General features: G+C 43.3%; 1 protein-coding gene across 1 annotated transcript; it reads right to left on the reverse strand.

Moving 5' to 3' along the window:
* Positions 1–5,206: 5,206 nt before the first annotated feature.
* On the reverse strand, positions 5,207–82,616 carry TSPAN32 (tetraspanin 32). Its single transcript, XM_077460705.1, has 8 exons — positions 82,390–82,616; positions 78,248–78,362; positions 59,274–59,371; positions 54,435–54,509; positions 27,827–27,928; positions 26,413–26,490; positions 23,423–23,506; positions 5,207–6,898 (listed from the first exon to the last, which is right to left on the reverse strand). The coding sequence occupies exons 1-8, from the start codon at positions 82,453–82,455 to the stop codon at positions 6,734–6,736; spliced, it is 783 nt and encodes a 260-aa protein (XP_077316831.1). The 5' UTR covers positions 82,456–82,616; the 3' UTR covers positions 5,207–6,733.
* Between the last annotated feature and the right edge of the window lie 22,702 nt (positions 82,617–105,318).

Genomic DNA, 105,318 nt, shown 5'->3' on the forward strand with positions numbered 1-105,318 from the left:
GTGTCCAAGTATATCTGGCGTAGAAGGAACACTGCATTTCATAAAAAGAACATTATACCAACAGTAAAATATGGTGGTGGTAGTGTGATGGTCTGGGGCTGTTTTGCTGCTTCAGGACCTGGAAGACTTGCCGTGATAAAAGGAACTATGAATTCTGCTGTCTACCAAGAGATCCTGAAGGAGAATGTCCGACCATCTGTTCATGTACTCAAGCTGAAACGAACTTGGGTTCTGCAGCAGGACAATGATCCTAAACACACCAGCAAGTCCACCACCGAATGGCTGAAGAAAAACAAAATGAAGACTTTGGAATGGCCTAGCCAAAGTCCTGACCTGAATCCTATTGAGATGTTGTGGTATGACCTTAAAAAGGCCGTTCATGCTCGAAAACCCTCTAATGTAACTGAATTAGGACAATTCTGCAAAGATGAGTGAGCCAAAATTCCTCCAGGACGCTGTAAAAGCCTCATTGCACGTTATCGCAAACGCTTGGTTGCAGTTGTTGCTGCTAAGGGTGGCCCAACCAGTTATTAGGTTTAGGGGGCAATCACTTTTTCACACAGGGCCATGATGGTTTGGATTTTTTTTCACCTTTAATAATAAACACCTTCATTTACAAATTGCATTTTGTGTTTACTTGTGTTGTCCTTGACTATTGTTTAAATTGGTTTGATGTTCCCAAACACTTAAGTGTGACAAACATGCAAAGGAACAGGAAATGAGGAAGGGGGCAAACACTTTTTCACACCACTGTACCTTGCTTGCAGGAGTCAGCACAACGGGCAAGCTGCAGGGGAGGGAAGCTGCAAGATTTACCTTGCAAGGAGTGGAAACTGGGAGCCGTGAGAAGCAGGAAGGCAGGGCAAGAACATGATGTCACGCTCCAACTCGTGGCCCAGCTGGGAGTGAGAGACGGGAGGCACGAACAGCGGGGGGCGGGGTGCACATGTGACATCACACCCTCAATTTTCAGCATGGCCAGGAGTAAGAGCTGGGAGCAGGAGCCATGGTCAGGAATAGGGGGCAAAGGGGCACGTAGGCAGGGGAGTTGCTAGGTGGCAAAAAAACAGGGGCTTCAGCCCAAAGTCCGAGCCCAGCACTGGGGGCAGGGGGTAGTACCTACCTGACGCGTGCTGACCTACTTGACATACACTGACGCACACTGACCTACCTGACATACACTAACCTACCTGACATACACTGACCAGACTTCAGGTGTCCTCCGGCAGCTCATCACACAGTAGCATAGACTCCAGAGTCCAGGCAGCCAGAGATAGCCATGATGAGGAGAGGGGAGAGCCAGCCGCCCGCCTGAGCGCCGAGTGGGGCCGCATTGTAATTCCCACCTTCTGGAAACTGCAGCGCCTACGATAGATGTCATGTCGCCACATTGGACCAGTGGGACGTCCATCAGCAGGCTCTGGAAGGCAGGACATGCTATTACACTCAGCCGCGCTCGGGATCAGATCAGTCTCCGCTCGGCGTTGGCGTTTGGGGCTAATAATAGAACCGCGCCCACCTGAGATCTGAAGTTTTTGGAGACAACCCCAGGGCTTCAGCCACTGCCAGTCTCCCCCCACCCCCGCCGACGCCACTGCACACACACAACGTCACTAGCTGCCGGGAAACCTGTAGCCCCAAACCAGTGACTGCTGGCACACCCGTGGTCCCAGAAAACCAGTGACTGCTGGCACTACAATGGCGGTCTGATGTCCGGGTAGGAGAATCATTCACCATTTAATGACGACGGGTCTAAAGGATATACCAATGCTGACATATGACGACTGGGATGAAGGTAGAGATAGATATGTACTGTACAGTGGATATAAAAAGTCTACACACAGCTATTAAAATGTCAGGTATCTGTGATGCAAAAAAATTAGACAAAGATAAATAATTTCAGAACTTTTATCACCTTTAATGTGACCTATAAACTGTACAACTTTGTACTAGAGGGCACCAAAGAAAACTCATAAAAAAGTATGGTGTAACCTCACCATCGTTTTGAAGTCTGGTATGAAGTCTAATGCTTTTTTTTTTTATAATTCTTTATGTAGTGTAAACATTGCAGTTATTAATATCCCTTCGACTAGCAGCAGACCGTGGGTGGAGTGTGCTAGAGGAATACATTATCTTGCTTTACATCTGCCAAGGTTTTGTAACAAAAAATCTCAAACTCTAAGTTCAAGTAGTAGGTCATTGATTTTTCTGTGAATGTAAACAATAGTCTTAGAAATGGTAAGAGCCTGACATTGGCTAACCAAGCTACTTATCTTCTGTAAAATTCTACCAGTGAAGTACAAATAAAAATAAGTTGATTTTGACCTGAGCTTGGTTGGGAAAGGTCAGCACAGGGAATGACTATGTCCCTGGACTATGCCTGACCTTAGTAGACACCCCAGAATAATTCATCTCAAGAAAAGAATCTATGTTCAGAGCTCTAGAGTGCAATTTTCCTGACAATTGTTATTGTTCCTCAAAGAAAAGGACAGGACACTATTGGGGGGGACTTCACAAGGTATAAACATCCACAATCAGCCAAAGCGATTATGTATTGTATGTATTATGAGTATATGTTTATGTCACAATTATTCTAAAGAACTATTTTCTTATGTATATTGATCATGTAACAGAAGTTAAATACTGTAAGGTGTTTCTATTTAACCACTTAAGCCCCAGACCATTTTCCAGCTTTTTGCGATTCGGCACTTCGTCGCTTTGACTGATAATTGCGAGGTCGTGCGATGTGGCTCTGAAACAAAATTGGCGTCCTTTTTTCCCCACAAATAGAGCTTTCTTTTAGTGGTATTTGATCACCCCTGCGTTTTTTATTTTTTGCGCTATAAACAAAAAAAGAGCGTCAATTTTAGAAAAAAAATGCATTATTTTTTACATTTTGCTATAATAAATATCCCCCAAAAATATATAAAAAAAAACATTTTTTTCCTCAGTTTAGGCCGATACGTATTCTTCTACATATTTTTGGTAAAAAAAAAAAATCGCAATAAGCGTGTATTGATTGGTTTGCGCAAAAGTTATAGCGTCTACAAAATAGGGGATAGTTTTATGGCATTTTTATTAATATTTTTTTTTTTTTTACTAGTAATGGCGGCAATCGGCGATTTTTATTGTGACTGCGACATTATGACTGCGACACGTCGGACAATTTTGACCAATTTTTGGGACCATTGGCATTAATACAGCAATCAGTGCAATTAAAAATGCACTGATTACTGTAAAAATGTCACTGGCAGTGAAGGGGTTAAATACTGAGGCAGTGTAGGGGTTAAGTGTGTGTGTGTTTTTTTAACTGTAGGGGGGCGTGGCTTGGCGTCTGACGTCACTGATCGTCTTTCCCTATAACAGGGAACAGATGATCAGTGACAGCCTTACTAGGAAGCACGAGGAGAGGTTTGTTTACACTTACCTCTCCTCGTTCTTCAGCTCTGTGACCCAATCGTGGGACACCAGCGGCGATCAGGTCCGCGGGTCCCGCGGCCACTGAGCTCAGGACCGGGTCGAGTGTGCCACCGCCGAAGCACTCGTGACCCATGGCTGGGTACTTAAAGGGCAATGTACCGGTACGTGCTTGTGCCCAGCCGTTCCATTCTGCCGACATACATCGGCGTGAGGCGGTCCTTAAGCGGTTAAAGTGACTCATACCATTTCTCTTGCTATTCCATCTAATGCCCTGTACACACGACCGGTTTTCCTGTTGGATTAACTCTGTAGGTTTTTTCGGACGGAGTTCCGCTGAAACTGTCTTGCGTACAAACGCTCACGCCAAAGTCCGATAGTCAAGAACGCGGTGACGTACAACACGTACAACGGGACTAGAAAAAGGAAGTTCAATAGCCAATAGCCTCCATCTCGTACTTGCTTCAGGGCATGCGTTGTTTTTGGTCTGTCGGAACATACAGACGAGCGGTTTTCCCGATAGGAATTGGTTCCATCGGAAATATTTAAAACGTTCTATTTCTAGGTCCATCAGCATTTTCGAAAAAAAAGTCAGATGAGGCATACACACGATCCATCTGACTTTTCCTATCGGACATTCCGCTCGTGTGTACGCGGTATTAGGGTACTTCTGCATAAAGGCTGTTGTACGTTTACTATTGCTCACTTTATCAGGACACAGCTCTTTAGCAAACCCAGTTGTGCAAACTATGTTAAGTTCTGGTACAGGTCTGGAGAAGCATATAACTCACTCCCCTTCCTACCATATAACAGCTCTGGTACTTGGCGATTGGCCACTCAGAATTTTCAAATCAGGACATGGGGAGTCCTTAGCTCTGCCTAAGATCCAAGCCTAGAGAAGTTTACAAAAGGCTTCAGCTCAATTTTTAGCAGGTGAATGCAGCACTGAGGGTATTTACTTCAGACAGATGGCATGTGCAGTATACAGTATATCAGCGCCATGCTTGCAGCCACCACCATGAAGACTCTTAATGGTAACCTCCTAACAACTTTTTTTAAAACTCCTGGTAGCGATTATGAGATTGTGAGCCTGGAAAATATTACATAAAGTAACAAGTATTACAGACCAACATTTTGGGGCCTCATAGGATCCCCTTTTTAATGCAGAGAAAGGATCTTGCGAGGTCCTGAAAAGTTGGCATCTGTAGCCTGTTGCTTTATGTAATATTTTCCAGGCTCCCAATCTCAGTCGCTACCAGGAGTTTTAAAAAAAGTTGTTAGGAGGGTAACATCCATGGAGTGGTGGCTGCAAGCGTGGCAATACCAAGGTGAAGATGCCTACTTTGCAATGATTGTATGGTGGCGCCATCCATCAATTCCCCACAGCACCCTACACAAACTGTGGTCGAGTCTGTAAGGAGTGAGAAGGATATGATACAACTTCCCTGTGCAACATATTACAGTCACCAAGCTATTGTATTTTAGATACAAATTCATACTAAATGGATTAATTATTTTAGGTCTTTGACTACAGTAAATGTGTGAGATTACTGATAAATTCGTTATTCAAGTTTTTTGTGCACCTTTGACAGTATCTGGGGAATTATTACATTGCTGTACAATCTTAGTGTGGAGCCTGATCTGAAAATAACAACTTTGGGATCCATAAATTATGTTAGCGATCAGAACAATTTATTAAGATCAGGATTTTTTTTTTTTAGAAACCCATTTCTGTGGGGACACAAAGGAACACTAATTAATTTCAAGTCCAAGAAAAAATAATTCAAAATAAAACTTTCAAAACTGTTTATTTTTTTATCTACAATATTGGTTTTGAAAAAAAAATAAAAATAAAATAAAACATACCATTCATGGTTTCACCAGACCAATAATTACATACATCTGCTCACAAAATATCTAAATTTACTATATTAGGAGTCATAAAAGTATACACAATCTTTATGTAGATAAAAATAAAAAAATAAAAACAGACATACAAAAAAACAGTAAAAGTACAGCAAAACCTTGGTTTGAGAGCGTTTTTGCAAGAGAAGCAACATTTAAAAAAATAATTTTTGACTTGATATACAAGCGATGTCTTGATATACAAGTAACGTCATGTCACAACTGACTATAAATGAGAAGAGAGGCGCCTCTAAGTGTAACAATATAGTTAAATTTAATGAAGGTGCAACATTTAGCAACTCACATGATTGATGATTAAAACAGGCACATCTAAGTATGGAGGCATCCGGGGTAAAGCTGTCCACAGACCATCCTCCTCACCGCCAGCTCTCACTGCTGTCAGTCTGCAATGGTGACCGGGAAGACTACCCTGCAGAGCGATCCAAAAGCGAGGCTTGATGCTCCCGTGGAGCCCAGTGTTCAAGAGATGACGTCCATGGAGGTGCGAAGGATGGTATATGTGCACAGCTTTACCCTGGATGTGCTTGTTTTAAATCATTATGTTGTACCTTCATTAAATGTAACCATAATGCTACACTTAGAGGCGTCTCTCTTTTATACTCTAGTTCCTGCAAGATTTTGCTTCTAATCCCCTTGTGGAGGCTGCCATTTGTGGATGGACATTTTATGGTTACACAACCTATCCTATTGCTATCATATTTTTATATGGACTATAAACTGAAGGCCTTATGAATACATAGTTGTGGAACTAATCATCTGAGTTTCTATTATTTCTTATGGGGAAATTCGCTTTGATATACAAATGCTTTGGATTACAAGCACATTTCCAGAATGAATTATGCTTGCAATCCAAGGTGTAAATCTATATAGCAAGTGCCCTGTTTAATTTTAATTACTAATAAATACTATTCAAATAATACTATATTAATCTATAAAAAAATATTCCCATCAATGACTTTCTCTTATTTTCTCCATTTCAATCTGTTACATATACAATTAAAAGTGTTTTGTTATTTTTTTATTTTTTATTTTATTTCTATACCGCGGGGACTCAAATCGCTTTATCTGCTGCTTGGGCAGATGGTAAGGCGGTAGAGTACCATGCCAGAGCCACTTTTAGACAGGAGGCATTTAACCCACCAAGATGGCTTTGTAGGGTTTGGAAGAAACTGGAGTACCAAGAAGAAACCCAAACAAGCACAGGGGGAACATGCATCACATGCAAACACCATGCAGTGTCCTGACTCTAACTGGCACTCAAACTGAGGACCTCAGAGCCACAAGGCAGTAGCACTATATCTGTTCAATAGGCGAAAATATAAGTTACAATGATCTGGCTGCTATAAGAGATAGAAGGGCTATGGCTGGCTCATTGACTAAAGAGAACCCTTCATTGTACAGAGTGGTTTGACAGAAGCTGAGAAAGTGGGGTATCCTGTGTAGTACCCGGGGGGCAGATTAAAGCATTGTTTAGGCTGTATTCCCCTCTGCGATCCCAGACGTTTCCTCTCGGCAGAGAGAAGTAGAGAAAGGACGTAAGCACCATGCCATAGACCTATAGAAAGATGTAGGACATAAATGTTGAGTGTTATTCATAGAACTGGCATAAATACCTATAAAATAAAGTTTCAAATATATACTTTGTTCTGTATTCTAGTTCTATTCATCTGTAAGTTTATAGATCCACAGCAGAGCCACATTAGCCTGTAGCTCACCCTACCTGGATGTTGCTGGTTAAATGCTCATTACTCACATATTTTATCTTTGGTCCTTCTCAATTTCTGGCAAAAGAGGGTTACTAAAATATCCTTTGGCTGGGCATACGCATCAGGCAGTGTTTAGAAGCCAGAAGTTGTTTTAGCTCTTAACCAGTTCAGCTCTTACACCTACTGCATATACCCCTTGTGGACCAGACCATTTTTTTCATTTCTGCTAGGGGCCTATTTATTCTGCAATAACTTTGTCATTACTTAGGATTAGTGATGGCCGAACGGTTCGCCCGGCGGTCGTTTCGCGGCAAATTTCCGACTTTCGCCGTCCGCGGGTTCGAACGCCTTTTTCCGTCGTTCGCCCCGGCGGACTTACGTGTTTAATGTATACAAGAACTTTAACCTTTCGTGACACGTTTATCATGTGTTACAGGACAACCAATTGAGACATGACAGCTCATGGACACTTGGACATTCCCCCTAACCTATAAATACACCCGATCCGGTGGCCATTTTACATTCTTTCTTCTGTCACTGTAGGGAAAGGATCCTGTGTGGAGTAGGGACAGAGAAAACGCTAGCTATTTGGTACACAAAAGTTCTTTTCAGGACTGGTATAGGTGTTAGGTCAGCAGCCTGAGTTTCTTTTGTCAGTTTAGATAAAGGGACAGAGCGCTGTATGCTGCTATTTTAGGGACAGCTCAGCCAGATTAGTCTTTCTTCATCATCATCATCATCATCATCATTAGCTGTTACTATCAGGTCCACAAAAGAGCTGTTCCAGCTAATCGTTCCAGCCTACTCTTTTTTGCCAATTTGTATAGGGACAGGCAGGAAGCAGTGTGTCAGGCAGTGAGGATAATTTTAAAGACTTGCTGTTACTATTAGTTCCACAAAGGTTCTTTTCAGGACTGGTATCAGTGGTACGGTAATAGGCTTGTACACGTATAATATTCTTTCTTCCAAATATAGAAAGAATATTATACTTGACTGCTGCCCTTCTGCTGCAGTCTGCTAATCATTCACAACTCACTTGTTCCACAAAAGTTCTTATAAGGACTGGTAACTTGGTCTGTCTAGGGTGCTACGGTACATAGGCTTGGGTGCGGTACAGTCTGCTGTTCTGTAAGGACCGCTATCGGTCCACAATAGATAGGGTTGCCGTGCACTACTGCTGACCGCTGCCCTATACTGCAGCAGTCCTTCAGCGGTATAGGGACTGACGCACAGTCTGCTAAACACTAATACACAACCTGCTTGGTCCACAAAAGTTCTTATAAGGACTGGTAACTTGGTATAGGGTGCTACGGTACATAGGCCTGAGTGCGTTACAGTCTGCTGTTCTGTAAGGACCGCTATCGGTCCACAATACATAGGGTTGACGTGCACTACTGCTGACCGCTGCCCTATACTGCAGCAGTCCTTCAGCGGTATAGGGACTGACGCACAGTCTGCTAAACACTAACACACAACCTGCTTGGTCCACAAAAGTTCTTATAAGGACTGGTAACTTGGTATAGGGTGCTACGGTACATAGGCCTGAGTGCGTTACAGTCTGCTGTTCTGTAAGGACCGCTATCGGTCCACAATACATAGGGTTGCCGTGCACTACTGCTGACCGCTGCCCTATACTGCAGCAGTCCTTCATTGGTATAGGGACTGACGTACAGTCTGCTAATCACTAACACACAACCTGCTTGGTCCACAAAAGTTCTTATAAGGACTGGTAACTTGGTATAGGGTGCTACGGTACATAGGCCTGAGTGCGTTACAGTCTGCTGTTCTGTAAGGACCGCTATCGGTCCACAATACATAGGGTTGCCGTGCACTACTGCTGACCGCTGCCCTATACTGCAGCAGTCCTTCATTGGTATAGGGACTGACGTACAGTCTGCTAATCACTAACACACAACCTGCTTGGTCCACAAAAGTTCTTATAAGGACTGGTAACTTGGTATAGGGTGCTACGGTACATAGGCCTGAGTGCGTTACAGTCTGCTGTTCTGTAAGGACCGCTATCGGTCCACAATACATAGGGTTGCCGTGCACTACTGCTGACCGCTGCCCTATACTGCAGCAGTCCTTCAGCGGTATAGGGACTGACGCACAGTCTGCTAAACACTAACACACAACCTGCTTGGTCCACAAAAGTTCTTATAAGGACTGGTAACTTGGTATAGGGTGCTACGGTACATAGGCCTGAGTGCGTTACAGTCTGCTGTTCTGTAAGGACCGCTATCGGTCCACAATACATAGGGTTGCCGTGCACTACTGCTGACCGCTGCCCTATACTGCAGCAGTCCTTCATTGGTATAGGGACTGACGTACAGTCTGCTAATCACTAACACACAACCTGCTTGGTCCACAAAAGTTCTTATAAGGACTGGTAACTTGGTATAGGGTGCTACGGTACATAGGCCTGAGTGCGTTACAGTCTGCTGTTCTGTAAGGACCGCTATCGGTCCACAATACATAGGGTTGCCGTGCACTACTGCTGACCGCTGCCCTATACTGCAGCAGTCCTTCAGCGGTATAGGGACTGACGCACAGTCTGCTAAACACTAACACACAACCTGCTTGGTCCACAAAAGTTCTTATAAGGACTGGTAACTTGGTATAGGGTGCTACGGTACATAGGCCTGAGTGCGTTACAGTCTGCTGTTCTGTAAGGACCGCTATCGGTCCACAATACATAGGGTTGCCGTGCACTACTGCTGACCGCTGCCCTATACTGCAGCAGTCCTTCATTGGTATAGGGACTGACGTACAGTCTGCTAATCACTAACACACAACCTGCTTGGTCCACAAAAGTTCTTATAAGGACTGGTAACTTGGTATAGGGTGCTACGGTACATAGGCCTGAGTGCGTTACAGTCTGCTGTTCTGTAAGGACCGCTATCGGTCCACAATACATAGGGTTGCCGTGCACTACTGCTGACCGCTGCCCTATACTGCAGCAGTCCTTCAGCGGTATAGGGACTGACGCACAGTCTGCTAAACACTAACACACAACCTGCTTGGTCCACAAAAGTTCTTATAAGGACTGGTAACTTGGTATAGGGTGCTACGGTACATAGGCCTGAGTGCGTTACAGTCTGCTGTTCTGTAAGGACCGCTATCGGTCCACAATACATAGGGTTGCCGTGCACTACTGCTGACCGCTGCCCTATACTGCAGCAGTCCTTCATTGGTATAGGGACTGACGTACAGTCTGCTAATCACTAACACACAACCTGCTTGGTCCACAAAAGTTCTTATAAGGACTGGTAACTTGGTATAGGGTGCTACGGTACATAGGCCTGAGTGCGTTACAGTCTGCTGTTCTGTAAGGACCGCTATCGGTCCACAATACATAGGGTTGCCGTGCACTACTGCTGACCGCTGCCCTATACTGCAGCAGTCCTTCATTGGTATAGGGACTGACGTACAGTCTGCTAATCACTAACACACAACCTGCTTGGTCCACAAAAGTTCTTATAAGGACTGGTAACTTGGTATAGGGTGCTACGGTACATAGGCCTGAGTGCGTTACAGTCTGCTGTTCTGTAAGGACCGCTATCGGTCCACAATACATAGGGTTGCCGTGCACTACTGCTGACCGCTGCCCTATACTGCAGCAGTCCTTCATTGGTATAGGGACTGACGTACAGTCTGCTAATCACTAACACACAACCTGCTTGTTCCACAAAAGTTCTTATAAGGACTGGTAACTTGGTATAGGGTGCTACGGTACATAGGCTTGAGTGCGGTACAGTCTGCTGTTCTGTAAGGACCGCTATCGGTCCACAATAGATAGGGTTGACGTGCACCACTGCTGACCGCTGCCCTATACTGCAGCAGTCCTTCAGCGGTATAGGGACTGACGTACAGTCTGCTAAACACTAATACACAACCTGCTTGGTCCACAAAAGTTCTTATAAGGACTGGTAACTTGGTATAGGGTGCTACGGTACATAGGCTTGAGTGCGGTACAGTCTGCTGTTCTGTAAGGACCGCTATAGGTCCACAATAGATAGGGTTGACGTGCACCACTGCTGACCGCTGCCCTATACTGCAGCAGTCCTTCAGCGGTATAGGGACTGACGTACAGTCTGCTAAACACTAATACACAACCTGCTTGGTCCACAAAAGTTCTTATAAGGACTGGTAACTTGGTATAGGGTGCTACGGTACATAGGCTTGAGTGCGGTACAGTCTGCTGTTCTGTAAGGACCGCTATAGGTCCACAATAGATAGGGTTGACGTGCACCACTGCTGACCGCTCACCTATACTGCAGCAGTCCTTCAGCGGTATAGGGACTAAGAGTTTTGTCACAGGGTCATTTAAAAAATGACATGCAGAGGAAGAGGCAGGCCCTTCCGCAGGGGTGGTAGGGGTAGGGCAGGAGCAACAGGCTTGAGCCAAAGTGGGAAGTTGCAGAAGGTGCGTTCAATTACTTTAAAGGATGCACCAGACTTGGTTGAGTGGCTCGCTCAGCCTTACTCTTCTGCACCCTCCTCATCCTCTCGATCTGCACCCTCTTCTTCACTCTCTGCTATGTGCACCCCCAAAGACACTACCACCAACAACACGACCACCACCACCACCACCACATACCTTCCGCTTGAGTCACTGGAATTATTTTCCGATCCATATCAAGAGGACATTTCTGATGCGCAGCCACTCTTGGTATTGGATCAGGAAGAGGAGGTAGCAACAAGCGCTACTCAGCAGTCTGACGCCAGTACCCAGATCAGCCCAAGGAGGAGGTTGGTCCCCGGTGTTGCTGCCTACTCTACTTATAGCGGTGGGGAAGGTGACGTTGATGATGACGTGTCTAGTGATGTCACGTGGGTGCCCACAAGAGAGGAAGAGGAGGGGAGTTCAGAGGGAGATATGGACCAGCAGATAGGGAGGAGAAGCAGCAATGACTTACATTGCACAGCAGGGACAAAGCAGACTGCAAATGTATCAGGAGCGAGTCATCGACCATGTACGGTCACATCTGGCGCTCCCAGGACACCGGCACATGGCTCCGCAGTGTGGGCTTTTTTTAACGTGTCCGCTGCTGACAATAGCGTTGCCATCTGCAATCTTTGCAGTCAACGCGTTAGTCGCGGTAAGCCCAATACTCACCTAGGGACGACCGCCTTAAGAAGGCACATGAGCAGCCATCACCGAGCCCAGTGGGAGCAACGGAACACACAAAGCCACACTGCAGGCTCTCACCGTCCAGCCTCGTCTTCTACTTCTCCTTCTCCTCTCTCCTCACAATTGTCCTCCACTCCACCTTCCATCACGCCAAGCTCACATTTTTCTGCAAAAAGGCAGGCTTCCGTGGGCCTAATGTTTGAGCGTAAAAAAATGATGACGCCGGATAACCCTCTTGCCCAACGGTTGGCGGCTGGCTTGTCAGAACTCATAGCCCGCCAACTACTGCCATATAAACTGGTGGACTCGGAGGCCTTTCGCAAATTTGTGGCCATTGGAACACCACAATGGAAGGTCCCAGGAAGGAAGTATTTCTCAGAGAAGGGCATCCCAGAGCTATATGGCCATGTTCAGCGGCAAGTGAATGTATCTCTGGCACACAGTGTCGGTGCCAAGATACATCTGACCACAGACACGTGGTCTAGCAAACACGGGCAGGGAAGGTATATCAGTTTTACTGCCCACTGGGTGAACCTTCTGACGGCCGTCAAGCATGTAACCCGTGGCACCCGTGTAGATTTGGTTTTACCGCCACGGATTGCATGCAGGCCTGACTCTTCTTCTCCTCCTCCTACTCCATCCTCCTCCCTCTCCTCCTCAGCTGCCTCCTCCTTTTCCGCTGCTAGCGTCTCTTCCACTGCACCGCCCAAGCTCCCCAGAACCTATTCCACATGCCAGGTGAGACGTTGCCATGCCGTGCTGCGTCTGTTGTGCCTGGAAGCAAAGAGCCACACTGGCCCGGCACTCCTTTCAGCTTTGCGTTCACAGGCAGATGAGTGGCTAACACCGCTCAATTTGACAGTTGGTAAAGTGGTGTGTGACAACGGTGCCAATCTGCTTAGCGCATTGAAACAGGGCAAAATCACGCACGTGCCGTGCATGGCACACGTCTTAAACTTGGTCGTGCAGCGATTCCTTGTCAAATACCCTGGGGTCCAGGACATCTTGCGGCAGGCAAGGAAAATCTCGGCCCATTTCAGAAGATCTTACACGGCCATGGCTCGCCTTGCTGACATTCAGCGGCGACACCATCTGCCGGTCAGACGTCTTATTTGCGATTGCCCGACGCGATGGAACTCAACCTTCTATATGCTTGATAGGCTGCTCCAGCAGAAACGTGCAGTTAACGTCTACCTGTATGAACTCTGCGAAAGAAACGGTTCTGGGGAGCTGGGTTTTTTTTCACCGCGCCAGTGGCTGCTCATGCGCGACACATGCAGACTTCTGCGGCCATTTGAGGAGATCACCAAACTGGTCAGTCGCAGCCATGGCGCCATCAGTGACATGGTACCTTATGCCTTCTTTCTGGAGCGTGCATTGCGTCGTGTCATTGATCAGGCTGTGGAGGAGCAGGAGCGGGAAGATGAGGAAGTCGCAATGCTGGATGAATTCCCAGGGGGGGCTACTCTATCTGAGACAAGTCAACAACAGGAGTCTGATGAGGAGTCAGAGGAGGATGGTGCCGGGGCGGATGAGCAGGAGCAAGAAGAGCATGCTTTAAACCTTTCTGGGATCCCTGTTGTGCGAGGATGGGGAGAGGAGAATGAAGAGGACGACATTATCCTGGATGATGAGCAGGAGCCAGGCCACCACACCGCTTCCACTTTAGTGCAAATGGGGGCCTTCATGCTCCAGTGTTTTAATAGGGACCCCCGTATAAAAAGCATGAGGGTCAAGGACCAGTACTGGGTGGCAACGTACTTAGACCCCCGGTACAAACACAAAATGGCGGAAATGTTACCGCCGTCGCAGAGGGCTGTCAGAATGCAGCACTTCCAGGCCTTGCTTCGAGAAATGCTGCATTCTGCTTTTGCGTGCGCTGGCAGAGGAGCAATTCCCACTCCCAGAGAAGGATTTGCGGGTACCAATCCAACAGCGCCTGCAAGAAGAGGCCGGTTTGAAGATGTGTTGGTGACTTCGGATATGAGGTCATTCTTTCAGCCGACCCATCGACAGGTGTCATCCGGATCCAGCATCAGGGAACGCCTAGACCGTCAGGTGTCCGACTACATTGGGTTAACGGCCGATGTGGACGCTCTGAGGAGTGATGAACCCCTAGACTACTGGGTGGGCAGGCTTGACCTCTGGCCAGAGCTTGCCCAATTTGCAATCGAACTGTTGGCTTGCCCCTCATCCAGTGTCCTGTCCGAAAGGACGTTCAGCGCAGCAGGGGGGATTGTGACCGATAAGCGTACTCGCCTAGCTCACCACAGTGTTAACTACCTCACATTTCTAAAAATGAATGAGGCATGGATCTCGGAGGAATTCAACACATGTGATCAGTAGACCATGTATATGTCTATAAACAATTTTTGGAATCAAGCACACAGACCTTCTTAATTCATTTGGCTCACTTCCCTGACCCAAAAAAGCACACCGTACTATATGCCCCTACCCTCCTCTTTGAAGAGGTTGAGCGGTGTCATATTTCTACTGGGGCTGCTTATTATGAGGGGTTCCCACCATCCCTGTGCTGTGCTGACTTCCCCCTGGGTGTTCTTATTATGAGGGGCTCCCACCATCCCTGTGCTGTGCTGACTTCCTCCTGGGGGTTCTTATTATGAGGGGATCACACCATCCCTGTGCTGTGCTGACTTCCTCCTGGGGCTGCTTACGGTGCTGCTGTCAGCGCTGTATGTCACGGAGCTGCTGTCAGCGCTGTATGTCACGGAGCTGCTGTCAGCGCTGTATGTCACGGAGCTGCTGTCAGCGCTGTATGTCACGGAGCTGCTGTCAGCGCTGTATGTCACGGAGCTGCTGTCAGCGCTGTATGTCACGGAGCTGCTGTCAGCGCTGTATGTCACGGAGCTGCTGTCAGCGCTGTATGTCACGGTGCTGCTGTCAGCGCTGTATGTCACGGAGCTGCTGTCAGCGCTGTATGTCACGGAGCTGCTGTCAGTGCTGTATGTCACGGAGCTGCTGTCAGCGCTGTATGTCACGGAGCTGCTGTCAGCGCTGTATGTCACGGAGCTGCTGTCAGCGCTGTATGTCACGGTGCTGCTGTCAGCGCTGTATGTCACGGAGCTGCTGTCAGCGCTGTATGTCACGGAGCTGCTGTCAGTGCTGTATGTCACGGAGCTGCTGTCAGCGCTGTATGTCACGGAGCTGCTGTCAGCGCTGTATGTCACGGAGCTGCTGTCAGCGCTGTATGTCACGGTGCTGCTGTCAGCGCTGTATGTCACGGAGCTGCTGTCAGCGCTGTATGTCACGGAGCTGCTGTCAGCGCTGTATGTCACGGAGCTGCTGTCAGCGCTGTATGTCACGGAGCTGCTGTCAGCGCTGTATGTCACGGAGCTGCTGTCAGCGCTGTATGTCACGGTGCTGATGTCAGTGCTCTGTATTACGGTGCTGCTGTCAGTGCTCTGTATCTCCTGCACCCTCTTGTTTGCCTACCCTGGTCCCTGACCTTCCCTCTCCTCCATTGCCTTCATTAGCTCCATAGTCCTGAATTGTCAGAACAATTTCCCAAATAAAAAAAAAATGCTTGTAGTTATCGATCCCAAATTCACCTCATACATGTATTATGCTATTGTCCAGGTGGTGGGACTACGTGCTACCCCCTAATAATTACCCCGTGGCCGCAAATTCGACCTAAAGGTTTGCGAAATTCGCCTCCCATTGAAGTCAATGGAGCCCGCGGCGAACGGTCGTTTTCGCGAACGTTTGTGCCCGTTCGCGTTTCGCGTTCGCGAAACGTCCCGTCGGAAGTTCGTCCATCACTACTTAGGATAACAATGAGATTCCCTAAGTATTTGTTTCATGACAAACAGGAGTTTCTTTTGGTGAGTTTGTCATGAAAAAATGATTTTATTTTACACAATCTATAAACAAAAATACGTAGGAAAAATTGTAAAAACTGCAGATTTTTTCTATTGATAGTATAAAAAAGAAATAGTATTACAGTACATAAATAGTATCAAATTTATTCTAGAATTTGTCCCATTTATAATAACACTAAAACCACAGTTCTGGAACAAAGCATTGCAAAGATATTTACAAAATGAAAAAAAAAAAGCAAAGTTTATTTTTCAATTTTATGCATTTTTAATGCAATGCTAAAAAAAAAATTAACAAAGAAAATAAATACGAATTAAAAAAAAGGTAGGAAGGTAAAATATTAATAGCTTGAAGAATATACTTTAAAAAAGTAGAAAAATAATAGCGAGTGCAAGGAATTCATTTGGGCTGACTAGAGATAACTGTGTGTTAATTAGGAGTTAAACTTTTATTTGAAAAAAATAAATTAAAATTTACTTGAGTCAAAGTGGGAGTTCTGACGTTTTTTGCTTTTAAAAGTCAGCAGCTACAAATACTGCAGCTTTGTACTGCATACTGACTTTTAAAATAAGGACACTTACCCGCCCAGCGCGCCCGCGATGTCGGCATCTCTCGATCGGCTCTCGGGCGCTGCCGCCGCCACCTTCGGTATGAAAATCAGGATGTGAAGCCTTGCGGCTTCACTTCCCGGTTCCCTACTGCGAGTCGCGCTGCGCAATAAGGATGGTCCCTGCTGTCTCTGGGATCTGTGTGTTTCCCAGAGACAGCGGGGGCCCCGCAGGAAGTGGCGTAAATACCCGCAGAATCTGTGGCTATCTATGCCCGGAAGTGGGTGCAGATACCTGTATTATACAGTGTATTATACAGTGTTTAGAAGCCAGAAGTTGTTTTAGCTCTTAACCAGTTCAGCTCTTACACCTACTGCATATACCCCTTGTGGACCAGACCATTTTGTACAAGAAATATGTTTGATCTGAAGATGAAGGAAACACTGTAGATACAAACTGACAATGTAACTTTGTATTTTTTAAATCACACTGAACAGTGTTTACAAACACTGATCATAGTTGCATAGTTAGTCTGGTTGAAGAAAGAAACAAGTCCATTTGATCAGAAGGTTTGATAGAACTAGTAGTGCCCTAGGGCACAAACCAAAACCCCTACTGGGGGATTTGACAAGGGACAGACCAGCTAGGTAAAAACGTACAAAATATTTATTGTGAAATATGTAACAAACATGAATATCACATAGAAAAAGTATACAATTGAGATTTTTTTTGTAATAGTGCTCAGTAAGCTACCAAACATACACGTCATGGATAAAAGATGGTGGTTGCCAAAAAAAACATGTAGATAGTGCTAACCACTGTACATTCCAGGCGTGGATGCCTTACATGTTTCAGACCTCAAAGGGTCCTTCTTCAGGGGTATAATTAAGTCAGTTGGGTATCACATTCTATAAAGTAAAAGTATACAATTTGTGGTGCATTTTATAGCATTATTCCATTTTTTACGCGCTTCATTTATATACGTGCATATATGTGCATTCCCCTGTGAAAAAAATGCAGCATGCTGTACTTTTTTAACCACATTCCGACCAGCGCATGACGATGTACATAAGCACAATGGCATGGCTGGGCAAATGTGCATACAGGTACATCCCCTTTAGATCGAGGCATTGTGGGTGCAGGGACGGCTGCCGCATACTCTGTGACCATGCCCGTGGGTCCCGTGGACTCGTTGTCCGCTGGGGGCCCACAATCGTGTCACGGAGTGGCAGAACAGAAAGTTGCCTATGTAAACAAGGCATTTCCCTGTCCACGTAGCCACAACATGACAGAAGATCTACTGCTCCCTGTCATCGGGAGCAGTTATCTCTGTCATGTTCTAGTGAGACAATCCCCCCCACAGTTAGAATAACTCCCTAGGACACACTTAACCCCTTGATTGCCCCCTAGTGTTTAACCCTTCCCTGCCAGTGTAATTTACACAGTAATTAGTGCATTTTTATAGCACTGATTGCTGTATAAATGAAAGTGGTTCCAAAATAATGTCAAAAGTGTCCGATGTGTCTGCCATAATATCGCAGTCGTGATAAAAATCACCGCAGATCACAGCCATTACAAAAAAAAAAATAAGAATAATAAAAATGCCATAAAACTATCTCCTATTTTGTAGACGCTATAACTTTTGCGCAAACCAATCAATATACGCTTATTGCCCATTTTTTTTACTAAAAATATATAGAAGAATACATATCAACCTAAACTGAGAAAGAAATTCATTTTTTTTATATGTATTTTTGGGGATATTTATTATAGCACATTAAAAAAAATAGCTTTTTTTCAAAATTGTTGCTCTTTTTTTGTTTATAGCACAAAAAATAAAAACCGCAGAGGTGATCAAATACAACCAAAAGAAAGCTCTATTTGTGGGGATAAAAGGACGTCAATTTAGTTTGGGTGCAGTGCCGTAACGCAAAAAGTGCTCCGGTCAAGAAGGTGGTAAATCCTTACAGGGCTGAAGTGGTTAAACGCATGTCAAAGCACATACTGGGGTTGATTTACTAAAACTAGAGTGCAAAATCTGGTGCAGCTGTGCAGGGCATCCCCCCAGATGATGTCTTTGTAGACAAAACGTGTCGGGACAAGTCTAGCTGATTCCATTGCGTTAAACCTATTGCTATTTGAATACTTCTACAAGCGCTTTTAAAACTAAATGTGAATGTTCCTACTTCTTTTAATAAAGTCCTTTTTATGCGTATGGTTTGGAGCATTTCTGGAGCATTTGTTTCATTTTTGGCTAAACCATGGGAATATACGGGGACGACTTGGTCCACCCCTTGTTTGAGACTACCAGATTATCGGGTTACTATCACTCCAAGCCATCCAAGGGACATATGGATCATCCCCCATTCTAGCCAGGAGCTAGAGGCGTAGAGGTTCCATCTCACTGGTGACTCATTTGGCATATGCCTTATTTATGCCACGTACACACGACCAGACTTTTCGAGGGACTGGGTCCGACGGTCTTTCCGACTGACTTTTGGCGGAGTTCCGACTGACTTTCCGAATGAACGGACTTGGCCACACACAATCACATCAAAGTCCGACGGATTTGAACATGATGACGTACGACTGGACTAGAATAAGGAAGTTCATAGCCAGTAGCCAATAGCTGCCCTAGCGTCGGTTTTTGTCCGTCGGACTAGCACACACACGAACGGATTTCTTGGTCCGGCGGAGTTACTGTGGAAAAATGTAAAACATGTTCTATTTCTAAAGTCCGCTGGATTTTTGCCAAGCAAAGGTCCGATGGAGCCCACACAAGATCGAATTGTCCGACGGACTCGTTCCGTCAGACCTTTGCTGTCAAAAAGTCCGGTCGTGTGTACGCGGAATAAGTCCATACGTTTCGGTAAGCCTTTTCAAAGTTTGGTGGTGGTTGTCTTCTATATTCACGATATTCCTAAAATTTACTGATGACATAAGGACTAAACCTCCTTGCCTGGATCGACTTATTTTTCACTCTGTGGACTGTTTTTTCTGTCATTATTGATTATTATCATTTTGATATAGACACATTCACTTTTGTCACATTTTTTTTATGGTTAATGTTCCTTCATTAACATTGTGAAATGTTCATTCATGTCACTTTATAGAAATAAGGGTCTTTTTTATATATTGCTTTCATTGTCACTTATATTGTCTTGTAGCCATACAGAGACTATTTCACATTAACGCTGCAAATATTTGTATAACTATCCATTCGAAATTTGTCTTTTGCTGTGTTGGCTACTGTATATATTTTAGCCCTTGTACACACGGTCGGACATTCTGACAACCAAATCCGTTGGATTTTGTCCGAAACTGTTGCATACACACGGTCGGACAAAGTTGTCGGAAAATCCGATTGTACATAATGTGATGATGTTATTTCGTTATGACGGGACTATGTTCAAGCTAGTAGCCAATAGCTTTGGTCTAGGAATTTGATCTGAGCATGCGTGGCACTTTGTCCGTCGGAGTAGGCTACACATAATCGGAGTATGTCCGATCGGAGCATTTTGTCGGAAAATTTTACGGACAAGTTGGAAAACTTGGAATACTCAGACGGAAACAGTCCGATGGAGACCACACACAGTCGGATTATCCGACAAAACGGTCCGATAGGACACATTCCGTCGGAATCTCCGACCGTGTGTACAAGGACTTAGGGTGTCTGCACGTTTTTTCCTTTTTTTTTTTTCGAATCCAGCGGTGCATGGTAGCCAATCAGCTTTTAACTTCAGCTTGTTCAATTAAGCTTTGACAATAAAACCTGGAAGCTGATTGGTTTCTATACAGAACTGCATCAGATTTTGCACTCTCCAGTTTTAATAACCCCCCCCCCCCCTCCCCCACTAAGTTTTAAAACATGCTTGACTGCATATGATGTAACCAAGCCCCAAAAGAGAATGTCTTTCCCTGTGAAGGCTGTACAGTGTAACAGATGTTTAATTCCACATCCTCGGTACTGAACAGCTAGTTGAAGTCTTTCAGATTTTGGCCTGGATTTTGTTCCACAAGAACACTTTCCCTCAAGCTTTGTTTATTTTGTCATTTCTTCATTTACTTTTTTAAACAAAGAAGATTTGAAGATTTCCTTGCAGAAACCATCTCCTATTTGGGAATCAGATGTATAATAGATGAGCTACAGAGAGTATCAAATGTTATTTTAACAGAGAGATGACGAAACTCATAACCACAATCAACAAAGTAAAATAACACTGTTAATCTCGAGCTGCTGTCTCCAAACTTTCTAAAAAAAAAAAAAAGGGGCCAATTTACTGTCCTTCAGAATTTAGGGGGTCAGACTTTGGCTAGTGAGGGTAGAATTTGTCCTGGCATCAGTGGGTGCAAACAGTGCCCCATCTTTGATATGGGGGGGGGGGGATAGGATAATGCGCCACTTTTGGGGTTATTGATAGGAATTGTGCCCTGTTGTTGGTGGGGGAAGAATAGTGTCTCATATCAGTGGTAGGAATACTGACCCAAGCTCCAATTAAAGGCAAGAAAATGGCTGCAACCGGCCCCTGGGCCGCAGTGTGGAGACCACTGATCTAGAGCATTCCTGCTACGAAACTTATCACACGGGGCATCTTATGGCAAAAGTCCTTAAGGAGATCAAAGAATGATCCATGACGACAGCAATCCTCAACCAATCAGATTCTCCTCTTAACCTCCCTGGCGGTATGATTATTTCTGATTTTAGGTGCTGAAAGTGGTACAATTATTTTGCATGGAAATTTGGCGTTTTATATTGTAGGCCTGCACTTCTTAGGAATAACTCTCTTAAATCTGTTCAAACCAGAGTCTGGTAGACATCCCAGGTATGATAAAGTTTCTAATATAATAAATAACTAGAAATAATGATAACAAATAATAATAAAAATTATTCAATAATGTAATCAAATCCAAAAACACAGAAATTTGCTCATTTGCAGAATTGTCGCTGTCATTAGATTTAGTGTTTGATGACGGATCTCCCCACAAATCGCTATCGCTCAATTCTGCAAGTGATTCTAATTAATTATCGCTGTTTTCTAGCTGGTCTAAAATCACTTTTGACGTAAAGGGACAGTTTTTGGTTGCTATGGGCAATCTCCAAATTCCAGGCAGAAAAAAAAACAGTATTTATAATATAAAAGTGCACGCAGGACACTGGACAGTCCACTAGGGACAAAGGGGATGTGTATTTTTTTATACAGTACTGTAATCTTACAGATTACAGTATACTGTATGTGTTTTGTGTTTTTACTTTTTTGAATTTGGCGCTGATCTTCGCTCCCGTGCGTCGTAACGTCACAGGGAACGGAGATCAGCAGCACTCGGGCACTGTGTGAATCGAGCGGAGGATGGCTCGATCACACAGCGGGGAGGACATCGCAGGATCCAGGGGACAAGGTATGTAAGTCTCCCTGTATCCTGCAATGCGATCCCGAGTCTGGCTCGGGGTTACCGCTCGTGGTACTGAAATTCCACCCCGAGCCAGACTCAGGAATACTGCCAGGCAGGTTAAGCAAGCCATACACGGATCAAAATTCATCTGGTTCAACAGGGACCAGATGAATTTTGATCCTTAAACAGGCAGGGAGATTGTACAGAAGTCACTCTACCAATTGATATCTGTGCAACCTCCGCTCTAATTGTTTTCCCCTGTTCGATCAGTGCTGCAGGCTATAGCCTGCAACACTGATCAGTGTATTCTCATGGTGAGATGTGTTCCTAACAATACAATAGCTTAGTGGTGAGGATTTCCCCATCCATCTCACTTGTGTGGATGAGGAAATTGAGACATTTTTTTTTTATTCAACCCGCAGGTTGAATGAAAAAAACACACTCATTTATAAGTTGCTTTATTTTTATTTTTTTATGTTAGAAAGAGAAACTGAGAATGTGATTGGTTGCTGAGGTCAGCAGAGAAAACTTTGGGACTCGACTTTTCTCAACTGCATTTATGGAATACAACTTGGTCATCTATTTACCTCCAGCTTGTGATTGAACAATTAAAGAAGAATTCCAGGTATGGATATTTTATACATAGTTACATTAGCCTAACGTGGATGCATACAGTATACTATACCTGGCCAGTCACCCTGGAAGCTGGAAATCACTAAAGTAGACACTGCTAATCCAGAATGGTGCTGGTTCAGAGTAATTGACCTCCTGTGTTCAGAATGCAGTAGGGCAGCTGCTCAGCACAGAACCCAGACCTAAGTGGAAATCACTGGAGTAGTGTTGTCTACTTCAGTGATTTTCAGCTTCCAGGGGGATTGGCCAGGTATGGTATATGCATAGATACATTGGTCCAAATTGGGCCAATGTAACTTTGTATAAAGTATCAATAAGTATCAAAAACTGGAATTCTTCTTTAACTATTTGCAGACTTTAGGCATGCTACATAAGCCCACAGGGTGTGTGTAGCATATCCAGTCTCTCTACCCTACTTCTTGGGATTCCCCCCCCCCCCATACCAACTTTTGTAATGCAGGCATTACAACATACTCAGAGAAGAAGTCAGCAGCTCTAGCTGCCACAAAAGCAGTCTGAATCAGTGTTTATAAACACTGCTCAAAAGCAAAAGATACAATATAGCATATTGTTAAATTTTTCTGTTCATTCATAACTTAAATTTAACTTGGATCATCTGCAGATCATCCCTTTGATCCAAGTTAAAGCAACCTTTTCTTCATCACTGGAGAGAGCCGTGTAAAGAAAGTAAAAATATTCTGTTGCTTCCATTATTTCTTATTTATCAATTAACTGTTACAGAAGATTAAAGTTAACATTGGTTTAAAGTTGCAGTGCAATGTATTTTGGTGTGTCTCAATTGTATGTACAACACATGGTGCATTACCTACCGTGAATCCTAGAGACAGGAGCAGCAACATTCTAACCCAGTGTAAATGTATGTGCAAAGCTTTAGATATTATTGATACACAGTCCTGTAAGGAATAGAGAGAAGGAGGAATTTAATAAACATGCCACTTAGTTGTGAATATAACATACATTTATAAACCAAACTACACTGATTTTCCATCTACATTAAAATATATTTACTATAACATGATATGGAGGATTTACTGGAAGACACTTCCTATTTCATACCTAATTTTATTTGGAAATTTACTTCATGCCTCTAACCTTTTTTTTTCTTTCCACCTCTCCTTGACAATACCTTCCCAGGGCCGGGCTGATGCAGAGGCAGGAGTGATGCCCACCTTAGGTGGCAGGTTTTAGTGGTGCACAGCTACAGGTAAAGCCTCTCCTGCTGTTGTGCCAGCCAACTGTACAGGGCCATCGTTAATATTGATTGGACCCTAGGGCCCCCCCCCCCAATGCAATTTCACTCTCCACATGCATTGAGACATACAATAAATAGCAGCTAGACTTAAAATCAGTTTACTGTATCAGATCAGGTAGCAATTGTGATTGGTTGCCAGCGGTTACCAGCTGCTTACTAACTGGTTGCTAGAGGTTACAGCAAATTATTTCTGCTTGTTAATTGGTTGCTAGAGATTACTGTACAGTAATACTGCTCACTGATTGGTTGCTAGAGGTTACAGCACATCATCTCTTCACTGCAGGGGAGCATGGTATACATATGACTGCTGCCTTTATTTACATATCAATGCCATAGGCCGCCACTATTTACATATGAATGCCGGTTGTTTACATGTAAATACAGGGTCTGCAGGTGAGTTATCTGTACACAACAATAGGGCAGAGCTGGGCAGCATTAGTACCAGCACTTCACACTGAGATATCACACTGGGACACAGCACAGGACTAAAACTTCAAGGGACAAGGGAATTTAAACTGGGATAGTTGGCAAGTATGAGACAGCTGCTTTGGGCCCCACAACAATGACAGGGCCCAGGGCAGCTGCCCCTTTTGCCCTGCCTTAAAGACGACCCTGCAAGTGTATCATCACTTAACAGGGCCAGGCTGCCAAATTTACAGCCTGGCTCTGCAGATTACAGTGGAGCTCTGCTGTCTGTATCAGAACACAACCAGTTCTTAAGCCCCCATGCACACTGTGCATTTAGTAATGATCATGAGGCTCCAGCATTTAGCTGTGGCTGAAGGGCATAGGTGCACTGTCCTGCTCTGCCTCCAGATGTCTGTTAAATACTATGACAGCTACCCCTGCGCCTGAGTAGGGATGAGCCGAATACCCCCCCCATTCGGTTCACACCAGAACATGCGAACAGGCAAAAAATTTAAAGTCTGTGGGACACGAACATGAATAATCAAAAGTGCTAATTTTAAAGGCTTATATGCATGGTATTGTCATAAAATGTGTTTAGGGACCTGGGTCCTGCCCCAGGGGACATGTATTAATGCAAAAAAAAGTTAGAAAAACTTCAGTTTTTTCAGGAGCAGTGATTTTAATAATGCTTGTGAAACAATAAAAGTCTAATATTCCTTTAAACTTCGTACCTGGGGGGGGGTGTCTATAGTATGCCTGTAAAGGGGTGCATGTTTCCCGTGTTTAGAACAGTCTGACAGCAAAATTAAATTTCTAAAGGAAAAAAAGTAATTTAAAACTACTTGCGGCTACAATGAATTGTCGGTCTGCAATACACATAAAAGTTCATTGATAAAAACAGTATGAGGATTTCCCCATAGGGGAACCCCCAAACCAAAATGTAAAAAAAATGCGTGGGGGCGCCCCTCAAAATTCATACCAGACCCTTTAAACAGTGCATGGAGGTCAGCTTGTAAGTTGGAGACATCTTGTAAGGACGTTATTCCACTGCATAGCTTGGTGTCATTTGCAAAGACTGAAATGGTACTTTTAACCCCAGATTCTACATCATTTATAAATATAATAAAAAGTAAGGGTCCCAATACTGAATCTTGAGGTACACCATTGATAACCTTAGACCATTTTGTCTTTCATGAATCTATGCTGTCTGTTGCTTCAAATATTTTTTTTCAGCAAACCCTGCAGGACAAAGGTATAATATGCTAGTATGTATAGCATACTGGCTCATAATGAATTACTTACCTGAGATCGAAGCCCCCGAAGCGACCCCCATCCACGTCCTCCGTCGCCGCCATGATACCAGGAGTGACTTCTAGGTATCGCTGCTCCGGCGCTGTGACCGGAGCAGCGATGACGTCACTCCGCCGCAGGCGTGCGGAAGCCGTCAGGGACGGCGTGATCGCCTTCACTAATGGCATGCTCAGTGCGCCTGTGCCGTTGTCTACGGCGCACATGAGCCGTAGACATCGGTACCCATTTTTAGGGAAATACAACCTACATTGTTAAGGAGATATTTCTTGCACCTACAGGTAAGCCTTAATCTAGGCTTACCTGTAGGTTAAAGTGGTCTGTAAGAGTTTACAACCACTTCACGTCTGGGTTCACACCTAATACGTCTCACAGCAGGGATCCGGTGCGTCCTTGTTCTCTGTTTCAGGGACAAATCAGGCCCAAAGTTTTGCCTGATTGCAGACCTGAAACGGAGCCAAACATGCACCCCTGTGAAATTTGTTCTGCGGCCACCCGGAGATGTGTGATCCGACTCCATTGAGAGTCAGTCACAATCTCCTGTCATGCAAATTGGATGCGGGGAAACCCACATCCAATATGCATAAGTGTGAAAGTTTTCTGATGAATACATTTCCAATAGTGCAACACCATACACCACCACCACCACGCTAGACCGTTAGAATTTTTTTTACAATTTTGTGTTAATTTGGTTGTGTTAGTGCCATATTCTTTTTCTTATTTACACTTATTGACGGTGACACTTTTTACTTTAAAGAGAGCAGCTTCACAGGATATATTATTATAAGTGTAGGTGCCTTTAATTATATTATTTTAAAAAATTGAACTTACATGTTCTTCTCTGTTCTTGCAAAAATTGTGGCTATCAGGTATGTTCAGATGTCCCCCAGTCTTTCCACAGCACTGAAACTGAGAACATAAACACGTTATAAAAGACGGGAAACTTATGCCATTCACAGAACTGAGGCGAACATTTTCCCTTCCCAATACCTCGGAATTTAGGTTCTGGCAGCTGAGACATGGCATGAGGGCTCAGTTCCCAGAGGCACTGACACTTGAATCTGACTCCATCGAGCGCTTGCTCGTTTCCAGTGTAGTGGGAAACCCCTTTCCACCCTCTATATGTACCTGACCGTAGCCTATGACACTAAACCCACGCACACATTCAACAAATGGAGGGAGGATATCCTGGCCCTGGGAGAAGACGAATGGGAGGACTGCATATTAACCTTTATCCCATCTATGATATTGGCCAAAGATAGATTTACCCAGTTGAAGTTTATTCACAGGGCATACTACACCCCACATAGGATGGCCAGCATATACCTGAACTTGGACCCTTCGTGCCCCAGATGTAACACAGCAGTAGGTACATTTTGGCATATGGTGTGGGCATGCCTTAAAATCCAAACCTACTGGGAACATGTAGCGGGGAGGCTGAGCAAACTGCTGGGGACTCTGGTGCCAAGGGAACCAATGGTGCTCCTGCTGAGTTACTTAGGTGAGGTTGAGGGGGACAGATATGCTAAACTCTGTGTTACTTTCTCACTATTCTATGCCAGGAGGGAGATAATGATCCACTGGAAGTCAGCCAAACCCCTCACACTGAAATCCTGGCAAAAGGCAGTTGATTTACTACTTCCCTTGTACAGACTCACCTACAAGAACAGGCAATGCCCGGATAAATTTGACAAGGTGTGGGCAGCCTGGGTGGATGCGAGTGGGTGAGGAGTCGGAGAGGTGGGGGACCAAATCACTGATTCCCCCCCTTCCCATCGGATGGCACCTTACCACACCAAATAAGAACTATTTTAAAATACAGGCTAGGCAAATGATGGCCCCCCTCCCCCAGGGGAGAAAGATTGTGTACCCTAAGGTAATCATGGACCGGATCTAGATGGGAGTAAACCTGGGAATTGTCACTGGTTGAGAAATGGGAGAAATTATATTTTGTATGGAGTTGTAAGATGCTAAATATGGATATTTTAAACTGATATTGTAACTAAGCAAGATCTGATTTGTTGAAAGCTGACTGTATTGTTTATTATTCAATAAAAAACTTTTCTGTTAAAAAAAAAAAAATTATTTGCCTCTGCTGGCAGTAGAAGCAGTAGAACGAAGGAAGAGACCTTCTTGCAAGGAAGGAAGTGATGAGAATAATGTTTTTCTTCTCCCATATGAGTCCCTGGTGTCCCCTCTAACAGTAAATAGAAGGTATAAGTTATAATCCTGGGAAGATATTTACTATATCATGGGTTTGTACAAGCTGCTTCTTTGCGTCTTCAGAAGACCTCCTAAGAACTTGTTCAAAGATATCATCATACACGTCTAGAAATGAAGCTTCAACCTGGAAGAAATTAGACAGTTACAAATGTTATATTATGGCAGCCAGCAGTGAGCTCCCACAAAGTCAAAATCTCCATAACGAAAGTCAAAAATGTCCTGCAAAGTAAAAGGCATAATGTGCTAGTATGCATCACATACTAGCACATTATGTGACACTTACCTGCAAATGAAGCCTGCGTCAACCCCGCTGCAGGCCGCATCTATGTTTGCCTGTCTTCTTTCCGGGGCCATGGACTCTGGTTGTGTGACTGGCCAGAGCCGCCGGCCACGGTGCACGCTACTGAAGAAATGGCACGGGAGGCCGTTCCTTCAGAGGCTCAGAGCGCATGCGTCGATGACATCATCGGCGTAGTATACAGTAAATATCTCCTAAACGGCACACGTTTTTGAGATATTTACAATACTTATAGGTAAGCCTTATTCTAGGCTTACCTATACAGTATCTACAAATCATAAAGGAAGGTATACAACCTCTTTAATGGTCTAGAAATTAGATCATGTCAAGTCTCTAAAAAATGTAATTGGTACTCTGCAATAGAAGAGGTATTATAGTCACCTCTCCAGTGGATATGTCTCCTACAACTCCCCTGTTAGAGCGCTGTGGCCTATCTACATCAGTTTCTTTGGCAATAGACACTTTCAGGTGTGTCAGGAACCTGCGTCCCCTGACGCTTCATTGCCTGTTGTATGATGTGCCTTTGTCTTGCATTGCCACAGCACAGAAAACAGTGCATGCTTATTTGCGTGCTGTCATGGTTGGAGTGAGTAACTAATAATCCATGGAAAAGTAGTGTAAAGCTAAATGTTATATCATGAAAAAGCCCCTTTCGCTATTGTTTTTTTTGGCACAAAACTAAAAAAATTGATTTGACTATATAAATTTTAGATTACCTAAGTCCTTTAACATGCAAGTACAGGTACATACGTCACTCATGTATATATGCTTAGTCTTACTGTCCTTATGGTTGGTGGTCACTGCACATGAGCAGCAGCATTCCTATGGTTGACCATAGTGGTTAACCACAGCATCATACCGCAAGAGCATCCAAGCTTTTGAAAACCATTTCGCCTACTAAGTAATCATTTTGGTCTTAAAAGACCAGAATTGGGTATCTGGGGTTTCCATAATTACTTGCTGTTATTTGCACTGTCAAAGACAACTGTCCACCGCTCCCTTACTGATTATACCCTGCTCAACTTGGAACCACTCTTCTCAAAAACAAAACCCAGATTTGGTCCAGACTTCCCCACGGAGTCATGGGTCGTATAAACCTGGTGAAAATTATCCTCCTTCCCAAGTTGCTGTATGTCTTCTGGCACGCCCCACTCTACATCCCTGCTCACACATTTAGAACACTGGAAGCTATACTCAACACATTTGTTTGGGGCACTTCTAGGCACCCCAGTCATTTGGGGGCGCTGCTCTGCCTGACCTAGCATTATATGACATAGCCTCCCAACTATCACACTTTTTTTACCTAAATAGACATGATAAACTTCGATACTCCAGGCTGGTTTTCTTGGCAGCTTCTGATATGGTGGCTCATCCCTTTCAGGTGCTCTTCTGCAAACACCACGGTCTCTCTCACCTGGGCACTAGGCGCCACATGTTATCGCACCACAGCAAAATTTGGCAGCTAGCGCAAACTATCACCCGGGGCCCCTGCCCTACATGCTCATATGCCACTTTGGGACAATCCCCACCTCCCAGAATTGTTGACCATCCCCGACCACAAAATCTGGATAGCCAGGAGAATTATCTACCTATCTCAACTAGTCACAGGTAGCGCTGTCAAGCCATTTCAGGCCCTCAAAGAGGAGTTTGATCTCCCCAACCACATGCTCTTTCATTACCTCCAAGTTCGTCATGCCCTTCAATCCCAGTTTAGAGCCGCCACCCCCGCACTGGAATCGACGCCCCTTGGCCAGTGTGGTCCTTGGCGAGGACCCTAAGAAACAAATTTCTTACCTGTACAACCTCCTTCTACCCAAGGCCATCGCTCATGCATACCAATTGAAGACCAAGTGGGAGACTGACCTCGGAGAGATGGAGGATGAACAATGGGGGGAAGTACTAGACAACACAAAATTAGTGTCCCCTAAACTATTGGACCGCCTCACCCACCTTTATATCCTCCATCAGTCCTACATAACACCATCCCGCATATTTAAGTATAGGCCTAGCAGCGACCCATCCTGCCCCAGATGTAGAGCCACTAGTAGTACTTTTTATCACCTTATGTGGTCTTGCCCACTCATACAGCAATACTGGGCGCAGATCGTAAACTTCCTTCATGAATGGGCTCTCCTCTGACACTATGTCCATGTCATTGTATACTTGGCCTCCTCCCCATTCCTGAGGGGGCGAAGTACTTGACGATCTTCTTACAGGAAACCCTGTTCATTGCTAGGATGCAGATAGCCTTGCTTTGGCTCAGGCCCATCCCCCTACCGTGTACCACTGGAAACGGGCAGTGAACCTTACCATTCCCTACAAAAGAGTCCTCTATCTACACCGAGGATGCCCGGGTAAACAAGATCTGGGACAGATGGGTGAACGATTCCTCCACTTGTACTGTTAGAAATGTCTGTTCCCTTGAAATAGTCTGCACCGTCTTATCGGCGTGCAATCTCGAGGCCCGGGCTGCTACAGATTGGGTGTATTCACATTACAAGTGAAGGCAGCTGGGCATGGCAGTGTCTTGTTTACTAAAACGCTCTGTCAGACAATGTTGTATATGTTACTAGTATTTGCTGGTGCCTGTTGCACCTGGCATATTGTATGTATTATCCTGTATCGTCTTTTAAAGAGGAAGTAAACCTTGATGAGTTTACTTCCTCTTTCATTCCCTGCAAAGGTAAAGCATAATGGACTACTATGCATCGCATAGTAGTCCATTATGTGTCACTTACCTGACACAGGAGCCAGCAAAGTCACCGCTGTCCCCTGTAGTCCGCCGCATCCATCTTCTCCGTGGGTCTCGCTGCTCTGGCGCTGTCATTCGGTGAAGCTGCGATGACGTCACTCCCGCGCATGGGCACGGGAGCCGCCACTCGCGGCATATCGCCGTTGACCGCGGCGCGCTCAGTGCGCCTGCACGCTGCTGTCTACGGTGCATGCGCCATAGACAGCGGTGCCTGTCTTTCTGCAAATATCTCCTAAACCATGTAGGTTTAGAAGATATTTCTTGGACCTACAGGTAAGCCTTAATCTAGGCTTACCTGTAGGTCAAAGTGTGTTGTAAGGGTTTACAACCACTTTAAGACTCAATAAACTTTATTTTGGATTAAAAAAAAGACAACTGTCCACAGTTTATGGCACTGCTTACAAAATCTGTGGTTAAAGTAGCACTACAGGCAAAACTTTTTTGTTTATTTTGGATAAAGTAAGGAAGGGTTATAACCTGTCCGATTTTTTGTTGTTGTTGCCATCTATGTCCCATTGGGGAGCTTGAGCTTCACTTCCTGTCCCATAGCCAAAACAGGAAGTGGGGGAAATCCTTGGAAATTAACCTGCTGAACTGTCTAAATTTCGATCCATCTATAGCCAGTTTTACCCTCTTATGTACTGTACTGGCCATAGATAGATCAAAACTCGTCTGGTTAAGAAGGAACCAGCCAAATTTTGATATACCTATGGCCATTCCCATTTCAGAGGAGTGATCAACTGGTCCCTCATGAGAATTTTGGAAAATTTGTGGTCGATCAGCACATGCTGCCAATCTGCTGCAGTGCTGACCGGTGTATTCTGGCAGTGGAGAAGTGCCACTGTCAGAATACAATGACACAGAGAGGGGATAAGGCGCTCTGGTGGAGGTGGATAGCTGGTCAGAGGGATGATAGTGATGATGTGGCACTTCTGGCAGCACTTTGGTTAGAGGAGAAGGAACTCTGAAGATATAAAAAAAAGAAAAGAAAGGCGCCTCTAAGTGCAGTATGCAAAAATTTAATAAAGTGCACGAAGGGTTAAAAGCACTTACAAGATTGTTGAGTGTTAAAAGACATGATAAAATCAGGAGTCCTCATCTGTGGCATGTGTCCATCCTCAGCATGGTGGTAGAAAACAGTGTAGAGCCATCCAGCAGCTGTAAAGCGTTCTCATACGTGTTGGAGAGAGGAGGCAGCAGGGAAGCCTGTATTCACTGCGGGACACACGAGGCTGATGGTGTCATTGGAGAGAAGGGGGCAGTAATGCATTTCGGAGCATGTGTGGCTCCTTCGCCAGATCCCAGAATACAATGACACAATGGGGAGGATTCCTTCATGCACCTTGAATAAGTGGATGGGGGAATCTGCAATTTTTTGATCAGCTGGCTGTCTGTTATAGACTTTGACAGGCTTTAGGCAGCTGACTAGATGCAGCAATTGTGCCTCTCCAATGCATTAAAATGCTGGGATATGCATGTGGCCTTTAAAATAATAGAGTAAATACTTATTTTTCCCACCTCCAACACCACTATGCATCACTCCAGTAACACAAAATCACTGCCTGAAGTGTCTTCTGAAACGGACAATTCTAGGAGTACTGCTTTCCTGTGTCCCTTCCTATGCTCAGTGGTTCCCCCTGCTGGCCCTGGTGTCACTACTGTGTTTTACTATGCAATTTAAAATGTTATATTTGTGACATAGTTGCTTTAAATGCTTTTTGCAGAAAATTTGAGCTTGATCTACATACAAAAGGGTTTCATGTCACAATGAATGAGCAGTATCATCTGAGCAGATGGGCAAATGTATTGCTCATAGAGACTTGAGTCAAGTGGCACAAATTTACTGTACACCCGAGTGATGAATGGCCCCTTTGTCTGGAAGCTTCTCCTATTCTTGCTGACACCATCACAGCTGAAGTACTAATTTGTAGTCTCTCCAGCTCTCTAGTAACTATAGAGTAAAATTACAGTGTCTTGGGGGAAATGCTTGGCTTTTGTAACTGTTCATCTCAACTACATGAGAAATTTCTAAATATAAACAGCTGATAATACCCCCAGTAATCTTTTTGTTATCCCATTCACTATATAAACCCATCATCTATTTTTCAGTATATTTGGTGCCATGCCTCACTGTATAGAGTTTTCTTACAAAATTTTTTTTTGTGAATCCAATATAACATTTCTTACCTGGAGATCCTGCCAGTAAGAGCACTTCCTCTTGCAGAGTAAGACACTTCCATCCACTTTATCGGCAGCTTTCCGAGTCTGCTGTGTACGCTTCTTGAGCTGAACAATTGGCCGCCTATCACGTCTATCAGATAGGCATTGACAACTGTAAGCCCCCGTACTCACAGTCGGACATTGCAACCACAAAATCCGTCAGATTTTTTTGACGGATTTTGTCCAAAACTGGTATTGCATACACACGGTCAGTCAAAGTTGTCGTAAAATTCGATCATTCGGAATGTGGTGACGTTTGTTTGTTACAACGGGACTATGTTGAGGCTAGTAGCCAATAGCTTTGGTCTCGTAATTTGATATGAGCATGCAAGGCACTTTGTCCGATTGGAATTCTCTACAAACGATCGGAAAAAGTCTGATCAGATTTTTTTGTCGGAAAATTTGAGATCTTGCTCTCAAATTTTTTCCGTCTGAATTTTCGATGGAAAAAGTCAGATAGAGCTCACACATGATCGAATTATCCGACAATCTAATCCGATCGTACTGTTTCCATCGGAATTTCCGACCGTGTGTACAAGGCATTAGAGCTGTCACAGAAGGCTGGTAGCGCTGCTGTTATCTGCCAACTGTCAGTGGCTGAGAGTTATTATATATAATAAAACCTTGTGCTAAGTTATTTGTGGTTATAGGACTGCTGAAACTTAATCCTGAATGCTGGACAATAAAATAAGGTAAATAAAAAGTGCGCTGCCCCTTTAAGTGAAAACCAATTTACAAACCAATACATATGTTTGATACATTACACATCAGTGCACATGATTAAAAAATATACAGAAGAATGGCTGCTAAAGCCTGCAATCCCAAAGGACTCCTGTTATGGAGAAACGCGTTGGTATGAGCAGAAGTGTGACGTCATCACACACAAGCATGCCAGATGGTCCCACCACTGTGCTACTGTATACCACATGTATTTTCCTTATACAGTGGTGTGAAAAAGTGTTTGCCCCCTTCCTCATTTCCTGTTCCTTTGCATGTTTGTCACACTTAAGTGTTTCGGAACATCAAACCAATTTAAACAATAGTCAAGGACAACACAAGTAAACACAAAATGCAATTTGTAAATGAAGGTGTTTATTATTAAAGGTGAAAAAAAATCCAAACCATCATGGCCCTGTGTGAAAAAGTGGTTGTCCCCCTTGTTAAAACATACTATAACTGTGGTTGTCCACACCTGAGTTCAATTTCTATAGCCACACCCAGGCCTGATTATTGCCACACCTGTTCACAATCAAGGCATCACTTAAATAGGAGCTGCTTGACACAGTAAGGTCCACCAGAAGATCCTTAAAAGCTACAGATCATGCCGAGACCCAAAGAAATTCAGGAACAATTGAGAAAGAAAGTAATTGAGATCTATCAGTCTGGAAAGGGTTATAAAGGAATTTCCAAATCCTTGGGAATCCAGCAAACCACAGTGAGAGCCAATATCCACAAATGGCGAAGACATGGAACAGTGGTGAACCTTCCCAGGAGTGGCCGGCCGCCCAAAATTACCCCAAGAGCGCAGCGACGACTCATCCAAGAGGTCACAAAAGACCCCACAACAACGTCCAAGAAACTGCAGGCCTCACTTGCCTCAGTTAAGGTCAGCGTTCATGCCTCCACCATCAGGAAAAGACTGGGCAAAAATGGCCTGCATGGCAGAGTTCCAAGGAGAAAACCACTGCTGAGCAAAAAGAACATCAAAGCTCGTCTCAATTTCTCCACAACACATCTTGATGATCCCCAAGACTTTTGGGACAACATTCTGTGGACCGATGAGACAAAAGTGGAACTCTTTGGAAGGTGTGTGTCCAAGTATATCTGGCGTAGAAGGAACACTGCATTTCATAAAAAGAACATTATACCAACAGTAAAATATGGTGGTGGTAGTGTGATGGTTTGGGGCTGTTTTGCTGCTTCAGGACCTGGAAGACTTGCCGTGATAAAAGGAACTATGAATTCTGCTGTCTACCAAGAGATCCTGAAGGAGAATTTCCGACCATCTGTTCGTGTACTCAAGCTGAAACGAACTTGGGTTCTGCAGCAGGACAATGATCCTAAACACACCAGCAAGTCCACCACCGAATGGCTGAAGAAAAACAAAATGAAGACTTTGGAGTGGCCTAGCCAAAGTCCTGACCTGAATCCTATTGAGATGTTGTGGTATGACCTTAAAAAGGCAGTTCATGCTCGAAAACCCTCTAATGTAACTGAATTTGGACAATTCTGCAAAGATGAGTGGGCCAAAATTCCTCCAGGACGCTGTAAAAGCCTCATTGCACGTTATCGCAAACGCTTGGTTGCAGTTGTTGCTGCTAAGGGTGTCTTATTGACGGGGTCACTGAGCTACCTGGATGCTTGATGGTGAGAGCATGCGTGGGAGTGACCGGGGAAGATGGAAGTCTTTTCAGCAGTGACAGCACGGCACTGGATGGCTTAATTTTCAGATAAGTTTTACATAATGTGCTAGTATGGGATGCAAGCAGCCTGGTATGGTTCAGGAGAGGGGGCGCTCGCTTGTTCCCTCCCTTTCTTGACCTGCTGCGCTGCATGCTCAGATAAGGGTTTGGCATGGATTTTGGGGGGGACCCCCACACCATTTAAATAAAAAAAAAATTGGCACCTAAGACCCTAAGGGCCTGGTATGGACCTGGGGGGGGATCCCACGCTTTTTGTTTTGTGATATTTTTTTTTTTTTGCCAGCAACTTTTTTTTTAACATTCAGCAGTCAGCGGGGAAACCACTGGACAGCTGATGACTCATCGGCTGTTAAGGACGCGGCACTTGGTTTCCCGCTTCCCCCCCCCCCCGCTTAGCAACCAGCTATATACAGCGTGTTTGAAGAGAAGAAAGAAAACGTAAAATGCATGAAAACTGCATGCAAAAATGCAAAAGAAGCAAGGGTTAAAAACTCAAAATGCACTGCAAAATGTGCCTGGAAAAACACTTTAAGCGCAGCCGCACAGATGTCAACCTAGACTAAAGAATAGTAATATACTAATTGTTTAATTTTCACGGTGTAACATTTTTTTTCACTCTAGTAAATAGCCCATACAATATGTGTTTGTTTATTGACAGTCAGTAATAAGAAATTATTATCCTTAGCCTCAAACACTGGCTAAAGATCACTGAAATCTTAATTAATAGTCAGTGTTCCATCAAAGAATGACTGAATTATTCTCAGAGTTTGGTGGTGTGTGGTGTAATTAACACCATTCATGCACTTACCATGTGAACGTATACACAGTAGATCAGTATCATAGCTGCAAATCATCTCTGGTTATTCAAAGATTTGTACCTAAAAATCCCCCCCCCCCCCCCCCAGAAATGCTCCTAATGTTTAACAATGAACAGTTATAGCAAAAATGTCTCTATTGCAAAATGCCATGCCATGTTAATACAGACAGATACTAGAACAATAGATGAATAAATAAATAAAGTCGCGCTATGGAAAAATCAAATCTCCTAAGTGATAGAAATATGTGAAATAAATTGAAAATAAAAATAAAAATTGGAGAAAGGAAAGGAAATATACTGGGTTAGAGCTGCATGTGCCTGAAGCCCTCACTTCCTTATTGGGGAGGAGAGGGAAATAAAAATGTGAAATAAAAAGGTTATGGCGCTAAACCCTATTAGTGATGAGGTGAGTTAACTTATCAAATCCTTATATAAAAAGAGAAAGAAAAAGAGAAAAGCTATTGGTGATACCGTGAAAAAAATATCCTAAAGCAATTTTATCCAAAACAAATTGTGTGTGATTAATGTGGAGTCAGCATTCATGTTCCATTATAATAAAAACAAAAAATGAGTATTAAATTATCATATGCGTATCAGCCTACTAAAAACATGTAAACCTTCATTAAATGTGCAAATTAGTGGAAATAATGTTAATATTCAACAGTATGTTAGTGTAAAACAGATTGTGCAAACATGTGCAAAAAAATGTGCAAAAAAGCAACTAAAGGTCAGGACAACCAAGGATCAGAAATAATTTAACCATAAAATCGCATGAAGTCGCTAAATGTGCGAATAGACAATATTTTCAACCAATAATCGCATGAAGACGCATCTGTGTCCAATATAAGTCCAAAATTAATATTTGGCTTGATAGTGCTGCCTCTTCAGACTATTGTTGTAATTGTTACAAAAAGTCAATGGGGGGTATTTGATCGTGCAAATAGTGCGGGCTTTCAATTAGAGAACTTCATCCCCGGTGCGCCACTCTGTGCTATAGTATGTGAATGCTCTCACCAGAGTTAATGCCCCTGTGGGGCTGGATGGACCTTCACAATGTAAGCCACTGTGTCGCTCTCTGGCTGCTGCTGGTGCACTGGGTGAAGCTTCGTTGTTCCGTCCGTATGGTATCCAATGTTAATTATATAAGGGAAGACATATCCATAGTGTAATACGTTCTTAACCAAATCGTTCGTTTATTAATATTAAAATCTACTCACATTTTACATTAAAAGCATGTGCATATAGGAAAAACTCCGCCGTTCGTCTCAAACGAGTGCACACAACGTGGCCACGCCCTACGCGTTTCGTCACTACGACGTCCTCTGGAGCGGCCATATTGGTGCACCTTATTGCTTAAATAGGGTGCAGTGCTCCACTACGCCTGCGCTAAAATAACAGCGCCATTTTGGGTGTGGGATGCCCTTACTCTGCTGGGGATGAATGCCATTACTCCCCCTAGTGCCCTTAGGGAAGACTGATATACTTAGCCTTGGAGCACTGCAGCCTACCCATAAACCATACTCAGTTTAGATGACATTCTTTAGTTTTTCCCATTTAACCGGACGTTTATAATTAAGAGAATAAAAATAAAATAAAAATGACACTAAAAATACAGTAAATAAATGTATGTATAGGAATACATACATAAAATTCACGTATATAAAATTCATACATATATAAAAATTCTTACATAAAAATTCATGCATAAAAAAAAAAGGGGGGTATACATTAATACTGAAAAAATGCATAAATTTGTAAAGGTTATAAAAATTATAAAAATTATTTAAGGGGTTTTTTAATATTATTGAATTATTTAAGGGGTTTTTTATGTTTAAAAAAGTTTTTTATGCATACTAATATGTGAATGTAAATGGAGAAATTATTCCAAAGGAAAGTTTTCCAAGAGGGAAGTTTTTTTGGGAAGGAATTAAATAAAATAAAATTCTTAAGAAATAGATATATATGGAGGTGCTAAGAAGGTCTGTTTAACATCGTCCTATAGGTGATTGTAATATTTGTGACTGTATGTTTGATTCCTACAGGGGAACTTTTAGATAATTTAGATCAGTCTTGTTGTAATTCCGACACATCTAATGTATTTTGAATGAATAACATTCGACCTGAACCCGAAGGTGTGGGCCATGAGATGTTAATATTGGGGTAGATAGGTTACTTATATATGTGGTTAGGTCTTATCGGGATCCTGTAATGTTATGTATGTGTATGGGTAACATTCGACTACGGAATGTTCGTCCAGCATTATCTAATACTGAGGCAAACAGTTGACTGTTAAAAGTTAGTTAAGAAGCAATTGTCTATTAAAAGTTAGTTAAGAAGCAATTGAGGTCTAATTCTATGTTCATTCCCCTTGGCTGGAGGGTATCTAAATTAAAAATCCATTTCGTTTCGTTCCTGGATATTTTGATCGTTTTGTCTTCCCCTCTCCAGTGGCCTCTTATTTTGTCTATTCCGTAGAAAATCATTTGTCCAGGGTCCCGATTGTGGAAATCCCTAAAGTGTTTGGAAACACTGTGTTTCTGGAAGCCTTTTTTGATATTTGCAATATGTTCCCTTATCCTGACTTTTAACTCCCTGGTGGTCCTTCCCACATATTGCTTATGGCAAGGACATTCAATGACGTAAGTGACGTGGGAGCTGTTACAAGTAATCAATTCTTTGATTTTATATTCTTTTCCATTAGAGGTGGAATTAAAAGTAGTTTTCTTTTTTTCTGTCTTTTTACTATTTCTGCATGGGAGGCAATTTCCGCACTTATAGAATCCGTTTAGGGTTTCGGAAATTTTTATTTGTTTTGGTGGGTCCACCACATTTTTTACTAGTTTGTTTCGGAGTGTTGGAGCCCTCCTGTAGATGAACCGTGGTTTGTTCGGCAACATGGCCTGGAGTGAGCTGTCTGCTTGTAAAATCGGCCAGTGTTTTTTGATGATACGCTCTACATCTTTATGTTGTCTGTTATACCCTGTAAGGAACGCGATGTCATGGAGGTTTTGTTTTGGTTTTACTTTCTTGCCTTCAATTAATTTTTTCCTATCCATATGTTTTACTTCATTTTTTAATTTACGGAGATTTTCTTCTTTATATCCTTTCTTCCTAAACCTTTCGATGACTATATCCGCCTGCTTATCAAAGTCGTCAATTTTGCTACAGTTCCTGTATAGCCGTAGAAGCTGGCCTTTGGGTATGTTCCCTAGCCACCTAGAATGGTGGCAGCTATTTGTGGGGATGTACCCATTGCGATCCGTGGTCTTGAAGAAGGTGCGGGTGCCAAGATTTCCTTCATGTTTGTAAATTTGGAGGTCCAGATAATCTACAGTCTGGGTGTTAAACTTTCCTGTGAATTTGATGTGATATATATTGTCATTGATTTCTCCAAAAAAGTCTTGCAGTTGTTCTACCGTGCCTCCCCATACCAATACAATATCGTCTATATATCGACGGTAAAATTTCAAATTTTGCCTATGCACTCCATAAATTTGTTCTTCCTCCCATCGGTTCAAAAACAAGTTCGCCACACTTGGAGCGTACTTTGCCCCCATTGCCACGCCTTTCGTCTGTGTATAGAAAGTTCCATTGTACCAGAAATAGTTCGAAGTCATTGCCATCCTTAGGCCTTCAATGATGTATCTTATTTGTTCCTGTTTTAAATCCGATAGTCGTTGTAATGCCCACTCGACACTACTGATGCCATCCTCTTGTTTTATATTTGTATATAGGTGCACCAATATGGCCGCTCCAGAGGACGTCGTAGTGACGAAACGCGTAGGGCGTGGCCACGTTGTGTGCACTCGTTTGAGACGAACGGCGGAGTTTTTCCTATATGCACATGCTTTTAATGTAAAATGTGAGTAGATTTTAATATTAATAAACGAACGATTTGGTTAAGAACGTATTACACTATGGATATGTCTTCCCTTATATAATTAACATTGGATACCATACGGACGGAACAACGAAGCTTCACCCAGTGCACCAGCAGCAGCCAGAGAGCGACACAGTGGCTTACATTGTGAAGGTCCATCCAGCCCCACAGGGGCATTAACTCTGGTGAGAGCATTCACATACTATAGCACAGAGTGGCGCACCGGGGATGAAGTTCTCTAATTGAAAGCCCGCACTATTTGCACGATCAAATACCCCCCATTGACTTTTTGTAACAATTACAACAATAGTCTGAAGAGGCAGCACTATCAAGCCAAATATTAATTTTGGACTTATATTGGACACAGATGCGTCTTCATGCGATTATTGGTTGAAAATATTGTCTATTCGCACATTTAGTGACTTCATGCGATTTTATGGTTAAATTATTTCTGATCCTTGGTTGTCCTGACCTTTAGTTGCTTTTTTGCACATTTTTTTGCACATGTTTGCACAATCTGTTTTACACTAACATACTGTTGAATATTAACATTATTTCCACTAATTTGCACATTTAATGAAGGTTTACATGTTTTTAGTAGGCTGATACGCATATGATAATTTAATACTCATTTTTTGTTTTTATTATAATGGAACATGAATGCTGACTCCACATTAATCACACACAATTTGTTTTGGATAAAATTGCTTTAGGATATTTTTTTCACGGTATCACCAATAGCAGATACTAGAACAGCTAGTATGCCCGAGAGAGTGGATGCAAGTTCCATTGGCCAAAACTGGTATCCCAATGCTTTCAATAAAACTTTGAAGTTTCCTAAATAATTATGTAAATCAGTGGTCTCCAAACTGCAGACCTTTGCTTGCCTTTATTAGGGCCTTAGGGCACTATTCTTCCCACTGACCCCAATGATAGAGCAACATTCCTTCCACTGACACCAATGTTGGGGTATAATCCCTTTTACTAATACCAATGATGGGGCACTATTCTACCCACTGACACCAATGATGGGGCACTATTCCTTCCACTCATACCAACAATGGGGCACTATTCCTCCCACTGACACTAATGATGGGGCACTATTCCTTCCATTAATACAAACAATGAAGCACTATTCCTTCCACTAATACCAATCATAGGGCACTATTCCTAAGCCTACTGACCACAGGCACCTATGTGTTTGTTTGTTTTTTGTTCCCACTTAGCACCAAGCATAAGACATTGTCTACTCCCTTTAACAATGAGGCATTTTCTACTCCCACTGGCCACAGTCTGCCCCCCTAAAGTCTGAAGAACCATTGTTCAGGAAACTCCTGATATAGCGTGATACATTGGCAGAAGTGTAATTTTCTTTAACTTTGGGCCCATTACAAGTACTGCATTGCGGTACCGTGTGGTATATGATGAGTGATGTGTGGCACCCCAACACACATATACAGATCACCACAATGCACAAATATGAGCATTTTGTGGATTGTGGTGTGCCAGCTAGATCCTGTGAGGATAAGTCATCAACTGTTCAAGTCATGGATCAATGCAGAGGGTCCCAGCTGAAGGAATAAAAATGTAATATGCTTACATTAGCATTGTATATTACTTTCAATGTCAGTAAATATTACTGTAACTTACCTATTAAAACAAGCAGATTCCTAAAGTGACTCTGTCACCACTAGGGATGAGCTGAACACCCCCCGGTTCGGTTTGCACCAGAACTTTCGAACGGACCGAAAATTCGTACGAACTTTAGAACCCCATTGAAGTCTATGGGACTTGAATGTTCTAAATAAAAAATGCTAATTTTAATGGCTAATATGCAAGATACTGTCCTAAAAAGGGTTTGGGGACCTGGCTCCTGCCCCAGGGGACATGGGTCAATGCCTAAAATGTTTTTAAAAATGGCCGTTTTGGCGGGAGCACTGATTTTAATGACGTTTAAAGTAAAAAAAAAAAAAGTGAAATATTCCTTTAAATATCGTGCCTGGGGGTGTCTATAGTATGCCTGTGAAGTGCCACGTGTTTCCCGTGTTTAGAACAGTCCCTGCACAAAATGACATTTAACAGAAAAAAAGTCATTTCAAACTGCTTGCGTTTTTAATGTAATATCTGCTTCCGACAATATGGATGAAAATCATTGAGAAAAATGGCATGGGTAGCCCCCCTGCCCATTACCAGCCCCTTTGGGTCTTGTACGGATATTAAGGGGAACCCCGTACCCAAATAAAAAAAAAAGAAAGGCGTGGGGCCCCCAGGTCCTATATACTCAGAACAGCAGTATACAGGTGGTACAAAGAAGAGAGGGACTGTGTAGCTTTGTTGTGTTAAGTAGAATCTGTTTGTAATTTTGAACTGGTACATTTTCAAAGTGTAGCTCCAGTCAAAAAATCTATTTTTAAGCTTTTTGGAAAACATAGGGAAGGGTTATCACCCCTCTATAATTTGTTTTGCTATCCGTCTTTTTTCATCTCACTTCCTGTTGTCTCCTTCCGTTTGCAAGTAGGAGATGTTTGTAAGTATATGCTCTGCAGAAATGGCGGAACAAGGTGTTGGTGTTGCCACAACATTGTAAGCCCTCAAAGTGACTCTTGGTGGGCGCTGGAGCGCCCTGCTGTGAACGATTATATCAAGAATTGTAATTACATGCCATTTTTGAACAGTGGTAGAAAAATTGACCTTTGGTGGTTGTGGTGCTGGTGCTGGTGCCACAACACTATAAGTCCTCACAGTTACTCTGGGTGGGCACAGGAACGGGCCCTGCTGTGAAATATTATATCAAGAATTGTAATTACATGTCCCTGTTAACCAGGGGTAGTAAAATTGGGCTGCTGGCACTGGTGCTGGTGCCACGACACTGCAACCTCTCCCATATACTCTAGTTGTAGTGCAGGAATGAGCCCTGCTGCAAAGCATTGCATCAAAAATTGTAATTAAACGCCCCTGTTAAACAGAGGCTGAAAAATTGGGCTGCTGGCACTGGTGCTGGTGCCACGACACTGCAACCTCTCCCATATACTCTAGTTGTGGTGCAGGAATGAGCCCTGCTGCAAAGCATTGCATCAAAAATTGTAATTAAACGCCCCTGTTAAAGCTCAAAAATTGGGCTGGTGGCATCATCCAGAACTTCTTCCAACATATCAGCAGAGGAGGAAGAGGATAGACAATCAACATAACAGGACAGTCACTCAGCATAGGCAGTCTTGAAGGGATGTGATATTTAAAAAAATAATTATTCGGTTACATCAGCTTCAAGTGCTTGGTAGCTGTGGGTGATCAAAGACTGATTCATCTTGATGAAGGTCAGTCGATCAACTGAGTCGGTGGACAGGCGCACCCTGTGATCGGTAACAAAGCCACCAGCAGCACTGAAGGTGCGTTCTGAAAGAACGCTGGATGCAGGACAGGCCAGTAGCTCAATTGCATACTGTGCAAGCTCTGGCCAGTGATCCATCCTCAAGACCCATTAAGCCAGAGGATTTTCGGTGGGAAAGGTGTCCAAGTCTGACCTTGCCCCTAGGTATTCCTGCACCATGTAAATCAGACGCTGGCGATGGTTGCTGGAACTGATCATGCCTTGGGGCTGCGGACTAAAAATTTGTCTGAATGCATCTGTTAGACGGCCACCTTCTCTACCGCTCCTTCTGACTGATGCCTCAGCAACACGGTGTCCAGGACCAGGAGTTTGTAACCTCCCAGTCTCTGGGAACGCGTTGCACAGACCTTTCTGCAAGGCCTCCCGGAGATGTCTCATCCTCTGCTCCCTCTGCGATGGCAAGATAAGGTCGGCAACCTTACCCTTGTACCGTGGATCAAGGAGAGTGGCCAGCCAGTAATGGTCCCTCTCCTTGATCCGAAGAATACGAGGATCCTTCCACAGGCTTTGCAGGATCAGGGAGGCCATGCAGCGTAGGTTAGCTGAGGCATTCGGTCAGGAGTCCTCTGGGTCACTAAGGACAACATGATCCGCAGCTACCCCCTCCCAGCCACGTACAAGTCCACAGGTTTCTTGGGACTGTAAATCATCCCTACAAGACTGCTGCTGCTGCTGATGCTGAGTGCCAGCCTCCACCTCCATGCTGACACAATCATCCTCCTCCTCCTCCTGGTCCTCTTCCTGCATGATGGGTGGGACAGCAGGAACACTGTCTAGATAAAGGGGGCCTTGAGAGGCAAGGAAGTCCTCCTCTTCCTGCCTCTGTTCTGCCTCAAGTGCCCTGCCCATTATTCCACGCAGCGTATGCTCCAACAGGTGGACAAGAGGTACAGTGTCACTGATGCATGCACTGTCACTGCTCACCATCCTTGTGGCCTCCTCAAATGGTGACAGGACAGTGCATGCATCCCTGATCATGCCACTCTGGCGTGGTGAGAAAAAACCGAGCTCCCCTGACCCTGTCCTGGTGCCGTAGTCGCACAGGTACTCATTGATGGCCCTCTGCTGCGTGTGCAGCCGCTGCAGCATGGCCAACGTTGAGTTCCACCTGGTGGGCATGTCACATATAAGGCGGTTCTTGGGCAGGTTCAACTCCTTTTGGAGCTCAGCCAGCTGAGCACAGGCATTAAATGATCAGCGGAAATGCACACAGACTTTCCTGGCCTGCTTCAGGACATCCTGTAAGCCCGGGTACCTGCCCAAGAACTGCTGCACCACCAAGTTAAGGACGTGAGCCACACAGGGCACATGGGTCAGTTGTGCCTGTCAGAGGGCGGAGAGGAAGTTGGTGCCATTGTCGCAAACCACCATTCCTGGCTTAAGCTGGCATGGCGTCAACCACCTCTCGGCCTGCCCCTGCAGAGCTGACAAAATATCTGCCCCAGTGTTGCTCCTGTCCCCCAAACAAACCAGCGCAAGCACGGCATGACATTGTTTTGCCTGCGTACTTGCGTAGCCCCTGGAACACTGCTGGTTCGGAGGACAGAGCACTGGAAGGGGCCATGGAGGAAGAAGAAGAGGAGGGGGTGGAGGAGAGAGGTGTGTCACAACCAGTAGAAGCATTTTGGAGGCGTGGTGGCGGAACAACCTCCAACGCTACTGCACCTTGTCCTGCATCCTTCCCAGCTGCCAGAAGAGTGATCCAATGGGCTGTGAAAGACAGGTAACGTCCCTGTCCATGCCTGCTGGACCATGAGTCAGCGGTAATATGCACATTACCACTGACCGGCCTGTCCAGCGAGGCAAAGACATTGCCTTCCACATGCCGGTAGAGAGCTGGAATCACCTTCCGTGAGAAAAAGTAGCGTTTGGGGACCTGCCACTGAGGAACCGCACATTGTACAAACTCACGAAAGGGGGCCGAGTCTACCAACTGAAAAGGCAGCAGTTGAAGTGCTAGCAATTTGGCCAAGCTAGCATTCAACCGCTGGGCATGTGGATAGCTGGGAGTGAACTTCTTTCGACGGTCCAGCAGCTGGGGCAGGGAAATTTGCTATAATCGGATGTGGGTGTACTGCTAGCAGAGTGCCCGGAAGCACTTGGCTGTGACACACCTATTTCTACACCTTCATTCCTCTCAGAGCAGGTTTCAGAGAGGACTGAAGGTCTAGTCGGGTTGGAGATCCCAGCTGATGAGGAGCAAGGAGAGGTCCGCTTTGTTCTTTGGTGTGGGTCTTTGAGGTGCGCTTGCCAACGAGCTGCATGGCAGCTCAACATATGTCTGGTCAAGCATGTGGTGTCCAAGCGGCTGATGTTTTGGCCACGCGAGATACGCTTGAGACATATGTTGCAAATAGCAGCAGTGCGATCTGATGCACTCGTCTCAAAAAAGGCCCACACCAAAGAACTTTTAGAATAATGCGCAGAGGCAGCGCCCTGCACAGGCGGAGCTCTGCGGTGTGATTCAGTCGGTGTGCTGCCCCTAAGCTGGCCCCCGGAGAGCATCCAGCCTCGTTGGACATGTGCCTCCTCCTCCTCCTCTCTCCTACCAGGCACCCACGTGGAGTCAGTGCCCTCATCATCCCCTCCCTCTTCATCGCTGGAGCAAACCTGGCAGTATGCTGCAGCTTGTGGAACATGATTGCCAGATTGCTGTCCTTCTTGAGCATCCCCTCTCTCTGCGCTCATGCTAGTGCCTTCCTCTAGCTGAGTATCATCATCAGAGCCTACATAACACCGGGCATCCTCCTGGAGCATGTACCCAACACTGTGCTCAAAGAGTTCAGGAGAATCCTCAGGAGGACGTGGTGGGTCTAGGGAAGGAGTCACTGATGATGACATTGAGAGGAGGGAAGACGATGCGTTGGCAGCTGCTTTGCTAGTACCCTGAGCCTGGGTGAGAGAGGATGAGGAGGATGAAGAGGGCTTGGTCATCCACTCTACCAAGTCTTCGGCATGATGCGGCTCAACACATCCAGCTGCCGAAAAGAAGGACAAGCGTGTCCCATGGCCACGTGCTGATGATGACGATGCACCGCATCCACGACCAGCACTGTTGTCTCTAGACACAGAGCCTGCTTGCCCTCTTTTATCGGCCCGTGCCTGTCTGCCTCTCCTTGTTGGCCTTCCAGACATGGTAATGGCCTGAAGGGAGATGGGAAAACCAGCAATTGGGTAATGTATATTGTGCTGGAGGCACACAACACCCACTAACTCCTGCAGATGGCAGATGGCTCAATTAGAGAAGAGCTATATAGGTGGATATAACGGTGTATACTGCAGGCAGGGCACGCAGACAGCACGCACAATCTCCTACAACTGACTGCAAGCTCTATTACAAAAGAGCAATATAGCTAGCTATATAGGTGGATATAACGGTGTATACTGCGGTCAGGGCACGCAGACAGCACACACAATCTCCTACAACTGACTGCAAGCTCTATTACAAAAGAGCAATATAGCTAGCTATATAGGTGGATATAACGGTGTATAATGCGGTCAGGGCATGCAGACAGCAGGCACAATGTCCTACAACTGACTGCCAGCTCTATTACAAAAGAGCAATATAGCTAGCTATATAGGTGGATATAATGGTGTATACTGCAGTCAGGGCATGCAGACAACAGGCACAGACTCCTGCAGATTGCTAACAGCTCAATTACAGAAGAGCAAGAACGCAAAATCGGCTGATAATGAACAGTGTATACTGTGTTGAAGGTACACAGAGAACACCCACTAACTCCTACAGACGCCAACACACTACACAAGGCCGCCACGCTGGTGGCCTTATATAGTGTGGGGCGTGTACTACACAGCCTGAGCTATGATTGGCCACAGGCATCCTGGCACCACAGGCTCTCCTCGCTGCCGGCGCTGTGATTGGCCAAGCATGCGGGGTCACAGTGCATGCTTGGCCAATCATGAGCCAGCAATACACTGCGATGGCGCAGTGCATTGTGGGCTGTGAGCGCCACACGAATTTGGCGCGAATGGCCCATAACGTTCGGTATTCGCCGAACGGGCAAACAGCCAATGTTCAAGTCAAACGTATGTTCGACTCGAGCGCGAAGCTCTTTCCTAGTCACCACAGAGTCACTTGTACAGAAGAAATACCCTGTAAAGAAAGGGGGCAATATACTTACCTTTACAGCAGCCTGTGTGTTGAAATGCTGCAGCTTTGCTTCTCCTTCGGCCACAGCAAGTATTTCACACATCCAGTTGTGTAAAATACCTGCTCCCCTGCTGCATGCAGTGGTTTGTCCCGCTGCCTCTCTCATCACTATGGGTCTAACTCTTGCCGTGGCTGGGGCAAAGTGAAGTGGTGGAAAAAAGGTCAGTGTATCTTCTCTTCTTTTTAAGGATGTTCCTTCTGTACAAGTGTCCCTGTGGTGAAATGGTCACTTTAGAGAAGGGGTCTCAAACTGGTGGCCCTCCAGCTGTTGCAAAGTCCCATCATGCCTCTGTCTGTGGGAGTCATGCTTGTAACTGTCAGCCTTGCAATACCTCATGGGACTTGTAGTTTTGCAACAGCTAAAGGGCCACCAGTTTGAGATCCCTGCTTTAGAGCAGGGATAAGCAATTAGCGGACCTCCAGCTGTTGTAGAACTACAAGTCCCATGAGGCATAGCAAGACTCTGACAGCCACAAGCATGACACCCAGCGTCAGAGGCATGGTGGTTGTAGTTTTGCAATAGCTGGAGGTCCGCTAATTGCATATCGCTGCTTTAGAAGGTCAGTACACCCTAAACTGATATTTCAGCCTTTGGTAACTGTTGGGAATTTAAACGATTTAAGAGCTTCTTAGATCTCTATTGAAATTGATAGGGAAAGATCTCTGTTCTTGAGTTCCCAGTTATGCACACCAGCAGTGGCTTTTATTATCTTATTTATTTTACATTATGGAGAATGCAAGAAGGGGTACAGGAATGAGCAAAGGTGTGTGGAAACACCAAAACTACCAGGTGGACTGCAATCACAGCAGGGAGATCGCACTGTGGGTCCAGTGCACCAATATAGTAGTGGGAACACATCTATACTGCAGCATCTGATATTTATTGTGTAAAGGTGTACTGCCAGCATATTCAAAATAAATGGCCTGTTTAATGCAGCACATCTGAATGTACTGTAATGTCTGTAATGCATGCGCATTACCAACGCATGATATAATACACCCTAAGAAAAACTATTTCCATCTAACCCAATAACTCTAATGCCCCGTACACGCGGTCGGATTTTCCGTCGGAAAATGTTCAATGGGAGCTTTTTGTTGGAAATTTTGACCGTGGCTAAAACGAACATTTTCCATCACACAACACACTTTCCATCACTTCCCAACACACAAAATTTGAGATCTGGATCTCAAATTTTCCGAAATTCCGATTGTGTGCACACAATTCCAACGCACAAAGTTCTACACATGCTTGAAATCAAGCAGAGGAGCCGCACTGGCTATTGAACTTCAATTTTCTCAACTCGTCGTACGTTACCGCGTTCTTGACGTTTGGAATTTCTGACAACATTGTGTGACCGTGTGTATGCAAGACAAGTTTGAGCCAACATCCGTTGGAAAAAATCCCATGGATTTTGTTGTCGGAATGTCCGATCGTGTGTACGTGGCATTTACTATGAAAAATACTTATGGGATCCTTATGAGATCCTCATGGTGCTAACCAGGGCCACCATTAGAACTTTCTAGGCCCTGTATATTTAAATATCTGGGCCCATTAAGTCATCTCCATTAAAGTGGTTGTAAACCTCAGACATGAAATATGAACAAAGCATATCCCTCTATAGTGTGTACTTGTCTCAATTAAGATCAGTAAGTGTCATTTCTGTCTGCTGCTTCCATCCTCTAATATCCACATGAATCACATAGCTCTCAACTGTCCTTGATTACAAGGGACTGTCCCTGATTTGGAACAAAGTCCCTCTGTCCCTCTTTCCTCCTCATTTGTCCCTCATTTTGGTCTGATCTATATAGCTGTATATAAAATGCACTATTTATCTTTCAAAAAGTGTTTCCCAGTGCTAAAACTTTCATCCAATTTCTAAATTGCTGCATGTGTAAATTTCAACAGCCAATATAAAGTAATAGTAGTGGTAAAAAAAAAACACTTGTGGGTTTAACTAATCTTTTTTGTATAATTCTCCTTTAAGGGGGCGTGACAGGGGTGTGAGTCCTATGCCTACATACTTTTGCTAATTGATGTCCCTCATTTCCATCTCAAAAAGATGGTGACCTCCAGCTGATTGACAGCCTCAGCTCTGTCCGTGTGTGCTGTGTGGAGAGGGGTGTGTCCCTGCCCTCCAATCAGCTCTCAGAGCTCTCCTCACTGAGCTCTGTGAAGTATATTTTCAGCTCTATGCCCCCTTTTTTCTGACAGTTCAGACAAACTTTATAAATTCTAGACTTGGAACAGATGTAGAAAACAGAAAACTGCAGATAAACTGATACAACTCATGTAGGTTGATTTGTTTAACTCCTGTGTATCACCTGAGGCCAGTCACTTCACTGGAAAATGTAAGGGGTTACAACCACTTTCAATTACTAAAATGACATAATCACATTTTAATAGGTCTAAACATATCCAAATCCAAATTTTTTTTCCAACCTTATCTTAACCACTACAATACAGGGCACTTTCACCCCCTTCCTTCCCAGCCCAATTTTCAGCGTTCATCGCTCTAGCGCTTTCAGTGACAATTGCGCGGTCATGCTACACTGTACCCAAATGAAATTGTTATCATTTTGTTCGCACAAATAGAGCTTTATTTTGGTGTTATTTATTCACGACTCAGTTTTTTATTTTTTTGCGATATAAGCGCAAAAAAAGCGGAAATTTGGAAAAAAAACAATATTTTCTTTTTTCTATTTGAAAAGAAATCCAATAAAATCTAATTTTGTCATAAATTTAAGCCAAAATGTATTCTGCTACATGTTTTTGGTAAAAAAAATTCCGTTAAGTGTATAATAATTGGTTTGTGTGATCACGGACATATGTACGCAAATGATCATGTACATATGTGTGCAGGTGATCACGTACATATGTGTGCAGATAATCATTGGGACATGTGATTTTAGTGGGGCATATGTGGGGGACATGTTTTTATTATTAGGGACATGTGTTTTTATTATTTGGGGGCATGTATGTTTTGGGGACATGTGTGTTTTGGGGACATGTGTGGGGACTGTGTTTGTACTGTGTGGTGTGTTGTGTGTTGACACTACACTGATGATCAGTGAGTAAAAAGCTGTAAAAAGCAGCCCATACTCACTGATCATCAGCCGGCTGCAGCGTTCTGCTCTCCTCTCCTCAGCGATGACTTCCGTGTGAGGAGAGGAGAGCCGATTGCCTAGCAACCGGCTGTTTGTTTACATCACATGACGGCCGTGATTGGACACGGCCGTCATGTGATCAGGAGGGCCAATCACAGAGCCCTCCTGCCGATCCGAGATGTGCCGTGTCCGGGTGACACGAGCACATCGGGATCGCGCAGCTGCGCGGGCACGCGCGATCTCGCTACTTCTGAAGGACGTTCCTGAACGTTCCTGAGGAGTAGACGGCTCCCACCCGGCCGTATATATGCATTGGCCGGGTGGGAAGTGGTTAATCTCAACTCCCAACTATCCCAGGTGTCGCATTTTGAACGCATATGTGTTTCTGACCCTCATGCTACAGGATTTGTTTTGTTTCTCTACAAGCAAATTTTAGCTAGTACCCCCCCCATATGTCTTCAAATGGGAACTACACCTTAATCGCTCATTTAAAGCTACTGAATTGTCTAGCATATGTTCCGCCACCAGGTTTACGTCTTCTAATGTTGTTGCTGTGGAAACTAACTTTAAGGTGCTAACCAGTTGGTATTTGGTCCCCGCTAGAATATCGAAATATGCTTCTGATTACTCTGGAGCTTATTTTCGTGGCTGTACTCATATTTGGTGGGATTGCCCAACTGCCCAAAAATTCTGGAAGGCAGTTTTTGATACCTATACAGCCCAATCTAGATACAGCCCTATTAAACCTGAACCCTGATGGGATCACACAGAATCAATTTCACCTTCTTTTACAACTCCTAACAGCCACAAAACAAACCATAGCTAAGGCATCAAAAATGAAATATTTCATTCTAGCTGAAACCATACACACAACTAATAAAGCTCTTTTTTATGCTAAAATGGAAGCAATCAAAAGAGATCAAATCGGTCAATTTGAGAAACGCTGGCTTCCTTGGGTTAAGCATTGTTTACCTTCAGACTTTGATGACGCACTATTGCCTTGGTAATTTTAATCTATTTGCCTTGACTATACTTTCTATTCATTTATGATCGCATCACCGCTTTTAACCCCCCCCCCCCCACACTCATTCTCTTCCCCCCTTTTTTCTACCCTCTTCTCTCTATATAAACATATATAAACAGATTATCTCTTCTGTTTTTAATATATACCTACCCTGTTTCCCCTAAAATAAGACGTAGCGTGATTGTCGGTGTTGGCTGCAATATAAGCCCTACCACCCAAATAAGCCCTACTCTGTTTCCTCAAAAACAAGCCCTACCCTGAAAAGAAGACCTACAAGGACTTTAACTAGGGCTTATTTGGGGGGTAGGGCTTTTATTGCAGCTATCACCGACAATCACACTAGGTCTTATTTTAGGGGAAACAGGGTATTAGATTGCTGCTCGTGCAAAATGAACTAATAAGATAGAAAATAATTTATAGTGCTTTCGATGTAATTATTTTTTTTTCTATTTGTTGCATTACTCGTTACATTTTTACATTGTTATATACTCATCCTGTTCATAAATCAATATGTTTAGCTCTATTGCTATTTGAATATTGTACCACCATCCTTATATGTACTCAATTTGTCAATCTTTGTTATATTAAAAAAAACAAAAAAAAAAACAGAAATATTACCAGAAATATTATACTTTTGTATATTATGAGAGGTCAGGATTGTATCATGCAGACTTTTAGGGAGACTGTGGTCCATCAGATAATAGAATGGGTGGTACATATGATATTTGAATAGCCAAAAGGTTTTCGCCCAGGTTTGTATACAAGCATTGTAGTACCTGTATTTCCTTGATGGAATCCCAGGATTTAGCACCCATGCACAAGTGTAAAAGGTGTGTAAGTGTAAAAGTAAAAAATAGTCTGTAAATTGTCAATTCTGCTATGTAGCATGTCACAAATGTAAATTACAGAGGTGGAAGCTGACATGGCATCCCCTCCACTGGTTTCTATTGATGTAAAATTGGCAATGAACACATGCATGAAATTATACTAGGTATCTGGTTCACAATATTTTTCATCAATTTCAAAGATTAAAACAACATTTTTATTAAATTGAATTCAGAAATGTAAAAACTATGGAATTAGACAACATTTCTTTCAATATTGTTTCCAGCCTCGGTAGTAAGAGCTACCTCCCTATGCTGTCCTACGTATAAGGGCATTATAAGGAGCTTTGTGAAAAACCATGGGGTCACTGCATCACATGTCTCAACAACTTGTTGGCACCTAAATGTTCCACAAAAAAGTGACTTCTAATGTGTGCTTGCAAGGCCGCTGATAGGGGCGACCACCAGTCCGCTTGTAGAGGGCCCAAGCACACAGCGGGGCCCACACAGGCAGGGATTAGTGATGGAAGACAATTACCGATCTCTTCCTCCAGCAGCTGAAAGCTGGTCTCTCCCCTTCTCCCTGCTGCTAGCTTTTATATGCTGTAAGGGCCTCCCTCCCAGCACTGGCTCTAATGTTACCTCTGACTGATCCCAGAGCTCCAACTGCCAGCTTCTATATTTGTTTCATTCCATCTTAATATTTATTTATTAACTCAGTTAGTTTTATCTTTTACATTTAGCAGGAATTTTGTGAGTTATGTTGTATTTGTGTCTGCTAATAATGATTTTATTGTATTTTTAGCGAAATATAGTTTTAATATTTTCTGGGGGGGGGGGGGGGGGGCTGTCAGGTAGTCTGTACAGGACACTGTGATTTCTTTAAGCAGCCCTGTGTGTGTGATAGCACTGGACCAATAGAAGCAATGCTTGGTTCTGATGTATACAGAGTGGAGTGAGGCCTCCATAGAAGGAGCTAATAAGCAATGAAGGTATAGTGTAGATAGACTTTGTTCTGGTCCCAGATTGTTACCTCTCTGATAGCAACAAAAAGAACGCTCAGCAAATGACGAACTCTGGGGTAAGTATTGAGGAGGGCGCAGGACAAAATGTCATATTACTCAGAGGTCTTTTTGAAATGTTTATTGATTAAAAGCATCAAGTTAATCCAATGTTTTGGGGGGAAAGGCCTCTCCCTTCCTTAGGGTTGGAGCAGTACATGTAATTAGAATAATGAAGAGATGCAATAGGAGACTTATTTTAAGGCTCAAGAAAGACTATTAAATCTTATCGGCATTATGGACTGATCCTGATTCAAATTACTTCTACTGCTCCAGCGCTGAGAAAGGGAATGGCTTTTGCCCTGAAACACATTGGTGGTACTTGGTGCTTTTTACAAATAATCATTTCAAAGAGACCTCTGAGCAATATGAACTTTGTACTGGGTGTCCCTAATACTCCCCTCACAGAAAATTAGCAATAAATGTAGAATGATCTGTAACAGCAGTTCTGGCTGAGAAGGGAATATTTTACACCCACAAGAAGAGGACCTTATCTGTGTATAGTCTTCCTATGATCTTAAATCTAACCTTCCAATTTATATATATATATAATCTAATTCAAACTATATATTGAAGATCTATGTAGTGCTTTCATTCTCATACTCTACTTAAATTCCATATATAATAAAAGAACATGACTATGATATGAACAGAATGATCAAACTACCTGATTTTTGCACTCCTGGGTCCAGGTTAATCCAGCCATTAATATACAGAACAGGAAGCCAAACCCAATGAATGCCTGCAAAAAAAAAAAAAAACATTAATTAAAATAAAATTCAATTTGTAGTTCAGTATTTCCCAAGACACCCCGGAAAATTGTATGGTAGGTACTGGTGACACCTGCTGCTTATTCTGGATAGTACAGCCACTTGTTATGGAACCAGAAAAGCGCAAATTATTTGCATAGTATATTTATTTTAAAGATTTTCATTTAAATACTTAAGTGTCAGAAAACAAGGTTGCTAAGCTATCATGGGACATAATTATGAAGTTAATTGGCTGCTTCAGTGGAAGATCTGTCAGATATTTAAAACAAATTTGTGCACTAAAGTCTTATTTGCTTTCATTCCTCCAGAATCTGGATATTTCTTTTCTTCAAATGAAAATCTGGGTCTTTGAAACATCATCCTGACCAGCACTAATGTTATTGAAGCATTTGTTATTTTCAATGCTGAACATAGAAAGGGCAAACAAACTTAAATCATTTCTATGGAGCGATACCACATTACTGCACACATTCCCTCTGCTATAGCACAAGAGTTTTGCCTAAAATCCTCATCTGCATATGCTGACATTTGTTCTTTACCACCTGGTACAGATTCATGCTAAACCTATCACACATCTAGATGGCAAATGTTACTGAACAACCAATACATTTGCTAAAATAGTGGCACATTAATATATCTGAATTCAATTGTTTAACTTAAATATGCCCTCAAGGTATATTTAAGGTCCAGACCTTTTTTTTCCATTTTGGATAGAAGAGGAAATATTAAAACCTCAATTATTATTATTCTTTTTACCTGTGTCCAATTTCCAATTGTGAAGAACACATTTTACTACCTCTCCTGGAAGCACAACCAGGAGCGAGAAGAAATGATCTGTTCTTGTTTGAGTGACTCCGTAAAATTTTGAATCTTCCCTCACTTTCAGTCCTGGTGACACTGGTCCTTGTTCCAGCAATATGAACCCAACAAGCATTCTAACCCCTCATCAACGTATTAAAAAAAAGGTTTGGATTTTTAGATACACTTTTAGATACACTTTAAATGTATTACGAGTACCTACTGTAGATGGCTCTTTGTATAGACAACATAGGCCATGGAAAAGGGTGGCAGCGCCACTCACACATCATACTACTGACATTTAGATGTTACTGCGTATAATAAAAGATCACAGACTGCCTCCCTATCTGCCAGTGTGATTGGGCTGGGTCCTCATTGATGGTGGCCTTGCACAGTATATACAATGTTGTTGGTAGAATAGAATGCTATGCATTCACATTTTGCCCTTGTATTCATGTGTTTGGTCCTAAGTGTACTGACAAAGAATGAACAGTATCTGTTTCAACCTCTCCACCTTCAGGCTTGGGGTGCCTTGCTTTGATGTCTGATCTTGTTCAACTACTAGGGTGGGAAAGGTTCTACTGTTCAACCACTAGGGTGGGAAAGGTTGTTTGGGAGACAACCATAATGCTTATGAACTTGTTCTATTTATTCTGAATCATATGTCTCAGGATATGTGACTGTTTTTGATAGATCTAGAGCAGTGGTCTTCAAACTGTAGCCCAGTGGCTGAATGTGGCCCTTTGCTTGTCTATATTCAGGCCTTGGGGCAATATGCCTCCCACTGACACCAACAACTGGGCATAATTCCTTTCACTGATACCATTAATGGGGTACTATTCCTCCTACTGACAACAATGGTGGGACACTATTCCTCCCACTTACACCAATGACTCTTGCTTCCCCTGATACCAACAATGGGGCACTGTTTATTCCCATTGATGCCTGGGCATTTTGTACTCTAACTGGCCATAGTTTCCCCCCCGCAAAGTCTGAAGGACAGTAAACTGGCCCTTTGATTAAAAATTTTGGAGACCCCCGATCTAGAGGATGCATACTGTGATGTAATCAGGTTGGGGCCTTGGTAAACAAAACATGGCCTACATTACTTTTTTTTTGGGGGGGGGGGGATGCATTATAAATCAGTCTTCTGATTACAGCGAAATCACGCTCTAATGTGACAGTGTGCTTAAAGTGGAAGTATATCCTTCTCTTCTTTACAAATACCGAATCTGCCATCTTAGACCATGGTGCCACCTGTCTGGAGTCTGCATGTTCTCCCTGTGCCAGTGTGGGTTTCCTCCGGGCACTTCGGTTTCCTCCCACTCTCCAAAGACATGCTGGTGGGTTAATTGGCTCCTGTCTAACCTGGGTCTAGTATATGTATGTGAGATAAGGACCTTAGATTGTAAGCTCCTCGAGGGCAGGCACTGATGTAAATGTACAATATATGTGTAAAGCACTGTGTAAATTGACTGCACTATATAAGTACCTGTAATAAATAAATTAAATTATAAATAAATCTTAGCCTCTGTTTGATTTGCAGTTGCCATGTTACTGCACATGTGATCAGTTATGACACCAGCCATTCGATGGTTTGACAGTTACAAAAATGTAACAGCTATCATTTACGGCATGCCATGTTTTAGGAAACTGCTAAACTGATAGATATACTTCCACTTAAATAAAAATAATTGCATAAAATGTCCTGCGAGCATTGCAACTGTGATCTATTATAGCTGTCATGTCAGTCTATTCAAATGTTGTTCTCTTCCCCAACGGTAAGCCAGTGCTGCGTACAGCAAAGCACTTTCCACATTAGCTGTGTTCATCTGTAGTAATAATAATAATAATAATAGTAAAGATTTTTTTTTTTTTATAATTCCCTGCAGGTATTTAAATTGTTCTTGGCACTGGCAGCCTTAAGCCAAAAACTAACTAACTAACCTGGCACCAATAGTATTATTCCACACATTGTTCTATGTACCATGTTACCAAACCAATTGGTGGGATTATGTCCTTATCCCACTAGAGTTACTTAATAAATTTTCAATAAAACTGTTGATTTTATGGAGTGTTTACATTTTGGATTTTGATGTGGGACCCAAAAAAGCTAATTTGTGTTAGGCATTCATTTCATTGGTATAAACACGTAGGTTTTCTATCTTTTGTACAGAACAGCAATCTACAGTACCAGTAGAGGGCAGCACAGCTTTACAGATGTTACAATTAGTGAGCCATAATTCTACAACACACTAAAAAACTAAAGGGGTTTAGCTATAAAGGCCAACAATGGTTAGTTTGGCCATTTTTGCTCTTTGGCTTTTTTTTGCAATACAAGCTATTTAACAAACCAGCACACCCTTGCCATGCTCTTACTTATATGAGCTGTAAAATAATTTTTGCTAAAAAAATTGGCTAAATTCACTAATGCTTTTTTTTTGTTACTTTTCGATTCATAGTACCACTTGAAAATAACAAATGCAATCAATATAATATAATATGACACTTTTGATAGTTGAATAGTAGATTTTTAAACAGGTCTATACATTTGAGCAAAAGAGGTGAGAATATGGTGAGGGAGAGAGAAAAATATAGATTATGTAGCCCAGGACACACAAAATGCCACCTAGAGAAAAAGCCGAGAGGAATTCCCTTCCAGTTGGAGGAAACCGATTTTTTTCAGAGTCCAGTAAATGTGTTTTTATAGCAGGTTATAAATTAAAGCAGAACTAAACCCTTATATCCATTTCAGCCACCTTAGCCTCTGTTTAATCTGTAACTGTCATGATGTTGCACATGTGATCAGTTATGCCACCAGCTACTTGATGGCTTGACAGTTTGGTTGAGAGCACAAACAAAATGACAGTTAGAAACCTTTCACACTTTACCGTCAGCAGTAAAATGCCACTATTTTTATTAATGTTTTACCGTCGGATTTTCAGCGCATTTCGGCTACTAGCGGGGCGCTTTTAACCCCGGCTAGCGGCTGAGAAAGGGTTAAAACCGCCCGCAATGCGCCGCATTTTGCCGTTGGTATATCCGCGCTGCCCCATTGATTTCAATGGGGAGCAGCGGTAGAGGAATGGTAAACACACCGCTCCTTCACCGCTCCAAAGAAGCTGCTGGCAGGACTTTTCCTGATATCCTACCAGCGCACCGCTGTAGGGTGAAAGCCCGAGACAATGGTGCAGCTGTTTGAGGGTGGATTGCAGGCGCTATTTTTAAAGCTATCAAAACTATGCAAAATGTCCTCGGTGGGAAAGGGGTCTTAGCATACCCAGCATGCCAGGAATGTAACGGTTTTCTGAAACTGTTAGGCCCCTTTCACACCAGTGGACCAATCGGGTCCGCCTGTCCGTTTTTCAGGCAGACCCGATCGGACCACCCATTATTTTCTATGGGACGGCAGATTTCAGCAGACCTGTCATCAGATGGCTGGGGGTACTTTTGCCATCTGTCTGGCGGATTGGATGACAATCGGATGGAACAGACAGGCAGTCCGCTTCCATCTGACCGCCCCATAGAGAGCAGCAGGCTGTGTCCGTGTCCGCTCTGCATCAGTGGAGCAGTCACAGACCTGTCATCTGCCTGCTCAGTGGGGATCAGCGGGGCAGGTAGAATCACTTGCCCAGATTCCACCCCATGTGAAATCACTTGCCCAGATTCCACCCCATGTGAAATAACTTGCCCAGATTCCACCCCATGTGAAATCACTTGCCCAGATTCCACCCCATGTGAAATCACGTGCCCAGATTCCACCCCATGTGAAATCACGTGCCCAGATTCCGCCCCATGTGAAAGGGGCCTTAAAATCAATTGGGTATAGTTCCGCCTAGTGGTCTCTTTTTTCAAACCTGTACAAGGAATGATTTTATTTATTTTCCTAGTTCTTATACTAATGCATCTTTTCCATACACATTCCTTTATCTACTTACAGTTGCCATGAGGGTTTGAGATTCCCGCTGAACAGAGGCGGCGCTGACCAGGGCTGTGAGAAGGAGCAATACACAGACACTGCAGCCATATAGGATCACTGGAGAGAGAAGAGGCATTTAAATAGAGAAGGTAGTTCTGATTTTAGTAAGTACATTTTAGTAAAACATTTTTTTCATTGTTAATATGATAACAATTTGGTATCACTGAGCTAAATGATAACCTGTATTGAGAAACATTACTTGTGAAAATAAATCTAAACCCTAACTGGAAAATACATGGTGTACTAAAGCACTGTGTATCATAAATAATGGTAATTATTTGAATACCAATGCAACCTTTTCTAATCCTGCAGCTCCTATCACCCCTTCTGTCTATGTGCACTCACTCCACATTTGGCTGAACTTCATTTCTCTAGATCAACTTCCTGATAATGAAAATGCTTGCGCAATGCTTGAAATCTCCACTAGGGGCACATGTGACAATGTGATAATGCAGTCTGGAGGCAGTTGCCACCCATAAGTGCAGGCCTTCATATCAGGCTTACATGTGACAATGCTGTCAGGAGGCAGTTGCCACCCATAAGAATAGGCCTTCATATCAGGCTTACCAAGTATAACTTTAAGCAGTATTAAAACTAAAAGTGAACCGCTTACTAATTATTAGATGTGATGGCTGTATTAGTTCCCTTTTTTAGGTTTACTTTCTTCTATTTTCATATGGTGATCCAGCCAGTAAGTCTGTTGTTTTTCACAAGCTCAAGATCTCCAGCAGAATGTATTAGTTTACATGGATGAGTCAAACCACTTAACAGTTGCAGTGATTAAAATGATCATCTTCTAATTTATCCTTGCAAAACCTTTGTCCCAAATGAATCAAAAACAGTTTGCTGTAACTGATGATAAAGTGTGATCTGAAGTTTGGCTTCAATTTGTTAATGTAATTGAATCCGCGAATTTACCCTCCCCCCCAGACTGACAACGCTGCTGTCTGCTGTACCTCCTGTTCCCAGTTCCTCCAGAGTTGTGTCCCACTAAGACCGGAGGTGTGTTACTGGCCAGATCAACAGGTGAAAACCGAGGGGAAACAGCCAAAGAAAAGAAAACTAATGTTGCCACCACATCTAATGAATGTCAATCTGCAATATAATATATTTTTGGTTTATTACCACTTTAAATAATTGCAGATTTAAAAAGCTGAAATATTAAACGATATTAACAGCTAACTTTTTTGAGATTTAATGATTGGGTTTTGATTTGTTTCAATTACCAGATTTTATTTGAAACAAATCAGAATATTAAAAGCCAATCTTCATCCTTTCTTTCATCAAGTCTTTAAGTACCAGATTTTATTTTAATTAAAGCAGAATATTTAAAGCCGATCTCCAGCTTCCCCCTCCACCCTGCCTCGCCTCCTGCCCCTTTTTTTTATAATTAAACGACTGCATATATACAAAATACTTTTCTTCCTTCTGTCTTCTAGCGGCTCACATAACATTCTTGGATCCGTCCTCTCCTGCCCCAGAAGTGAGGTGTCCTAAATGATGCAGGACATAGGAATGTCAGTGCAGTTCTCCCTTACCAGAGTCCAGGCAACCATGATGGTGCCCCCAGGGGCTGAGTCCATGGCAAGGTAATAGCAAAAGAAGGGCGCACCGACCTAGCGCATTACCAAAATAAATTTTATTCCAAAATGACAATGGTTATACTCACATACACATGGGGGGTTATTTACAAAAGGCAAATCCACTTTGCACTGAAAGTGCACTTGGAAGTGCAGTCGCTCTAAATCTAAGGGGTAGATCTGAAATGAGTGGAAGCTCTGCTGATTTTATCATCCAATCATGTGCAAGCTAAAATGCTGTTTTTTATTCTCCTTGCATGTCCCCCTCGGATCTACAGCGGCTGCACTTCCAAGTGCACTTGCAGTGCAAATTGGATTTTCCTTTAGTAAATAACCCCCATTGTGTACATAGGCCTATCATAGCAAAAGCAAATGTGAACAGTTGCCTTCAGGTCTGATAAGGTGAACTAGTAGTGCGGGACCAGGCGGTGTCTGTCTTTCAATGATACCCATTGTCCTGAGGGAGGCAGCACGCCGCTGGAGTAGAAAGACGTTATATGTTAGCCCTTGTACACACGGTCGGACATTCCGACAGAAAATGTCCGATTGGACCGTGTTGTCGAATAATCTGACCGTGTGTGGGCTTCACTGGACTTTTTCCATCGGAATGTCCGACCAACAAAGTTTGAGAGCTGGATATAAAAATTTTCCGACAACATGATCCAATCGGACTTAGTCCGATCGTTTGTAGAGAATTCCGATCAGACAAAGTGCCACGCATGCTCAGATCAAATTCCTAGACCAAAGCTATTGGCTACTAGCCTGAACGTAGTCCAGTCGTAAATAAATAACATCATCACGTTCTGAACGATCGGCTTTTCCGACAACTTTGTCCGACCGTGTGTATGCAACACCAGTTTTGGACAAAATCCAACGGATTTTGTCGTCGGAATGTCCGACCGTGTGTACAAGGGCTTACTCATAGGTGTGCGCATTAGGGTGTGCACCCCAAAGCTTAAACGCAGTAAAAGAGGCAGTAGGTAGGCAGCGGTGAATACAAAGCACATGTGATCGTTTTTTGTTTTTTTTGTTTGTTTTTTTACCGTGCTCCCTAGTGACTATATATGTAATGTAACCAAAAATATATACATAAATAGCTGCAGCTCAAAAATTGTGAGATATGCACAAATTGCAAATATAGAAAAATAGAAAAAACAGGCTGCACTTAACACCTTCAATTAATAAAAAAATCTGTGACAAACCCACAATGAATCTGGAAGGCACAGATATCATAAACAATAATGAAATTAATAATAAAATTGATAACAAAAAAAGTGACCATATATATATATATAAGAAAACACAGTGAAGAGTCCCAGATATATAGTCCCAAAAGGAAATAAAGTGAATCAGAGAATTTAATAGGATGATTTTCCAGTGAGGATGAATAGAGCTCAGATAACATTTTATGCGGTGGTGGATCACTTAATAGGGTGTTATCTGAGCTCTATTCACCCTCACTGGAAAATCATCCTATTAAATTCACGAATGTTCACTTTGGTTTCTTATATATATATATATATATATATATATATATATATATATATATATATATATGGTCACTTTTTTTGTTTTCAATTTTATTATTAATTTCATTATTGTTTATGATATCTGTGCCTTCCAGATTCATTGTGGGTTTGTCACAGATTTTTTTTTTTTTTATTGAAGGTGATAAGTGCAGCCTGTTTTTTCTATTTTTTTTTTTAATTGATTATTTTTTACATTTTTTTTTATTTTTTATTTTATTTATGATTTTTATTTATTTATTTATTTAAAATTTTAACTGTGCTTTTGGGGGGCTTTGGTGAAATTTTAGTGTTCTAAACAGACCCCTGATGCCTTACATTTGAGACTGAAAAAAGCTGAGGACAGGATGGAGGTGCAGATGCTAGAACTGATCCCCCTACAGTGCAGCCGGAGGGAGGGAGAGGAGAAGAAGCTGGCAGCGCTGCAATGGGAGGAACCAGAGGATCAATATCTGCAATAGTACAGCCGGTACTCCTGCGCGGCAGGTGCTTGGGTCCCCCTTTAAAACAAATAGGGCATGGGCCTGGTACAGGAGGGCAGGCTGTACTGCCTCATCATCGGCCCTGGCGCACAGGGTGATTAGGGTGTGCCCAGGCACACCCAGCACACCCCCTGCGCACGCCTATATCTGTACAATACATCTCCAGGCCCACCACTCGAGTGTAGGAGAATAACTTTTTGAATATAGTGTGTCCATGGCAGCCTGGGCTCTCAGGAAGTGGGCTGAATGACACTGACTGTCATTCAACCCCAAAAAAAGATCAGCAACAAGACTTGGAACAAATTGTCTGTGGGAGACAGTGATGACGTGTTGGCTGTTTCAAGGAAAGCTGCATTTTTTATATTAAAAAGTGCTGGGTGCTGATATAAAAGAAACCATTAAACCATTAAATTACATAAAAAAATATAAGATTTTAATGAAGTACTACTTTAAATTTCTATTTATAATTGAATACATTTGTTCTGATTTCCTGGCCGAGGAATAGTTTTATAATATTTGGCATCAACATTGCCCCTGCTACACTTACTATACCTGCTGTTTAAAGTCTATGTATACCTAAAATAAAAAACAGAAAAATCAGCACAAGGAATATTACTTACAGTCGGTATGATGTGTCTCTTGTGCTGGTTCCTCTGCTGTTAGTAGAAATCTTCCACCGTTCATGCCCCCACCCACTCCCCCACCCAATCCTTCAGGCTGGGTTCACACATATGCGAATTGGATGTGGCTTACACTGCATCCAATTTGCAGAACATTTGAATATATGTTCTTTTCAATGGGTCTGGTTCACATATGTGCGTTGCATCCGCAGTCCACAGTCTGCAGTCCGCATTGCACAAAAAACGTATGCCTGTTTTAGGCAGTGCAGTGCAAATTGCAGGCACATAATCTTCAATGGGCACGCATCCGATTCGCAGATGTGTTCCGTTCTGAACACAAATTCTCTCCTCCTCCTCACTACACCTCTCCCTGGTCAGCTTATCCGCAGCTACAACGGAGAGGAACCACTGAATGAATATTTTTTTTTCAAATTGTATTTTTTTTATTACATTTTTCAAAGAAAAAGGATACAAACAGAAAACAGAGAATAGATGTCAAACATGTAGTACATCTTATAAGAATATTGATTGAAAAAAGGTATATAACAGATGTTAAAACCATTGATATATCGCTACAATGCTACAAAATTCGCAAGAGCAAAATAATTAAACTGTATAGACTAGGAAGGTGAAAGGGGGGGGGGGCCCAGGGGCCTGCGGCACAAACAGAAACAATATTTCACATAAAACGAAATGTTTCTGTCTGGATCCAGTGTCAGTGGGGTCCCCAGGGCATCTAAACTAAGCAACCAGGACGCCTCAGGGGGAACCCACCTAGAGGGGGGGGGGGGAGGGGGAAGAATGGGAAGAAAGGGAGAGAGCACCATGGAATCATCAAAATAACAAGTTGACAAAAAAACATAGAGCACCTATGTTTAAAAGTGTACTGCATTACTGAGAGAACAGTGAAATGGCACCTGGGTTAAGCTTCGACTGATCCCACAAGTCGCAAGTCTTGGAAAATTGAGGAAGTGTATCATGGACTGTTGCAATCATGTGTTCCATCCTGCAAATTTGTTCCAATTTTTGTAGAACCTGTGTAAGGGTGGGAGGGGAGGGGGACAACCATCTCAGAGGTATTGCCCTCTTTGCTGCCAGGAGAAAAAAGGCGGCCAACTTTTGGGCATGTCTGGAGATACTAGGGAACGGCAAGCCCAAAAGATATTGGATCGGGTCTAGAGGGAGAGTCGTTTCAAAGAGCTCTTGTAGATGAGTTTGGATGGAGGACCAAAAAGGCTGAATCATGGGACATTCCCAGAAAATGTGGAAATGGGAGCCGACATTACTCCGGCACCTCCAGCACACTCAGGAAGCTTTAGGATTGTATCTATGCAAGATCTCTGGGGTCCTATATCAAAAAAAGTAGTATCTTATAGGTCGTCTCCCTCTGCTCCACATACCTTGAAGACCTGGAAGTGGTCTCCCAAATCTTCTGCCACTGAGGGAGTTAGATAGGTCGCTTAATAATCTGGGACCACTTCTGCACGTAGGGGTGAAATGTATCAGTGAGTGAAGGAGTTTCATGCAGGTATCTATAGTTATCTGAAATAAGATGGGCTTGGTATGGGCCCTGGGAGCATAATAGTTCAAATGAGGTAGGTTTCTAAAGTCAAGGTAGAGGATTTAGAGGAAAAATAATGTTTGAATTGGAGATAAGAATAAAATAAATGCTTAGGGATCTGATATTTACGCTGTATTTCGTTAAAGGGTAAAAGTGTGTGGGTAAGTGGGTGTACAAGATTTCTGACCTGGAAAATTCCTGCTTGTGTCCATGGGAGCATTCGACTATAGGAAAGGCTATTCGGGACATCGGACCCAAATTATGAGTGTATTTCGTGGCCGTATGTAGCAAGATGGCAGCCGCTTTGGAGGACAGGCCACAGGTGTTGTCTCCGCACAGCCCGGACTCCTCCCGGGAGTAGTCTGCCCTGGTATGGGTGGATTAGCTGCCTCCCGTCCTGATAATTGCGGAACTCGAGCCCGGGGACGTCGGAGGCCTTACAGGCCTCAAGATGGCGGTGGGCATCTGCTGTGTGGAGCCGGCCACGCTCCAGCAAAAGGCCTAATCGCCGGTCGGGCTCCACAATTTCCCCTGGGGATGGTGTGGTAGGGACCCAGCAGCAGATGGGGAGAGTTTGGAGGCTCACCTAGGGTTCCTTCCTGTCGGATGGCGATGGATTTTGTCGAATTAATAATTTTTATCTTTGCAGAGAAACCGGAATTACAATTCGCACCGCACGTGTGTGAACCCACCCTTAGTGTGTCTGGGATTAACACAACTAATGCTGGCCATACACTATAGAAAAAAATTGGATGAACCCATTTTCAAAAGAACGAAATATTAGAGAGATTAACCCTTTCTTCATGAACTGCAGAAAACATTTACCAGACAGGTGACAAGTCAGAGAACTCCTCAACATTATCACAGACAGAAATAAAAAAAAATGTTTTGTTTTGTTTTGTTTTTTGTAAAGAATGACTAAACCCCTGTCAGGTTTTTATTTTTATCTGTGTCACTATTACATATTTTATATCTCTTTGTGCCTTGTGAAACAATCATTTCCATGTGACAACACTGAAGACATTACACTTTGCTACAACTAGTGAGTATACAGCTTGTATAACAGTGTAAATTTGCTGTCCCCTAAAAATAACTCAGCACACAGCCATTAACCACTTGGGATCCGCGCTATTGCCAAATGACGGCATTAGCGCGGACCTACTTTTCCGGGACTACGTCTATTGACGTCGTCCCGTGTACGAGCGGCCTGCGCGCCCCCTGAGGGGCGCGTGCGGCGCGCTCTGTGGTCGGCGAGTCCATGAGACTCGCCTGATCACCGATCCGTGCAAGGGGTCGATCCCGACCCCTTATCACGTGATCAGCTGTCAGCCAATGACAGCTGATCATGTGATAGAACGGAGCCGGTAATCGGCTATTATTCCTCCTCGCACTGACAGCGCGAGGAGAAAAAAAAAAGCCGATCACCGGCGGCCGTGATCGGGACATTAGTCCCGATCACGGCCAGCAATACAAGCAACCACCTGCCCCCTGCCAGTGCCCACCTGCCCCCCGCAGTGCCATCCTGAATAAAAGTAAGTGCCCCCCGTCAGTGCCACCCAGCAGTGCCCATAGTGCCACCCAGCAGTGCCACCCAGCAGTGCCACCCAGCAGTGCCACCCAGCAGTGCCACCCAGCAGTGCCACCCAGCAGTGCCACCCACAGTGCCCACAATCTGCCTCAAAGGTGCTGCACCCCAGTGCCGCCCATCAGTGCCCAGCAGTGCCGCCCATCAGTGCCCAGCAGTGCCGCCCATCAGTGCCCAGCAGTGCCACCTATCAGAGCCACCTATCAGTGCCACCTATCAGTGCCCATCAGTCCCATCTATCAGTGGTACCTATCAGTGCCCATCCGTGCCACTTATCCGTGCCACCCATCCGTGCCATCTTATCTTTGCCCATCTTTGCCCATCAGTGCCGCCTTATCTGTGCCCATCGGTGCCGCCTTATCTGTGCCTATTAGTGCCGCCTTAACTATGCCTATCAGTGCCCACCAGTGCAGCCTATCAGTGCCCACCAATGCAGCCCATCAGTGCCCACCAATGCAGCCCATCAGTGCCCACCAATGCAGCCTATCAGTGCCGCCTAATCAGCGCACTTCAATGAAGGAGAAAAATGACCCGTTTGCAAAATTTTATAACAAACTATTAAAACATGATTTTTTTTTTTTTTTTTTGCATCTTTTTTTGTTTGTTTAGCAAAAAATAAAACTCCGAGCTGTAACTAAATACCACCAAAAGAAAGCTCTATTTGTGGGAAAAAAATGATAAAAATTTCATTTGGGTACAGTGTTGTATGACCGCGCAATTGTCATTCAAAGTGCATCAGCGCTGAAAGCTGAAAATTGGTCTGGGACTGAGGGGGGTTTAAGTGCCCAGTAAGCAAGTGGTTAAGGTCTAAACCGCTAGCAACAAAAGTGAGTACACCCCTAAGTGAAAATGTCCAAATTGGGCCCAATTAGCCATTTTTCCTTCCCGGTGTCATTTGACATTAGTGTTACAAGGTCTCAGGTGTGAATGGGGAGCAGGTGTGTTAAATTTGGTGTCGCCGCTCTCACTCTCTCATACTGGTCATTGGAAGTTAAACATGGCACCTCATGGCAAAGAACTCTCTGAGGATCTGAAAAAAAGATTTGTTGCTCTACATAAAGAATATTGCCAAGACCCTGAAACTGAAAGGCAGTATGGTGGCCAAGACCATACAGCGGTTCCACTCAGAACAGGCCTCGCCATGGTCGACCAAAGGAGTTGAGTGCTCGTGCTTAGCGTCATATCCAGAGGTTGTCATTGGGAAATATACATATGAGTGTTACCAGCATTGCTGGAGAGGTTGAAGGGGTGGGGGATCAGCCTGTCAGTGCTCAGACCATACGCCTCACACTGCATCAAGTTGGTCTGCATGGCTGTCGTCCCAGAAGGAAGCCTCTTCTAAAGATGATGCACAAGAAAGCCTGGAAAAAGTTTTCTGAAGACAAACAGACTAAGGACATCGATTACTGGAACCATGTCCTGTCGTCTGATGAGACCAAGATAAACTTATTTGGTTCAGATGGTGTCAAGCGTGTGTGGTGGCAACCAGTTGAGTACAAAGACAAGTGTGTCTTGCCTACAGTCAAGCATGGTGGAGGGAGTGTCATGGTCTGAGGCTGCATGAGTGCTGCTGGCACTGTGATACTAGAGTTCATTGAGGGACCCATGAATGCCAACATGTACTGTGACATACTGAAGCAGAGCATGATCCCTTCCCTTCGGAGACTGGGCTGCTGGGCAGTATTCCAACATGATAACGACCCCAAACACACCTTCAACATGACCACTGCCTTGCTAAAGAAGCTTAGGGTTAAAGTGATGGACTTACTAAACATGTCTCCAGACCTAAAACCTATTGAGCATCTGTGGGGCATCCTCAAACGGAGGGTGGAGGAGTGCAAGGTCTCTAACATTCACCAGCTCCGTGATGTCATCATGGAAGAGGATTCCAGTGGCAACCTGTGAAGCTCTGGTGAACTCCATGCCTAAGAGGGTTAAGACAATTCTGGAAAATTAATGGTGGCCACACAAATTATTGACACTTTGGGCCCAATTTGGACAGAGAATTTTGTTTCTCATGGTCTGAGAGTCCTTCTGGTGCCTTTTGGCAAACCCCAGACGGACTATCATGTGCCTTTTACTGTGGAGCGGCTTCCGTCTAGCCACTCTACCATACAGGCCTGACTGGTGGAGTGCTGCAGAGATGTTTGTTCTTCTGGAAGGTTCTCTCTCCACAGAGAATTGCTGGAGCTCTGTCAGAGTGACCATCGGGTTCTCGGTCACCTCACTGACTAAGGCCCTTCTCCCCCGATCCCTCAGTTTGGCTGGGCAGCCCACTCTAGAAAGAGTCCCGGGGGTTCCTTTCTTCTTAAATTTATGAATGATGAAGCCCACTGTGCTCATTGGGACCTTCAGCGCCGCAGACATTTTTCTGTACCCTTCCCCAGATCTGTGCCTCGATACAATCCTGTCTACAGACAATTCCTTGGACTTCATGGTTTGGTTCGTGCTCTAACATGCACTTTTAACTGTGGGACCTTGAATAGAAAGTTGTGTGCCTTTCCAAATCATGTCCAATCAACTGAAGTTACCACAGGTGGACTCCAATCAAGTTGTAGAAACATCTCAAGGATGATCAGTGGAAACAGGATGTACCTGAGCTCAATTTTGAGTGTCATGGAAAAAGCTGTGAATACTTATGTACATGTGATTTTTCCGTTTTTCTTTTGTTTATTTTTATAAATTTGCAAAGATTTCAAACTAACTTCTTTAATGTTGTCATTACGGGGTATTGTTTGTAGAATTTTTAGGAAAATAATAAATTTAGTAACTTCAGCCCCGGAAGATTTTACCCCTGATTTTTCCTGACCAGAGCACTTTTTACAATTTGGCACTGCGTCGATTTAACTGACAATTGCGCGATCATGCAATGCTGTACCCAAACGAAATATGCGTCTTTTTTTCTCTCCCCACAAATAGAGCTTTCTTTTGGTGGTATTTTTTTTTTTGCGCCATAAACAAAAAAAGAGCGTAAATTTTGAAAAAAAACAATATTTTTTTACTTTTTGCAATAATAAATATCCCCAAAATAAAACAAAACAAATAAACGTATATTGAGCGGTTTGCACAAAAGTTATAGCGTCTATAAACTATGGGAAAGATTTATGGCATTTTTCTTTATTTATTTTTTACTAGTAATGGCGGTGATGTGGGATTTTTAGCGGTACTGTGACATTGTAACGGACAGATCGGACGTTTTTGACATATTTTTGGGACCACTGACATATATACAGCGACCAGTGCTATAAATATGCACTGATTACTGTATAAATTTTACTACATGTAATGAGATGGATGTACCAAATGTAATGGGTTGGATTTACTAGGCACATAGCCTGAGCACTTTGCAGGTGAAGTTGCTCCAGAGCTTATTAAATGAGGAGGAGCTCTGCTGACTTCCATTATCCAATCATGTCTGAGCAAAAATGTGTTTTTTTTCCCTTGCATCAGATTGGGTATTCTTTGTAAAGTGAAGCTGTACCTCGTGTACTAAGCTCTGGAGCAACTTGCAAAATGCACAGTCTATTTGCATTAAAGTAGAACTATAGGTAATTTTTTTTTTTTTTTTGGATAGAGTAAGGGAGGATTATAACCCCTGTCAGTCTTTTTTATTTTTATTTTTTTGCTATCCGTTTCCCCATTGGAAGATGTCTCCTCTATTACTTTTCTGGGGACAACCCAAAATTATTATTTTTTTCTTTGGCCCCTTGGCACCGACGTAACTTAAAAATGCGACCCCACTGGACTGGCCTTTTTTCCATTTGCTAATCTCCCTTTGTGCTGGGAGCATGCAGCATGGCACGCTCCCAGCACATTGATTGGGGTCTCGCAAAAAGCCCTGGGCCCCCGTTCTAACGATCAGGAACCGGAACGTCCGATTCTGGGTCCCTGATCACCGTGATAGCCTCTGATTGGCTATCACAGTGATCAGTCGCATTGGGGATTATTTACTAAAGGCAACTCCACTTTGCACTTGCAAGTGAACTTGAAAGTGCCCTGAAAGTCCACTTGGAAGAAAAGTCACTGTAGATCCGATAGGGATATGCAAGGAAAATAAAAAAAACAGCATTTTAGCTTTGACATGATTAGATGATAAAATCAGAAGAGCTTCCACTCATTTCAGATCTACCCCTTAGATTTAGAGCAACTGCACTTCCAACAGTGGCGGCTGGTGGCGGCTCAGCTAAATAGTGGGCGTGGCTCTAAGGTGGTGTGGTTAGTGTCTGAGATGAACGAGGGACGGAGGGAGAGGGAGAAAGGGATGGAGGGACAGCAGGCCCAGATCCTACACAACAATAGAAATATGTGTATTCTAGAAGGTTTAACAATCAGCAGATAAAGATATTTCAAACACTTGGTGTTAGCACTTCAATCATCTCGGTACCATGGTTGTTATGGTGTCAGGATAATTGAAGCACATTATTTATATTATAACATTGTAATATAAAATGAAATCATTCAACTCACCATAATGCAGAATCAGTGGGAGCCCTGAGCGTATCACTAGCCATGTCGCCTGTTACCAGATGCCATCAGGTGTCCCCAGCGGAGTCTGTCCTTACATCAGGTACCCCCAGCGGAGTCCCTCCTTACATGCAGCCTGTGTCCCACCAAATGCAGCCTGTGTCCCACCAAATTGCAGCAGCCTGTGTCACCATCAATTGCAGCAGCATGTGTCACCACCAAATTACAGCAGCATGTTTCCCACCAAGTTGCAGCAGCATGTGTCACCATCAATTGCAGCAGCATGTGTCACCATCAAATTGCAGCAGTATGTGTCACCATCAATTGCAGCAGCATGCATCACCCTCAAATTGCAGCAGCATGTGTCCCACCAAATTGCAGCAGCATGTGTCACCATCAATTGCAGCAGCATGTGTCCCACCAAATTGCAGCAGCATGCATCCCACCAAATTGCATCAGCATGTGTCACCACCAATTGCAGCTGCATGCGTCCCACCAAATTGCAGCAGCATGTGTCACCGCCAAATTGCAGCAGCATGCGTCCCACCAAGTTGCAGCAGCATGTGTTCCACCAAGTTGCAGCAGCATGTGTCACCATCAATTGCAGCAGAATGCATCCCACCAAGTTGCAGCAACATGCGTCCCACCAAATTGCAGCAGCATGCGTCCCACAAAGTTGCAGCAGCATGCATCCCACCAAATTGCAGCAGCATGTGTCACCATCAATTGCAGCAGCATGCATCCCACCAAATTGCAGCAGCATGTGTCGCCACCAATTGCAGCAGCATGTTTCACCGCCAAATTGCAGCAGCATGCGTCCTGCCAAGTTGCAGCAGCATGCGTCCCACTAAGTTGCAGCAGCATGTGTCACCATCAATTGCAGCAGAATGCGTCCCAACAAGTTGCAGTAGCATGCGTCCCACCAAATTGCAGCAGCATGGGTCCCACCAAGTTGCAGCAGCATGCGTCCCACCAAATTACAGTAGCATGCGTCCCACCAAGTTGCAGCAGCATGCTTCCCACCAAGTTGCAGCATCATGCATCCCACCAAGTTGCAGCATCATGCGTCCCACCAAGTTGCAGCATCATGCTTCCCACCAAGTTGCAGCAGCATGTGTCCCACCAAGTTGCAGCAGCCTCACATTAAACTCCCTTACTTACCTTGCAGTGTGTTGTCCTCTCTAGCGATGTCTTCTGTAGAGAGGTCCGTCATCTCATACTTTCTGGCTCCTCTCTCCTGGGTGCAATTGGAGAGCGAAAACAGGAAGTGACATCAACTCAGATGTCAATCAAACCGCCCTCCCGTAGTAATATATACTACAAACGCGTGGAAGCTACTCGGCGCTTCACAAAGCGCTGCAAGGCGAGCTAAATGACCGCAAATGAAGCGCCATGTCTGCAATCTCGTGATTGCATAGACGTTGCGCTTCCCGTAGGTGCACTTAAGGACCGGCGTCCGAACACAGTGCACTTAAGGACCTTTTTTTTTTTTTTAAAGGGCCAGCTTTAAAAAAAATAAAATTTAATTTAACTTTTTTTTTTTGGACTGCCTGGAGGGGGGGGGGGGGGGGGCGCTCATGCGCCCCCTATGGACGGGCCACAGGCCGCCCCTGACTTCCAGTAGATTTGCCTTTCGTAAATAACCCCGACTGTATCTTTCTCTGTTCTTCTGCAGAGTTAGAGAAAAAAAAAGTGTATGTAGAAAAAAAAAATAATAATAATAAAAACAAAAACAAAAAAAAACCTATATGAAAGTTTGATCTAGGTCAGTGCCAGGGTTAGTGTTTGGGTCAAGGTCAAGGGTCAGGGTCAGTGTTTATTTTATTTTTTATTCTTATCGTGTCAGTTAGTGTCAGTGTGTTTTAGGTAGAATAAAAACATAACAAAATGCACACTATTGTTTCTGGGCTGTACTACAGGTAAAAACAACAATTAATATATACATATGTGGTATAGCTGCGATCATCAGGAGTGGGAGAATTTGTTTTGGGTTGTTCTTTGGTGGTAGGTTATGATAGTAGCAAGAAATATACAGCTACATTTAAAAAAAACAAAAAAACAAAAAAAAAAAATACATTTTTTTACTATTTTGGGCCAGTTTTCCTTTGATATTAAAAAAAATCTGCACGTATATATTACCATTTACCACCAAATGAAAGCCCAAGTTGTCCTGAAAAAAAAAAACAAGATATTCACCCGGAATTAGTTGTGATGATATGTACGGTTTTACTAACACCTGTCAAAGTTGAAAATTGGGCTTAGGCATTAAAGAGGAGGTCCGCCCGCCCCTTTAAAAATTAAAGGTCAGCAGCAACACATACTACACACTTTCCTGTCTTGGAGTCCAGCAATGAGGGTACCGAAGGCGATCCTCGGATCGGCTGGTCACCTGCTGCTGCAGCCATTGCTACTAAGGGTACCCAGCAGTGTAGCTTTTCGGCTTCAAGGCTGGGCCCCTACTGCACATGCAAGAAGCGTGCTGCGCTCTTTTACTGGCCAGCAGAAGAGGAGGGAGGAGAAGGGAGAAGCGGGACAAGATACCTGTCAAAGACAGGTATCCGCTCCCCACTCCCCCCTGAAAGGTGCAAATGTGGCACTGGGGGGGGGGGGGGGGCTGGGGGGAGGAAACAGATGAGCTTTAAGATTTGTTTTACCTTTAGGCACAAAGGGGTTAATTTCACATTCAATAATAATAGTAAACAGGACAAATAGAAGGGGTGAATCTGCCTAATGTGGGCTCAGACAACAATACAATCCCGACAGGTGTTCTAATCCATCTCCACTTTATCCAAAGCTAAAAAAAAGTTTTACCTTTAGTTATATTTTAAGTAAATCAACCCCAATAATTTCCATATTAAGGTTTCTACGCAATACTGTTCCAAAAATGCAGAGACTACTCAAAACTGTCTATTAGATTTTTACATTCTTTAAAGTGGTTGTAAACCCTTACAACACACTTTGACCTACAGTTAAGCCTAGATTAAGGCTTACCTGTAGGTCCAAGAAATATCTCCTAAACCTACACAGTTTAGGAGATATTTGCCAAAAGACAGGCACCGCTGTCTACGGCGCATGCGCCGTAGACAGCGGCGTGGAGGCGCACTGAGCGCGGCACCGTCAACGGCGAATATGCCGCGTGTGGCGGCTCCCGTGCGCATGCGCAGGAGTGACGTCATCGCAGCTTCGCCGAATGACAGCGGCGGAGCGGCGAGACCCACCGAGAAGATGGATGCTACAGGGGACAGCGGTGGCATCGCTGGCTCCTGTGTCAGGTAAGTGACACATAATGGACTACTATGCGATGCATAGTAGTCCATTGTGCTTTACCTTTGCAGGGAATGAAAGAGGAAGTAAACTCATCAGGGTTTACCGTACTTCCTCTTTAAATACTGCATGCCTGGACCCATATTTAATTACGGCATGCATTTAACTATTTATTTCCTTCTGTGTTTTGAGTTTAACGCCTTTTCATGTGATATTTACCAAGCGTTTTCAGCCATTTGCAGTAAATACCACAAAACGGCAAAATAAATTGACAGTGTCAGGATCGCATGCGACATTTATGAAAAATGTGCCTGGAGTCCTAAATATCCCATGGCGCATGCTATCTGCTTTAGTGAATGGAGCTCTGTATTGTTTTATTATTTTATTTGAGTTTGTGTTTTTAAAGTAATGTGTAATAATAATTATTTACAGTATATTGTGTATAATATATATATATATATATATATATATATATATATATATATATATATATAATATACTGTAAATAATTATTATTACACATTACTTTAAAAACACAAACTCAAATAAAATAATAAATAAATAAATAAACAAAAATAGAACCCCTCAAATGCCAAGAGGTCTGCCTTTGACCATCCTAAATTGCCCACTCAGACAGTAGACACGTGTAGTATATGTATGCTAGAGATTCCCAGGCACATGCACGTCTTTACAAATTGTAGATATATTATCAGTGATGATGTGAACTGGACTGGTAGATTGTGTGTTAATCTTTCTATGTTGCCCTTCCTGTCTGGGCATCATCTTTAACGGCAATCTATAGAGATAACCACTGTCTTCACATGCTCATCTCCCACACTATAAAACTTCCACTGTATTCATATAATACAACTCTTTTTTTTTTTTTATAAATTCTTTATTTTTAACAGGGATACTAATACAACATTGCATATGAATACAGCTATACAATATCTCCTCTGTTTATCGCATTCTTCCTAACAGTGACATTCATTACTATAACGATGTTGTCTTATCTCTAATCTGTTTCATTAGTTATTGTCATTTTCATATAATTCCCTCTATGATTATTTACTTTCTACCCTTGTTCCCTTTTCCTCCCTCCACTTTCCAAAAATAACTAGCAAAAAAAAAAAATTTGTGTCATCTATCCCCTACCTCCCCCTCCCTCCTCCATCCCCCCAACTTCCGTCGTCCTGAATGCGTGCCCCCAAATTCTTTGGTACTGACCCATTCCGATAATATATATTTATAATACAACTCTAACACAAGGTTACACTTACACTTTCATACCAAGTGCTGTTACTACTCTGCATATTTCCATGCATGCTAAAGGAGTTTGTTTGCTTTTCTTGCAACAGAAGATGAGCCAGAATTTTTGGGGTTAACAAACTTTTTATGTGACTTTGTCACTCTTTCATGTTGTGATTACTTTTCATTTCATTTCATTTATTTATTGTCTAGTTGTATAAAAATCTTAGTACCCCAAATCATTATTAAAATGTTTGCTTAGGGCTAGATAGTTAAATCACCTGACTCAGCACTTTCATTGGTAAGATATCTGCAAATTAGTTTTGCATGTATTCGATCATCATGGGTCTAACGCAAAAATTGGAAGGGGGTCCCATTCTCCCATTTGGTGGTCAATTTATTTCCATGCTATACAAGATGCCACAAAAAATGCTGGAGGGCAAAAAGGTGGGCAGAAATACCAGAAACTCCAAGGTGGTCAGGAAGAGAGTTGGGAATTGCGGCAGAGAAATCTCATTATCTGAATATTTCAAGTCATAAAAGAAGCCAGGGGCTTTACGAAACCCAAAAAGCCAACATGGTTCTTTAGTATATTTTGTGGAAAATAAAATCATGCATTCTATATATCATACATCTACCCATCCTTATATTAATAATTTGTTAATATAATAATATATCGTCCTTTTATTATTTTACCCTTTTTTACTGTTTTTTATTCCTGAAAATGAGGGAGTTTGTTTGACCCCCTCAAACATGTTGGCTGTTTTGTGTTTTCCTGCTGTGATCTAATTTTATAATTAAAAAACATTTGGACAGAGCCTCCCAATAAGATCAGAGTAATCCTGGACATAGATGCTTACCAGATTCCCCCAGGGCTGATCCTGGACTGGTGCGCGGGGTGCCGCAGAGGTGGGGTCGCCAAAGTGCCTGAGTGCTCCCCTTCCTCCTCATCTCCTTGTGTGCGTGGGCACACCCACCCCTCAGCTTGAGTGGGGTGTTTGGTGTCCCACACTCTACAATGTTAGTTCTGACAGTCAGGGTCTCTCCCCACCGGCGCATTTCACACTGACACGTGGTAGAGTGAAGCCGCAGCCTCTTCATCAGCTCTGATTACTTCCTCCACTCCACACAGACAGCAAGAGGAGACAGCAGCAGAAGAGACACCGCTGTGGCTCTGATCTGAGGTCTGTGAATATTACACACTGGCACTTGCTCGTGGGGAGTGTGGCGTGTGTAAGCTGATAAAAAGGAGTACTTGACTCTTGGAGTGACCCCCCCTGAAACTGAAAAATAGCAACACTTGCAATAATTTGGGGGAGGGAGGCAAACTGACAGAAAGGAGTACTTGCAGCGATTTGGGGGTGGGGGCGGATGGGTGAGAGCATACTGTATGTGCTAGGCAGGGGGCACTTTGGGAGGAAAGAGGTTGGACATGAAATGCCCGGCAGTGCTGTAATCAATTCTGATTTATTAAAATAAAGTACAGATTCCTATTCCTTAAACTGGGTACGACTGGTATGGACATTGGCTCCTGCTGCTGTCAATAAATTCATCTGACAAGGGGGAGTGAGTGAGAAGCTGGGCTGAGTTCTACACGATTGTCTCAATAGAAAGCCACTCCTATGAGGGCACTCGTGCAGGCTCAATCCTGAACTGCGCTGCCTGTGTCTATAGACACAGACAGTGTGGCTCAGCCCCGCCTCCCCCTTCCCCCACACTACAGGACTGAAAAGTCAGATCACAAGCCCAGCTATACTATGTGGCAGTGCTTTATGAATACATACATACATTAGTATTCAAACAGTGGAGTTTGTTTACTAAAGGGAAATAGACGGTGCAAAGTTCAGAGCTTAGTAAATGAGGCAAAGAGGTTATTTACTAAAGGCAAATCCGCTTTGCACTACAAGTGGAAAGTGCACTTGAAATTGCACTGAAAGTGCACTTGGAAGTGCAGTCACTGTAGATCTGAGGGGGACATGCAAGGAAAGTAAAAAAGAGCATTTTAGCTTGCACATGATTGGATAATAAAATCAGCAGAGCTTCCACTCATTTCAGATCTACCCCTCATATTTACTGCGACTGCACTTCCAAGTGCACTTTCAGTGAAATTTCAAGTGCACTTTGACTTTGCAAAGAATACCCAATCATGTGCGAGGGAAAAAAAATGCATTTTTGCTTGCACATGATTGGATGATGGAAGTCAGCAGAGCCTCTGCTCGTTTACTAAGCTCTGGAGCAACTGCAATTTACAAAGTGCACAGTCTATTTGCCTTTAGTAAATCAACCCCAATGTGTTTATCTCTTTGCCAGAGTTTAATTTTAATATCTTCCTAATTTGCATTCAATAACATGGGAAAATTAATACTGGTAATCATACATTTAGTTTTCTGTTCTTATATATAGATGAAGTCAGCGTCTAACATTAGGGGAACATTCTTGTATGTGTGTCTCTCTATGCTGTTAAAAAATACACAACTCAGTGTGCTAGAACACTTCACCCCTAGATTTTAGCCTAGTCGCCAGTCAATCAGTACTAAGCAATGTAAAACTGAAATAAAACACAAAATACACTGAGCATAAAGTAGACAAACCATCCTACTTACTGGCATAGTGCAGGTCTCTGATGGGACTCTCAGATGGGGAAGCTCCTATAAGTATGGTAAATTGAGGACTCAGACCGGTCACTACTGTCACAAAGCAACATGCCGCTGCCAGGATCTTAAAAAAACAAAACAAAAAAAACAAAAAACACCAATCAGGGTTCAGACAGAGATACTTATTTTACATATCTTAAAGTAGTATTAAACCTAAAACCAAAAAAATGTGCAGCTTACCATTCACTAGATGTGATATCTACATCAGTTTTCTTTTTTAAACTTTTTCCCCTCTGTTTTCATCTAGTGATCTGGCCAGTAACACACCTCCTGTATTAGAATGCCCCCACTCTGGATGAAGGAGCACAGGGACACGTTTGGACATCAGCAGTGTCAGTCTGGACCAGGGGGAGTGTTAGATGGGCTAGCACAGGCATGTCCAAAGTCTGTCCCGCGAGCCAATCACGGCCCGCGTTCTGGTTTCAGATGGCCAGGCTGGTAATGCTTACATATCTTTTGTGACCCCCAATGAATCCCAGAGTGCCGGGGGCCACAAAAGATAGATATGCTGGCTGCCATGGAGGGGGCGGGATGAGTGCTGTGCATACAGGATACAGGAGTATTTGCTGTTTACACAGCGTCCTGTGTAAAAGGAAGTCCCATCTCCTGCGCTGCCATTGGACAACTGTTTTGTCCATCATAGGAGGCGGGACTTTCAATTAAAGAGGCCGTCGATAAAAACAGGAATCTCTCCTGTATGTCTGTTGGCACTTGTCCCGCACCCCTCCCTGTCTCCTCCAAGACTGCAGATGGACATGAATCAGGCTGCACTGATGGCAATGGTGAGTCTGCATTCATGTCAATGTGTGGGCTGCATTCATGTCAGTGTGGGGGGTGTGGGTGCTGCATTCATGTCAGTGTGGGGGGTGTGGGTGCTGCATTCATGTCAGTGTGGGGGCTGCATTCGTGGCAATGTGTGGGCTGCATTCATGTCAGTGTGGGGGCTGCATTCATGGCAATACGGTGGGGGCTGCATTCATGGCAATGGAGTGGGGGCTGCAGACGGGCACTGTTTAGGCTGCATTGATGGGCACTGACCCTTATTTTGCTTTACAGTTCTTAATTTAAAATGTAAGATTTTTTTTCCTGAGACTTCCTATTTAAAGTTAAGGTGCGTGGTATAAGCCGATTAAATACGGTATATCCAGATAACACTCCCAAGCTCATCTATTCACCACACATTGCACACAGGCAAGAGAATTCTTGCTGGGCCGTTTATTAGTGCTCGGATGAACACACTTAGCCCTTGTACACACGGTCGGAGATTCCGTCGGAATGTTTCCTATCGGACCGTTTTATCGGATAATCCGACTGTGTGTGTTCTCCATCGGACTGTTTCCGTCGGACTATCCGACGGACCAAGTTTTCCAACTTGTCCGTAAAATTTTCCGACAAAATGCTCCGATCGGACATACTCCGATCATGTGTAGCCTACTCCGATGGACAAAGTGCCACGCATGCTCAGATCAAATTCCTAGACCAAAGCTATTGGCTACTAGCCTGAATGCAGTCCCGTCATAACGAAATAACGTTATCACGTTATGTACAGTCAGATTTTCCGACAACTTTGTCCGACCGTGTGTATGCAACAGTTTCGGACAAAATCCGTTGGACAAAATCCAACGGATTTGGTTGTCAGAATATCTGACCATGTGTACAAGGGCTTAGACCAAATTTTAATGGTTTAAAGAATGTCAGCAAAATGGTCGGCCCTCAAGCATGTTCACTTCATCAAATCTGGCCCTTTTTGAAAAAGGTTTGGACACCCCTGGCCTAGAGCTAAAGTGGTTAAACTTCTCTGTAACATTTTAACCTCCCTGATGGTTTTCCCGAGTGTGGCTCGGGGGTTAAATTTCAGTACCATTAGCGGTAACCCCAAGCCACACTGAGGATTGCATTGCAGGATCCTGGTGCAGTGTACTTACCTTGTCCCCAGGATCCTGAGATTCCCCCCCCCCCCGCTGTGTCCGCGGACTCTGTCCTTTGCCCGATGCCTCTGTGTGCCAGGCTCCATTCCCTGCGAGCGTCACTATGCACGAGGGCGGAGCCTTTCGGCAAAGTTAAAAAAATGAAAATTCATAATACATACAGTACAAGGAAATCTTATAGATTACATTACTGTATGAAATTATTTCCCATCCCTTTTGTCCCTAATGCTTTGCGCAATGTTCTACATGCAGTTTTATATTATATATACACTTCTTTCTGCCTGGAAACTTGAGATTGTCCATAGCAACGAAAAAGTGTCCCTTTACATCAAAAATGGTTTTAGACCAGCTAGAAAACAGCGATAGTAAATTAGAAAACTTGCAGAATTGAGCGATCATGAATCGTGGGGAAATTCATTTTATTATTATTATTATTATTATTATATTATTATTTTTTATAATTATTTATATTTATTTATTATATTATAATTTCTGATTTTGTCTTTCAAATGTTATCATACCTGGGATGACTACTAGACTCTTGTTTGGACAGATTTAAGTGTGTTATTGCTAAGTTATTGCTTTGAGATGCAAAAATCTGACATAATCATACCGCCAGGGAGGTTAATAAAAGCAGTGGTCTCAGTTGCATGGATTTGTAATAGGGTTGCCACCTTTAAAACCGAACACATAATAATTACACAGGTTCTGTGACTGATTAGGTGGTAATTAAACTCAATTGGTGCCTTATCTGCATTAAATTATCCTCAGAACCTGTGTAATTCATATGTGTTTGGGTTTAAGGCTAGGTTCACACCGGAGCGATGGGGGAACGCCGCGAATCCGCAGCGTTTTCCCGCATCGCATGCCTCCCGCCGGCAGTTCACACTGCCCTATGCGGACTGCTGGGAGTGTCAGTGAAATGTTAATGACACCCCCAGATCAGTCCTCATATCGCAGTGCGATCTGCAAACTCGGACAGGAATCGGATCGCATGGTGTGAACACCCATGCGATCCGATTCTGCTGCGGACCAAAAAAAGGGTCCCGTGCGAGTTTGCGGCGGGTGCGATGCGAATTCAGCCATACTATCTGTATGGCTGAACTCGCATCGCACAGAGATCGGATGTGATTTGCACTGCAGTGCGGTGCGAATCACATCCGGTTCTCGCTGCTGCAGCGGTGTGAACCCAGCCTGAAGGAATGAGGTGGCAACCCTAATTTGTAAGCCAAAAGTATGTGAAAGCCACATAACCAGCGAAGTGTGGTTCCTAGCCTAAATTATTATTATTATTATTATACGTGATTTATATATTGCCAACAGTTTACGCAGCGCTTTACAATGTAAAGGGGGGACAGCACAATTACAGTACAGTACAATACAGAAGGGACAGGAGGGCCCTGCCTGTAGATCTTACATTCTAAAGGGAAGGGGTGGTGGTACAAAATGTAATAGATGCGAGGAATGATTTCATGGGGTGGCTCGGGGACAGTTGTTAGGTGGGTGTGGGATAGGCTTCCCTGAATAAGTGAGTTTTTGGGGATCTCCTAAAGGTGGACAGGTCAGGGGCTGATTGGATATACCGGGGCAGGAAGTTCCAGAGGATGGGAGAGGCTCCGGAGAAGTCCTGAAGGCAAACATGAGAGGAGGTAACAAGGGAGCTAGAGAGCAGGAGGTCCTGGGAGGATCATCAGATCATAAGAGTACAACACTGGAGCACTACTCACAGGAGGCAGCCCTCTTCCCTGTGGATTGCTTTTCAAAGGGCGATTGGCAGGTGGCTTGAAAACAATATGTCTCCTAACCCCAAAATTTTTTCATGTGATTGCAGTGCGCCACCACTCCGAAAGGGGCATGTCAGTAGTACAGTACTGACCATCAAATGCGTCAATGGGTATCATTTTAGCCATGACAATTAAGATTTAGCATGGCTACATTACATATTTTATATGCTATATCATTTATCACATCTTATATCATACATCACATTTTTCCTTCATGCATTGCCTATAGCACAGACATCAGTTTAAAAACACTGGAATACATACACATTACAACTCATTTATCTGACATATAAAATGTATACTTCACAGGTGCAAAATGGCAAGCATTGCTGTAAGTACAGATGTGTTATGAAATAAATAACAGAAATGATGTCATTACCAGGATGAAGAGGCAGCTGACCAGCAGTTGGCATCTGGCGAAGCGAACCAACATCTTATGTCCCATAGTTGTCCTTTAGTGCCACACGTCGTTGGTACACTGGTACAGCCGACATAGACCCTTAAACTGCGGAAAACACATTAACACACATGCTGAAACAAACTGAGCCTGCAACATGTTAAACACATTAACCCCTCTGACTAACTCCTTCCTGCTGTCGACACTGCAGATTGTGATAAGTGACAAACTGGCCCAAGACAGGAACTCCATGCATGATGGGATATGTAGTTTATTCGAGGTCAGCGTAATGTTTTTTTTTTTGTTTTGTTTTTTATGAAAGTGGTAGATATTGCCTGTTTATTACAGGATTTACAATGTTCCTCTTTGTATTTTTGTACAGGGTAATACTACAAAGTGGAAACTTTCCAGTTTTGCTGTAACTACTGTACTGTACTAGTTTACGAATTTCAGATAATTTTATTATAACGAACTTTCGTTATTGTTATGAAAAGTTAACAAAACTAAAGGTTAACAACTCAGCACAGTACAGGGAGCCCCTCATAATGAAAAATTTATCATAACGAACTTTCGTTATTGTTACGAAAAGTTCCGAACTAATTGAATTTCGGACACGAATTACGAATTAATTTCAATACGAAACGAAACAAAATGAATTTATTGACGGAGCACATGTCTACCCCCTATCACTTCAGTTTATCAAAATTCTTTTTGTTTTAATCAAATTGTATTTAATTTTTTTTTTTCTGTACAAGTACAGAATAACATAGAGACAAACTGTCACACAGAATAAAAGAACTAGAAGTACAAGAAAAAAAATGTAAACAAGTAGCAAAAAATAAAATAAAAAAATACATCACTGAGCCCACAAGTTACTGTTAAAAAAAAAAAAAAATCAATATATCACCTGTACCCCTCTAACATACTTGGCAAAGTCAGATTGTTAAACTGGTCATACGTGGCTTGAGTCTCTCCTGATTCCTGCTGAACTGATCAAATTCAGGCAACGGGTGGCTTGGTTGGCAAAAAGATGAAAGATCAAAGGAATCGAGATGCAAATTGTCAGGCAAACGGTAACTGCACCCTATCAGATCAGCAGTCACTGTTCAGATATTCAGACAGCTGTGGGTGCTGTGGTTGTCAGAGTACAATCACCAGCAAGGGAAATGGCTCTATCCATGTCGCATCTATTGACTTCTGTGATTCAGCCTGCACATGGGCAGCCTGTCATTAAAGGGCACACAGGTGTCGCCCCCCCCCCCCCCCATCCATGCCTCCGGCCCCTTGTAGGAAGCTGGATGCATGGATTCCAATGGAGGGGGGATGGTTTGAAGCACCTGTTTACAGCCGGGGGCTCTAATAGGCTTCAAAATAAGGTGGGGTTGGGGCTTAGAGAATGTGAACAGAGCCCACCCAGGTGTGTTACAATAGCAGATGAATATTCGCTATTCTAACACTGATCCTCCTCGCGACCAATCAGGAGGTGGGTCTTGAGACCCATCACCCAATTGGCTGAAAGGACAGGAAATCCACCCGCCACCAACCAACCGGCCACCTAGATGGGGTAAGTGCTGGCCGACCAGCAGACAGCAGGGTAAGGTTGTTTGCTGCCCCCCCCCCCCCCCCCACCCAAACACCAGCTGGCGCTGAGCCTGAGACAAATGGCTGGAATGTAAGCAGTATTCTGGGCATTCGTCCCTGGGTGCATCCTGCCCTAAACGCACCATCCAGCTTTAGCAGCTTTCAACCTCTCCTAGAGTTTTAAAGGGCTGCTGGCAGCAAGGCTGGATGCTGTGCCTGTGCCTTCTGCCGCCACCAAAATTCACTATTTTACAAATGTATTAATTAAAAGAAAAGTGCAGGATACTAAAAAAACAAATATACATACTCACCTACATGGTTGTAGTACCTATCTGAGCTGCAGCTGTCTGTCGCAAGCTCTACACTGAGAACTGAGTGATCAAAGACTGCTGATCACTCAGTTCTTGGGTCTGGTTTGAGCACAGAATCACTGCTCTGTGCTCTGCCCCTCCAGTGCTCACTGGAACATTGCGACAATCAAATCGAACACCAATTGACACTTTTTGGGGACCAGTGACACCAATACAGTGATCAGTGCTAAACAATATGCACTGCCACTTTACTAATGACACTAGCAGGGAAAGGGTAAAGGGTTAACATCAGGATCAAAGGCTGTGTTCACTGCTTGTACTAGGGGAAGACAGAGATCCATGTTCCTGCTTAGCAGAAACACAGGATCTCTGTCTTCCCTTGCCACAGAACGGAGATCTGCTTTGTGTATGTGGTTCTGTTGGGAACGATCGGCAGGTCCCGGTAGACATTAAGCTCACCGGATCCGCTGATTGGCTCCCACTTTGTCCAATTACAGCAGGAGCTTGCTGCAAGCAGCTCGTGTGGTCACCGCAAACCTGTTAATAAAAATCAGGTATAGGTATGTCATTTTTCCTGTAGGAGCTGCTGCCCCTTAGTACATATATGTGGGGCGGTCATCAACAGGTTAAAAAAAAAATGGTGTGGGGGTTCCCCCACTATGCATACTCAGCCCTTGGGTCTGGTAGGAATTTTATTGGGCACCCAACACCAAAGACAAAAAAAAGGTGTGAGGTTCCCCCAAATTCCTTATCAGACCCTTATTTAAGCGTGCAGCCTGATAGATCAAAAAAGGGGGTGCGAGCATGCATGTTGATGAGCACAAGGCCCTCTTCCCCACAACCCTGGCCCAGTGGTTGTGGGGGTCTGTGAGTTTGTGGCTTATTGGAATCTGGAAGCCCCCTTTAACAATAAGGGGGCCCCCAGGTACTGCCTCATGTGAATAAATAAAAAAAAAGTACCCTGAAATAGAGAGGAAATCTCTGCAAATGAAAGAAATCTCTTGGGGACCCCCAGGTCACCAGAATTAGTGTCCCCATTTTTCAAAGGACAACCCAAAATGTTGGATTTTCTTTTACTTTTACATTTAAAGTGGTTGTATAGTCATATTTGTAACTTTTACCTACAGGTAATAAGGCTTACAGTTTAGGAGATATTCCCCTCGCAATGACTTCAGCGGTGTATGCGCTCCGGGGATTCTTGGCTGAAAGTCCGGCGGACGCCGGACCCTGCCGGGAAGAAAACTTCTGCATGCATGCACGGGAGTGACGACATTGCAGCTCCGGCCACTCACAGCGCCGGAGCCATGATACCCAGAAGACACGCCGAGGGAACATGTCAGCTCCTCGGTGTGGACCGGGTGAGATACCAACGTCTCGTTCTAAGGTAAGTATTTCATAATAAGCTAGTATACGGTGCATACTAGCTCATTATACCTTTTCCCTTACAGGTGTAGAAAAAAGAAAAGTCAGCGGGTTTACTCCCGCTTTAATGATAACAGTAAGCAGTAAGAGTAAGGTAAGGTAAGGTCTAATTCACCTCCACTCTATCCAAAACTTAAAAAACAAAAAAAAAAAACCCAAACACTATAGGGGTCATAACCTTCTCTTAATCTATCTAAAATGAAAAAAACAAAAACAAAAGAAATTTCCTTTAGTTATGCATTAAATTGCTACTTTTAACCACTTGCCGACCAGCCACCGCAGTTATACTGCGGAAAGGTGGCTCGGCTGCACAAATCGCCGTACTGGTACGTCGGATCGTGCACTAGCTTTTGCGGGCACGCAATCGCAGGGAAGAGTGGCAGAACAGGGATCTGTAAAACAAGGTGGAATCCCGTTCTGACAGGGGAGGAGAGAGAGATCAGCTGTTCCTAGTGATCAGGAACAGCGATCTCTCTCTACTCCCAGTGAGTCTGTCACCCTGACAGTTAGAAAGCACCTCCCTAAGGAACACTTAACCCTTTGATCACCACTAGTGTTAACCCCTTCCCTGCCAGTGCCATTTATACAGTGTTCAGTGCATTTTTATAGCACCGATCACTGCATCGGTGTCACTTGTCACCAAAAAGTAGGTCAGAATTCTCTGCCGCAATGTCGCGGTCCCGCTAAAAATCGCAGATCACCACCATAACTAGTAAAAAAATACAAATAAATAAAAAATCCATAAATCTTTCCATTTTGTAGATGCTATAACTTTTGCGCAAACCAATCAATATACGCTGATTGCGATTATGTTTTTTGCCAAAAATATGTAGAAGAATGCATATTGGTCTAAACTTATGAATACATTTGTATATATATATATATGTGTGTGTATAATATATATATTTATTTTTTTATATGTACTGTATTATAGCAGAAAGTAAAAAACATATTTTTTTTTTAAATTGCCAGTCTTTTTTTTGTTTATACTGTAAAAAATAGAAACCACAGAGGTGATCAAATACCACCAAAATAAATCTCTATTTGTGGGAAAAAAAGCATACATTTTATTTGGGTACAGCGTCGCACAACCATGCAATTTGTCAGTTAAAGTAACGCAGTGCCGCATTGCAAAAAATGGCCTAGTCATTGAGGGGGTAAATCCTTCCGGGGCTGAAGTGGTTAACCACTTCTCTACAAGAGCTTTTTTATTTGTTTTTTTGCTTTTTTTGCACACAAGTTAAAATCTGCATTTTATTACAGTAAGTCCCCTACATACAAACATTCAACTTGTAAACTTTCAAAGATGCAAACAAGTGTTCTCATGTCCAATTGTGAAAAAGCTAGGTACACACTCATTTTTTTTTTTTTGGGCAACCCAGCAGACTGAACGAAAACAACTGACAGATCGTCATACCAACATAAGCAATGCTGGTGCAGCGTTGTCCCCTGCTGTGCTATTGTTTTCTGACAGGGGGACCCCCCCCCAGCACACACTGATCACCACTCACAGCCTTTCTCTGCAAGCACTGATCTTTGTTGGACTTACAAACAAGTTGGACATTTACGAAAGAGCTCCTAAATATATATATATATATATATATATATATATATATATATATATATATATATATATATATATATTCCTGTAGAATAAAATGGTGGTAGTTGCAATGTCTAAGCCCTTGTACACGCGGTCGGACATTCCGAGAACAAAATCCGTTGGATTTTGTCCGAAACTGGTGTTGCATACACACACTCGGACAAAAGTTGTCGGAAAATCTGATCGTTCGTAACGTGATGACGTAATTTAGTTACGATGGCACTACGTTCAGGCTAGTAGAAAATAGCTTTGGTCTAGGAATTTGATCTGAGTATGCGCGGGAACTTTGTCCAATCGGAATTCTCTACAAACGATCGGACAAAGCCTGATTGGATCATGTTGTCTGAAAATGTTTATATCCAGCTCTCAAACTTTTTTGGATGGACATTTTCCATCGGAATGTCCAACCGTGTGTACAAGGGCTTACAGTATCTCACAAAAGTGTGTACACCCCTCACATTTTTGTAAATATTTTATTATATCATTTCATGTGACAACACTGAAGAAATGACACTTTGCTATAGTGTAAAGTCGTGAGTGTACAGCTTGTATAACAGTGTCAATTTGCTGTCCCCTCAAAATAACTCAACACACAGCCATTAATGTCTAAACCGCTGGCAACAAAAGTAAGTACCCCCAAGTGAAAATGTCCAAATTGGGCCCAATTATACATTTTCCCTTCCCGGTGTCATGTGACTCATTAGTGCTACAAGGTTTCAGGTGTGAATGGGGAGCAAGTGTGTTAAATTTGGTGTTATTGCTCTCACTCTCTTACACTGGTCACTGGAAGTTCAACATGGCACCTCATATCAAAGAACTCTCTGAGGATCTGAAAAAAAGAATTGTTGCTCTACATAAAAATGGCCTAGGGGCTATAAGAAGAATGCCAAGACCCTGAAACTGAGCTGCAGCACGGTGGCCAAGACCATTAGGTGGTTTAACAAGACAGGTTCCACTCAGAACAGGCCTTGCCATGGTTGACCAAAAAAGTTGAGTGTGCATGCCCAGCGTCATATCCAGAGGTTGCCTTTGGGAAATAGACGTATGAGTGTTGCAGAGGTTGAAGGGGTGGGGGGTCAGCCTGTCAGTGCTCAGACCATATGCCACACGCTGCATCAAATTGGTCTGCATAACTGTCATCCTAGAAGGAAGCCTCTTATAAAGATGATGCACAAGAAAACCTGCAAACACTTTGCTGAAGACAAGCAGAATAAGGACAGAATCATATCCTGTGGTCTGACGAGACCAAGATAAACTTATTTGTTTCAGATGGTGTCAAGCATGTGTGGTGGCAACCAGGTGAGAGTACAAAGATGAGTGTGTCTTGCCTACAGTCAAGCATGGTGGTGGGAGTGTCATGGTCTGGGGCTGCATGAGTACTTCCGGCACTGGGGAGCTACAGTTCATTGAGATATTGAGATAACCATGAATGCCAACATGTACTGTGACATACTGAAGCAGAGCATGATCCCCTCCCTTTGGAGACTGGGCCGCAGGGCAGTATTCCAACATGATAACAACCCCAAACATACCTCCAAGATGACCACTGCTTTGCTAAAGAAGCTGATGATAAAGGACATGTCTCCAGACCTAAACCCTATTGAGAATCTATGGGGCATCCTCAAACGAAAGGTGGAGGAGCGCAGTCTCTAACATCCACCAGCTCAGTGATATCATCATGGAGGAGTGGAAGAGGACTCTAGTGGCAACCTGTGAAGCTCTGGTGAACTCCATGCCCAAGAAGGTTAAGGCAGTGCTGGAAAATAATGGTGGCCACACAAAATATTGACACTTTGGGCCCAATCTGGACATTTTAACTTAGGGGTGTACTTTTTGTTGCCAGCGGACATTAATGGCTGTGCGTTTAGTTATTTTAAGGGGACAGCAAATTTACACTGTTATACAAGCTGTACACTCACTACTTTGCATTGTAGCAAAGTGTCATTTCTTCAGTGTTGTCACATGAAAAGATATATACAAAAATGTGAGGGGTGTACTCACTTTTGTGAGATACTGTATGTGTTTTGGCAGCCCACATTTGCGCAGGCACAGCAGCCTATTCATTTGAATGGGCTGCCATGGCTTCATTTCCTGCAGAAAAAAGGTGCATGCAGCATTTTAAAATTGCAGTGGCCTTGAAATCTATTCTGCTTTTGCACCATGCAACTTACCTGCAGTTCCTGCACATACAAACGCACTGTGTTTAAAAACGTGGTCTGAACATCTAAAAACGCAGAAAGTTTGCCGGAGCAGGAACTGCAGGTAAGTCACATGGTGCAATAGCAGAATGGACAGACAGTGCTGTATTTCACTGCTTGATGGGTAGGGATGGGCATAAGTGAGCACAGCCTATTACATGATGCATGCACATTTTTTTCTGTAGGAAATGCAGGCATGGCAAATGAATGGGCTGCTGTGCCTGCGCAAATGTGGGCCGCCAAACACATACATGTGAACCAGCCAGGCCCAAAATAAGCCCATTGAGCAGTTAAATACAGTACACTTGTACATGCAGCAGTTACTGTGCACGCATAGCAAGGGGCGGGCCAGAGCGTCAGTGGCACTCAAGGCCCCGCCCTCCCGCAGCCCGCTCCTTGATCGAGAAAACACAGCACTGTCTGGCACTGCTGCACTGTGTGCTCTGATGCCCCCTGATGCTGCTGCTGCTTGTGACAGACTGTGTGGGGATTTCAGCGCCGATTATGTGCCAAATTGCGGGCAGTGCACAGGCTTAAGGGGCAGCTTTGCTTTGGGCCCCAAACAGTGACAGGGCCCTGGGCAGCTGCCCCATTTGCCCTGCGGTAAAGACAGCCGTGGTTTCACAGGATATAGTACCTGCTTCTTCAGGAGGACAAGTAGTCCCTGATAAAAGAGAAACACATATACACTATATTATCAAAAGCATTGGGACACCTGCCTTTACACACACATTAACTTTTATGGCATCCCAGTCTTAGTCCCTAGGGTTCAATATTGAGGTGGCTCACCCTTTGCCACTATAACAGCTTCAACTCTTCTGGGAAGGTTGTCCACAAAGTTTAGGAGTGTGTCTATGGGACTGTTTAACCATTCTTCCAGAAGCGCATTTATGAGGTCAGGCACTGATGTTGGACAAGAAGACCTGGCTCTCAATCTCCAATCTGATTCATCCCAAAGGTGTTCTGTCGGGTTGAGGTCAGGACTCTGTGCAGGCCAGTCAAGTTCTTCCACCCCAAACTCACTCATGCATGTCTTTATGGACCAAATGCACTTTTGGAAGAATGGATTAACATTGCCATAGACACACTCCTAAACCTTATGGACAGTCTTCCCAGAAGAGTTGAAGCTGTTATAGCTGCAAAGGGTGGGCCAACTCAATATTGAACCCTACGGACTAAGACTGGGATGCCATTAAAGTTCATGTGCGTGTAAAGGCAGCTGTCCCAATACTTTTGACTATATATATATATATATACATATATATATATATATATACACATATATATATATATATATATATATATATATATATATATATATATATATATATATATATATATATATATATATATATATATATATATATATATATGTATGTATGTATGTATGTATGTATGTATGTATGTATGTATGTATGTATGTATGTATATATATATATATATATATATATATATATATATATATATATATATATATGTAGAGCCCTGCTCCTAATGGGCAGACACTATTATTTTTCAAATGTAGTTGTCTGAAGCTGCAGTTTTAAATTTATTTTCCTAAAAGTCCTGTTTTCTGTGGCAGTCCAGTTGGGTTGCACTGGTTCCCACTTGACCGTAGGTGTCGCTGTCACTGCCGGTAAGTTTGGAAATGCAGCAGGCTGGATGTATTGAATACCACCTCTTGCTCGGAAATAGCTCAGTGGGAGTGGTTTCCCTGCTGTGCATTCTGGGAGAGGGTATTTAAGGTACCAACGCCATTTTTGGTGGTTCAGTTTCCGGGGTCCGCTATCCGGACCTCATGGCCCTCCTAGCCTGGGGTGTGTGTCGCATGGTCCTGCGCCACGGGGCCGGCTGGCCCGAGGCTCTGCAACTAAGAGGGTAGGCCCAGAAAAGTCTTGGAGCATACTGATCCAGGGGTCGTCCTGTGCTGTCTTGCCTGCGGGGAGAGGCCAAGAAAACTGGAGGATCCAGGGGAGGACTTTTCTAGTAGAGGACCGAGCGCAAGGCTAGTGTCTCTGGAAGAGCCTGGAAACTCAGTTAGAGGATGCAACCCAGATCACCACCCATGCAGTATCACCGGGTCGGCTGAAAGAATCTGGTACTGTATGGTAGTTCTTCTAAATGCTCAAGATTTCTTAAGTTTAATTGACAAGTCTGTGGCAGAGACTTTATTGAGCATCTCATCAGCTGCTAGATCAAGTGAGAGGGGCCTATCCGATGGTTGCTGGATCCAGTCTGTGGAGCTGTTTGTCCTCTGGATCTGACCAATACCTCTAACCCGCAAATACAAGGTGCCTGAACTCCCCCTTCATCCTCTGACCCTCTATTGAAGGACTTTTGTGCTTATCCTGAATAAATGTAAAAAAAAAGGACTAAGTGTCGGATTCAACATCATTTGGGCTACTTTCCAACGGGACCTCTGTGACGGAGAGGCGAGCAGGTGAGGTAACGGTAAGCCCAAATAAAACCAGCAGCTCCTTCGGGGGTCAGTGCTACATATATATATTATTCACACTGCATGTCTGCATTTTAGGACACACACCTGCATGCATGTGAAATTGGGAGCAGCGGCTGTGTCTGTGCAATTACTGCTTCTCAGTTGACACAATTGAGACTACCAGCAAGCAGATGCACAGAACACCTGTGTGCCCCTTGCAGGCAAACATGGCCCTTAGCAAGGGTGTATGCTTGGGTACACCATTGTGAATGAAGCCTTCTTCTCGCTTACTGGTGACTTGTGTGAAAAATCTTTCCATGCCCTTGAAACATTGCTCTGCCCAAAAATCACATTGGTCCACAAAAACAAATATTACCCTTAAAGTGGTCCTAATTACATACAGTATAATGTGCCATTATTCTCAAAATATTTTCAAAATGTATTTGTAAGCTCAATATTAAGAAATATTTTGCCAGAGGATCAGGAGCTACAAATAGAGCCAATGTTTCCAGTAATTATGTACATAGGAGTTGGGAAAACAAATCAACATTTCACCCCAAATCAACTGTAATTATTTATGACTTTAAAGAAGATGGTAATTTATGATAGAATATGAAGATAAAGAATAATAATATAAAGATAGCGTCCTTTGGTACTTGTTATGTGGATTCCAATTGTAGTAGTAATAGTGAGTTATCCCTTCCTGGGACCTCTATGCCTGGCCTAAATATAGCAGAGACAATCATTGCTGATAGTCTTCGTCAGATAGCTGAACGCACCAAACTCTTGACATCCATGAACATCTTTATCACATGCAGAAGGTGGAGGCTAACAGTATGATATAGTAGTAATTAGCATTTAAGTCTTTAAAAATGGTCAAAATTTATGTTTTCTTTCCTAGCTTCGACAAGCATCTGGTAGTTACAATACAGAGACTCAGAAATGAGGAAGGAAGAGATGACACTATGAAAAGGAGAAGAATTACATAAATTGCATGTAATTAAAACAATGACCACAAGGTGGCAGCATAACCCTTAACAAATCAATTAGTTGAACAGCACAGACTATATACATAGATGCAATTGCAGTGCTGAGCTGCTTCTGCCTTCACACTTGTTGTGTGGCCCTATACCAGGGGTCTCCAAACTGCGGTCCAGGGGCCAGATGTGGCCCCTTGCTAGCTTTTATCCAGCCCTTGGGGCACTATTCCTCCCACGGACACCAAAAAGGGGGCACTATTTCTTCCACTGATATCAATGATGGGATACTACCTTCTACTATTAGGGGCACTACTTCTACTGACCACCAACCCCGAGGCCATATTTATTCTCACTGATGCTGGGCCTGGGACATTTTCTTCCCCCGCTGGCCACGGTCCGGCCCTCCTAAAGTCTGAAGGGCAATAAACTGCCCTTTTGTTTGAAAATTTTGGAGACCCCTGCCCTATACCATAGCAGAGGGGTAATTAACATTGGCCCTCCAACTACAAGTCCCATGAGACATTGCAAGACCCTGACAATCACAGGCAGGACTCCTAGAGGCAGAGACATAATGGGATTTGTAGTTTCACCACAGCTGGAGGGCTGAGGTTGCCTACTCCTGCCATAGCAGTTAGTAGTGGGATCATTGATTTGTAAGGGGACTACAATGCCAATGATCTCTAGCAGTCTCTTGTGTCATGTTCCCATTCTCTGTCTGTATCCTGCAGCATGTCTCTAATCTCCAACCACACCTGTAGCATATCTAGAGTCTCTAACTATCTCCTCTAATATGTCCACATGTAGTCTTCTGTAGCATTTCATGCAATGGACATTATGTTCAACCCTTTGATGATGTTTGGGCCCCCTATACCTTGTAAATTGACAACCACTGCTTTATGTATGGGCACTTTTTTTATAGGCTTTAAAAGTCTAAAGATACCCAGGGCAATGTTAGAATATATTTAACCACGTAGAATTTACCATGACCTATAATTATTTTTGTGAACAAGTAAAATGGTTATGTGTGCAAAATACGCTCCTAGTAAATATTTCCATGGCAAAATGGGAGAGTAAATTCATCTATGGGAGGGAGTGCCCAAGTTTTTCTCTATAGGGTAGGTTCATAGATGATGTAGTGATTATATGGAAAAGGGATGTACAGTCACTACTGTAATTTTTTGGAAAATGTACAAATTTCGGTTGATATAATAACAGATTTCTAAACAGCAGCTGCTTTATATACACATGAAAAAAACATACCAAAAGCACGATGAAATATTGTACATTGTTCAGCAATTCTCTATCCCACTGTGCAAAAAATGAAAACCCAAATAAAATGAACTATATATGGTATCCTATATAAATATCTATAAAATAGAGCAATAGGTGATTAATGTGGTTCAAAAGGCAGAAGGGCTTTTTTTAAAAAACCTTAATGCATTAATGAATGCCCAAACTTTAGCCCATTTGGCCCCCTGTGGCAGGGCTGAATTAACATAGGGGATATTGAAGCTGCTGCTCCAGGCCCCTTAGCTTAAGATAGGTCCACTTGTAAATAAATAAATAAATAAACGATTGACTTCAAGGGTCGTGGCTCAGCGACCGGGGGGGGGGGGGGTGGATTTGGGGCTCCTATCATCTATGGTTCTGGAGAAACAGGGCTCCACGCAGCCTGTCAGAAGCTACATACAGAGAGGCCAGTTTAAATACAAGCTGGCACACACTGCAGCAGACTGAGAGGTTGAACTCACAGTGCCTCTTCTCACTTCTTGTCAGTGGCACTGAGCTCAATGGGCAGCTTGGAGTCTGCAAAGTTTGACAGGCAGCACCGCCTGCCAAACTCACCTATTGATTTCAATGGGGCCACCCTGCAACTGCAAGCCAAACTTGATCACAGTAGCAGCATAGTCCAAAAATGTAAAACTACCATTCAGCAATGTAAAAAAAAAAAACAACAAGGAGGCGGCAGTAGCACCTCATGAAGCCTGTCAGCTGATGCTATACCACTTGTTGAAAAGCAATCCACCACAGATCACTTTTCGGAGGGCAGTAAACATTACCGCAAATGTGAAAGAAACTTTAAACATATCATCCATTTCACACTCACCAACAACCAGGTCACTCCCCAGTCACTTCCCATGTTAGCCACCTCCCTTCAACTTATATCACAGGTGACTATTTCCCAACCTGCAGATATCACTCCCAGTTGCCTCCATGATCACCTCATACCACCCTGCTAACAGACCACTCTCCCCAGCCTGTCCCCTGACCTGTGGATGGGGGAATCAATCCCGCAGTGTTATTGTGTTCTGCCAGTGGGGAGCCTTCCCTACCCACAGAATACAAAGATCAATGTTGCTAACTAAAGCTAGCAGCACTGATTGTTTTGGGAAAAGCCTGACAGGCGTTCTCAAGTCGATTAATAGATTGACTTGTGTACAACTAGCTAGCCCATACATAGATCGACTATGGCTGGCATCTGCTTAATTGGCTTCATTTCAATCCATGTATGGCCCGCTTAACCACTACGCAGTCCCTAAGCATCCTTCCACAAACCTTTACATTTTTTCTTGCCAGATTCTTTCATCCTCCTCACCTGTACATAGTGCCGGCTGTCATACCCTCCACACTCCTCTCCTCTCCTGTACATACTGCTCACTATCATACCCTCCACACTTCTCTCCTGTACATACTGCCCATTGTCATACCCTCTACATTCCTCTCCTGTACATACTGCCCACTGTCATACCCTCCACACTCCTCTCATATACATACTGCCAACTGTCTTTCTCTCCACACTTCTCTCCTGTACAAACTGCCCCCACCATACCCTTCACACTGCTCTCCTGTACATACTGCCCACTGTCATACACTCTACACTCCTCTCCTGTACACAGTGCCCACTGCCATACCCTCCACACTCCTCTCTTGTACATAGTGCCCACTGCCATAACCTCCATACTCCTCTCTTGTACATAGTGCCCACTGTTATACCCTCTACATTCCTCTCCCTCACCTGCACATACTTACCACTTTTATACTATCCATATTCCTCTCCTATGCCTCATATCCACAAAAACAGTTCTTTAAAATTATATTGAATACCCTCAATGTTACCAGCTCTAGAATGGGCACACTTTTGTTAGTTCAAATAAATTAAATCTTTTTAGTCCTCATATTTGTTGTGCCTGTTATTAGTACTCATTTAATTTTGTGATTACTACTGTGATGTATAGAGGAACATAGAGGATGTCAGCTACTCTAAATATACCACTGGTAAAAAAAAAGGGTCCCTGAAAATACTTTTGAAATGTTGGCAACTATACACTTGGGCACTGCCCAAGGACCACCGGGTCAGTAAGGGGCCCCATGAGAGGCTCCTGGGATCCTGTGATATTAAAGCGATAATAAACTTTGCTAACATTACTACTTTTTAGAGGCCCTGAGGTAGGTTATGCCTTAATTTACTTGTATGCACAGCATATCAGCACATTAGGTTTCCATCTTCACCTGGTCTTCCTTCTGGGTTCTGTGCCTTGCCTTGGCCGAGCTGCGTTGCTGTCGCTCCCACACATGCTCATGCGCATCCTCTCTCTCATCCCCCCCTCTCATCCTCCCTCCCTTATACCTCACCCCTCTCTCATCCCCTTTCTCTCTCTTTCATCCTCCCTCTCGCTATTTAATTGAATTTGTTATAACAAAAAATTGTTTGCATTTGTTTTTAAATTATAAAAAGCCCCACCAAAATCCTCAGCACCAGGCCAATGATGTTCTTAAAGCGGAGCTCCACCCCATTTAACATGTTTTGCTTAATCATATGCCATAAATCTATTCAGTAATAAACGGATATATATATTTGTACCTGTGTTTATGCAGAAGCCCTCCTCTGCTTCCTGTCTTAGCTCCCTGCGGATATGGGCAGGTAATCTGCGGCTATTACATCATTTCCTCTTTTCGAGCAATGTCTCCTGGGAGCTCTTGTCATTATTCCCAGGAGTCATTGTGGATGCCTGCCACGAGTTCTCGCGGGATTTCGACGCCGCCGCTGCCGCCGTTGTGATGGCAACCCCTCAAGTTTACAGTGCTGCTCACTGTAAACACTGAGCATGCATGGGAAATAGCGGTGAATGCTGGGAGCTCAGCGTTCACCATATCCAGGAAATCCATGCTTGTGGGCTTCACATGCCCACAAGCAAGATGGGAATGGCCACAATCTTTTTTTATAAATATTTATTTAAAACGAAAACGGACAGCAACAGCAAAAAAAAAATAATGAAACAGTGAGTGTATTTATGATGTTACTTTTATCTCAATGACTGCAAAAAAAAAATAGGAATGGTCGCTGGAACCCCACTTTAATCTGGCCCTGCCTTGTGGGTGGGAGCTGAGCATCAGCTAAAGAAAAGCTATGATTTAGGCCCTTTGAGGCAGAAACATGTTAGCAGATTCCTTTTAATGATGTTACAATAAAAGAAAGATTTGGAGGATGATACTGTTTCGGATAATTGCTTTGCTTAAACAGTATTTTGCTTAAAAAGAAGTCTCTTTTCAGTGCACTTCTATGGGTGGAAGGTCCATGTAAAAAAATAAAATAAAAATCTAAGGTTCACTTTTTTTATTCCCCAAAAGTTTTATTGAATTTTTGGGTATATTATATGATAAGAAAGCATATATTAAGTATGCATACACAATCAGTTGAATAAGGAAGGATGAAAGCAATGAAGCACTGGGAATGAGATACATAATGAGAGTAAAAGAGCATGACATTTCTAGGTGGTACATGCGCCCATGTGGGAAGTCCTCTAGAGCAAACCAAGGAACGGTTTCTCATAAATTAAAAGAGGGATGCGTAGGCAGATGGCTATTAATGGTGTGCTGCTGTTATAGTTATTGATTGCGCTTCCCAGGTGGGGAAAAGGTAATGCTGGTTCTGTCTTTTCCCAGGTTTTTCATTGGTCCTGTTCTCCACACTTTAGTACATATAAATAGGGGGAATGCTGGGCATGGGGGGCAGCGGACTGTGTGGGAAAAGAACAAAAAGTCCAGCTGTGAAAGTGTAGCCATCAGCAACCTGTGAACTACCCGCATGGGAAACCACCTCACCAAGGCCTCTTCCAGCTATGGACTACTGCCTGGAAAGATATGGCTAGGCAGCCTAAGATTAGCTAGTGAGGGAAACATGTTTTGCACTATGAAGCTGTAATCCTGCAAACAAATTCAGTAAAGTATTTTAACTGTTCTAAGCCTGGTCTGCAGTTATTCAAAAGGGGTACATTAAAGTCCATAGCGTATCTAAAAGAACCAGGCCTGTAAAGCACATACTATGTTTAAGGAAGAAATGGAGGGCCAAGACAAGGGTTAACTTAGCAAGAGAGTTGGAGGAAGAGTAGAGTTACTACAGGTAACCATAAACTGGTGGGAATGAATAGCAGCCAGACAACTAAAGGAGCAGTACCAGGCTGGGAAAACAGGTCCTTCAGTAGCGAAGGGACCAGTATTCTGGGAGGAATGAAAATGTGAATCAATCATTCCAGCTACAATGAAGAGAACGGTCAGGATTCATATGACTATCAAAATCCAAACATGGAGTTCAAACCTTGAAAAATTTAGCTAGAGTGTCGTTAAGTATTTTGGTAAGTTTCTCATGTACCATAATGCCCATCATTCTCTGTTTCACTTCTGTGAAATTGATAGCCGATTATTTCCAGGCTTTGACCTGCTTTTTTTGCCCATCTGCCAGAAACTCCACTATTTTCCTCTTGCATTTAAGAAGATCTGGAACAGGCCTATGCAGGGCCGTCTTTAATATTGATTGGACTCTGGGCAAAAAACATTTCTTGGGCCCCCTCCCCCCATGCAATTTCACTCTCCACCTGCTCTGAGCCATACAATAAATAGCAGCTAGACTTAAAATCTGTTTACTGTATGAGATCAGGCAGCAATTGTGATTGGTTGCCAGCGGTTACAGCATATAATTACTGCTTACTGACTGGTTGCTAGAGGTTAGAGCACACATTACGGCTCACTGATTAGTTGCTAGAGGTTACAGCAAATTATTTCTGCTCCTTAATTGTTTGCTAGAGATTACTGTACAGTAATAGTGCTCACTGATGGTTTGCTAGAGGTTACAGCACATCATCTCCTTACTGCAGGGGGGCATGATATACATATGAATGCCGCCTTTATTTACATATCAATGCTGCCAGACGCAGCTATTTACTTATGAATGTCACCGCTATTTACATATGAATGCCAGTTATTTACATGTAAACACAGGATCTGCTGGTGAGTCATCTGTACACAACAATAGGGCAGAGCTGGGCAGCATTACTACCAGCACTTCACTCTGAGATATCAGGACACAGCACAGGACTAAAACTTCAAAGGACAAGGGAATTTGAACTGGGATAGTTGGCAAGTATGAGGCAGCTGCTTTGGGCCCCACAACAATGACTGGGCCCAGGGCAGCTTCCCCTTTTGCTCTGCCTTAAAGACGGCCCTGGGAGCAGAGATTTCCAGGTATTATGGGTTTGGGTGATGTTCAGGATTGTTCCAAGCATATTATAAACATAAATCCAAAAGTGTGAGGCGCTAGGACAGTGATGGCGAACCTTGGCACCCCAGATGTTTTGAAAGTACATTTCCCATGATGCTCATGTACTTGGCACTGTAGATGAGCATCATGGGAAATGTAATTCCAAAACATCTGGGGTGCCAAGGTTCGCCATCACTGCGGTAGGACAATGCCATCAGATGTGTGGAAAGGTACCTATATAGCTGTGAAAGAAGTCAGGGAGGCGCTGGGAACAAGCTTGGCAATACAATCAGGTATCATGTACCAATGTGAGAGCACCTTGTATGCATTTTCCTGGGCCAGAATACTAAGGGAGCAATTTGAAGTAGCTGGCCAAATTTTGTTATGATCTACTTGTTCACAAGTTTCTCCAAAGTCTTTTTCCCATTTTCCATGTATTAAAGTTTGGCTGGGGACATAGAATCAGTGATGCATACAGGATGGAAAGTTTGCCTCTGAAGTAGGGATCTTTAAGAAGTGATTTTTGAACCAGTTTAGGTGTATTGGACAATCTGTGGGCCGTATAAGAAGAGCAGAGATATAATGTTGTATTTGGGTATACGGAATGCTTTCCCCTTAGGCAAGTTCCAATTTGCTTTTAGATATTGAAAGGACTTGATCTTGTCAATCGTCAACAGGCCATATATACAGTATATATGTTTTATACCCTGCATCTGCCACTACTGGAAACCAGAACATTCTCGTAGGCTGGAAGAAATTATGAAGTATGCAGAATACCAGATACTTGCAGATGGAGTAAAATAAGGTTAGTGGAATGGGCCCCTGTTTTTTTAAGGGGGGCCTTCAGATTCCAATAGCCCCCTGTCCGCAGACCCTCACAACCACCAGGCTAGGGCTGTGGGAAGAGACCTTTGTCCTCTTCAACATGGGGATAAGCACACTTGGCCCTCCCTCCCTCCTGACCAGCCAACCTGCATGCTTATATTAGGGGTTATATATATTTTTTTAGGGGGCCCCTATTCCTTTTTTTTGTCGGATACCCACCTAAAATCTATACTAGACTCACAGGGTTTGCATTTTAAGGGGCATCTAAGCACATTTTTGTTTCATTCTTGCTGTAGGATGTACTACAGCAAAAGTGACATTTACAAAGCAAAAAAAAATGATACAGTCCAAATTGCCAGCAAATCACAATTCATTTATGTCACACGATATTTGCACAGCAATTTTTACCCCAATTTTTTGGAAAATGTGAAAGATAATGTTACGCCGAGTAAATAGATACTTAACATGTAGGGTTACAATTGAACATTTTTTACAGGTTATCAGTTTAGAGTTACTTACTCTAATGTTCGCGGAGATACCTCGCATCTGTGAGGTGGACACCGTTTACATATGCGGGTGTGACCTACATATGCGTTCGCTTCTGCGTGTGAGCGTGAGGGGATGGGGAGCTTTAAAATTATTATTTTTTATTGTTTATTTTATATTTTTTTATTTTTACACTTTACCTTTAATTTTTTTATTTTTTGATCACTTTTACACCTATTGTAAGGAATACAAACATCCCTTGTAATAGGTATGGGCATGACAGGTCCTCTTTAAAGAGAGATCTGGGGTCTATAAGTCCCCACATCTCTCCTCTAAGATCTAAAAAAAAGTCAGTGTTTACATCTGCCAGTGCCAGAAGTGACGACATGATGCCACTTCTGATCTCCAAGGGTCATAGAAATGGTTGGGGACCATCTGGTCCATGGCTAGCTCTATGGTAAATAGCTGCCAATGGCAGATTCGTTCTCTGGCTCCCTGATCGCACAGGTTAGCCCTGAGAAACACCGGAGGGTTTCAGGGGGAAATGTCCCCTTGTGCCACCTAAGATTACTTTTACATGTGAGGGAATCAATGGCTGGAAAAAAGATGTAGAAAATAAAAACAGAGGGTGCACTGGCCTAGTGCATTATCCAGCAAGAATTTATTACAAATGATAAGATAAAGTAAAGCTACTCACAAATGTAGGTAGTATGCTTGCACATAAAGCCACTACAGGTGGCTACAAACTCCCAACTTTGTTGAAACCTCTAGCTCTCCCGGGGGAGAGTCCCTGCGCATTACGCATTAGAAGGTAACCCTTCTTCATCGTAGCCTGATAACTGATCATACAGCCTATACAGTGGTGTGAAAAAGTGTTTGCCCCCTTCCTCATTTCCTGTTCCTTTGCATGTTTGCCACACTTAAGTGTTTCGGAACATCAAACCAATTTAAACAATAGTCAAGGACAACACAAGTAAACACAAAATGCAATTTGTAAATGAAGGTGTTTATTATTAAAGGTGAAAAAAAATCCAAACCATCATGGCCCTGTGTGAAAAAGTGATTGCCCCCTAAACCTAATAACTGATTGGGCCACCCTTAGCAGCAACAACTGCAACCAAGCGTTTGCGATAACGTGCAATGAGGCTTTTACAGCGTCCTGGAGGAATTTTGGCCCACTCATCTTTGCAGAATTGTCCTAATTCAGTTACATTAGAGGGTTTTCGAGCATGAACGGCCTTTTTAAGGTCATACCACAACATCTCAATAAGATTCAGGTCAGGACTTTGGCTAGGCCACTCCAAAGTCTTCATTTTGTTTTTCTTCAGCCATTCGGTGGTGGACTTGCTGGTGTGTTTAGGATCATTGTCCTGCTGCAGAACCCAAGTTTGTTTCAGCTTGAGTACACGAACAGATGGTCGGACATTCTCCTTCAGGATCTCTTGGTAGACAGCAGAATTCATAGTTCCTTTTATCACGGCAAGTCTTCCAGGTCCTGAAGCAGCAAAACAGCCCCAGACCATCACACTACCACCACCATATTTTACTGTTGGTATAATGTTCTTTTTATGAAATGCAGTGTTCCTTCTACGCCAGATATACTTGGACACACACCTTCCAAAGAGTTCCACTTTTGTCTCATCGGTCCACAGAATGTTGTCCCAAAAGTCTTGGGGATCATCAAGATGTGTTGTGGAGAAATTGAGACGAGCTTTGATGTTCTTTTTGCTCAGCAGTGGTTTTCTCCTTGGAACTCTGCCATGCAGGCCATTTTTGCCCAGTCTTTTCCTGATGGTGGAGGCATGAACGCTGACCCTAACTGAGGCAAGTGAGGCCTGCAGTTCCTTGGACGTTGTTGTGGGGTCTTTTGTGACCTCTTGGATGAGTCGTCGCTGCGCTCTTGGGGTAATTTTGGGCGGCCGGCCACTCCTGGGAAGGTTCACCACTGTTCCATGTCTTCGCCATTTGTGGATAATGGCTCTCACTGTGGTTCGCTGGATTCCCAAAGCTTTGGAAATGGCTTTATAACCCTTTCCAGACTGATAGATCTCAATTACTTTCTTTCTCAATTGTTCCTGAATTTCTTTGGGTCTCGGCATGATGTGTAGCTTTTAAGGATCTTCTGGTGGACCTTACTGTGTCAAGCAGCTCCTATTTAAGTGATGCCTTGATTGTGAACAGGTGTGGCAATAATCAGGCCTGGGTGTGGCTAGAGAAATTGAACTCAGGTGTGGACAACCACAGTTATAGTATGTTTTAACAAGGGGGGCAATCACTTTTTCACACAGGGCCATGATGGTTTGGATTTTTTTTCACCTTTAATAATAAACACCTTCATTTACAAATTGCATTTTGTGTTTACTTGTGTTGTCCTTGACTATTGTTTAAATTGGTTTGATGTTCCGAAACACTTAAGTGTGACAAACATGCAAAGGAACAGGAAATGAGGAAGGGGGCAAACACTTTTTCACACCACTGTATATACACATCCCTTGTTATAGGAATAGGGCATGATAGATCCTCTTTACAGAGAGATCTGGGGTCTATAAGTCGCCACATTGCTCCTCTGTGCTGGAAAACCAATGATCTAGAAAAAAAAACCTGATCTCAGTGTTTACATCTGCCAGCGCCGGAAGTGATGTCATGACGTTGCTTCTGGCCTCCAAGGGTCATAGAGCTGGCCAGGGATTATCTGGTCCCTGGCCAGCTTTATGGTAAATAGCCGCCGCTGGCAGATTCATCCCCTTTTGGCATACATAACCTTTGTTTTAGGTTTTCAAAGTTTCTCAACCGATTATACTCTGAATCTGGCCATTGATGGATCAAAATTTGATTGTTTCAGAAGGGACTGGACTAATTTCAATCCATCTATGGCTTGTTCTGTTTGAGAGAAGAAAATCTACTGCTCACCAACAGGCTTGATGGATCAGTGTATTCTTACACCAGAGTCGTCCAGCTGAATGATCCAATAAGGATTCCTGCATCTTCCTTGAATGTGTGACTGGGCTTTTATTACATGCTTTATTACAGGGGCTTAGCCATATTACTTTGCACTTATTCCTGCAATCAATCTGTGATTAGGTCTCTCATTTAACTTGTCTTCAGCATTTTAATGACTTACCAATTGTCTATGTCCTACATTCCTTTTGTGTGTGCTATATTGCAGAGACCTTGTCTTTTCTATACTGTTGACTGAATGTGTACAACATTGGTACAAAAAAAAATATCTTCCACCAATGATGGTAACTTCAAGACCTCCATCTTGTAAATGAAGAATTCAAGGGATGAAAAAGACCTCCGTAACAGGTCTAATCATTCATTGTTTATAGCAGTATTGCCATTCTTCTACTGATTCATTTAAGAATTTTGTATTTTTGTACCTTATTTGTATATATCTTGTATATTACCAAGAATTATACATTAGGTGTGAATAAGATATATCATTTTGGATAGAATTCTGGAGTTTGGTTTAGTTAATACATTGTTTACATAGTAATCTTTTTAGATTTACATTTTATATGTTATCAGGAGGACTTGTTTAGGTTAACTTACAGTTCGTTTGTTGTATGATATGAACATGTATTTAAAATATGAAGAAACTAAGAGAACAATGATGAATAGAGTATAAGTAGCTCACTGCATGTCTTTGTTATAAACAAGTTATGAGGCAGTTAAATAGTTACATGTGTTAATTGGCTTATTTCGATTGTAAAATGTCATACTTTGGAGGCAGTTCTCGTAATTATAGTGACATTTAAATACTGCGATTATAAACTTTAACATCGCTACAGGAGTCTGTATAGTAGAACATAGCGTGCCCTTCTTTGTTGTTATTGCAGTTTTGGAAGATTGTTTTATTTTTTTTGTAGGGATGGAAGATTCATCGTATAGCATTGGGGGTTATTTACTAAACGAAACTCCATTTTGCACTGCAAGTGCACTTGGAAGTAAAGTAGCTGTAGATCTGAGGGGGACATGGAAAATAGAAAAACAGCATTTTAGCTTGCACATAATTGGATGATAAAATCAGCAGAGCTTCCACTCATTTCAGATCCACCCCTTAGATTTAAAGCGACTGCACTTCCAAGTGCACTTTTAGTGCCCTTTCAAGTGCACTTGCAGTGCAAAGTGGATTTGCCTTCCGTAAATAACCCCCATTGTATCAAATTTGACCGCATTACATGTGGGCCAAACTCAAAAAGTTACTGTGGAATTCAAGTCTGTATCTAACTAATCCTAAGTCCTATTGTAAGAATCTCGCAGAAGGAAGATGCTTATACTTACCTATTCTCAGGGAGTTCCGGTCCATACAAGTGATTGGCTTCCAACATTGGCTTTAGCTGAGAGGAGGAACAGCCAACATTGTATACCCCTTAGTAAGCCTTTGGTTAATGGCAATGCCCAGTCATTTCAGCTGTGATGGCAATTTCTACTCTCACCTAAAGACGGCCACTGGGGAGATCATGTGACTGGACCGGTGCACCCCCAGAATAAGTACTTATATGCATCTTCCTTTTAGAATAAAAGTTAGAA

The sequence above is a fragment of the Lithobates pipiens genome, unplaced genomic scaffold (assembly GCF_037356315.1).
Source record: "Lithobates pipiens isolate NorthernLeopardFrog02 unplaced genomic scaffold, aLitPip1_a1.2 Scaffold_10, whole genome shotgun sequence".
Classification (NCBI taxonomy): domain Eukaryota; kingdom Metazoa; phylum Chordata; class Amphibia; order Anura; family Ranidae; genus Lithobates; species Lithobates pipiens.

Bases quoted from the DNA above. Each gene is read 5' to 3' on its own strand.
- TSPAN32 (XM_077460705.1), bottom strand. From the start codon at position 82,455: ATGGGACATAAGATGTTGGTTCGCTTCGCCAGATGCCAACTGCTGGTC. The intron at 27,929-54,434 runs GTAGTTTGATCA...AATTTCTTCCAG, and splicing joins CCCAGGAGTGCAAAAATCAG to GTTGAAGCTTCATTTCTAGA. The intron at 23,507-26,412 runs GTAAGTTCAATT...TATTCCTTACAG, and splicing joins GCAAGAACAGAGAAGAACAT to GACTGTGTATCAATAATATC.